We start from the raw sequence: 125507 nt of genomic DNA on the forward strand, positions 1-125507 counted from the left end.
CATTAAAACGATAATAGAAGCTAATACTTACTGTTTACTAATTCTAGGTTTTGGATTAACTCTTCTTATCCGGATTATCTATTTTTAATCTTGTCAACAGTACTATTAACTCATTTTCTATTTTTACCAACACTTTATAATGAGGAAATTGACAATGTGTGAGTGAAATGAGTGACTTGTCTAAAAACCACTCATTGAATAAGTGATTCAGTACTCAAATAAAGATTATACTGGTAAAAAAAAGAAAAAAAAAACTAAGCTTTAGTGTCCAGGGGTAACATTAAATCAAGCAAAATTTTATGATCTCTAAACCGTACTGACAGTAATCTAAGATACAGTAAGTAAGACAATAACCTGGTACTCAGTGACTCAGAGTTTGATGGATGATATAAAGAATTTTTTAAAGGAAATTTTTATAAAGGATGAATGTGTAGTGTGCTATGGAAACAGAGGAGAGAATCATCTAATGTTTTACCTTTGGTTACACAGTCATGTTACAAATAAACACTCTTAATTCACACAACCAAATGTACTTGTTTTAATGGCCTATGATATTTCATTAAGAATATCCTCTCCTCACATTCTACCTTATTTTTAATACAAAAGATTAATTAAATGTAAACAAAGTGATTTACAGTTTGTTCATTCCTTACCTACTACCTTCATTTTGAAATTTTCAAAGCAATTTATCTCCTATACCAGCCCTGATGCATTTGAGAAACTAACATAAAGAGATTAACAATATACTCATTTTGAATTACACTCCTTATCTAGATGAAAAGATGTGTTCCTCAAGTCAAAATTTTGAGGGCAGCAAATGACAATTGTTTTAAAATAAATGAATTTGGTTACAATACAGATTTTTTTATTCTTATACCAGGTGAATTCAGAACACCTTCCCCCATCTAACACACACTTGTATGAAAGCATCAGTTTTCTGTAGCTATCTTTAGTTCCCAAACACTTCCCAAAGAAGCCATGAAGTGCTTCCTTTAATTTGACTCTGAAAACTAAAATCTAAAGTCTGAAAATGAAAATTGAAGATGCATCATCTTAAACACTCAACTTAACAATGAGTTTTTCTTGAATAATTTCATTTCATTGAATAGAGCAGCATTCTATATAGACCTGATATACAAACATGTACATAAACACATACATAGAGATAGCATAATGTGAATAGCTTGATAGACATGGATAGGTGAATTAACATCGTGGTAAAATAACACAATTAGTATATAATTATTTTACGACCCAAAAAACTGCAAGCTACTGGTGGCAATTATCTTCTGTACCGTCACAATTATAAATGAGCAATCAAGTTACACAAAATAATAACAGGAAAAATAATCATAGTAATTTATAAAATATATAGAAAGAAGAGAGATTGCACCTATATGATGGAGTAAGTTTAAAGTAATGACATCATTTCTACTATTAAATTCCTTGGGAACACCTAAACAAACAGACATATAGATGAAAGTTCTTATTTTTAAGAGAAGATAGCAGAAACTGCTTTAATGTAAATGGAGTACTTACCTGTGGGTAATAATGGATTTCTCCATTCTTGTTGAATAAGCAATTCTGTTCAATACAGTTCAAAGATTAGGTGCTCAGCTCCTGGTAGTGGTAAACTTCAGAGGTCTCCACAACTCAGCCAACTCCAAAGGGTCTTGGAGTAGAATGAACTTGGTTCTTTGTGCGAGGTTTTAATTACTCTGAAGACCACACCCATTACTCTGAATCACTCAACTGATTCAGTTACCAAATCTTTGAAAAAGTGTGGGTGTACATGATTGGATTTTTGCAGTGTGGAAAACATACCCTGATGCATTGATTGAATTGAAACCTGTTTAAACATATTTAATCAAACTGCCACACCCAATCTCTAGGAAGAAATCTTGCCTGGAGTTAACCTATGTAATCCACCTACTTGTGGTTTTTAATATAAATGAACCCCCCAAATAAGAACTGCTTTTAAGAAACTATCTTTTAATCCTAATTGCATCAACCCATTACCACCTCTTATATTTGGTTGTCTGAATCTGCATGCGTTTCTTTTTTGATATTTCTTGAGAGAGAGAGTCATCCCCATTCCATTTATCAACCCAGTGCAGCCAAACTCCTGACCCATAATGCCAGGTACTATCTGGCAGAGACAGCTACCTAGAAAGGAATACTAAAAACACTCTTTCCACTATGTCAAATAACCACCCGTTATCTACAATTTTTTCCGCACATTCCCATCAGTGGCTTAAGAACTGAATTGTTGTAGTTCCCCATACCTAATTCAGCAGTTTCCCTCTCTGGGGTTTCAGTTCCCCATGATCATTGCAAACCAAAAATAATATTATGACAAATTCCAGCATTTATACATAAGTTTTACATTTTGTGCTATTCTGAGTACCGTGATGATATTTCTCACCATCCCGCTCTGCTCCCCCAGTGACTGAATGACCCCTTTGTGCAGCCTATCCACACTCTATACACAACCTGCCCATTAGTCACTTAGTTTCCTCTTTTCAGACCCAGTATCCTAGTGCTTCTGTTCCAGTTACTCTTGTTTTATTTAACAATAACCCAAAGCTCAAGGCGTGATGCTGGCAATTCAGATATACCATAGAGAAGCTGGAAAGTGTTTTCTTTAAGTGAAAAGGTGAAAGTTTGTGACTTAATAACGAAGAAAAAACCGTCATATGGTGAGGTTCCTAAGATCTACAGTAACAATGAATCTTCTATTTGTGAAATTGTGAAAAGGAAAATAAATTAATGCCGGTTTTACAGCAGCACCTCAAACTACAAAGTTACATCCATGGTGGATGATAAATGCTTAATTAAGGTAGAAAAGGTAGTAAACTTGTGGGTGCAACACATACACCGTAAATCCTCAATTCACCAGGAAATATTGCATTGATTGATGATTGGAATAAAACCTTAGTGTTTCTGGTTTAGCCATCTATCTCCACTTCCTTGATATTTGTAGGGAATTGGCCTGGATTTATTTATTGAGAAACTGAAAATATATTATGACAAAAAAGTTCTGTGATGAATATCTTTCTAAAGCCAATATTTATAACTTTTTTGAAGTTTTAGTGCTTACTTGTCTTATTTTATCACAGACAGAAATACTGCACGTTTTCCTTTCTGTACTACTTAAAATTCATTTATTGTATAATAAAGTTATACCTCCTGGTCTCGGGATTCCCCAGACTATCTTTCTTCAGTATCAATATTCTTACCTTTCATTTTATGTAATCCTTTTTTATCTACTCTTTTAAAAACCCAGGATTTTGTTCTTGAAACCCTGTTCAGTAGAAATTTTGTGGGAAATGGAGATTTATGAAAAAGGAAGTGAATGACATATAATATTGGCAATTTTTGTAGAGAGCTTCAGTCCTATCTTTGCCAGAAGTATATATATATATTTTCTTGTTGTTATCTCTAATTTGGGGGGTTGAAAGTTGACTGTCTTTTTGCATCGGCCTTTTCTTTGTACGTTGGGCGTCCATTGTTAGCTCTTTTTTAATGTTTACAAATCAGTGTAGTGCACTGGACACAAGTGTCCAGGCTGATGCGTATCTTGAAAATGCTCCAGGTTTTCTTTCTCTGCCTCTTGCTTCACTCTGCCCCATAGCAGCTCACGCATGACAGGGCATGGAGCCAATCCACAAGTTTTCTTTCATTTATCCACATATCAATTGAGGACACTCTGCTCTTAACAAATAGAAATGTTTGGCCCAAAACCATCTATCTGGACCACGTCCAAGGTCTGGTGACCTCCCTAGCATTTCTGGAATTCTGAGGAATTCATGTCCTCTTGGTCACTAAGACCGTCCTCATCAGTATCAATTGTGGTTCTGAATCTATAGATTTGAGTCAGCTGCCAACTGCTGAAGTCATGTAGATTCAGAGACGAAATTATCCCTTTCTCTGAGTTCGAAAATAAGTCACACAAAAAAAGTGTTCTTACACATCTCATCTAAGATTTTTACAGATGTTCCTTCCAATAAATCATGCTTCAGGAAAAGGCCTGATCGCCCCAAACAACATATCCCTGAATGTCTAGGAATTTTATGGCTCTTAAAAACCTCATGACCCTCAAATTCTCAAGTCATATTGTATCAGGATCCAGAGTAACATCCCCTTATAAGAGGAAAAAGCAATCAGCCTAAAAAATTATAACCTAAACGTGACAGAAAACTGGTTTTCCCAGGGCTCTTTTCTTCACTGGTTTTTACCCAGGACCAGATGTCAGTGGCTTTTCTTGGGTGGGGACCATCCCCCACTGTACCCCACGTGCCTGAAGATGTTTCCCACAAGAAGTCATTCTGGGAACATACGAGTAGTGACCTACAGCCTTCAAAACTGTCATAATGTCTTCCACCTTACTTCTCCCCTGTCACCGCCAGTCATTCTTTTCCCCTCTGTGATAGTTAGCGAGACCCTAGCCATGGCCCAGGGCCTAGCATAGTGCTGGGTACAGTGGGCGGCTGGGGCTTTGGGAAGGTGTGATCCATGGTCCTGAGTGTGTCCAGAAGATGCAGTAGTTAGGGGGGACTGAGGACAGAACAAGAGAAAAAGAATTTTTTTTTTCAAATAGGTAATGTCACAATGGGGAGTTGGAAGCTAATTTCTCCAGTCTCTCTGCTGTAGCTCGGTGAATTGTTAGAGAGCAAGAGTGGAGCTGCCACGCACCAGCATCTGTGTCCTACTCAAATGCAACGCCCTTGATGCCCTGTGTGACTGTGCTTTGTCCCCAGTGGCAGATGCACTGTCACCAGCCGCATCCCAGGTCTCCAGACTCCAGAGTAGCTACCCTCCAGCCTCCTGCACACATTCTGTCTGGAGGTAAAGTTGGGGGGAAGATGCTGTCCAGTGCACCCAAACCTTGCCTGGACCCCTGAGTCCTCCAGGACCACCTCCCAGCCCCCTCCAGCCCAAGCCTCTGTGTGGAGCCAGGAGAGCTGGATGGCGCTCCTTGAAATCTGCAGCGCCCAGGAGCTCAGAGGGGGCGCTAAGAGAGCCTGGGCCTCAGCTGTGGGTTTGTTAGGTTTATTATAGTTACCTCCCAGTACTACTGATTTGTATTTAGTACTTAATAGATACAAAAACACAAGGGGTACGTATCAAAAGAAATAAGTTAATAAACATCTACATTCCATCCTCTTTTAAGAAATGAAATATATATACTGGGGGTGCCAAAAAAATGTATACACATGACTTGTGTTCATCTTTTGTTATCGGTATATATTGAGTACTACAATCTTAATAGTTTTTTCCTCTCAAACTGTGTATACATTTTTTTGGCACCCTCTGTATATAGTCATGGGATATAAATACATAAAGTACAGCATAGGAAATATAGTCAATGGTATTGTAATAGCTATGTACGGAGTCAGATGGGTAGTAGACTTGGGGGGGTTATCATTTTGCGAGGGGTGTAAATGTCTAATGATTCTGTTGTTTTGTCTATCTGAAACTAAACATAAAAAGAAATTTAAAAATCGCTCCTTACCTGTAATAATTTTAATTACTCGCCATAGTTTTTGATGAAAACAAAATCACCCTTACTCTAAAGCCTAGTCTGTGCCCCTCCTGACTTATCAGTTTCTCCTGGCTCTCAGAGGAACAACTGTGTAAAAGTTGTAGGTTCGCATGCTTTCTTCACTTTATAATTTGCCATCGGTGTCTATAACAATCAATAATATATTGTGGAATTTTGCAGGTTTGAAATATAGAATATATATTTTACTGATTTTTTGTTGTTGTTTTAACATGGAATTTCTGAGATTTATCCAGTTTTTTATATGTAAGTGTATTTTATCCATTTTTCACTCTATTATATATTTTATCACAGAAATGTGCTTCAATTTATTTATCCATTCCACAAGTGATACAAATGAGTTTAATTGTAGGGTTTTTTAAATTATTGTTTTTGTGACTTCCAATAATGTGACCGCTTTTGCACCCAATTTGCACAAAACTTGTCCTAATCTAGACTATTCATGCAGGAGTGTCTTGTGCACAACTTCAGTTTTATTAGAGGTTGGTTTTCAACAGAATAGTACCAATGTACATTTCCATAGTTTGGAATAATGTCTTGGGTTGTTTCATGTCATTACCAAAACTTCATATATTAATATTTTATAATTCTTATGGTAGTGATTTTGATTTTAATTTTATTTCTCTAATTATAAATAAAGCTGAGATTATTTCACAAGTATTTCTCTTTTCTCTGCCTTGAGGTAATTGTTTCAGACTGTTTCCTTAGGAAAAAGGGTGGTATGTTCTTATAGATACAAAGAGTTCTTTAGATGATTTGGACATTTATCCTTTACTAGTTTTGGGTTATACTTTTCTCTCAGAATTTTACTTCCATTCTGGTGTTTTTTGAGAACAGAAACCTTAAATGTGTTGCAGTTAAATTAATTGATAGTTCTTTTTTTTAACTGTCACTTTTGTTTCTTCTCTAAGAAATCCCTTTCTGGCAGAGTCAAAAAAGATACTCTCCTGTATTCACATCTTTTAAAATGATAAATTCATTTTTTCATATTGAATGTGCTTGAAAACAAGATTTCTGAAAATATCACAGGATATTTACTGGAAAGTCTGTTTATTTAAACCCATTAGTCATGCCTGCCTTTTCAGTCAAAAAGCAGGGATCCCTACATCACATGAGTCTAAGTTAGGCTTTCTCTTTGCTTCCTGTGATCTTGTCCATCCATGTACCAATGTGCAACCTCTTAATTTAGAATCCCACATTCATGTTTTTATAACTCCATGCTCAGTGGAGAGGTGAGTAATCTCACCATATATTCTGGATAATGGGAAAAAGAAATCATTTTAATGTAAAGACGCTAAAACAAACAAAACTATTCATTTCACAGTAATTTTATATTTAATAACAATGAGGTTGCTTGAAAGTAGAACAAGCTTAAAAGGGAATAAAATATCATTGGTTTGCTTCAATCTAGAAGTGCTCCCTCAGATAACAGTTAGGTTCCTGATTTACCCCTGCTCATGTGTGGCCAGTGTAAATAAAAGGCCTGACGGGGAAGTTGAACATGCCATGGGGATATACCCAAATGAGGGAACACGTTGCAACATCCACAAAACTTACACTTCCACTATCAGCATCAAGGCACACACCAACCCTGCCCAGAGGTTTCTCTACAAACTGACGAGTCATTGGAGTGGTGGTCCAGAGAGTATAACGATTATCCTCCTTCACACATAAAAGAAGAAATGTGTCCTGAGACCCAATCAGTGTGCAGTCCTTCCTTAGACAGGACTCCTTACAGACCCCTACAGCCCAGTCCCAAGAGTCATTCATGAGCAGCTCCCAATAATATTTGCCAGAGGTGAAGACCTGGGCTCCCCACGCAGCGTAATAGTTAGATGTTCCAGGATCCTGAGATGCATATTGACTGTCACGCCTAAAACTCAGGCTTCTCATGTCGTCAAGCAGCCTGATATTGTGATTGGTTATTTCATTAGTGAAGGAAATTTCCACTGTGGAGAGAAGAGAATATTCCAGTTAAAATCAATGTCAAAAATGAAATTATCTATGCGAGAAAGGGTCTCCTTAGTGTCTCACTAGGAAGAAAAAAAAAAATCCAAGAATAGAAGAGCAGGTCTGACTGGAAAATATTAGATTAAAATGGGGACAGTCTGTTTCCTGAAGAAACAAATACCTAATTACAGTGGGAAAAACTTCCTAAAAATTCAGAGATCAAGAAGGAGAGGGAAGTCATGTCTACTTGAAGCTGGTTATTTTCTTGACACCTGAAAAGCTGGACACCTGGTCAGTGCCTCCAAACACATAACAATATAATTTACTCCACAACCCCTTCCCTGGAGAAAAAATAATTACATCTTAGAACAAATAAATGGGGTCATATTTACCAGGACATGACAATATTCCAGTTAAGTAGACAAATTAACACTGAAGAAGAAAACCTAAACACTCCATCTGAGAAGTGCTTTCCTACTAATCATTGTCTACCTTTGATAGCTGCTTCCAAATGAGGACTAGACTTCCGCTTTCTGCTAGACTAACCCTCCAGGTTCAGGTTTACCATGCAGCTCGATATATGGCCTCATCACTAACGTACTTCATTGTTGTTCATAAATTCTTGATTTCCACAGTAATTTTTATTTGCTTTTTTCTAATGGCATTTGAAAATTACATTATACATTCTATGACTCAGAAACTTTACAGTAAAACTTTAAAAAAACAAATCTAAGTTACTGCCCTTAGTTGAAATTGGAATATTTTGAATATCCAGTTTTGTATGGCTCAGTGAGCAACTGACCTTTCATGTGATAATACTTCTAGGACGCAGACTTTTCCTGAAGCGTGTCTTAATTTTCATTTTATAAGTAACTTATCAAATATATCAGTAATTGATAATCCTGAGTCCCATGTATTGTTACACCAGCTTTCACTTTATTTTTTGACTGCACATGCCTCTTTGCAGGCTGTTCTTTTCTACAAGATGAAGACTAAGAATGAGGAAAAGATCACCCATAAAAATCACTCTTGAAGAGCCCTGCCAGGTGTTCCCACCGATGTGCGACACTCACCTCGGAAGTGGTTGAGCCTGTCCACCAGTCCAGTGATGGGTCGTGCAGGCAGTTGTGGCTGCAGAGGCTGTGGCATGTGCAGCTGCACCTGCTCACTCCTACAAGGGGGAAGATGCAATTACGCTTTCTGGTGCCCAAGGCTTCTCAACCACACATTAAGAAAAAGTCCTCATCATTTAATTGAACTCTCCTCATTTAAAACCTTTTCTGCACAATCGTGGGATAGGACTGTGCCATTCTTAGGGAATCTCTCACTTTTCTTCTTGGCCTGCTTCCACCCCCAATTCTCAGAGGTAATTGCCTCTGTCACCTGATGTCTACGAAAACCTCGTCTTTGCACTTTCAATTCTTACTGATTTTGAAATCTAAAATCATAAATGACTGGTGTTTTAGAAACTGTTAATTGAGCCGAACAACACATACCTCCCACAGAAAGGAAAAAGGCAAACATCTGATCAAGGGAACAAGAAATCATATTCAGTAAAACATGCACAACATGTGCATACAAAAATAATTGGGCATAATCGAAGAAATTATGTCTGCACTTTGGTAGAAGTAACTCGATCTCGCTGACAACCCTCATGTGCCCCAGTTAGCACTGAAGACAAAACTTACCTTGTCAGTTTGTCTCCTAATTCCTGTCAAGAAAGAAAAGAGAAGTTTAAAATTCATTAAAAAATCATGTATTCTGCCAACAATCTTTGGGTTTGGTAACTTCAGAAAAGTACTAATCACCACCACCCAAGCTGTCCTGCAAATTCATTTTCCTTTTACTCCCTAAAGATAACATTGGCACAATACATTGTCAGAATCTAAATTCTTGATGAACTAGAACCCCGAGGGTGAGCAGAGAGGACACGTGTGTGACTGCGCAGAGCTGCCACCCTCAGCTCTCTGTGGACTTTGTCCGTCCTAAGACTTTTCCCCGAAGGGTAACGTGCCCCAAATTCATGGCAAATTAAACCAAGGTTATCCCAACAGGACGAGGAAATATACTGGAGTTTTTACCACATGTCCTATTTCCCAATTATGGACCAAAATTGAACGTCTATGAATAAACTGTTCAGTGAAGGAAGCCACCAAAGGAGATTTTGAGCAGGGAGGTATTCCCTGGGGAATCTCCATGATCCCAGTTCTATAAAGCTTGCTTGTTCATGGTTAGGTCAGGAGTTGCAGCTAATTTTCATTGGGATAGACCCCTTCTCCCCATAGACGCAGGTGATGCAGAAATATATCTTTGTTACCAAATAATGGAAGTCAAAGGTGTGGGCTTCTGATAACATAAAATATTTCTAGATCAATGCTCAGTTCCTACCTGGAGCAGCTCTGCATCTGGTTTATGGCACATGTCCATGAGCTCCTCATACATTGCTCTTAGGCTTATCTTCTTCTCAACCATTTCAGCTTGACGTTTCTTGAGTTGTTTAAACATCTCTGAGCCTTCCTTTTCTAGGCTCTTTAAATGTTGCTTTTCTTCCTGATGGAGAACCTCACGCAGTGTATAATAAGCAGACCTTGTGATGTGCTCATGTCGATACACGTAACTCTGCAGGGAGATGGATTTCCTAGATCACAAGCTCAGGCCAACCTATTCTCCTTCACATAAACAGCATCTAGTTTGCTGATTCTTGTTGTCTACCAATAAGCTATGTATATTTTTAATTCATGTCCTCCTACTCGTCAGAATCCACAAACTCATTCCTTTCCTTTATTTATATTCCATTCTTAACTATACCAACAACCAATCCCACTCTTCTCTCAAACCACTTCCACCCGCTTCATGAGTTCCTGAGACAACTGCAGAAAAGCTGCTCATTGATCATTTCTTTCACACTCATCCTTTCAAATCCAAAAGACTACAGGCAAGCATATGCAATTTTCTGAACTTCGGGTTTGTGAATTCTTCTCTAGTGTCAAAGCCTGACCTCTCCCTCTTAGCAGCAATGTTGCCTTTTACTTCGAGGATTAGAAACCATCAGAAATGATCTTCGTGAAATTCTCAACATCTGCCCTCAAACTGATGTCCACCCTCCCAGCCCTTTTTCTGCCCTCCTTTTCTGTATGGAATGTGCTTCCAGTCTCCATCTAAAGCCACAGGCTCCATGACGTATTCCCTCCCAATAGTAATAGATTCACTCTTATTCTCCAGTCCCAGTCTTTTTCTTTACCCAATTTTCTCTCTCTGTGTCTCTCTCTCTGTGTCTCTCTCTCTGTCTCTCTCTCTCTCTCTGTCTCTCTCTCTGTCTCTCTCTCTCTCTCTCTGTCTCTCTCTCTCTCTCTCTCTCTCTCTCTCTCTCTCTCTTTTAACATGTTACACTTTCTCCTACCAAAGAAATACCGTTCTCTAGCCCCTACAGTATCAGTTCTCACCATCACAGGAGTAAATCTTAAATTGCTGGTCACCATTCCTTTTTATCCCCCTGGGTTCATTGTCCTAGTCAGACTGAAATACCTGCAGTTCTCAATAATACGCTCTTTAGTTTCTGTTAATAGAATGTATGACATACAGAAATGTTGGCTTGAAATACTGTGGAATTTTTAACATCTAACTTGTCCTTCAGAACTGGGATTGATTTTACACCTAAGAAATTTTGCCCAAGATTCTGAATAATGATTACTGAGTAGTCCAAATCATACTATGTGCCTCCTTCTGAGACAGGTTATATATTTCTGATGGTTCTTTTTCAAAGTGACTGGTATATTAGAGTTTAAAAGTTCTAAGAGTCATGCTACTATAAGCTGAAAACAGAAAAGCTTCTTGTTTAACCCTTCACAAAACTTTATGACACATGATGCTTTCAGTTCAAATTACTAATGGATAAGTTTCTAGCATATCAGTGTTAACCTGATTCAGAGGGCAATAGTCTCATACTTACCATCCAATGGTCAGATATCCTGCCATCTTTAATGAGATTTCTTTGGATTTCTTGGATCTTCTCCCATAATGATATCATTTGGTTTGACAGCTTCTTCTGGAAAATAAATAAATTTTAGTATCAGAAAAGCAAATAGATTTATGTTTCAGACCTTAAATCATAGATGCTAGATAAAAGTACTTTAGGGAGAGTTGGAAAGATTATCACCTTAACCTATTTGCCCTCACTAATGATCAATTTTAGATGATTAAGACTTTAGAACCACACATATAGTCATTTGTCTAGGGACACTCAGTAAAATTGTGATTTTATTTAGCATGACTCCTTTTCAGATTCTGCGACATCTTGCATAGAATTGAGCTAGTGATGCTTGTATATTCTAATTCAAATTTACTTTACCCTACTTCTTTGTCCAGTGTTAGTAAATATCTAGTACATCACATGTACTAGAATGTAATAGTGCATACACACGAATGTACTAGTACATTCTAATACATCATAGAAACTCTTATTTTCTTCACAGCTTGATCATTGTAACTGGCAATGGGTAAAGAGGATTTAATCATCATGATCCTCACATCCTTATCATCTCTTTGCTGTAGCATCCCCCGCCCCCCCCCCCCCAGCTTTCTAAGTGCTCTCAGAAGCATCACTTACCCGGGATTCCTCAGCAGCCTCTTCAATGGAGCAGTGTCTGTGAGCCTCATGCTCCTGAGAGCTGGAGCAGAGCAAACAGAGCAGGCTCCTCTCATCTTCACAGAAAATCTGCTTTGTCTCCTTGTGTAATGCACACATATGTTCCTCAGAGCTCAGGAATTGCCGGAGACTGGCTCTTCTGGCAATGGACACCAGATTTTTCAGAAGAATATTGGTTTTGAACCTTGTCTGCTGTGGTGGTTCCCTACACAGAGGGCAATGAGCAGGGCTCTCAGCTTTCTCCCAGGAAACACAGAGACATGGCAAACAGAAGCTGTGCCCACATCCCATGGTGACTGGGTCTATAAGGTAATTCACGCAGATGAGACAGGTGAGTTCTTCCTGGAAGGCTTGTAAGATGTCTGAGTCCATTTTTCTGAGGGAAGAAAATCAGGCATTTATACCTCTGACCTGAATACACAAAGATCTAAGCAAAATTTGACTCAGATTGTGGCTCAACAATGTTGTGTCTGGAGCAGAACGACCTTGGTATTGCCTATGACATAAACGGAAAACCAAGACGTAGGAGAGCTCTCAATCTCTGTAGAGAACTTTCTTGGTTTTGAACCAACACTATCCACTTCCTGCCCTGTTTTCTCCATCATAAATAAATACTTATTTTTTTGAAGTCTTAATTTTTCCAAATAGATTGAGTTTCAGTAGTTTGACCCAACTTATAGCTTCACGTGGTGGGTCCTGAAAATTCTAAAAATTAATCATAATGCTCTATGTCAATCATGGATGTAGCATCGGATGTTTGACTAAGCTTCTACTTTCCTTATTTCATGTCGTTGTGGAGCATTTTTTTGTTTTTTGGTTATCCTTTTTCACCACAATCAGAATCTACATCCCCAAACCATATTTTTTTTACAAAACACTATATGAATACATGAAGAGTTAATAAAGAAACTAAATGTTGTCAAATTGGTTCAAATTTTAACCTGAATCTTTGTACACGATTATATCAATGTATTGAATTTGCCCTCCTCTCATTATTATCTATGCTACTCTAATCAAGGAAACCAAAATTAAAGAAAGTGGCTATATCTTTCAATTCTTTAAAATGATTACCAAGAACTTATTCACGTTTTGACAAGATATAATGTACCTAATCAGCACCAAAAAAACCACTATGGTTTGTAAAATTTATTTGGCTAAACAAAACAAAACAAAATAAAATGGGTTATCTTATCTATACAAGCTAAATACAGATGCCCCTCAAATTTACCATATGGCCACCAGTGTCACTTTTCTAGCTGTCCAATCATTTTAAAGCTTCTTTAAAATTTAAGTAAAAAACTCATTTTTTTAAAGAAATATTTACTTCATTTTCAAACAATAATTTTTCAACTCATTGAATGCTTATCTAGTTATATATTAGAAATGTCATCTCTCTTGCAACTGATTAACTAAAATGAATTACCATATTAATTCCAATACACATACACACCAGATGTGAAAACTAAACAGGAATGGAATCATTTTCACTAAGTTGCAAACGATGTAATTTCACCAAACAACCATAGTTTGCGGATAATTTTAGTTTTTTAAAATTAGGAAAAGTTTTTGTTATCTGTTAAGAAAGTTACAGGAACTACTCTGTGTTCAACTGCGTACTCACCTAAGGAGCATATCCATGGTCTCTCCAAGGCTTGCTGTAGAAGTAATAACACAAAGTCAGCTCAGAGATCAAGCCTTCCAAGTGTGGTAGAGGTAGCTTTCAAAAGTCTCCCCAGCCAGGTGAGTTCCAAACACTGTCTTCTGGAGAAGAATGAGTTTGGCGCCCTGAATCTCCTTATATTGCGTCTCTAAAGACCACACCCATTTCTTCAAGTGATTACATTTCAGAGGTCTTCAGATAGGTATTGATAGTGGATGATTGGGTTTCTTCAAACTAAAGGAAAGGGTTAATGTAACAACTTTGCTAATCACCCTAAACAAATCTCTACAAACATAATCTAATCAAGGGGTAGTGATTTTACAACTGACAAACCCTCACATGCCTCTTTATATCTAAATTTCTTGAAATCAAGGATTTTTATTTTTAACTTACAGAAAGGTACAAAGGATTATTTCACCAGTTAACAATTTTAGAAAATGTCTGAACACATGAAAATATTTTACCTGAAGTTAGTTTAATTATGTTCTGTCATGTAGGAAGTGCTTTATTTTATTTATTGGTATATTTTTGTATTTTAATGTAAGGCTTTAATGTAAAAACACGTTGGCCACCACTCTTGAACAGAGATTCGTTCTGCCCCTTACAGTCCAGATCAAGCCCCCCAAAGCCTCCCAGCAACAGCAGGACAGGAGATTCTCTGCCTGGACCTCCCCAATCCAGCTCTGGGGGACAGTAGAGAATGGTCCTAGTTCAGAGACCACCGCTCCCCCATGTCAATTTATAACTGGCATTGAAACAAAGCAGAAACAACAATAAAAGATTTAAAAGAAAACATTTTTTAAAGAGTAACTCATATCCCCACTCTGTCACAACTTGATAATTAAATCTGGACACCTCCCTTTCCCTTTCCCACCGAACACTCAGCTTGAGAATGCAGAGGCTTTGGAAAGAGTGGGAATCATGACCTGGCCTTTAAATCTTTTAAAATATAGCACATTTAATATCTATTTCAACTAGATGATGCTTGTAAATGTTTACAATCATGCTTTTTTTTTTAAAGATCTTGAATTCCCAAAGCACAACCACTCTCATTTGGTCTGTGTATGGTAAAAAGTACTATAAGAACTTTATTTTCCAATTCTTAACCAATTTTTCTAGTACCCTCCTTTCCTCAGTGAAGTATAGAAACACAGGTTAATTAATACAATAATATGTTTTTCCCCAAAAATACTCATAAAACGTTTCTAGGAGTAATGACATTAAAGTGATTTCATTTTATAACTTTGATACTCTGTAGTTTACAAAATGGTGGATGTCCAGGGGCCCTGGACATGTGCACATTTTTTCTCAGGGACATAGTGGAGCTTTAGATTGCATAATACTCCCCCATTCTAGAATCTCTAGAGAGGATTACAGAGGAACCCCTTATGTGTTTATTTAATTAGCAGCCTGCCCTGAGGCAACAGCTATGAAGACAAGCTACTATGAGCTCTGTCATTTAAAATAAAGATAAGGGACTTTACCTATATCTGCAAAATTCCTTTGTAGTAGCAGTTAAAGTATACTGAATAACTGGGAGAAAGGGTGTATATGCTACAAAATGGCTGCTAGTTCATTTCAGCCCTGATAGTTCTGTCTAGCCATATTGTCAGTCAAAAAACCATCATGAGGTTCTATGCCATTTTATTTTATTATTTATTTATTTATCTATTTGTTTTAAAATTTAAATTTTTTATTAGTTTCAGGTGTGCAAAACAATGTAATAGTTAGACATTTACACCCCTCACAAAGTGATAACCTCCCTCCCCCACTCTACTACCCCTCTGACATTGCATATAGCTGTTACAATTCCATTGACTCTATTCCCCATACTGTACTCCACACCCTGTGACTATATGTAAGTTAAATTATAGTTGACATTCAATATTATTTAGCTTCAGCTTCAGGTGTACACTGCAGTGGTCAGGCATCTAAACCATCCATGAAGTGGTCTCCCTAATAAGACAAGTATCATGACATGGAAACAACTGAAAAACCCATCAGTAGATGACTGGATTAAGAAACTGTGGTACATTTATACAATGGAATATTACTCAGCCGTAAAAAAGAATGAAATCTTACCATTTGCAATGATATGGATGGATCTAGAGAATATTATGCTAAGTGAAATAAGTCTGATGGAGAAAGACAAATACCCTATGATCTCACTTATATGTGGATTCTAAATAATAGAATAAATGAGCAAACTAATCAGAAACAATCTCAGAGATACGGTATAGAGAAAATACTAAGGGTTGCTAGATGGAGGTTCGGCGAGGTGAGGGAGAAAGTGAGGGGATTAGAAAGCACAAACTGGTAACCAGAATATTGCCACTGGGATATGAGTCTGTTAGGGGAATATAATCAATAATGTTGTAAAGATTTTGTATGCCATTATATTTAAATACAAAAATAAGTCTCCTGTTCCATTCCAGATTTACCATGCAGGGCCATCTACAGAGTGAATACCCTGGGTATACCTTCTCTCACCCAAAGGATTGATTATGATAGTAAACATTTCTGATTGTACTGGCAATAAATCAAAATTTTAGTCTCTACGATCATTTACTGTGAACTTGACTGACATCAGTGAATTTTATTTTTAATTTGATATCAGACAGTACTGTGAATTGTCTTGCAGCAATTTTTATCATGTAGAAGTCTTTGTTTGAGAATATTAATAAAATCCTTGGTAACCACAAGATTGCCACGGGCATATGAAACTGCATTTGGGGAATGTAATCAATAATGTTGTAAAGATTTTGTAGGGTATCCGATGGACACTTATCTCATTAGGGAGACCACCTCAGGGATAATATAGATGCCTGATCACTGCGCTGTACACCTGAAGCTGAAGCTGAACAATAATGAATGTCAACTATAATTTGATATATATATACATATATATACATATATATGTATACATATATAGTTACAGGAAGTGGAGTACAGCATTAGGAATAGAGACAGTGGAAATGTAATGGCTGTATGGGATGTCAGAGGGGTAGAGATGGGGAGAGAGAGGTTATCACTGTGTGAGGGATATAAATGATAAATGTCTAACTATTACATTGTTTTGTACACCTGAAACTAAAAAAAAAAGAACATTAATGAAATCCATTAGTTAAAAACATACAAAATATGGAATAAACTAGTGAGTACAGAATATTGTCACATTATCAGGTTAGTAATATGTAGTATATTTTATTAAATGTTACACCATATTTCGGAACATTCTTTATTGTTTATGTATTTATTTATTTATGTATTTATTTATTTAGCTACTTAAAATGTTACAAAATACATCCTTTTGTATATATCCTTGTTTGTGAGAAATTCTATTAGAAATATTGCTAGACCTGATGTTGCTTAAAGGAATTGTGGATATTAAACAGTTTGGTATATAAACACTTTGGTATAAACAGTTGACCAAAAAGTGAATTAGACACCACCGGTGACAGACAATTGAGAGCTTTTAGAGTATTACTGTTTACTCAATGTTTTTTTCAAGGGACAAATATTTATGTTCATTATAAATGAAGAAATGTAAAATCCTGAAGAACAAAACATTTCCATAGTTATGGAGCCATATTGAAAACCACCACTAGTTATATAAAATTGGAATATACTAAAGGCTATTGTATTTATGTACATCCTTGTAGTCTTTCACCTGGTATTTCAAAAGTAAGGGAGTAGCTACAACATATATTCCAAGAAATGGGTAATGAATAATGATTTTCACTTAACCTTGTAGAAAACATTATTTTTACGTATATCACCATAATTTACATATATCCATTTACATATATTCCATACATTATATGTATTCCATGTTACAATGAAATATTTCACGTTATGAAATGTCAGAGGGATCAATGTTAAAGTTACAAAAAGACAATCTTTTTTTTTTTCCAGAGTTCAGCTCTCCATTGAACATATTACAAGAGGTTTAGTCAAAAACACCAAAGCCCATGTCATCATCAAATTCCTCAGGTTCTTCTTTCTCTGCTTCATTTTCTTCTCCTCAGCTGGGGCAGCAGTGGTGGAGGGGGCAGGACCTCCTGCTGGGGCAGCGCCAGGGGCTGGGCAGGTCCCGCAGTCCCTACATTGCAGATGAGGCTCCCGACCTCAACTTTGGCCAGAGCCTTCGCAAACAAGCCTGGCCAGAAAGGTTCGACATTTACACGGGCTGCTTTAATGAGGGCATTCATCTTATCCTCCGTGACTGTCATCTCACTGTCGTGCAGGATGAGGCCAGAGTAGATGCAGGCGAGCTCCGAGACAGAGGCCATGGTGCAGGCGAGTGCGGGGCGAGAGCTGCCGGACGGGCGCCGTGCTAGTCGCTGGAGGAAGTGAGGGCCTCACCCCAACGTGGCCTTAGCTTCCTGGGAAGGACCGAGTATCTTACCGGCAGCTGAGGAAAGGGGCTCACGACAACCTTCTTTTCCATTTGAGTTTTCACACACCTGAACAAACGGGGTGGAATGTGCTTGTCATATTGAAGAAGAAAAAACAGAAACTCTATAAATGAAAATGTAGTAATTGAGGTTAGATATTTGATGAAGAGTTTAGTCAGCAGATTAATCACAATTAAGCTGAAGAGAGAGTGAACGGGATGATAGATTTGGGGAAATGACACAGAGGCCTTCGCAGATAGATACATAAAGGGAAACTAGGAGAGTGATAATGAGATATGGGGCATGATGTACTACATAGGTAGTGGAATGTGTGAATAAGTAGCTCTAGATGAAACTACTAGGCAAGACAAGGAGAGTCCTGGTCTAACCATCATGTGATTTTCAGTCTAGTAGAGGATACTGATAATGCTTATGTATGTGTAAACGTGGTGAGAATTACAAAGGAATACACAGCGTAAGTGTTCAAATAAGGTTAATTCAAACTACGGATTATTAAATTGAGACATGATGGATAAGGAGAATATAGTTAGATGAAGGGAAAGTAGGAAATTATTTCCAGATTGCCACTGGGTCTTTAAACTATGTTTGTTGGGAAAGAGAATGGTGCCTGGTCTTTTGCATTGAATTTTACCTTTTTCAGACACCCCTGTCATCTATTATTTACTTCCTGATGACAGTTCAGAAATAAAGCAAAATGTATTCTATGCCATGCATCATGGGTGATGATTTTCCCACAATGAATAAAGAACAAATTGATATATATCTATTTAGTGTTATCGCTATATTTAATAAAACAGTAAACGGATTTTCATGACATAGAAGGAAACTAAAAACAGTACAATATAATATATTTGTCTTATTTGACAAGGCACAAGGAAAAGGGCTTCGTTAGATAGTGGGATTTCTCCAGCATATGGACAGATTCCCGATTTGTCTCTGGTCAGAAGTGACAACAGCAAAAGATAGGTCTGAAATGAGGAGAGAAGGAGCAAGAAGGGTGCTACCTATCAGGGAACTTTGAGCACCATCTACAAAGCTAATGGTTCTACCTTCATCCTCCAGGAATACTCCTATTCAGTCAATAGGCCTTGGCACATATTGCAATAAAAATAGGGAGGTGATGAAGACAATAGGGAGGAAGTGGATGTCTTTCTTAACACACACAGGAACAAATAGTCCCTTCTCTTCATCTATGTGGAAATTCCTATTCTTCTCTTTCCAATAATCACTGCAGACTCCTAAAGCCAAATTCCGAGAGTCTTCCATGTCTATCTCCCAGTCATATCTACCAGATGTAAAAGTCTGAGCACCCCATGCAAGAAAACACTCCAGTCTTAGAGCAATGCACAGTGCTTCCTGAAGATCACATCCCACACTCATGATTCTCAAGTCTCCATACAGGAAGAATGACTATTAGTTCTTTCATGATGCAAAGTAATAGTCACTGGAAAACAAACAAACAAAAATAAAACAAAGCAAAACACATGTAGACATGTTTTTATTTATATGTAAATAAAGGGAAGTTAAAGTCCTGAAGAAAAAGTGTTGTTTCAAGAAGTTACTTTACTGGGACCTATGAGGTCACAACAAGGACAATTTGGTTGTCATCTCTAATAAAGGACAGAGATGACCAATATGTCTGTGGAACAAACAAATTCCTAACTACAGACATTGAACATTTTTTGAAATTCTAACGCTGAGCATCAAATATAAGTCATTTCTCTGGGTTCACTTTTCATAGCAAAATGTCCAACCCATAATATGCCCTGAACTCTTTTCACTTATCAAAAATTAGAATCAGAAGAACATTTCTTGTTTCTAAACAATCCCATCATCATTTCGGAACAGATGTGAAGATTTGCCACTTAGTCAAGCACTTCTCTGCATAACTGAATGAAAATCCGTGTACATCCATTTCAGAAGTGGTTTCTTAAAATCGAGTTTTGCAAAACCCTTCACCAGTCCCTCTGGTTCTCTGTCCTGACTCGGGGCTGCCCAGCATTTTGAGATTTGACATGTAGTTCTTTAGATTGTGAGTAAAATGATTTTCTTTTGTTTTCACATTTAGTTATTATTTGTAAAAATATTTCTTCTTTTAACTTTTACATATTAATTCAAATGTTTACATTATATAAATAATATGTCCTATGTTAAAAAACACAAAGAAACCCAACAAGCTCCAGTGATCTAATATACTGCCAAAAAACTGCTCTTCATATTTCAAAATTATATATACTGAAAAAATGTACAATTTTGTATTTAACATTGAATAATTAACCTTAAATCTGAGCATTGCTCCATTTACTAAAATTTATATTTTTGACATCATTCCTCTTACTCATCGCATAACTCACTATTTAGGAGCCTGGACCATATTCTGTTTTTCACTGTTGCAGAAAAGCAGCGACAACCGAGAGACTCAAGCGGCATGCGGAGATCGGGGAGAACACAGCTTTATTACGCTGGAGGGCTCAGAGGCATTGTTCCCAAAGACTGAGCACTTACTGGAGTCCAGCACTTTGTTTTATAGATTAGGCCTCCGGGTTTGGGGGGAGATTCATGCCATAGCTATTGCAACACTAGGGATTGGTTAAATCTGGCCGGGGTACTGGGGAGGTCCGTTCCCTAACAGCTGTGATCGCTCAACACTCTTTTGACAGGAAAGCCTCTAACTGCTGTGCTCGCAGGAAACTGCTCCGAAAACGTATCAGAGGAGGAGGAGGGAGACGGAAAGCTCCTAGCAGCTGTGCTCGCAGGAAAAATCCATCCCAATATCACTACCTTTTAGTCCTCATGTTCTAAATGTGATTGTGAAGACATGTTCAGTTATGAAAGGATTACATAGTCCTGTGATCCACTTATATCTGAAAATGAGTAACATACTTAATAAATCAGGAAAGATCACCCGCATGACCCTAACATTTTCCACTAAGTCCAGTGTAAGATTTTGAGACAGTTACAGAAGTTATTATTTCCCCACTGTGTTCATTCTTGGGAAGCATTATCTATTTATTCTATAATAAAAAACCGAGTCTACCATATTTTCATCAATGAATGTCTTGGTAGAGCCTAATCCTTGAAAACTTTCTCTTGTAAGTGAAGGGTCAAGAGACCTAGGGAGTCACTGCACTTTGCTGTAACCATGATTAAGTATCCAGCATTTTCCCTATTGCCAAACTGGATGGACCCCAAAATAATAGTAACGCAAGTCTAGAATCCCAAATTTCGCCATGTTGCCATATCCATTAATTAACCTAAATGTCAAAACAACTTACTATGTTGTGACTTTTCACAAAGCCAAAATATGTCATAGACTTTTAGATGGGGAATATAAGTTGGGTCTCTTTACCCGTTCCACAAAGTTTTGTTTCTTATGTATTATATAGGAGAGATCTTTGGTTCATAGAGTCCCTTGAAGGAGCAATACCCTCCCAGCAATGTAACTGACATTTTGAAAATAGGGTTTTAAAAACACATGATGTAAAGAGGGAGGTGGATTTCAGCCGAAAGAACACCAGTGCACGTGAATGTCCTGCTTCCTGATACCCCACTTCTCAGTTCTTACCAGGAACAGCTCTGCATCTGGTTTTATGGCACATTTCCTTCAGCTCCTCATACATTCCTCTTAAAAGCTCCCTCTTGTGAGCCATCCTGGCTTTACTTTTCTTGAGTTGCTGAAAAGTCTCCTTGCCCTTCTTTTGCAGTCTCTCTAAATAATGTTGCTCCTTCTCATGGAGAAATGGAGACATCTTTCCATACCCATCACTGACTGCTTCTCTCTTTAAATTCACATAATTGAGTTAGTCAAAACATGAATCTTTTTATCCATCTCCTATTGTATCAGCTGATTCTTCTTTGCCTCACGAAAATCAATTATATTTAACATTTAATTCTCAGTCTTGTCAGTTTTCAGAATCCACAAAATTTTCTCTCCTCTTTTTGCATTAACATTAAAATGTTTTTATTCAATCAATTATATCCACTTCGTTTATAATGAAATGTTTGATAAGGCAATAATAAAGAAAATCAAATTTTGTGATTCTTCTCTTCCAGTGAATATGTGTTGTTGCCCTGCAGCAGCCTACCCGTCTGTCTCCGTACCTGCCCCCAAAGCAAGGAGAGTCTGTGAGACAGATCCTTTCAAGCACTTTGCTTCACCTTTGTGTTTGCACCTTATGTCTCCCTGTTTGGCCCCAGAAAGATGGCTGGTCAGCCAATGATGAGTAAGATTCCCCAAGTTGGGAGGGGGGGGAACTCAAGCCAGGCGCAGTCGAGTGGGGACCAACAGGAGATCCCACGGGTTTATAGAGGTGGGCACAGCCCCCCACCTTCCCCAGGCTAAGGAAAGCCTCTGCCTCTGTGGCTGCATTCCTTCCCAAAACCTGCAAGGGAAGAGATTCAATGATGTGCTCTCCATCTATTCATATGCATATAGGTTTTATCCCTTGGGAAAGTACAGACATCCTGAGACTTACAGTTCAGCTGCCTGCAGGCAAGGGTGATTGGCTTGAATCAGTTTCCTATTGTAATGTACGGGATTCACAGATCTTGAGATTGACAAGCTTTATCCCCACCTAACTATTAAAAGTTAATGTGTAGGCCCGATTAGGTGAGCTCAGTCCTTGAGGCTGCACTTCCCTTGGCCCTGCTTAAACTCAATTCATGACTACTGCCTTTTCTTAACCCTTCACTGCCCTCCTCGCTCCCCACAACTCTCGTCACATGGGATGCGACAATGTGTGAAAAAGCAGCAGAGTTCATGCTTAAGAGATGGACTTTAGATTTATACTGACTGGATTAAAATTCATTATTTAGCACTATTTCTGAGATTTGGGGCAAGTTACTTAAAACCATTGTATAACCATGACCTCAGACTGACATGCTCATTCCCTTGTATTTCATCCAGCTAAATCCTCTTCTAATAAGGTTTCATTTATGATTTGACATTATCTTTTTGAACGTATTTCCTTTCATTCTCCTCCTTATTCACTCAGATCTCTCCTCTTTTCTACGTGCTGTTTTTTCCACCTAGAATTCTCCTCCTGTACATGCCCTTATGGTTGCCTTCCTCTGCAGGTCTTTTTTGCAATGTGAGCTTTTCACTGCAGCATTCTCCAATTATCCACCCTGTTTAAAACTCAAATCCTCATCTCCAGTCCCTAAGCTCCTGTACTGTTTTGCTCCTTACTGCTTTATTATTCTCCAAAGACCTTAACACATTTTAAAACATCATGACTTTTACTTATTTACATGTTGATCATTTGCCTCTATGATTTAGACTGTAAGCTCTATTAGGGCAAGGATACCTTCTATCTTGTTTCCTGCTCCATTTTCTAGGTCAATATTTGACAGACTAGGTGCTCATGAAATATTCGTTGAGTAAATTCATAGTAGATATCATACCTTCAAGACAACAATTCAGAATGAGAAAACCACTTTTTAAATTCCCATAAAAAGTATGGGCTGGCCCTGTGGCTTAGGTGGTCGGACCGCTGGTCACTGGTTCGATTTCCACATGGGCCAGCGAGCTGCACTTTCTAAAGCTAAGATTGTGAACAATGGCTCTCCCTGGAGCTAAGCTGCCCTGGGCTGCTGTGAGCTGCTGCCGGGGGCAACTGACTGCCTGGTGGGGGGGGGGGGGAGAGCGCAAGGCTCATAACACCAGCATGGGCCAGGGAGCTGTGTCCTACACAACTAGACTGAGAAACAATGGCTTGAACTGAAGTGGGGTGGAGACGGAAGAAGGAGGGGGAAAAAAAAACCAAACAACTAGGAATTTGACATTAAAAAAAAAATTTCCCTAAGGTACTTAGACATCTTCTATTTAGATACTATTTCTAGTTGGCATGGTTATATGTATGTCTTAAGTCACAAAGCCTCATCTCATTACTTTTTTCATCATACATTATATGTCATTCAGAATTAATTACTTGGGCTACTTAATTTTAGGGTTTCCTTGCAGTTGAGACACTGCTCTCTCTTTCTTAAATTTTCCACCTGTTTTCAAATATTACCTGTCTATCAGCATTTATATTAATACTTACACTGCCTCAGTTTCTTCACTTACATTTTCTATGGCTGCCAAATGTCTCCTGTGGCAACTGGACCTGGAGCTGAGCTGCGCCCTCCACAACTAAGATTGAAAGGACAACTTGACTTGGGGAAAAAAAAAAAAGTCTTGGAAGTACACACTGTTTCCCAATAAAGTCCTGTTTTCCTTCCCCAATAAAATCTTAAAAAAAAAAAAGTTCTGTAAAGTATACAAAGCTCAACAATAATAAAACAACACTATTTTTAAAAATGGGTAGAAGATTGGAACAGACCCCTCCAAAGAAATATAAACACACACACACACACACACACACATACACACACACACACGAGTATATACAGAGGGTGCCAAAAAATTACATATATTTAAGAAAGGAAAACTGTATTAAAATTGTAATACTCAATATTTAGCCATAACAAAAGATGAATACAAGTCACATTTGACTTTTGCAATTACAAGAGGTGCTCAGAGTGGTTACCATCAGCGTCTGGACACTTCTGGTTATGGCGAACTACGGCTTGAACAACATTGACCAAAGTGTCCACTTACATACATTCCTTTTGGCACCCCCGGTATATATAGTGCAGCCTCTTAAAAACATTTTTATGTTTCCTTTTATTAAAACAAATATTTATTAAAGCTGGTTTTGAGTTTTTGTTAAAAAAACAAAGAAATAATGTACAAGGCATTTGGGATTCAAAAAGTGACTAATACTGTTATTGTCTGTAGAGTCCTGTGTCTGCAGTTTCAGTAGGAGGCTAAGGGTAAATGCATGCACTTATCCTCTTAAAGTTTCAGGAGATTCATCACTTTCATATAACTTCTAGATGGCTGACATTTTCCATTTATTTGAAAAATCCTTTAGCTGATTGTGTCACTTGATTCCCTCCTTGACATTAAATTTGCAAAATTAGTTTTAAGACATGATTCTTTTTACTTCAAATCGGCAGATCACAAAGACATTTTTGCCACTAAGCTTATAAGCCAGACTAGATAGTGAGATAGGAAGTCGATTAGGGCTCTTCTTATGAATATAAAGCATGCATTTTCTAATTCATTCAGTACCTACTGTTTTCTAAGCCATGTCTCATTGCATGAGATACAGAAATGAAAGTTATTATTCCTGACTTCATAACACTCACACTCACAGTGTAGCGGGAAAGACCAGCCATTCAATGTAATCAGTAAGAGGAAGTATTTGGTAAAAACAAAAACAAACAAACAAAAAAAACCACAAATACTGGAATTGGACAAATATATATTAAAATGCTGAATTTGCTATTACAATAAGATAACATTAGTTAAAATCATTACTTCTTTGCTTATCTGTTTTCTCATCTATATATGCATAAACTGGGAATAACATTACAGTTAGGTGTGATAAAAGTGAAGATTAAGCTTAACGTTTATACAATGCCTGGCTGACAGTAGCTATATAGAAAGCATTAGGTTTATTTCTTTGGGGCTTCTATAACAAAATACAGACTGGGCTTATAAACAACAGATTTTTTTTTTTTTTAACAGTTCTGGAAGCTGGAAGTCTTAGATCAGGGAGCCATCATGGTTGTCTGTTGGCCCTGTTCCAGGTGGCAGACTTCTGGTATCCTCACTTGGCAGAAGGGGTTAGGGATCTCTCCGAAGCTCTTATAAGGTGCTAATCCCATTTTTAAGAGCTTCTCTATCAAGACTTAAGCACCTCTCAAATACCCCCTTTCCTAATACCATCACATAGGGCATTAGGGTCCTATACATGAATTTTGGGGTCTCACAAACATTGAGATCATAGCACTTAGCTTCCTTTATCCCTTTATTCCATCCATCTTCCATATTTCTCCTTTACTGAATTCCGACAAGAAACCATTAAGTAATACCTATCATATAGCAAGATAATTTACATTAAAATACATAAAAATACAACTTTGAAATTACTCTGTAATATACATGTAATGATGACCTATAATCTTGCTGGAATTTGGTTCCAACCCTGATCCAAAGCATCATTCCAGAAATTTAAAAAAATAGTGCCACTGATATATAGATAGATTTTTATAAAATAATAGTAGGAGATCCATGGTACAATGGAAATTGATAAAAGCGCGGCACATTTTTTGAAATGTAAATGTTTTCCTAAAAGGATGCTATTCCAGAGTTTGTCTTTGAACAAATAGGGATTATGTAGGAAAATGGGTAGTGGAAACGATGTCCAGACAAAGGAAAGAGCATGCCCAAAAAAGTCAAAGAGAAGGTGGGCGACTTCCACAATTCCTTTGCCCTGGTTCTCTCTTACACACAACTCATACAAAACTACTGAAAACACTGATTCAGATTGGGGGCATTCTTCATTTATTCATACATTTCTGAAAAGTACACTTGGGAGTTCTGGAAATATAAAAGATATATAGTATACCTTTAGAACATTTCCAAATTTCTAAATAAAACAAAAAAAAAACTAGAATAGCAAAATCCAAATTCATGGACACTTTCTACAACAAAACTGGTTGAGAAGTCTCAAAATATGAATGGATGCAGACAAATCAGGGATATCTAAAGATCCATGGGGTATTAGGAGGAAACTGGGTGAAGACAAGATATTTGGTGAATCTGAGGACCCCAATAGTCAGCAACAGGGATTCATTGAAAGGTACGGAGGGCCAATTTAAGAACAGCTGCTGAACTTGGATAGGGTGGGGGCTTACACACTGAAATATGCAAGGGGTCCCCAATAAGGTGTGAAGGGGCTGGTCCCATCCAGTTCGTACAACCTTCAAACATAACCAGCTAAAATTCCCTTCCAGGATCAAGCTTCATACTGAGACAGAACTACTTGGAGTAAAACATGCATGGAGCAAGACTGAGGCAATAGGCCCAAAGAAAGAGAAAATCCCAATAGAATAAGTGGGGAAGGAAGAAGAACCAGGAGACAGTAAAAATAAAAAATAAGAGGCCATATTATTGAACACCTTATGAAAACAACTGGAGAGCTTTAGACTCATGAAGCAAGGAAAGCTATCACGATCTTTCATCTCACAAAGTCCAGGAAGACTAATTGCATATAAATGCCATCAATAGGGCACGTTTTTTACTTCATATTTAGGGAGAGTCCAGAGGAAAAAAAGCACCTTTTCAAAAATGATAGACCTTAGAATGACTACTCATGAAGCGGCCATTAGAGACAGTTTCTAGGAGACCTTAGTGCCAGGGCTACCGCAGTCTGCAATCTTGTGTTCCCGTTTTGGGAAGTCATGGCTCTGACAGGTCCCCTCAGCCCCACAGCCCCACAGCCCCATAGTCCACAGCCGCACCTCTGACTCCAATTGCACCCCTAGCTCCTGCTAGCTATTTCTGGAAGTCAATTCCTGCAGTGTTTCATGGTCCTGTTCTTCCCACACTTCTCTAGTTTCTGAAGTTTTTTCTCCCCCAAAAAGCCATCTACAAGTCGTTTTGTCCTGGCTTAATAATAATGAATTTTTCTAAGAATCCATTAGAGATAGATAGAATACATCTAGGGCATAAGTTCTCTAATTCCTAACAATAAAACCACACATCCAGCTCTCACAACAGCTCTCTATTACTTTCCTACGTGAAACAAAGGACTCGGATTTGGAACTAGGGACCACAAGGCAGCTCCAGTATCTCTTCTGTGAATTAAAGTACAAGTTTTTGGACATAGGAAATGACTCAAGAAACGCAGTCACCTGTGCAGGATAGAGGGAGAGAGCAAAGTGTCAAAAGATTTTATCTTGACTGCTCACTATTACTATTGAGAAATCCCTGGAGGTAAGAGGATGTCTGGGATGTCTTACTCTGTGTGTGGGGAGGTGGGGGGAGGGGGGATTATGGAGGATAGAGTCCTCCCCTATTCCTCTAGTGCTAGCGCTAATATGATGGGGGAAATTTGGTCTTTGGAACAATACCCATGTGAGTGAAGAAATCCTGGCATCTGAAGATTTTGAGGGACAGCACAAGCTACTTCCCTTTTTCATCCATAGCTCCAGTATTAAAGGGAACTCTACTTTCTCTCTGAGCACTCCACTTCCTATGAAACAGGAAGTGGATGGGTGAAAAACAAGTAATCTGAACGTGATTGTGTAATTTTCCAATCAATGGGACGAGGAAGCTGTGTCTTAGTGAGGCCCATGGTTTCTATATTAATACTCCCTTTTCCCATTCGCAGGGATTTAAACTTGGCCTGAAATTAACACAGCAAAGGGCAAGCATTGCCACCTCTTCCCGCCCTCGAGGGGGGGGGGGCGAGGAAGGCAGGTGGCAGGTGGCAGCAGCTGCGCCCAAGACGTCCACAGGGACGGCCCCAAAGTGCCCCGCGGCCAAAGCTCCTTTGCATGGAGACTTTCTGATGCTCATTCAGCCCGAAGACTCGGGTCTCTAGTGGTGAACTTAGAGAAAGCGACAAGGGGTTTAGTATTAGGGAGGTTTTGGGGATTTAAAAAAAAAAAAAAAACCCGAAAAGGGCAGGTTTAGTTAAGTGCTTCCAGCACAGCTCAAGGGCGGGGAGTGAACTGTGGGTGCACCTCTGCACCGGGGAGAAAATGAAGCCCCAGAGGGATATCAAGAGCCCAAGAGCAGGGGCCAGTGGGATGGGGAGCGCAGAGGGGGTCGCCAGCGCATCCAGTCCGGGGACCCTCCCGACTCTGCTCACCCTGGTTAGGGGGAGACGAGTCCGCCCAGCCACTCTCCTGGGAGGAGCCTTCTTTGGATGAACTCAGTGATAACCTCGAAGATGATGAAAAGGGGATGACAGGCTTCGGGTATCGAAAAACGAACCTGGGACGCATCGAAAGCACTAAACCAAGCACGTGCGAGCACCGGAGGAACTCAGAGTGGGTGCATCCTAAAAACTAAATGAAACCCACTCAAAGCCGGCCTCGGCTCAAACCCACCAGAACTTTCCCTGGGATTTCTAAGACTTTGTAGAAGGGTCGGCCCGGAGCTTGACTGCTCTCTCCCACCTTCCTCCCACTCCAGGTGATTCTGAATATCTCTCTGTGGTAATTATAACTCCTCAGATTTTACAGAGAAAGTGCATCAGCTTCGAACTGTTTCTCCTCCGCCCGGAACCATTTGAGTGGTTGACTCCAGGCCCTGGGTCCAGGATAGAAGCCTGCATGGACAGAGAAAAGCAGGCAGAGATACAGTTGCCCCTCTGGCAACGTTTCCGATGCAAATTCTCTAACAAATACCGGGAAGAAAAGGATTGATGCCTCAAAGCCAAATAATAAAATTGCCAAGGCAGGAAAAGAAAACGGGCCACTTCTCTAAGAATTGGGGTGCGGGAGCCAGGATAACCTTGGCTGCTAACATTACCAGGGCGTTCCTGAGAGTCACTCCTCCGCTCCTTTAAAAAGACTATACGTGCTGGGCCAGGATATTCATCTCCTTTAGCAAAGTGCTGAAGCTCTTGCAAACACTGGGTTGGAGAGAGAAAGAAGAGAGAGAATAAAAGACTGTCACAGAAAAGACAGAAAAAAGCTGCAGAGACACAGGAAAAACTATCCATACTTTCTCACAAATTTTCCCAGACCCTGCAGACCCTTCTACCCAGATGGTAGAAGGCAGGGTTTCTCCTACAGATCTTTCCTACAACTTTCCTGGGAAAGTTGCAGAATTGCCCTTCACTTCTATGAACATGCTCCTCTATGGCTGGCATCCTCATGTTAATTTTATCAATTTTAAAATTACAGAAAACCCAGAATCAGGTACAAGCCCCCAAACTACCTGTTCTTTCCATTTTCTCTACCTGTGTCTTCATTCTTTTATTCCCCTCTATGTCTTTATTTCCATCTTTCTGTATGTTTTTACTCTGGTAGCATGCTTTTCAGTTAGCTTTTTTGACGCATGATTCACATACATCACCACTTACCAACTTTAAGTGGACAATTTGGTAAGTTTTGATAAGTCTAGAGAGTCATGTTGAAAAGCAAATGACAAACTGTAGCTGATATTTTAAGCAACACAACAAAAGGGTGATCATCCCTTGAAAAGGATCATGTTTACGAAATTGGGTTGAAAGCTTCATCTTTAATAAGGGAAATAAATGTGTTTCACAGAGTTACAAAAAATTAAAGAGCTCATATAAGCTGACCTACCACTTCTTAGAAATTGCCGTTCACTGAATGTAATTTTGTATCTTTTATAGATGATATGGGGAAAACAAGGACCTTAGAGGACCCTGGAATCCATGAAGTCGGAAACCATATCTGAAAGAATATTTGGAATCACAGTAAAAGTGTACAGTTCCACATTACTGATCCAAGAATATACCTTCTTTGCCCAGAAGTCTCTAAACATTATGGAATAATGGTGAATAAATGGTCAAAAGAATGTTATATTTCATAACACAAAGTTAACATGCTCCCACATCCAGCTCCCAGTATTGCCTACCTTTTCCCAACTCTAATCCCATCCCCTATAAAGGTGATCACATTCAGGTGATTTACATACCCTGATACTAATCATTTCTTTAAATGTATATAACTAAAATCATGCAGCATATACTCTTCCATGTGTAATTTCTTTTTCTTAAAAGTATGTTGGTGAGATTTATCCCCTCCGTTGCATGAATTGTTTTTAATACTTTGTTTCACAGTATTCCCTTATATGAGTATACCACAATTTACTCATTCCGCTGTGGGTGAACATGTTCACTTCCCACTGGGTAAGCATAAATACTGCTGTCATGAAGACACTGCACGTATCCTTTTTTAAAAGCATATGTCTACCACTGCACATACCCTTTTTTGTTTTGATCATATGTATGCATTGCTATCGGGTGTATAATTAGGAGTGAAATTGTTGGATCATAATGCATAACTTAATGCTTAACAAAAATGTTTGCCAAAATAAGAATTCCCGTTTATACAGTCTTAAGCAGTAGATGATTGTTTTGTTTCCTTCATTCTTTTGTTAACACTGGCCATTACCCATTTTAATATCTGTGTCATTTTGTGGTTGACATTATAGTTTTAACTTGCATTTACCTGATGAAAAAATGCAGTTGAACACTTCATCATAGGCTTTTGCATTCCCTTTTTTAGTGTAGTGCCTCCCCACATTTGTATGCCAAGTTTATTTTTTTTTCTTACTGCCTTTTGGAGTTCTTCCAACTTCCTCTATAGAATCATTCGTTGGATGCAAATATGTCAAATATCTTCTCCCATTATTGCCTTGCATTTTCAATAGTGTTTTAATACACAGAAGTTATTAATTTTAATATATTCCAATTTATTTTTCTATTTATGTTTAGTAACTTATGTGTCCTACTTATGAGAACTCTCAAAATATATACTCATAAAATTTTCTGACTTTATTTTTCTATGTAAAAATATATTGAATATCTTATTCTATATATTATATATATATATTCTTCTATATATAATATATATTATATATATTCTTCTATATATATTCTTATATATATTATATATTCTATATAAGAAAATATCTTATTCTTTCCCATAATTCTAATTGCAATAATGTGGAAATTATTTTATGCCATGAAACAGGGGTTAAGATTCATTTTTGTCTGTATTTACAACCATAATTGATTCAAAACTGGCTTTACCTTTTTATAACTTACAGATTATTATAAAAATCTGATAGAGAATACATATTTACTTATGGTATAGGAATTAAAAAGAAAGTATAGCATCACTGATCAAAATTACTCTCAAAGAATGTATTATTAAACTTGGGCATGATCGATAAGTAGGATTTAGTTAGAAGAAATGAGGAAAAATTTTTCCAGGTGACGAAACTGTGTTTGGCAGAAAAGGTGCCTTTTTGGTATTGGACATTAAACTTCATTAAAACATGGTTGTGTTTTTTCACCTATTTGTAGTAGAACAATCAAGACAAGAACCACTGCCTATATTCTATGTTTTATACCATAGGTTATGATTTTTCACTGTAATTAATATACAAATTTCAAATACATAGTTTTTTACATTATCATCATACTTAATGTAAAATTATGTTTTTTCATTATATTGGAAAGAACCTGAAGACAACCAGATATCATCTGTTTGTTTCACTTAAGATTGCATAGACAGCATGGGTTTCTGAGATTTTGGCAGTCTCCTAACATTTGTGTTTATTCCTGATTTGTCCCTGGTCAAACGTGATTATAGCAAAAGATAGGCCTGAGAGGGAGAAAGAAGGAACAAGATGGGGTTGCTACATATAAAGGAATTGGGGGCAAATTCACAAAGCTTACGCTTCTATTTTATAATCTAGGAATGCTTCTCTGCAAGAAATCGATCTTGATACCTATTGAAAAAAGTAGGAGTGTGGGAAACAGATCACATATAATAAATATTCCCCTTAATACAACCAAGAAGAAAGAGTCCTTCCTCTTCACCCATCATGTCTTCCTGATACATTTATCCATTTCCAGGAAACTAACCTGAACTCTTGGCCCAAACCTTCCATGAATTGCCATCCACTTGATGTCTTTAGCCTTGGACTCACCATCCTAGGCCAGAGGTACCACAGGTGACAGGAGAGCTGTACATGACTAGCACTGTGTGACTGGGTAGAGTTGTAAAGGCTTTGCTTGCAGATTACATATCAATCACCTTTTAGTTGCACATCATGTTTATTCCATACTATGAAACAAAAAGTTTTTATTGTCATCATTTTCTTAGTGTTTAGGTTGCTCTTCTTCAACATAGACTGACGGTGGGGGTGGAGTGAAGATATTGAGTACATTTTCAAAAATTAAGAGCGAGCAATCTACAAAACATTTAACTGGATTTTTCCTATAGATAGTTATAAAAATACAAATTTGGAACACCAGGGATATCGTCTATTTGGAGATGTAGTTTGGAGAATTATAATGGAAGCCATAGGATGATGAAATCATTACTGCAGACATGCAAAGCACACTTAAGGAACTACAATATACAAAGGATGGCTGATAAAGGAGCCAATTTGAATAAATAAAGTAATAATCAGAATGAGGCAGGAGAGGCGGAAGGCTAAGGCACTGGACGCCAAGGGACCAGGGGAGTGTTTACAAACTTAGGAGTCCCTCCTAGTCCTATCCCTACACGCCGCTCTAGCCCATTGTTACCAATTTCTCCTCCTTCCTTGAAACTCTCACTGTCAGTTTCCAGGCAAATTAAACCTACCTTCATTGGGGGGCAGAAAAATCCCCAATTTACGTAGTTTTTTGTTTTTTTTTCTTTTTGAATCAATAGGAAGAGAGATTTGAGAATCCCCACTCTGGAGACTGAGGCCATAAGTAACTAACTATTCTATACTTCTTAACATCTGAACAGTTTGAGATCTAATCTGGGTTTCATATAAATAGTCTAAAACATGGAATTTTTAATTAGATGGCCATGTGAGGAATTCTATTGATTGGAAAATAATTGCTTGGTTAGAAATTACGGTCTGATTACTCACCTATGTAGAGGAAGACCTATAGCAATGTGAAGAACACATTGCTATAAATTACTTAATGAAAAAGTGTATGGAAGAGGAAAGGAAAGAAAAATTAGCAAGTTCTGTCCAAAATGACATGGCCTGGAAATGGGTTTAATGGCAGTTTATATTTCATCCTTCTTTATTTAGAATTTGAGCACATGCTTTTTACACATTGATTCATTTATTTGTATTTATTCTTTTTCTCTGTCTTATTTTCATAATTTAGAAAGTTTTCACTGTATTCGTGTTACCTTTTAAAATATCAAACGATTCTGCGTTTTAACAGTAGCAATATGATTTTTCTTTAAAAAAATAAATCTATGCAGTAAAAAAATGGAACTGGTGCTATGGAAAAATAGTGAATTAAAGGTAGTAAATGAAGTCTTCAGGTTCCGTCCGGAATCAGACAACCCCAATAGCCCAGAAGTCCTGGCCTTTTGGGTGGGAGGGAAAGCAGACTGCCGCCCTGTCACATGTCTCTGACCCTGCAGGTCTGCAGATGCCCGGTCCCCAGCCGCTCCTCGGGTTCCAGGTCTCCGCCGGGAGACCGACCTGTCTGGGTCCACCTGGGAGGTGAGGCTCCGTCCGTGGTTCTGGCATCCTCGTTAGATGGAGTGACGATATTAAGGACGTGTTCGAAAATTAGGAATGAGCAGTCTGGAGAAGCAGCATCCTTCCCAAGACACCCGCCCTCGCAGAGAAACGCGTGCGTTTTCAGAATGACGTGGTGCGGCGGTTGCCGGGAGCTTCCACGGAGCAGCGCCGCCCTCCGTGGGCTCCCATAACCCACGCGCTGAGTGTGCCGCCGAGAGAGGGGCGCCTGGGCGTGACGGCGCTCGGGGCAGCGGCTCCCAGGAGCTTGGCGAGCAGGGCGTGCTGTCCGCCCCCGGGGTGTCTGATGGACCCCACGTTGGTCTGGGACAGGTCTTAGGTTCCGTGTGACCGACCAGGGGGCGCCAGGACCAGTGAGGCGTTAGAAGGGCGTGGATGGGGTGGGAGGACGGTCATAGTCTTGGATAGAAAATAGGCTGTTCTCCAGGAACTCAGAAATCTGTTTTTTGTTTTGTTTGTTTGTTTGTTTTTTGTTTGTTTGTTTGTTTTGTCCAGAAGCGCCTGGCGGTGGCAGGGAGCCCTGGCCGTCCCTTAGAATACGGGACGCGGGCTTGCGGGTGGTTGGAGTCAGAAGGGAGGCGGGATCTGCGGGCCCCGTCTCCAGCCGAGGCCAGACAGGGTCCTGGAAGCGAGGGCGCGGGAAACCTGAGCGACCTTTACGGGGACGGGGATGTGCGGTATCTTTGTGGCTGCGACCTGAGAGCCCCACGTGCGGCGTCTGCGGAGCTCGCCCGCCTTCCTGGGCAGCGCCCCCGGCGACCCCTTTACCCCGCGCGGGCGGAGGGAGCGCGGCGAGGAAAGCCCGGCCCATCCCTTGGGTGGTGCCGCGGGCCCGGGGCGCGCGAGCGGCGGTGGGGGGGTCTCAGCGCTGGTCTTCTTTTTCGGGAGTAAACGACAAGAATTATTTGATTTTCTTGTATTGTTACTTCTTAATTATTCTGAGTGAGAAAGAGACGCCAGACTGAAAAAGAGTAAGAGTGCATTCTGTAGGATTACATTTACATCACATTGCAGAAAATGCATCCCGTGTGTAATAACAGGATACAAATCAGTGATTGCCTGGGGGTGGGACTGGGGGCTGTGGGAATGTATTGTGTGGGGAAAGTTGAGTGAGAAAAATTATGAAAAGGCAGGAGAAACTATTGGGGGTGATGAATAGCTTCATTATCTCAATTGTGGTGATGAATTCATGGCTGTGTAGGGATGTGAAAACTTTTGAAATCATACAGTCTACATATGTGCAGTTTGCTGTAGGTCAATTATCCCTCAGTAACACTTTTTTTAAAAATTAAAAAACAGAAACTGAAAAAAGACAAGGTTTAACTTCTTGGCAAATATGTTCACAATTTGCATTGTTTTTTTTTCAGAGAAGTTATTCTGTATGACTATACATGTGCCTATGAAAATATTTTGACATCAAAAGGATACCAAAATACAAATAAGCAAACAAAAGACACAGTCGTAAAACTTCTCCCTGGTCTCACCCAGTGCCAACCACCTAAAACTTCTCATTTCCCCTCCAGGTATTCCTTCCACCTCTGGGATGGGGTGCAGAATCTTGGTCTCATCCAGAAACCCTGTGCCAGCCACCTGGTAACATGCTACCCCTGCCCCTCAGGGTGTGCGCCCTGATTCTTGCCTCTGCTGACAGGAAGATATCAAGCCAGAAACCTAGGCAGGATAGCGATAAGCCTGGGGTTCACAACCCTGTCTCCTCTGGAATCAGTACAAACGTCTCAGCTCTGTCCCCTCAGCCCTGCCAAGCTATGTATGCTATGTCCCTACTTGGAATCACTTGGTGTGGGTATGCAGAGATGGAAAACTGGGTCTCTGTTCCTTCAGATTCTTCTCCGAGGTCAGGTACCAAGCTCTCCATTCCACAGCTTTCTTTCCACAATTGCTCTTGGATTTATTTACCTGGATTAATGTCTGTTTCTCCCAAAGACTAAGCTTCTTCACAGCAGGGGTTCTGTTTTTATTTTTTTATGGTGATATATTTAGGATTCATAAAAATGACAAGCATATAGGCAGTAACTGATAAAAATTTCTTGTTGCATGAAGAAACAAATATATGCAATGTCACATCATCCCAGATTGGAAAGAAAATTAAAATATATGTTATCAAGTTTTGACAAAGTTGTAAAGTAGATATAATCATTCAACGGCACTGGTGAAAAGTGTAATATGGAATGCTCATTTTGGAAAACACTATATGGTAAAAAGGAAATTATTCAGGCCCCATGAACTAGTTGTATATATCGGCAAGTTGTGTATGTTTGGCAGAATAATGGTCCTCCAATGATATCCACACCCTGAATCTCAGAATCTATGAACATGTTACCTTAAATGACAAATGGGATTTTGCAGATGTGAATATGATTAAAGACCTTGAGATCTGGAAATTATCCTGAATTACCGTCGTGGGCCCAATCTAATCACAGGAGCTCTTAAAAGCAGAGAACATTTCTTGGGTGCAGAGGATCAGAAGGAAGAAAACATGAGAAAAACTTTGTCATTCTGGCTTTGAAGGTGGTGGAAGGATGTCACAAGCCAAGGAAAGGGAATGGACTTTAGAAGCTGGGAACACCCCACAGCTTACAACCAGGAAGAAACTCAGTCAAAACCACAAGGAAGTGAATTCTGCCATCTCCCCAAATGAGCGGGAAACGGATTCTCCTAGAGCCTCCAGAAAGGAACACAACCTGCTAAAACCTTGATTTTAGTCCAATAAGAGCTATACCAGATGTCTGACCCCCAAAACCTCAAAGATAATAAACTTGTGTTCTTTTAAGTTTGTGGTAAATTGTTATGGCAGAAATAGAAAACAAATACGACCTTAGAGAAAGCCTTGCACGTGTGCCCTATAAGAATACAACAGAATTTTTATATTAGCAATGTTTAGTATAGAAGGTCAATTTGAAGCAAAAGTACCACTGATGTGTAATTTATTATACTCATGAGATTATATTATAAAATATTGTAAAAATGTTGATAATATTGTAATATTATAAAACTTGAATAAAATACACATAAACAATAACAGAAAAATTTCAGGAGAATAATTTTATTTGAAAAAGGAATTTACAAAAAACATGATGAATTAATTCTATTTGCATAACATTCAAAATCCTGCAGTATGAGCAAACTTATTGAGATCTAGAGAGTAAAATGATGAACATAAGGAACACACAATACTCATCATTAAAAGTGTAAAAGGAGGTGTAATCAGCAAGGTCACACAGGTGGCTTCGAAATTAATCATAAAAATCAAGTTCTTAAACCAGGTGCCTGAAGACTCCGGTGTTTGTTATGTGGTTATTCTACATATAGTATAATGATTTCATTATATTCTGTTGTTTCTATTTAATACCTTGTCCTGCAGGGGACCCTGCTGGCTCAGCCACTTGTCACGCTGGGCAGCCTGCGGGGTCTCTGGTCCTGAGCCCCGCATAAGAACTCAAGGTTATGGCTAGGCCAACAAGGAACACCCACTGAGCCATAGATAGGGGAGTCATACCACTATAGTCTCACTGGAGGCTGCAGCCACAGGACCTGCAAACTGATGTCGGCTTTCCTGCCTGCCAAGGGACTCTCTCTACTCTCGACTCCCCCGCCCCCCAACCTGCACAGCCTGAGCAGTTATATCAGTGGCTAATTGGGTAACTGGTTACAGCTGACGGTCAATTAGCCACAGCTGATGGCCATCTCCTACCCCAGTCAGCACCTTTCCACGTGAGGCAGAGAGACTGAAAACTGCTCTCTGGGACTCTGTCCCCATATACCCTCAAGCAAAATGGGTACAGGCATTAAGAAATATCAAGTTAATAGTTCAATAATTTAACTTTTTGCAATTGTATGTTCTCTGAATATTTCATATGTTAGAAGCAGGCATTACTGTTTTTTATTTTTATTTTTTTATTTTGAGGTAATTGGAAATTCACATGCAGTTGTAAGCTATGATACAGAGAGATTACTCACAGCCTTCACCCAACTTCCCCCGACAGTAGCATCTCAGATAACCACAGCGCATTATCAAAACTTAGAAATTTACATTGATACAATACACAGAACTTGTGAAATCTGAATAAGTTTTGCATGTACTTATTTGTATATGTGTGTGTACCTCTATTGTGTGTGTAGATTCATGGAACCACCGACACAGTCAGGATATAGAACATTCCATCACAAGGATCCCTTGTCCTATACCTTTATAGCTACAGCCAACTCCCTCATTCTTCCTGTCCCTAACCCTTGGCAACTACTAATTTGATCTCAATCTCTACAATTTTGGCATTTCAAGAATTTTTAATAAAGGAGATAAAATGATATAAAAGATTTTGAGACTGATTTTTAAAACTCAGCATAATTCCCTTGGGATACATCCAAGTTGTGCACATATTTATAGTTTCCTTTTTATTGCTGAGTAGTATTTCATGATATAGATATAACATGGTTTGTTTAGCCACTCACCCACTAAAGGACATTTGGGTTGTTTTCAGTTTAGGGATGTTATGAATGCAACCTATATACAGCTATGTATATGTTTTTATATGAGCACAAGCCCATTTCCTATCTCTGGGATAAATTCCCAAGAGTCCAATTGCTGGGTCATATGTTCAGCACATATTTAGTTTTGTAAGAAACTGCCACACACTCTTCCAGAGTTATCGTTTCATTTTACATTCCAATTAGCAATGGATGAGTGATCTAGTTCCTTTGCATCCTTGCCAGCATTTGAGGTTGTCACTATTTTTTTTATTTTAGCCATTCTAATGGATGTGCAGTGATATCTCATCATCATGGTTCCAATGTGCATTTCCCTAATTCTATATTGAATATATTTTTCTGTACTTATTTAATATCTGTATATCATTTTCCGTAAATTTGTTTATTCAGGTCTTTTGCCTATTTTCTAATCGGATAGCTTGTTTTGAGAATTCTTTATTATACATACAAGTCCTTTGTTAAATATGTGTTATGCAAATATTTTTTCCCAGTCTGCAGTTTATCTTTTCATCCTCTATGGGTTTTTCCCAAAGCAAAGATTTAATTTTGATGAAATTCAATTTTGCAAATGGTTTTCTTTCTGTGGGTTGAGCTTTGGTGGTCAAGCATAAAAATTATTTGCCTAGCTCTACATCCCAAAGATATTTATCCTATGATTTTTTTTCATAAAAGTTTTATAGTTTTACATTTTACATTTAATTCTGTGATCCATTTGAAATTAATTTTTGTTTTAGCTGCGAATTTAGTCAAAGCTCATTTTTGTGCTTCAGGATATCTACTGCTTCCAGTGCCATTTGTTAAAAAGGCTATTCTTCTTTGAATTTTTTATGTACCCTTTAAAAAATTCATTTAGGTATAATTGTGTGCATCCTTTACTTTTTAAAAAAATAGAAACGACATTCATCATTAGTGGAAGGTTAACAATTTTTTGGACGGGATAGTTCTGAAAACAGAATAAAACACCTTCACATGTCAAATCAGTCAATATGCATACATATTAGAATGCATATTGTATACATATTATGCATATTATACATATTAGAATGCATACATATTAGAATGCATATATTAGAATGAAAAATAATTCAAACCACTAAAATCATCCAAGACTATAAGTAATAAAAGTATATTAAGTCAAGTTGCTTAGTTCTATACATTAGAATGAGTTCAGAAAGGCCTGTTTAAACCAGGAATAAGTAAAAACTTTGCTTTGTTTGCTTGTTTTTGTTTTCTGAGACCGGAATTGAGGCACTACTGCCACCTTATGGAAATATTCTCCCTTTACAGGCAATTATGAAAAGCAACCAGGGTGTATTTTCTACTTTCTTAATTCTTTATGATGCAAATTTAGTGAGGTCTTTTTTTCCTTTATTAAAAATAGTTGTAGCTATTTGCATCAAAGAACTATGTTATTTGTGGTGATATATTTACATATATTTGTGGTAATATATTTTAATAGTTTAATTTGTTAAATAATGTGTGTCAGATAATAATTCTAATTCAAATTAAAACTAGAAAAAAACAGAGTTTTTCTTTTTTCTGTGAAAAATGAAAGTGGATTCTAAAAGTTATATAAAAATGTTTGGCAACTATGAAGCCAGGGAGATCCCGGCCTCCAAGAGGACTTCAGGTCTCATTTTCCTCCCAGTTCTTTGACTTTCCCCTAAGCCTTTAGTGGGGAAAGTAAAAAAATAATAATAATTTTCCTCCCACTTTCTAGCTTATTCTGGCTGGGCTAATAATCAAATTAAAACGAGACAGATTAACAGGAGAAAATTACCAAATTTAGTAGGTATGGATATTAGAGAATGCCATGAGAATGTGAGACTTGGGGACACTTGGGCAGTTGAGGCTTATATGCCATCTTAAGCTAAGGAGGAGGGGGGCTTGTGGTTTGGGACTTCAAAGGAAGGCAAGTCACATGGAGGTAGGAAAGCAGATGTTTGGTAAATAAATGTTTGCTGCGCCATCTTTAACAGTGGGACACAGAGAGGACTTTGATCAAATGGAACTTGCAAGGTTCCTCACTCAGTTGAGATTAATCTATAGATATCTATGATGATATCTCGCTTCCTGGAGCAGGTCCTCTATCTAAATTCCTCTTAGGCAGTTAAAGGGAAGATCAAGGATTTTTCTGAATCTTTCTTTTCTCTAGCTTAAAATAACCAATATCCCAAAAGGCATATTTTAGAGTGGCCAACTTTACCTTTCCTCAATATAACATGTAAACAGGGTTTGAGGTTGGTGTTTCGCTTTTCAGTTTTGTTCATAGGATGAGACCATGGAGATAGAACAATGACAGAACTAGAAGAAGAATGGACTTTAACTTAGAATTGTTAGACTTGCAGCGGATTACAGTAACTTTGAGCCTTTGAGTAGATTCTTCCCATTGCGAAAAAGCAACTCGATTTTTCTTTGACTGTCAAGATCAATCACTCTAGACCAGTGGTTCTCGAACGTTAGCATGATCACGTCCACCTGGAGGACTTGTTACACACAGGTTACTTAGTTTCTGATTCAATGGTTCTAGGATTGGCCTGAAGCTTTGCCTGTCTAACAAGTCACCAAGTGATATTGTTGCTGCTATTCTGGGGACCTCACTTGAGAAACACTTCCCTACACAATGCTCTTACCACATTTTTGTGTCTGTTTTGGAAAGGGGTGAGCATAGTCTTGTGAAGTATGAAAATTATAAAGCTATCCAATGAGGATATGTTTTTTGGAAATGTAACTATGGGGAGAATAATGTATGTGGATTCTGAGCAGGCACTATCTGATCATTTGCTGGCATAGTTTTGGTCATCTAGCATTTGAAACCTCTCTCTATGTTTGTGGAACATTCCCTTCTGTGATTCTTCATGGTTTCAGAACTCTTTCCCACTAGAGAAGCTGTAAAGTCTAGCATTTCTTTTTCTACCCCAGGAAAGTAAGGCACAGGCACAGGATCTAAGTGTTTTTTTGGTGAGGGGTGTAGGTAGGGGGAGATTGTCTCAAGAGCAAGTGCTTCCCCACGCTGGGTTGGTCCCATCCAGTGTCCTGCTGCTGCAGCCACACCATCTTTACCAGGTTGTTCCTGTGACATGATTTGTGCCACAGTTATGGGTGCCTGGACACCTTGATTTCCCCCACTTATTTTTTTTCAATTTTCTAATCTTGTCCAAAATTCTACGAGCTACTATTGCTTTTCTGCTCAAGTTAGTCAGTCAGTGTATGTTGCTTGCAAAACGGAACCTGACATGTACCAAAAGTACAAGCCAATAATGATGTAGGGTACAGGTGATATGGTTGACAATAGAGATTTTTTTTGTTTTTAAATACAATAAGTATTTTGTTATACTCTACATTATAGGTTAAATTACATCATACCTCATGTTTTTTTTGGGGGTATAAATAGTAAATTAAACTGGGTATGGATGTCAATGACTTTATATAACTACACTTTTAGTTATCATGTTTCTGAAAATTCTTAGTGATACTTATCCCTTTAAAAAGAAACACCAAGAGAATCCTATTTTTTTAGAGAATGAGTGGAAATGAAAAAGAAAGAAGTGAAGGGGGAAAAATAGAAAAGAAGAAAAAGAAATGAAGGCAAATCAACGTTCAAAGGACAATGGTTTAGAAATATGAAATATAGGACAATACACTTCTGAGACATCTGAAGTTTTCTGCGTTAGAAATAAAATTGTGTAAAACATTATTAAAGTTTGTAAATATTTGCAAATTGGAAATGGAGAAATTTACAAAATTGCCAATTTACATTTTTATGACTCAAATTGGATAGATTTGGGTAACTAGTCTCTCAATTCTACTTCTCTTCTAAATATATATAGTGTATACACGTGTGTGTGTGTGTGTGTGTGTGTGTGTGTGTGTGTTCTATCCCACTAATTAAAAATAGAATGAGTTGGAATTGAATTGCTTTTTCTCTCCAAAATGAATGGAGTTGCACTTCACTTAAAGTCTTATCTAGTGCTTACCATGCACGCTTTGTGAATTAGGCAGACTGAGAGGTCATCAAATTCAATGGCTTAAGCCTTTTTTTCCCCCATTCAGAGATCATTCTCTGAAGGCACGCTACCTGTTGCTCACCAGAAGAGCAAGGAACACTGACCGAATCCCAGAATGTTCCTACAGAACCACAATGCAACCGTCAAAACCAGGAAATTCACAGGGACATCACTGACATTTAATCCTCACACCTCATTCAAGATTGGCCAGTTCTCCCAAAGAGTCCTTTATAACAAAAAGGATTCAATTTAGAATCTCGAGTTGCATTTATCTGGCATGTCTCTTTAGTTCCTTTATTCTGGAATAGTTCCTCAATCTTAACTATCATAACTGTGATACTTTTGAAGGCGGAAGTCCAGATATTTTGTAGAATATCTCCAAGTGATTTTTTTTCTCATGATTAGAAATGGATTATGCGTCTTTGATTAGAAAAATCACAAAAGTGATGCTGTGTTTTTATTGAATTGTATCTAGTGGTACATGATTTCGATGGGCCCATTAGTGATAATGTTTATTTAGATCACGTGGTTAAGGCGATGTTTGCCAAGTTTCCCCACTTTAAACTTACTTTTTCTCTTTTTACTGAAGTATTTTTGTGGTGAGTTACTTTGAAACTATATAAATAACTTATTTCTCATTAAACTTTAAGCTTATTTATATCATTTCAACTTATCCACTCCTTTATAATTGTTTGGACTTGTGATTTTCAATTTTATTCAGTGAGTTACAATTAGGTACAAGCATTACATATTTTGATGTCAAGTTGTCTCAAATTTGATGTGGAACAGCCCCTTCAAGTTGCCCTGCCTGTCTTTTTGATGTGTCTCCATTATTCTTCAAGTACTTTCTTGATTTTCTGCCTAAGATGTTCCACAATTATTATTTTGTGTTTTCTTTGCCACAACCTTGGAATAAACCATTTCTCCAAAGATCCTTGGTCCACTTAGCAGTGCATAATATTTAGAAACCTAGACCTGGGAGATAACTGTGTTCACTGCTATTGAGATGTGCTGCTCCCAGGTCCTCTCAGCAAACAAAGCTAGAGAATAGATGTTTGCTTATGTTCTTTTGTTTTGTTTGCTTAGGTTAGATTCCGCATAAGTGAGATCACATGGTATTTATCTTTTTCCTGCCTGACTTATTTCACTTAGCATAACACCCTCAAGGTGCAAAATGCATCCATATTGTCACAAATGGCAGAATTTTATTCTTTTTCATGGATGAATAATATTCCATTATACACCAAGGGTGCCAAAAAATGTATACACATTTTAACAAAGGAAAAAACTGTATTAAAGTTATGCTGATGGTGGCTACTTTTGAGCACTTCTTGTATTTGCAAAAGTCAAACGTGACTTGTATTCATCTTTTGTTATCGATATACATTATTACAATTTTAATAGTTTGTCCTTTCTTAAAATGTGTATATATTTTTTGGCATCCTCTGTAAATGCATAATTTCTTAATGCACATATCCATCGGTGGACACTTAGGTTGTTTCTATATCTTGGCTGCTGTAAACAATGCTGCAGTGGACATGGGATGCAGATATCTTTCCGAGTTAGTGTTTTCATTCTCTTTGGATAAATACTCAGAAGTGTAATTACTGGATCATGTGGTAATTCTATTTTTTTTTTAAATTTTTTGAGGAGTTGTTTTAATTACAGGCAAAACACCTTTTCTCTCGTGTGAGATGCCATTTCCCAATGACTGCAGAGCAAGTATTCAAAGCAAGTTTTAAAGTGGAAGTTAAAAAGGAATCACCTCACTCTAAATTCTGTATTTATGGATCAATTTTAAATTTGGTTTTACCAAAACTAATCAAATAAGAAAAGATGTAAAATTCAGGAAAGTCAATGTTTCACGAGTATAGAATGTTTCTCCTTGGCTGTATTTTGCTGGGGTAGGTGGTTTCTGCAAGTCAATAAATTACAAGGACATAATGTTTCTTCTCTAAGCAATTTAGAAAACACAGTGTTTTTATATTAGATGCTTGCTTTGTAGTATGCCTGCACACCACAACCTTTTTTTTCTTTACAAAGATGACAACAAGAATGACCAGGATAATGGTCCTGGAGGTCTATTTATCTTTGAGTTGTTGGAGTTAAGTGTTTTTTAAATCTGTTTGAAGAAAAACTTGTGACAATGTCTGCAGATGGCTATAATCATGCTTCTTTTTTTTTTTACACATTTATAGTCCAGTTTTATTTATTTAGTTGTAGAGGCTTTTATCCTATTCTTCAATATGCAAGTTGCACTCAGATTTTTGTTCCAGCTTAAAGGAATTTTTATGAAATAATCTAATAACATTCTTATTTATGGAAAGAGACTTTTTAAGGAGAAAATAAAATGTCTATGTTGGTTAGAGATTTAATTTTGTTGTGGAAGAATGACTTGTGTTTAGGAATTGGGATAGAAGGTTGTAAAACTTTTGGTCCTTGTGAAAGCCAGAGAACATTCATTCACCCAGTTATTTCACATTCCTTGGACCACACCATGGTTCTCTTACTCTTATATGTTCTTCACCATCTTTCTATGTACAAACCAGAACGTGCAATAACTTCACCACTCCGTCATTTGAAAACCTCTTTCAATTACTCACTAATAGCCTTGCTTGTCTGGGAATAAGATAAAGAAGGCATTCTGCATGAAAGCTGGTAGAAGGAGAAGCTTGGCAAGTATCTGGCAGCCTTTCTCAGGGTTGTCTGAGATTTAGAGAGAAGAGAATAAGCATTGAATCCCAAATACTGGTCAAGCAGTGTAGGGAACTGTAGGGTAGATCTTTATTATGGATAGGGCTTGCAGGCTAGGAATTGTATTGCTATTGTTATGAACTATATTGTCCTTGGTCATTCTAGTTGGTCAAGAAGAGCTACCAATTAATTCAAGAGTCTCAGCTCACTGAAGTGAAACCATGAAATGATTTTAGTTTTTCTAATAATTGCCCCAGTTATAAAATTTTGAATACCTTTTTCATACTGTGTTGCTTTTCTTTGTCATTTGTCACTTACCAATGCCTCCTTCATGTGTGGGCATATGGACGTACTACACTGTCACTAGGAGAGCACAGTACCACAGGCCTCTTGGGATTGTCTGGTTCTTTGTGATGCTGCTGATTGCTGCTGATGTGGTGGTTTCCTAGTGTTTATGCATTTGGTTTGCATGTGTTCCCTTCCCTCAAAGACAGGCAAGAGTCAAAAGCTAGATCAAGTGGGTTTGGTTGCCACTCCAAGAAGTCTGAATTTTTCTTTAAGTTTAATGAGAAAGCATTGACGGATTTGAATAATAACCTGATCTGATTGTTACTTCTGACAGAAAACTCTATTAAGTCACGGATGTCTGTACAGGAGCAGGGGTGGGGGCAGAGACCACTTAGGGGGCTGTGGCAGAGGTCTGGATGAGAGATGATTGTGCCTAAGATTAGAGCACTACTGGTGAAGCAGCTGGATTCAACATACATTTTGACTGCGGAGACAATAGAACTTACTGGGCGACTGGATGCAAGGTGTGAAACAAAACTAAGAGTGAAGGACCAAAAGTGCATCCACGTCTGCACAGCAGACGTTACAACTGCAAAAGGTGGGAGAACTTTGAGTGATCACCTGGGAACAACGACGAGAATAAGGACTGAATGATATAGTCAGAGGGTAGGAACTTCATTGTTGGCAGAGCAAAGCTCCGTCCTTCCTCTCTGACCCCATGAGTCCCCGTGGGACTCATTTCCACTTTCCCAAGAAGTGAAAATTTATCTGATTTTAGGGAAAGTGGTATCATCCAATGAAAACAGGTGTCAGGTAAGATGGAATAGGAAAGGGCTGTTAGAAGCAAGATGAAGAGATTTATTCATAACCTAACGATACTGAAGGTTCATAGAGACTGAGGGTGTAAAATGAGGACAGAGGATGAGAATGTTGGAAGAAACAGCATGAGGGAGCCCCTGATTTTACTGTGAGGTAAAAGCTATCATGGGAAATAGATTGAAATCACTTGTTGATGAGGAATGAGAAATACTGAGCAAGAAAATTTGGTTTACAGGCCAAATAATAGAACTTACCAGTGCCAAATTTCTACCTGGAATGTTAACATCATGGTACACACATCCTGTGTTGATAGGAGGGCATGGGTGGAGGTCTTCTCTGTGTTTCACAGTTTAACTTGGTGGGTATTTTCTAATTTATACATTTACTACTGAGTAGAGTAATTGTGACATCAAAAGGAAATCATCCAATCATGATTTTCTGCTTTTCTTTTAAAATTTCTTCTCACTTAGTGTTATTAGTCTTTTACTTTTTTCTCCCTGCCTACACTCGTGTCTCACTTCTCACCTGGTCTATAGGTTATGATATATTGTACAACGTACAACATACTAAAAACATTTTAACATCTTATTTTAAGTTTGAAATGGATTTTTGGCAGTTTTTAGACCTAGGATTTTAGAAATACTCAACTGGACTGTATCTCTTGTCATGACTCTCAATCATCATAACATCAACCTTTCACTTTTTCAGAAAGTGAATATTGCTATGTGGATGACCAGATCATCATGTCACCTTGTGATGTCACTAGTGACATGTCTATATGTGTACAGTGAGCAACTAGGTGATTTCTCTCTTATGAAAGATAAGGCAACATCTTCAAACAAAACATGAAATTTGACACAGCTAAACATTATTCCTTCTCTACTGTCTTAACTATTGGTATGTTCATTAAAAATTTACATATACTGCTGTATTAGGACATATGTCACTCTGTTTTCAAACCTCACTGTGACCCATGTGATGGGATTTGAACTTTGAAGTTACAGGATTGCGTCTTCTACAATGTGAAAGGTGGGGTGGGGAATGACTGTGTAGGAGCAATTTAACTTTGTGAATGGAAAAAACAGTTCTGTCATGTGAGAGGCTCAATGAATAATATACAGATCAAATGTGTTAAATTGCTTTATTGAGAGATGGATTTTCCAGTACAAAAAGTTCCTTATACACTTTTTAGCTTTGAAGACTGAAAGGGGTTAGCATAAATCAACCATGTGGCTTTGTTAAGTGTTCTTGTAAAAAGCAAATATTTTCCAAGATACAAATTAGAAACTGTGATAGCAGCCTTCTATTACAAGCTTAGTTAAAATGAAATAATGCATCTGTATCTGTATTAACAAAAGGCCAAAGACGTACTGAATCCGCTAACTGGACTTTCTACAATGGATTGGCAAGATAAAGATTGTAGATGCTACCTATTGAGGCAGCGACAACCTTCACACGTAAGGTAATACTGCTCCTTAGAAAACTTTACATCTAATTACGTATTCAATATTTATATTCTCATTGTATCGTAGGCTCCCTAGAGGCAAGGATCATATGCTCAGAAGTTTTTACAATGTCTGGCATGCTATAGCCTCTCAATAAATTCTGATTTAAGAATAATCTAATTTTAATTTGGGAAGATTAGTCAACTTGGGAAACTGTGCTACTTATTAATCAAATTTTAGCTATATAATTGAGACAGGAGTAGGAAAAAACACATTTCACAGATAACTTAGTCATTTTAATTACCAGTTTCTACCTTCTCTTTCTGCAGCAAGCCTTTTTCTAGAGATGATTTTGATCTGCCTTTGGAGAGAAATGTAGTCAATAACCAATGGTCCCATGAATAGCAGATAGAAAAGGCTAAGGGCCTAGAAATTAATAAATTATATAATCAGTCCTCAAAGTTTTATGTGTAACACATTTTTGTGTATACTGACACAAGTAACATTTGATGTTGTTCGTAGTGTAGGGGAGACGCTTGTCACCCAACTGTTAAAGTAGAAACTGGGCTTTAACAACATACAAACATGAAATCAATTAATTCACTAAAGATATTTGGTTCAAAGTTAACTATCAGGGATTCCACGAAAGTTCCAAGAAAAAACCATCAGATACATACATCAGCAATTATAGTGCAAGAAAAAGAAATTAGACTCTTCTGTCAACTCCTTAGGAGAAAAGTAAAGTGCCTTAACTATGTTAATCTAAAACAAAATGCCAAAGTGAGAGGCAACAAGCATTTATCTGAGATCCAAAAGAATAGCTACTCAGAAAGCACAGATGCAGGCAGAAACCCAGGTCCTGTTCTGATTAGGGTGTGAAGGCAAAGAGTTTTTATGAGAAAGGGAAAGGGAGTAATCACATTAATAGAAGGAAGGAATATCTATTGGTGCTAATAAGTCAAGAAAGGAATTTCTGGAGGTGCAGATAAACTAAGTCATTCTTTAGCTGTACACGGTGGTGCTAAAGAATGTCTTTAACTTTCAGTCCTATAGTCAGAATACCTGCTTTGCAAACAGTTGTTTGCAATACCATGTTGCTTTATTCCAGTCCAAAGGTTATTTTGCTCATTTTAAACATCCCAAAGTTGGAGGCGTGAGACCTCTTCTGAGATGGCAGCTCCAACTCCATTTCCAAGTGGCTCTGTTTCTGTTATTTTTCACAGCTAAGATCATCAGGGCCTCCTACAATGCAGTGAAGATTGGTGGCCATAGATGTACTGTCCTTTTCATAATCCACTCACCAAGCATTTTTCCTTTGGCTGCAAAACTGCTTTTGGTCGGATATGAGGAATTCAGCCATGTGTGGGGACAGAGCCCCAGAAAGCAGTTTCCAGGCTCTCATCCTCATGTGGAGAGGTGCTGGCTCAGATAGTGGATGGCCGTCAGCTGTGGCTGGTTGGCCATCAGCTGTAGCCATTAAGCCATTGGTCACTGATATAACTGCCGCAGCTACGGAGGGGAGCCAAGGAGAGTGAAGGAGGAGACTGAAGGAGGGTAAGGAGAGTCGAGAGTTGGTCGGTTGGTCGGTTGGCAGCAAAGCGGACAGCAGGTCGCACGTCGTGTAAACCCAGCCTCCAGTGAGACTATAGTGGTATGACTTCCCTACCTATGGCTCCGTGGGTGTTCCTTTTTGGCCTCACCATGTCCTGCGTTCTTATGTGGGGAGCGGGAGCTGAGACCCCGCAGGGCGCCCCGCCAGACACCCCGCACGACACATGGCGTAGTCGGCAGGATATGGTGTCGGCTGAAACTCTAAGGAATATACTGGAGCAGTTTACAAGTATAAAAGCTCAGTTTCGTAAGCAGCCTATGGTGCTGGCCAAAACCTACCAAAACATGGTGGAGCGGTTTGTGTGTGTGAGAGCCCAGCTTCCGGAGGCCCATGAGAAGCGACACTGGGAAAGGGAGGCGCGGTCTGCCTGGGAGACTCAAGCCAACAGCTGGCACACCACCTTCTTGGCCATGGAAGGCGTTGCCCTTATTTTGGTGATCTGCTGCGACCTTGGGCTCCGAGGCTTGTGGATATCTTCCGCGGAGGCCTCCACCCACTCAGACACCTGGCACGATGAGCAAGATTCCAACCAGGTAGGAATGGAGTCTGACTCTGGGCAGGAGGACATGTGGCCCCCGCACAGTGTGTGGTGCTCGGTGGCCACTGTTCTCAGGAGTTGGACCCCCAAGGAGGGGTGGGAGGATATGGAGGGCTCTCCGGCCAGCATGGAGAGGGCCCTGCAAGCTCTGACTGAGCAGTTGCCGGAGGAGGAGAAGGCTACAGCCGGCCGCGTGGGCTGGATGTTCCTTAGGGCCTTGAGTCTTAACACGGAAAATGCACTTAATGAAATGGCCCAGGCGCCGGACCAGGTGTCCCGGATGGAGGCGCTGGAAGCCCGGGTCTGCCTGTTAGAAGAGGGGCCCCACAGTGGAGACAATGTAGCTCCTAACCCCCAAGCCCGGCCAATCTTGAAGCAAAGGGTAAAACGTGAGCAACCTTTGGGCCCCGGGGGCATTGCTGCCGGCAACCCAGCTGTGACTGAGTTCACAACCTACACCCCTTACACTCCTACTAAGTTGTAGGAGCTGGGGGGGCGGTGCCGACAGCGCCCTGGAGAGCCAGTCTCGGCTTGGCTACTACGTTTATGGGATGAGGGAGCAGACAACATTCTCTGCTCCCCAGGCGAGATGGAAAAGCTAGCCTTTGTGACAGTGCATTCATCCCTGCAACAGAGGTTACAGAACTGCCATAGGTTGACCCACAACCAGGGCAACCACTCTCTAATGGAGTGGCTCACTGCTGCGGTACGCACAGTATGGGGACAGGCTAGTGAACTGCCAGGCACTGTGAGTCAATGGCATTCATATACGGAACTCATGCAAATTATCCGTGAAATGGGTATGAGAAATGCTATTTTTAACCTTAACATGCAGGGGCCAGATGACGAGCTTTTTACAACCAGCATGAGATCTGGTTTTGGATACTGCACCTGAGAGTGCTTTTGGCTCCTTGGTTGCTATTGTAACACCTTATGTAGGGCGACGGATCCATGAAGTTACAACTGCCATGGCCACCCTAGGGGATGTTGAAAGCCGGAGGCGAAGAAAGTTAAGAAAGGAGGTCCGCACAGTTGAGACCTGGAAGCCCAAACCAAAGGTAAAGGGGCGAGGTCGCGGGCCTCAGAGAGTAACACGCGCACAGCTGTGGCGTGATCTCATGGCAGCAGGGGTCGATCGGGAGAAAATAGACCGACAATCCAATGCACTCCTACTGGAACTTTGGAAACAGCTGCGTCCGGAACAGCAATTCCGACGCCAAAAGGAGAAGTCTGGGAAAGCAGGACCTGTGTCCCTCCAGGACTTTATGCCACTGCTTGAGGACGACTCCATTCAGCTTGATTAGGGGCGGGGCCAAGGTACCGGGTCTGAGGGGAGGAGCAGGGACCGGAGGCCCCATGTGGAACTGTCCATACATTGGTCCCCTTCTAATGTGCAGAGGGTTTTGGCCCTAGTTGACACTGGCGCAGACTGCAGTCTTGTCTATGGGAACCCAGAACTGTTCCCCGGACCAGCAATCTGCATTGATGGCTATGGGGGAAAGACTGTGACTGTGAAAGCCGTTTCCTTGCCACTGGGTACAGGAAGGCTTCCTCCTCGTACCTACAAGGTTTATGTCTCCCCTGTTCCAGAGTATATTCTAGGGGTGGATGTGTTACATGGCCTCAGCTTACAGACGTCGGTAGGAGAGTTCCGTCTCCGGATCCGGGTGGTGAAAGCGGTGACACGCGGGCATGCTCACCACCCTCCTCAAGTGTTGCCACAGCCCTGGCGCGTGGTTACAGTGCGATAGTACTGCCTGCCAGGAGGGCAGGAGGAGATTGGTCGCACAATATTGGAATTGGAGAAGGCACATATTGTGAGGCCAACGCACAGTCCTTTTAACTCCCCAGTATGGCCTGTCAAGCCAGACGGGACCTGGCGAATGACTGTGGACTATAGGGAGTTAAATTAGGTGACACCACCTTTGCATGCTGCAGTGCCTTCAATACATGATTTAATGGATCGTCTGACTGTCAGCCTGGGGACATATCACTATGTAGTGGACTTGGCCAATGCTTTTTTTCTCCATTGACATTGCACCCTAGTGTCAAGAGCAGTTTGCTTTTACTTGGGACGGGCGGCAGTGGACTTTTCAAGTCCTTCCACAAGGATACTTGTACAGCCCCACTATCTGCCACGGGCTCGTGGCCCAGGATTTGGCACAGTGGGATCACCTGTCCTCTGTGGCCTTGTTTCATTATGTCGATGATATTCTATTAACATCAGATTCTCTTTCTGATTTAGAGAAAGCAGCTCCCTCTCTTCTCCGCCACCTGAAGTCACGAGGCTGGGCGGTGAATGAGGAAAAGGTCCAAGGCCCTGGCTTATCCGTCAAGTTTTTGGGTGTTGTGTGGTCGGGTAAGACAAAGGTTATACCCGAGGCGATTATTGATAAGATACAAGCCTTTCCCCGGCCGACCAACATCTCCCAACTGCAGACATATTTGGGTCTGCTAGGATATTGGCAGGCGTTTGTACCCCACATGGCACAAATGGCAAGGCCCTTGTACAACATGATTAAAAAGGGGGCCTCATGGGATTGGACAGAAGCTATAGAGCAAGGCTTCATTGCCACGAAACGGGCAGTGCAGCAGGCACAGGCTCTGCAAGTAGTGGACCCTGGCCGCCGATTTGAACTTGATGTTCACGTAACCCAAGAGGGGTACGGATGGGGCCTCTGGCAACGGCAGGAGCGTCTCCGATTGCCAGTAAGATTTTGGTCCCAATTATGGAAAGGAGTGGAGGTCCGCTACTCTCTGATAGAGAAACAGCTGGCCACTGTGTACGCAGCCCTAGTGGCCACAGAAGCCATTACAGGAGCGGCACGGGTAGTGGTTCGAACAACCTATCCTGTCCAGGGGTGGGTGCGTACGTGGACCCAGGGACCCAAAACGGGGGTGGCACAGACCACCACCCTCGCCAAGTGGGGTGCCTACTTGGAGCAACGTAGCACTCTTAGCTCAAGCCCTTTGAGCACAGAGCTACAACAGGTCCTGGGGCCTGTGGAGCTTGTAGCCCAGGCTGAGCCAAGCGATCTCTTAGAGGGGAGGACTTGGAGCCCTCGCCCTACAAAGAAGGACAGCCCCCAGTACCTGAGGATGCCTGGTTTACTGATGGTTCTAGCCGAGGGGCTGCAGCGGTTTGGACGGCTATTGGTGTGCAGCCCAAAACAGACACCATTTGGTTTGATACTGGGATGGGCCAGAGTAGCCAGTGGGCTGAATTACGGGGCTGTGTGGATGGTAATCAGCCACGAGCCTGGGCCCCTAGTCATTTGTACTGACAGCTGGGCGGTGTTCCGGGCCTAACATTGTGGCTCCCTACATGGAAACACCAAAACTGGTTGGTAGGACACCGTCCACTGTGGGGTCAAGCCATGTGGCAGGACCTCTGGGACCTAGGGCAGAGAAAGGAGGTAACCCTAATGCATGTCACAGGTCACACCCCTTTAGTGTCCCCAGGTAATGATGAAGCAGATGCCCTAGCACGGGTCCGATGGTTAGAACGGGCTCCTGCCACTGATGTGGCCCATTGGCTGCACAGGAGATTGCAGCACCCTGGAAGCCGAACCATGTGGCAGGTGAGCAGACGCTGGGGTCTGCCTTTGAAATGGCAGATGCCTGCTATGACTGTGCCGTCTGTGCCCAGGACAGTCCCCAAAGGCGGAGGCTCCCCTGGGAGACACAGCAGATAACGTGAGGGAGGGTGCCCCTCACTCGCTGGCAAGTGGATTACATTGGACCCCTGCCTAAGGCCCGCAATGCGATATACGCATTTACAGCAGTGGACACTGCTACGGGGTTGATGTTTGCTTGGCCGTGTCCGGCTGCGGATCAGCGGCATACAGTCATCGCTCTTACACGGCTGTGCGCCCTTTATGGGTGCCCCCAAGTCATTGAAAGTGACAGGGGTACCCATTTTACGGGGCAAGAGGTGCAGCGCTGGGCTGCCAGGATGGACGTGCAATGGTTGTTTCATGCTCCATACAACCCACAAGCAGCTGGCATGATTGAACGCTATAATGGCCTTTTGAAGCAAGGTCTCCGGGTGTCAAAACACCCTCCCACAATGCGTGACTGGGCCTCGCGTCTATGGGATGTCCTGAGAGTCCTGAATGAGAGACCACGGAAGGGAGGACCGGCACCAGTAGAAGCTCTGCTACACCAAACAGCCACTCCCATTCAATTACAAGTTACCACCAGTGAGACTCTGTTAAAGCCAGGCTACGGCAGAAATGGAAACATTTTGCTGCCAACACCCACATGCTTGAAAGCAGGGGAACGGCAGCAATGGACTTGGCCCTGGCAGGTCAAAAGCCCCCACTGTCGATGGTTGGGCCTGTAGCCCCATGGGGGGCCGGTTTGACTCATGATTTGCAAGTGACGCCAGGGGTGGTGGCTGAGTGGCCACCACAAGTGACTGTAGTATATGGAGGTCCCGGTACCGGGATGATTTTGCAGGGAACCTATGTGCTCTCACTATGGCCTATTATGGGGTCCCCTGTACTGTTACATGTTGAAACTATGCAAGGGACCCCAAGCACTGCCATAAAGGTCTGGTACCACAAACCTGGAAAGGTGCCAGTGGCAGCGACCCTCCTTTCCCAGGACAAAAAGCTAGTGTGTATCCTCCCAGATGGAAGGGATTTGCCATTATTCGTTCCTAAGACTACCGTTTCTTTTCGTCCATAGGTGTCAATAGTCTAATATGGCACAGGGACCCTCGCAGAAGACGCTTGTTGTGTAGATTATGAGGCGAGAACCTGCAGGGGTGGAGTGTGGGGACAGAGCCCCAGAAAGCAGTTTCCAGGCTCTCATCCTCATGTGGAGAGGTGCTGGCTCAGATAGTGGATGGCCGTCAGTTGTAGCCATTAAGCCATTGGTCACTGATATAACTGCCTGGCTACGGAGGGGAGCCAAGGAGAGTGAAGGAGGAGACTGAAGGAGAGTAAGGAGAGTCGAGGAGAGTTGGTCGGTTGGTCGGTTGGCAGCAAAGCGGACAGCAGGTCGCACGTCGTGTAAACCCAGCCTCCAGTGAGACCATAGTGGTATGACTTCCCTACCTATGGCTCTGTGGGTGTTCCTTTTTGGCCTCACCATGTCCTGCGTTCTTATGTGGGGAGCGGGAGCTGAGACCCCGCAGGCCGCCCCGCCGGACACCCCGCACGACACATGAGTTGCTAAAGATTTCCGCTGGGGCGAAATGGATGGAGACAGGAGTGCTGTTGACAAGGACCACCATTTCGCAAACTTTCTAAACACTTTCAAAGGGAAACATCTATACTATGGGAGGAGGGGATGGACAGGGAGGATGACATTTGTTGAGAACCTACTGTCAGTTATGGAGCAAAGCACTTTCAATAGTTAATCTTATTTATCTGAACCTACAACATTCTAGTGAGGTAGTGGAAAACCCCAGTGACAGCAAAAGTAATTGAGGATTATAGAAATTTGGAGGCTTGTTCAGTTAAGGGGGAACAAAAGAACTCAATGGAGCCTGTGCGTTTTGATGTCCATGCTGGTGAAGGAACTTCCGTGTTATAGTGGAGGAGCCAGAGCCCGAAGTGCTTCCCAAGTGTCACCAGTTAGAAAGTAGGACACAAAATCCAGTGGCAGCAGGATAATCCACCGCAAAGGAAAAGCAGGATTTAAATGCACTTCGCAGCTGAAATTAAGCAATTCCTGGAATGGGGGTGGCAAAGAGGCAGGTAGAGTTCTTTATGAAACACGTAGGGACATTTTCAGTAGCCCCCACGCACACTGGGTCCAGATTACTGTAAGATCAACAGACTGGCGGGTCTGTGGACATCTGGAAGATTGCAGGACAACAGGAAGCATTTGTCTCCTCCTCCTGCAGAGCTTTCTCTCGCCGCTCCACGCCCCCAGGGGACCAAAGGCGCCAGAAGTTGTTTCCTGCTGATTTCCACTCCTCTCTGGAAGGTCCTGGAGGGTGGAGGCCGGGCTTTGCTGGAGGTCAGCGTTGGCCACGCCCCGCGGGAGTCCGGGGCCTCACCCCTTCTCGGTGCCCCTTCCCTCTGTTCATCTGCAGCTCCGAGGCCCCTTACAGCAGCCGGCGCTTTGAGCTCAGTCGCGAAGAAGACATGGCGAAGTCCAAGGGCCGTCTGTACCTTTGGATGTGCTTGGCTGCAGCGCTGGCATCTTTCCTGGCAGGATTTATGGTGGGTAAGTGTACAAACCGCTTCCTGAGCCCAGGGCTGGCGCTCCTCCGCGAAGAAAACTCTGCTGGGCTGGCCAGGCCGGCTGAGCTCAGTCTCAATCCGAACGGGTGAACTCCATGAATTTCAGCCAAACTGGAAACGGAATGGAATGCGTTTGGGCCTTCCTAATAAAGTGTGACTGAAATCCAGAGTTACTGCTCGCTGAGTTCAAGGTACTGTTAAGGGCTGTTTGAAAGACAGTTTGGGGTTTGCCACTATCAGGGATGAAAGCAATTGTTTCAGCGGGAAGCATTATTAATGAGTCAAAATTCGCAATGAGTATGGGCAGCTCTGCAAAAAACAGCTCCTCCCTCATCATTTATTAAATTAATATTTGTGGAATATTAATTTAATTAGCTCCCTGCACTGTGCTAAGAACTAGATTCCCAGGGGAGAACAAGAAAGGAAAAAGCCCTTCCCTTGATAAGCAACATGTGGGAAAATGAAAAGAACTCTCATATAAAATTTGTTTTAACCAACTCAGAATGACACCACACAGCAGAACTTGGAGGTTTTCTGCATTTAATATGAATATTTTTGTAAAGCTCACCATGATCTATTTCTTAGTGAAGGGTTTTTTTTTTGTCTTGTAGTTTTTACAGTAGTTAAAACCAATGATGTGTGTATGTGGTATATATGTATATGTATATACATATATATGTATGTGTGTATTCTCCCCCAGGCTGGTTTCTTAAGCCTCTCAAAGAAACGACTACATCACTGCGCTACCATCAAAGCTTACGGTGGAACCTGGTGTCCGAGATGAAAGCTGAAAATGTTAAATCATTTCTTCGGTAAGTTTGTTCGGCATATTTGATCTTAAAAATAAAGCATTTAAAATATTGCAAAGTGAGAAGTGTATTAAAATTGGTTATATTCATGTGGGTAATCTGCTTTGTGTGAAATTATATGATACCACGTTCATTTATGGTAATTTTAAATGTCCCTTTGAACCACTCTTAGGGTAAAAACTATTTGAATGATGTGGGAGTCTTTCTTTCCTTACTTCATCTACAAAAAAAAAAGTATCTGATAATGCTATTAAGAGATTGTTTCAACTTCATGTTACTTTGGGCTAAAACTGAATGTTATTCTGTATTCCTCATGCCTGGGTTTAATCAGCAATGTTATTTTAACTTTATATCATGTCAGGAAGACTTAAATGGTTGTAAACTCTGACAGAGGAAAGGAGATAAAACTTTCCAATTCCATCTGCCACAAATTTAACTTCTATCCTATGTTGCAAATATAAGTAACAGAAATAGGACAAAATGGAAGCAAAAGAGTCAGTGCAAATCCACCAGTCTCCAAGCATGAAAAAAGAGTGATATTTGGGGGATTTATCTAGAACTCCTTGAAGGTAGTCCCTATGATTTTTATTAGTATACTCAGACTCTTTTAAAGGAGTGTCATTAGAAATACTCCAGCTTTATTGAAGTAGAATTTTCATAAAATAAACTGCATCCATATAAAGCCTACAATTTGAGAGTATTGACAGATGCATAATATAGGCAGCAAACCACCTCCTCAGTCGTGATACAGAAAATTTACATCATGCCCTTTTCTATTTATTCCTCCCTTCACCCTAGGCAATCACTGATCAGATTTATGTCACTACGGATTCCTTTGCATTTTTTCAGAATCTTAAGTAAATGGAATCATACAGTTCTGTGCCCTTTTGTGTCTGTTTTCATTCACTCAGCGTAATGATTCTGGAATTCACCCAGGTTGTTGCATGTATCAGTAGTTTATTGCTTTTTACTGCTGAGTTGTATTCCATTTATGAATATACTACAATGTATGGATGTTTCTAGTTTTTGATTAGTGAGAATAAAGGTGCTATGAACATAAGTTTACAACTTTTCTATGGACATATGTTTTCATTTCTCTTGGAATGGCTGTGTTGATGATAAGCATGTGTTTAACTGATTAAGAAAATGCCGAACAGATTTTAAAAGTGGTTGTACCCTTTTCCATTTCTACCAATCATACTGTCTGAGTGTACAGTGCCCCACACCTTGGCCAACAGTATTGTCAGTTGTTTTAACCTTAACCATTTTAATGGGTGTGTTGTGGCATCTCATTGTCCTTTCAGTTTGTTTTCCTGACATTTTGCATCTTCTCAGGTGCTTATTGGACTTTGTGCATCTTCGCTTATAAAGTCTCTGATTAAATATATTTTCCTGTTTAAATTGTTTTGTTTTCTTATTATTGAGTTGTAGGATTTCTTTGTATGTTCTGGATATAATATCTTTGTCAGACATGTATTGTGAATGTTTTATTCTGTCCTCTGGCTGGCCATTTTTGTTTAGTAGAATTTTTTAAGGCCAGACATTTTTAAGTCCAGTTGACCAATTTTTGTTTTATCCTTCAGACTCTATGTAATCTAATTTTGCCTATGAGAATTTGTGAAGAAATGTTTTCTTTTAGAAAAAAAAAATATATATATATATATTTCTTTTTATGGAGGGCACAGCTCATAGTGGCCCATGCGGGGATTGAAACAACAACCTTGAGGTTATTAGCACCGCGCTTTAACCAACTGAGCTAACCTGCCATGCCCAGAAGTTTTATAATTTTAGCTTGCAAACATTTAGGTCAGTGAGTCACTTCAAGTTAACTTTTGTGGATGTATGAGATAAGAGTTGATGATTTTTAAAATACGATTATTCATTTATTTCCACATTTGTTGAAAAACCTTTTCTTTCCCCATTGAATTGCCTTGGCATCTTTGTCCAGAATCACTTGACCACAAAATGTGTGATCTGTTTGTGGATTTTATATTTTCTTCTATTGATCTGTTGATCTGTATATCTCAATACCACACTATCTTGTTAGTGTAGTTTCATAGTAAGTCTGATAATTAGGTAGAGTTAATCCTACAAATTTTTCTTTTTAAAAATTGCTTTGACTCTTTTAAGTCATTTGTATTTCCAAATAAATTTTAGAATCAACTTCTCAATTTCTACCAAAAAAAAACACCAAAAAAAAAAACTGCTGGAATTTTGATTAAAGTTGCATTAAATCTATAGATGAATTTGGAAGAGAAGTAACATCTTTAAAATACTGAATCTTTCAGTCCCTTCATTCATTCATTTTAGGGATATACTGTAGTTTAACTTTTCACTCATTAAGGGACATTGGCATTTCCCCCCAGTTTTTGGCTATTATGATTAAAACTGCTATTAACATTTGTGTACAGGTTTTACTTGATCATTCCTCTGGGACAAAGGCCCAAGAGTGAAAATTGCTAGATTGTACATTTTTAATTATAGAAGAATCTGTCAAACTACTTTTTAATATGGCTGTATCATTTTATATTTTCCATTGGTGTTATCACTATTTTAAATTTTACACATCTGACAGGTGCATAGTGATGATATCTCAGTGTGGATTGTACTTCCCTAATGGCTAATTAATACTATTGAACATATTTTCCTGTGCTTATTCACCATCTGTATACTCTCTTCAGTGAAATGTCTGTTCATGTCTTTCACCTATTTTTCTTTAGATAGTTATATTTTTCCTTTTGAGCTTTAGGAGTTCTTATATTTTTCAGATACCAGTTTTTCGTCAGCTTTGTGGTGTACAGACATTTTTCCCAGTCTGTTATTTGTCTTTTATGTCTTAACAGGGTCATTTGCAGATCATACATTTTTAATTTTAATGAGGTCCAGTTATCAGTTTTTCCTTTTATGAATCAGGCTTTTGGGGTCATTCTAAGAACTCTGTGACTAGCCCCAGATCCCTTTTCCCCTCTTCCCCCCTCCCAAATTTTATAGTTTATTAAAGTTTGTGATTCATTTTTATATAAGGTATGAGGTTTGATTGGGGTTAGTTCTTTTGCCTATGGATGTCCAATGTTTCTAGCACCGTTTGTTGAAATGCTATCCTCTTCCATTTAATTACTTTTGTACCTTTGTCAAAAATCAGTTCAACATGTTTGTGTGAGTCTATTTCTGGGTTTCTATTTTGCCAAATTGATCTATGTACCTACTCTGTCCATTACCACACTGTCTTTTTTATTTATTTAATTAAATTTATTGGGATAACATTAGTTAATAACATTGCATAAGTTTCAGGTGTATAATTCTATAACACATCATCTGTATATTGCATTGTATGCTCACCACTCAGAGTTTAGGCTCCTTTCAACACCATATATTTGACCCCCTTTACCCTCTTCATCCTTCCCTGTCTCCCTTCCCTTCTGGCAACCACCGTACTGTTGTCTTTGAGTTTGTTTTGTTTGTTGCTTTCTGTTTATCCCACATATGAGTGAAATCATATGGTTATTGTCCTTTTCTATCTGACTTATTTCACTTGGGATGATACTCTCAAGATCCATTCATGTTGTCACTAATACCAATATTTCATCATTTTTTGTGGCTGAATAGTACTCCATTGTATATACAAAGTATGTATCACATCTTTATCCAATCACCCATTGAAGGGCACTTAAATTGTTTCTATGTCTCGGCCACCATGAATAATGCTGCAATGACTATAGGAGCACATATATCTTTATGAATAAATGTTTTCAATTTTTTGGGGTAGATACCCAGAAGAGGGATTGCTGAGTCATATGGTAGCTCTATTCTTAATTTTTTGATGACCCCCCCCTCCATACTGTTTTCCATAGTGGCTGTACCAATTTACATTCCCACCAGCAGTGTATAAGGGTTCCTTTTTCTCCACAATCTCTCCAACACTTGTTATTACTTGTCTTGTTGATAATAGCCATTCTAACAGTTGTGAGGTGGTATCTTATTGTGGTTTTGATTTGCATTTCCCTTATAGCTAGTTGAGCTATTTTTTCATATGTCTGTTGGCCATTTGTGTGATTTATTTCTCCTTCATATCTAAAACGATAACTTTATTGGATTTATTAGTCTTGGCTGGTGATTTCTCTCTTTCAATACTTGCAATATTTGATTACACTCTCTCCTAGCTTGTAAGGTTTCTGCTGAAAAATCCAATGGTAATATAATAGGGTTTCCTTTATAGGTTACAATCTTGTTTTTCCCTGGCTGCCTTGGAATTCTTTCTTTGTCATTAGCTTTTTTTCTTTTTTTAAAACTTTTTACTTATTTAAGTGTGTTTTTCCAGGACTCATCAGCTCCAAGTCAAGTAGTTATATCAATCTAGTTGTGGAGGGCACAGTTCACAGTGGCCCATGTGGGGATTGAACCGGCAACCTTGTTGTTAAGAGCACTGTGCTCTAACCAACTGAGCTAACCAGCCGCCCTGCCATTAACTTGCGACAGTTTTAATATAATGTGTTTTGAAGAAGGTCTTTTTGCATTGAGATAATTAAGTGTTCTGTTAGCCTCTTGGATTCAAGTGTTCAGCTCTTTACATAGGTTTGGGAAGTTCTCATAGATTATTTGTTTGAATAGGCTCTCTGGTCCCTTCTCCTTCTCTTACACTATTATTCATTCTAATGGAGTCAGATAGTTTTTATAAACTTCTTTTATTTTTTTATTAACTTTCATTTCTTTTTTTTCTTCACCTGAGTCATTTCTAGATTTCTCTTTTCAAGATCACTATTTTTTTCTTCCACCTAGTCTGTTCTATTTCCTAAACTCTCTTAATTCATCCTTCATCTCATTTATTGAGTTCTTCAGCGCCAGAATTTCTGTTTGGTTATTATATGTATGTGTGTATATACATATATATACATATATATATACAGTTTCAGTCTCTTTAGTAAAATACTCCTTTTTTTGTTTGTTGATTTCATTCCTGAGGTCGTTGTACTGCCTTTTTGAGATTTCTTGTATCTCCTTGAGTTTTTTTCAGAACTGCAATCCTGAATCCTGAAGATTATGATTTAAATCATAGTCTTCCTTGTTTTTGAGTTTATTTTCTATCGGAGCTACCTCGATACCTTGGTTATTCATAGTACTTGATGCATTATTTCTCTGCCTGGGCATTTTAGGGGTTGAAATCTTGTTTAAGTACTGTATTTTGTTTTTAATTTTAGCAGGTTGATAACTAGAGGCTTCTTTTGTTTTCCAGTAGATGGTGCTATAATATAATGCAAGTTTTGTTTTTCTTACCTGTACTACTGAGACTTCCTGAATCTCTGTGGGGCAGTGTTGCCTAGCCACTGAAAATGCCCTGTGTTCCGTGGAGGTAGGCATCCCCTTTGTGACTGGGTAAGCTTCGTCTCAGGCCACCACTCCTGTAATGGGATGTGGTAGGCAATGGGGTTTGGGGCCTGTGAGTTCCCCACGCTGCTTTCCTGCAACCCGAAGCTGCCAGCTGTGCTATCTGAGGTGTCCCAGCTGTCTCTAAGGGGTTCCTGGAGATGGGTGGGACAGGGGTAAGCAGGAGGGAGGGAAAGCGGGTTGGTGTATCTGTGGCTTTGTTTTTTCCCCTGGTGATGGTAGCTGCTCTGTCCTCCCTCCCCTACAACTCAGAAACACCCACCTTCAGATGTTTCAGTGCACAGACATCTCGGATGTGTTTGTGTGTTGAGCAAGGAATATTTTGTTAAATTATGGTTGTCTGACTTATTTTAACTTTAAGGGAAGAGACCAGGAGGTCTTCTCATGCCACCATGCTGCTTATGTCCCTCTGCACACTGTCGTTATTATTGAAGCTATATCATAAGCCTTAACAATGCATAGAATTATTCCTCCCACTTTATTCTTTTAAACAATTATTTAGCTATTCTATATCCTTTACCTTTTTATACAAATTATAAAATAGACATATTTATGCCTAGAAAAATCCTTGCTGGGACTTTGAGAGGAATTGCATTAATCTTACAGAGCAATTTGGGATACTTGACATTTTAACTTTGTCCAGTCTTCCCGTTCATGAACATGGTAAGTCTCTCCATTTACTTAGGTCTTCTTTAATTTCTTTTATCAAATTTTGTAATTTTCAGGATGTAGATCCTGTATATGTTTTGTTAGACTTATGTCTAAGTTTTTTTTTTTTAATTTTGTGGAGCAAATGTAAGTCTTTGTTTTTAATTTCAGTTTCCACATGTTTATTATCAATATACAGAAATACTGTTGATTTTTTGCGTGTGTTGTCCTTGTGTCCTGTGGCCTGTCTAAACTCATGTTAGATCTATGAATTTTTTTGTGGATTAATTAAGATATTCTCTCCAATCATGCCATCCTTAAATAGGAAAAATTTTATTTCTCCCTTTTCAAACTCTATGCCCTCTTCTACTTCTCCCCCTCCACCGCCTTTTTGCCAGTGTCTTCTGACTAGTATTGACATCTGATAAGTCCATAGTCATTTAAGTTATAAAACATGTCATTTTGTCTTTAATTTTCAGCAGTTTTACTATATGCCTAGGCACAGTATTTTTCAAATTCTGTTTATGGCTCTCCGAGCTTCTTGACTTTGTAAATTTTTGTCTTTCATTAATTTAGGAAGGTTTTATTTATTATTTGTTAACAATTCTCTGCAGCATTCTTTCTTTTCTCCCCTTCTGAGACTTCATCTAAGCCCTAGAATCAAATACGCAAAGTTGAAGTGCCTACAATATGGTAATATTTTCTTCCTGTCTCTTCTGTAATTTCATGAGATCAGAAAAATGCCATCTTAGTTTCCATGGATGAACTAGAGTGAGCTATATTAATGAGGAATGAAAACAGCTATACTCTTCTTATGACATTTGAGGTGATTTATGACTGGCACACACCAAATATTAGGAAGCTAATTAAAAAAAAATGTTTGTTTTGAGGGGCTTGTTTGGAGAGACAGTTAAAGAATCAGTAGGATGTGTTCTAAACAAATCACCTAGAAAGTTACATGAGGTGTTAGAAGCAAAACTTGGTGATGCTCTTGACCAAACATTAAAATTTATGTCTGTTTTTTATAGCACTACTGTGTTTTAATGTGTAATATAGCATAGGGTGGTAAGTTATATATGAATAGTTTGCATGATGATTGTCTTTTTAGAGTTGGCTTTCCTTTCCTTTCCATACTACTGAATAAAGAAATTGCACACCAACAAGATGACAAGAATAAAGGTAGAGTGATATATATTAAATTAGCAACCTAAGACTTGAGTGAAGAGGAGTTATGTTCAGTTTTCACAGTATCTAGAATTTGGAGAAGGTGATGACTTTTGTTATGACCTTCAAGAGAGTTATCTTTTGCCTGCAGGAGAAACAGGGTCCTCTGAAGAAACCAGTAAGGCAAGGAGGTCAAGCAAACACTCAGAGAAGGGATTGAGGATAGAGAATTGTTGATCATAGATCTGGAGGATTTGTGATCCACAAAAGAGTCTAGGAGGGAAGGGAAGGGTACAATATTGTGTTAAAGGAATTAATGTAGAGGGAACAATGATTTTTCTCCAGCCATTGTCTTGGTAGAGCCTTAACTACTGTTTTTCCTCCTGCAGGGGGATATGTGTTCAGCAAGGGTTACTTTCTTTCAGCCCAGGAATCTCTTGATTTGTCCATAATCCAATCATTATAACTCTTCCCTCTGGCAATGGTTAGTTTGAGAAGGGGCATATGACCCTATTATACCTAATTAGATGGGAGGAAAATTCAGCTGAGATCTACAAAAAGTTTTCAACTGTTAAAAGAAACACAGAAGAGGAAATAGCTGTTCTTGTTTGTACATGTTTGTTCTAACCATTACAGTGTGCATATATAATACTGGAGCTGTAATGCACATCTTGGGACCATAAGGACAAATTCAGACGTAAAGTAAAGGGTGTTATGCCCTGCTGCTCTTGCTTTGCACTTCTGTATTTCATTTCAGTGAGTTCTCTAAAAGATAGAAGACAGAAGTTCATGGTTAATCTTCCATTTTAATTTAAGGAAATATGTATATATATATATATATATTTTTCCTAATTAGAAGGATACTATCTGCTCTCTGTGGGAAATAAAACAATTAAAAATTGTATAAAGTAGAAATTCAATATGCCCAGCCTCATTGTTATTTCTATGCATATAAAATAACTTCTGTCTATAAAAACATTAATGCTTTTTTTTACAAATATGTTAAGATATTAAATACTTATAACCTACAGTTTTGATTTAATGCTATAGAAGAGAAATCTTCACAGAGAAGATGCTTGAGGAGTTTTCATGGATAATTAATAGCTTGCAGGTAGGAAAGGTGAATGACTAGAAGTGGTTGATAGAGGGAGGTTCAGGTAAATAGCACATTTCTGTATGAGAGAAGATCTTGTGCAAAGGCAAAAAGGTGGCCACTTCAGGAGAAAAAAAAATAGTGTACTAGTAGATGATACAGAGCAGAGAAGTTTATAAGAATACTGGTGGGTCATGAAGCTGGAAATGTGGAAGAATGGATCAGATGAAAAAGATCCTCATATGCCATGTTGGAGTATTAACTTGATAATGCAGGGTTTAGGGAGCTAGAGAAGGGTGTTAAGCAATTGAAAATTATGCTCAGGTAAATGTTTTAAAAATATCAATATTTCTCTAGGTCAGACAACTGAGACTTAGATTCTAGCTCTGGCATTTCATAGTTATGAAACTGTGAACAAGTTATTTAAGTATTCTCTGTTTCCTTATTTTCAAAGTAGGGACACATGGAAGAAGGGTTGTGAGGATTAAATGAGATAACCCATGTGAAAGAACCTGGTCAGGTTCCTGGCATGTGGTAAATTTTCAATAAATATTAATTTTCTTCCAATCTTTTTTTGGTTGCTTTATGTTTGACTAAACTTCCAATTTACAAGACTATTATTGTTTTACTGATAAGGGCAAAGGGTTAGGGAAACTATTTAAAAATATTATTTACTTCAAGCAAAGTGAACCTCATTAAGAACGATGTTTGTGAGGTCACTTAAATGCTCCAAGTCATGTGAACCCAGAACCAAGAGAACGTTGCTCAAATTCAATTCAACAAATCTGTATTGTATAATTCCTGGATAATAAGCAGGAACTAAGCACTAGGGAATATAAAAATAAAATTGCATGGACTTAAGTTCAATGAGATAAATAAACAATGGCATGCAATGTGATAAGAACAACAGTAGATGTATTGTGTTAATCTCTGGCAAACATTATGATCTTTTCTCAAAATGTCCTCCTTTACTGATGAGCAGCAAGAAGGTGTACCATTGGTATAGAGGTGTGACGTTTGTCCAGGGTGTTTTCTCATACCTGAGCCCCTGCTGATGGTATGTGTTTACGATGGAATGTGTTCTTCCACATGCTGAGGGAGCATAATGTGGAAACTGCAGTTACACAAAAATGTTTTAAAACTGGGGTGGGGAACAGAAAAATAAATTTTCCTTCTACCCTTCTCAGTTCTTCTAGCTGGACTAACAATCAAGTTAACATGACACAAGTTAAGAGGAGAAAAATAACCAAATGTAATACATATGTACACATGGAGATTCCATAAGAATATTGGGGCCTGGTGATGGGCAGTTCAGGCTTATACGTTCATCTCCTGCTAAGGAGAAGGGGGCGTGTGGTTTGGGAATTCAAAGGGAAGGAAGGCAAGTCACGTGGAGGTAGGAAAGCAGAGGTTTGGTAAATAAATGTTTGCTGGGCCACTTTTAACAGTGGGACACAGAGAGGACTTTGATCAAATGGGCCTTGCTAGGTTCCTCAATTAGTTCAGATTAAACTATCGTTATCTATAACATATCCCCCTTCCTGGAGCTGGTCACAGGTTTTTATCTGAGGCTTTTTGTTTCTTGAAAAAAAAACCAGCTTAACATAATCAATATCCCAAAAGGCATATTTTGGGGTAGTAAACTTTGCTCCCCCTCACTGGCAGGACTAGAAACTGGTATCTCTAGCTGTGGTTTTTATATCTCTTCTATAGAAATGACAACCCAATGTCTAAAGTATGAGTAATGCATCTAGAATAGTTCTTAGGCACATCATCTGAATATAGTAGTCTTTAACTCCCACTGGTATTTTATTTTCATTTTAGTTCTTTTACAAAACTCCCTCATCTGGCAGGAACAGAACAAAATTTACTACTTGCCAAAAAAATCCAAACCCAGTGGAAGAAATTTGGACTGGATTCAGCCAAGTTGGTCCATTATGATGTCCTCCTGTCTTACCCTAATGAAACAAATGCCAACTATATATCAGTCATGGATGAACATGGAATTGAGGTGATGTAGAATTGTGGGTACTTCTTATACTTTACAACTCTACCTTTTCGTATGAGTTGGAATTTCAGCTTAAGTAAAAAGAGAAATTTGTCAGTAGTGCAAAGGAACTCATGTTTTCTAGAGAAGTTAACAAGTTGCAAACTAATTATTCAGTGTTTACTATGTGTTAGGCACAGTGCTAGGTCCTGAAGCCAGAATGAAGACTAGGACATGATTCCTTTGCTTAAATAAGATGAGGCAGATATTGGAACACATCATTTCACATCAATATGGTAAGTGCTATGAAGAGTATGATCAGGGTTCTTTATCTACAAGGGAAAGGCTCACTTAGCCCAGTATTGAAATAAGAACATTCAAAGCTGTAGAGAAAGTTTATAAGAGTTTATTTGAGCCAAACTGATGAAATATGCTGGAGTTGCAGCTTTTTATACATTTGAAATTAAGGAGGAAACATAAGGAAGATTACATGGAGGTGGGAGAAAACAAGGCGGCATTGAATTACAGGATAGTTAACCTGTGTTCTGTTGAGGGTGGTTAGGGCTTATTTCAAAGGTGTGTGAAACAATAGACAGGGCTTGCTTAAGACAAAGATAAACCTTTTACTAAAAAGTGAAAGGCCTGGAGTGTGTCTACCCACTGTGACCTGCCCAGTTAGGAATTTATTATGATCAGATCACCTTGTGAGGTAGGTTCCTTTCCATAGGATCCGTTTTTTCATCCACACTCGCCTGGGAATCAGAGAAGCCTTCTTGAAAGAGTTGATATAAGTCATGAAAAGGTCTAAAGTTAATTAATCACGTGGAAAAGCAAGATGAGGGAATTCTAGGCAGAAGAGAAATATTGGCAAAGTCTTAGAGACAAATACTAATTTAGCATTATTGGGGGAATTTAAAGGTTTTCTGTATTTCAAGAGTGTAAAATACAAAGTGAGCCGTGATAAAAGATAAACCAGCATACAGCTGACCCTTGAACATGGGCTTAGGGGCACTGTCCTGCAGTCTACATATGACTTTTGACTCCCCAAAACTTTGCTGCTAATAACCTACTGTTGACCAGAAACCTTAATGATAGCATAAATAGTCAATTAATACATATTTCGTATGTTGTATTTTATAGTGTATTCTTACAGTAAAGCAAGCTAGAGAAAAGAAAATGTTCTTAAAATTCATAAGATAAAATGCATTTATAGTACTGTATATTTATTGAAAAAAATCCACATGTAAGTGGACCCACACAGTTCAGACCCATGTTGTTCAAGGGTTAACTGTATATGTTTTGGGGACAAGTTGTAGAAGGGCTTATACACTGTCCTGAGGAGCTTAGAATTCAACTTCTGTCAATGGAAACCATGGACAAGTCCTACACAATGGAAGGGTGTGGCCAGAGAGGCATTTCAGGTAGTTTGGGGAGTCTGTATTTACACCTGGACTAGGCAAGTTGGAGTCTTAAGACAATAGTCCAGGTAAAAGATGACAAAGCCCTGAATTAGGATGTTAGCAGGAATGAGGAAGAGGGATAGATCTGAGCAATAGTTAGGAAGCAGTATTGGCAGGACTTGAATAGTGATTGACAGGAGGAAGGAGGTGAGGGCAGAGTTCAGTCTGATTTTTAGGTATCTGGTGTGAGTGGCTAGCTAGTGATGCTAATAATAGCTGGACGAAATGCACAACCAGAAGCAGACCTGGGGTGAGAGAATATAAATTCCAATTTTGCCCTGTTGAGTTTGGACATCCAAGCTGAAATGTCCATCAGGTCCTTAAATATACAAGTCTGGAAGGCTGAACATCGTAAGCAAATTAGGTATGGATAAAATTTTAAGAGTCAATGAAATCCCACAAAGAAGGCTGAAAGGAATAGTTGGAAAAGAAGGAGAATCATGAGAGTGCCACCTTCGAAGCCCTGTTTTATATTTCATATCGGAGCTTTTACTTACCTGAGATCGCATGCATTTATAGAACTTTCTACTATTTTGAAGACAATAATAATGATAAAACTCTCTCTCTCATTGTTGCCAGTGGAATTTATTAAATTGTAGAACCTAGTTTCAGGATGCTTAATCTTAAGGGGCAAAATACATTATTCTTTAATAACAATCTAGAATATTTTTAACTTCATGTGTTTTGATGCTTGCTAGATTTTCAAAACATCAAACCTTGAGCTGTTACCAGATGGATATGAAAATGTTACCAATATTGTTCCACCATATAACGCTTTCTCAGCCCAAGGCACGCCAGAGGTAAAAATAAGACATTTTCTTATTCAACTCTTTCAACGTTTCTTTGTTATATGAAACCTATATAGAGAACTAAACCAAGGAAATTAGGAAGATCACACATCCTTATCCATACTTTTGAGGGTCAGTGCTATGTAAACTCTACCTAAAAGTAATTAAAAAGGAAAAAAAGAACACCATACCAGAGGAAGAAAGAAAATACATACTTAAAATTCAGACCCTGATGAAGGAGACGCCACTCCTTAAAAAAAGTAAACTGCCGAACATGCCTTTAATTCAGTAAGTGCAATAGATGTTTTTAGGAGTTTTCTTTGTTCACAGTCTGACTTTGTTCCAGGTTTGTAGATCACACCACAGAAGTTTTAAAATCAGTACTATGGTTGGAAATTAAACATAGTTGGGATTTACAATGACTTTTGTTTATTCTATTTCCTGTGACTCAGTATACACTGATAATTTCTTCAAAATAGAACACGCAGTTTAAAATGTTTTACATGTCATTTTTTAAAAACTTTTCAGCACATTGAAATATTCTCCAACTACTTCTACAGAATTAGCTTAGATCTATTTATTAAGCCCAAGCCAGGAAAGATAACTTTTAATGATGCATGTTATGGAGCAAACTTATCCTCTGGTTTTCTCTTTAATTATAGTAGTATTATGTGTTGTTTTTCTTTTTTGTTCCCCTACAGGGAGATCTTGTATATGTAAACTATGCTCGTACTGAAGATTTTTTCAAACTAGAAAGAGAAATGGGCATCAACTGTACTGGAAAGATTGTTATTGCAAGATATGGGAAAATCTTCAGAGGAAATAAAGTATTGTGTTATTTGTTTTTCTAGAAGGAAGAAGATACATATATGTCCTGCAAATGGAAATGATCAGCTTGCATCACAGTTTTCAAAATTGCTTTCACGATGCCTATATCGTGCTATTTCCATGGTTGCACAGAAAATCCTGTTTTTATGTTCTTTCACATATCTAGAAAGGGAAATTATTTTTAACAATTTTATTGCCAAGGAGATATTTCCTTTTTTATTTAATTGAAGGAAATTTATATAAACTGAAAAATTAAAAGCTCTGCTGCATGAGCCAACTTCATCCCTGACATAATCAATCTTAACAGCTCTTTTCAGACCTAATTCTGTATCTGTCTCTATACTCATTTTACATAAATATTATCTTACAAAGAGGGAATCAGACATTACATATTGTATAGGTGTTTTTTTTCACTCAGCAGTAACTAGGTATTCTTCCATGGTTAATTATAGGACTAGATTCATACAAGTCTAGTCTGGGCTTCCTATTCTCTAGATCATTTACTGTGAGCAATTTGCTTAACTTTTCTGAACTAGTGTTTTCTCACATCTAAAATAGAAATCTCTTAGAGTCCTCATTAGTATTAAATGACTTTATATTTGAAAGCACTTCAGACAGTGACTGGCACTTAGTAATTTCTGTCACTTTATTAAGTAAATACCTCATTATTTTAGATGGCTGCATAGTATTTTACAGAATTAGTATGCAATTTATTTAACCATTCCTCTGTCGACGGATGTTTGGTGTGTCTTAAATGTGTTACTGTTAAAATAATTGCATTGTGAACATCTTTGTCAACATGTACTTGAACATTTTTGTCAAAATTTTTTATGATTCCCAGAAGTTGAATGGCTGAATCATAATGTATATTTTGATAGGCATCATCAAATTACCCTTCAAAAAAATTATGATAGATTGTACTCTTGCTAATATTATGTGAGAGTGCTTTCTGAATATTGGAATATGTTTTAGTGGATCAAGACTGATGGTTTTTTAATCTTTTGCTGCTTCTGTAATGAAAAATTCAGTATCTTATAGGGTAGATTTTCTGACTTCTGGTCAGTTTGCATTATTACAAAAATGTGTACAAAAGAACTGTGGGCAGTTTTTCAATGCTATGACTATTATGCATAGAATTTTAAATTAAGTTTAGTTCCACAAATATTGTAGATTGCTTACTCTATGATGTACCAGATTTTGGAGGGTGGATAGTTACAAGTGATTAAGACATGGTCCCAGTTCACAACAATGTAAAAAAAGAGAAAGCTATATAACAACTATTTTAAAATACTTTGACCTATCCTAAAATAGAAATATATACAATATAGAATTACAAAAAAGGGAGACATTAATTTTGTAGTTTTAGGGACAGTAGGAATGTTTCCCAGAAGAGGCAATAACTTGTTTGGAGTCATGTAGAATAAATGAGTGTTGTTAGGTCTACCAAGAGAGAAACTGATTTCAAGGCAAAGAGAACTAAATGAGTTACAGAATGATAGAAAGCAGTGTCTAAATTTCCTTACATTATAAAATTTATTTTCGCTTAGGTGAATAAGTCAGTCACTTTCCATTTCTACATCATGGATTGCATCTTGCCTCTGCAGGTTAAAAATGCCATGTCAGCAGGAGCCATAGGTATCATCTTGTACTCAGATCCAGCTGACTACTCTGCCCCTGAGGTACAGCCATATCCTAAAGGATGGAACCTTCCTGGAACTGCAGCCCAGAGAGGAAATGTGTTAAATTTGAATGGTGCTGGTGACCCGCTGACTCCAGGCTATCCAGCCAAAGGTAGTGGATGAGCCTGTCCACCCATTTCTGCAAAAATACCACTTGCCCTTATAGAAGGCATGAAACGAAGCACCTACAGACTAGCATTAAAACTGTGTGCAATATAATATTTTGGATGACCATTGTTAGGAATTCAGACATTTCTAGTACATTGTTGAAAAAAGTTATTAGAGCAGATATCCTTGCCTTGTTCCTGCCCCAAGAAGCCTTTCTCGGTTTAATGTGATGTTATCTGTATGTTTTTTATAGATTATTTTTGTCAAATTGAGGAAGCTCACTTCTACATTAATATGAAAGGAGTTTTTATCTTACCACAGGCATCTAGAAGGAATACATATTGGGTTTTGTCAAATGCTTTTACTACATCTATTGAAATGATCAAAAATTGTTATTATTTATTATGTTATACTGATTGATTTTTGAATGTTAAACCAAACTTTTCATCCTGGGAGAAACTCTACTTGGTTACAATGCATTATCCTTTTACATATTGTTGGCTTATTGTTGGATTTATGCTAACATTTTTGTTAGAGTATCTCTGTCTTTAGTCATAGGGATATTGGCCTATAGATTTATTTTCTTGTAATATCTGTCTTATTTTGGTATCAGAGTAATGCTGGCCTCCTGGAATGAGTTGGGGACTATCTCCTTCATTTTTTTATGCATGAGTTTATAGGAATGAATTTGATTTTGTCTATATATGTTTGGTAAAATTCCTCAGAAAATCCATCCAAGCCCGAAATTTTGTTTGTAAGAATGCTTTTAACTACAAATTCAATTTCTTTCATAGATATGTGGCTCTTTGGGTTATGTATTTATTCTTGAGTGAGCTTTGGTAGTTTGTGTCTTTCAAGGATTTTGTTCATTTCGTCTAAGTTATTGAATTTATGGGCATAAAGTCGTTCATAATATTCTCTTATTTTTGTTGTTTGCAGGTACTAGAGTGATATTTTCTTCTTTATTCCTGATATTAGCAATTTGTCTTTTTTTTTTTTTCTGATCTGTCTTGCCAAGGATTTATCAGTTTTATTGTTCATCTCGAAGGAACACCTTTGGATTTCATTGATAATCTATGATGTTTCTGTTTCCTATTTCTTAGATGTCGGCCCCGATCTTTATTATGTCCTTTCTCTTGTTTATTTTTCCTCACTTGTTTTCATTTTCTAGTTTCTTAAAGTAGAATCTGATAGAATGTGTTTGAAACCTTCCTTTTTTCTAAGATAGATGTTTTACTGCTGGCCAGTTCTATTTTGGCTGAAAGCCAAAGTTCCACTGAGGTTTATAAGCCTGACAATATTTTTCAATCTTTCTTTAAAAAGAATATTATTTGAATAAGATCTTTCTCACTTAATCCCAAGAGCTCATAAATTCCCTTTAATTTTTTTTAGTTATTTTTAGTTTTAGATTATGGGACACATTTTCCAGAAATCAGGTTAACTGAAGCTTCTCTAAGGATTCAAGATATCTTTGAAGAAATAAAATGCTCTTGTAAAATTTCAGAGAATTATGTGGAGTTCCGGTTAAGATGGCACAGTACAAAGTGTTCGTAGGAAGACAGATGAGAAGAATATACTCTCAGCTGACTGAGAAACTAATTATAGAAAAATGCAGACAGACACAGGGTTCTTAGACACTTGGAGAGCTCAAAGCTGAGTTCAGACATGTTTCTGAAAAAGCAAAAGCATAAATTCCATTCTGTCATGGAGAAAATCAAGTCTTCTATTCACTCAGTGTTTTTAACTCAATTTTAAAGTTCATCTTCTTTTACCAGAACGATCCTTTTATGATAATAAAAAAAGAATTATGTGAAATGTCAAAACAAGTTTGGGAATCTATAATACCTATAATTGATTTTAAAATAAAATGTAAATGGTTTAATTTCTTACTTTTGAATTAAATAGACCATATTAGGTAAAAGAAATGACTTTTGGGGAACTTTATAGTTTGATATAATGTTAAACATATAGCAAATCTGAAAGAGTAATAAAAGAAAAATTTTTGTACCCTTTGCAGATTCTTCATTTGTTTTCATTTTATGCAATTGATTTTTGCAGAGTACACCTTTAGACTTAATGTTGAAGAAGGAGTGGGAATGCCCAAAATCCCTGTACATCCCATTGGATATAATGATGCAGAAATATTATTACGGTATAGTTTTCTTTTTGGATATGAAATTAAGATATTTTGCACTAATGTGTCCATTTTCTCTTCTAAAACCAATGTAATCTAATTTTGCTAAAAGTAAGGAATAACAGAACACACCTCTTTTTTCCATAAGAACAGTCAGTTTACTAAGAAAACATTATTCTGTTTGCTACAAATGAAAATCTGAAAAGCGAAACTATGTCCAAAGATAAAAAACTGATTTGAGATTTTTTTCAAGTAGCTGGATTTTCTTAGATGTTCATTTCGTATTTGTACTTGATCTGCATTTTTAAAATGTGATAATGCCCATCACTTACTACATGTGTGAACTTGAACTAGTTGCTCAATCTTTATCTGATTCAGTTTCCTTATCTTTAAAATGAGGACAGAAAGTTTCTCGCTGATAGGGTTATTATAAAAAATATATCACATCATGCATGTAAAGTATCTAGAAAATGGTAAACAATCAATGTTTGCTATTATTGTATGTATTCTGTAACTTATATTCCTTTTTCAAATCTCCTAACTTGTATTTTTTTAAATGTGTGTATCAATACAATTTAATAATTGCTTTGAGTGCATACTGTGCTATGAGCAGCTTCTCTAGAAAATTATTTCTTCTTACCATAGTCATGTATTTCACATTTTCAGGATTTCTTGTCCTAATGCATCCCTACATAAATAATTAAATTCAAGAGTAAGGAGTCTGAAATTTCCCTTTTCCTCTCACTACTTTGTTTTCTTCTCCTTGCTCTTATTACTACCATAACACATGAAATATTTTGCTTATGCATTTCAGTATGGCTCTCTCACTAGAATGTACGCTCCATGAGTGAAGAGAGTTTTGACAGTACCTGGCACTTAGTAAATGCTCAGTAAATATTTGTTAAATATATGAATGAAATATCTCATTGTCATAATTCTTGATTTTTTTCTAGGAAATTATGCTCAGGCTTTTCATGTCATTTTCATTTTCTCTTGACAGCCATATGGGAGGAACTGCTCCACCGGATGACAGCTGGAAGGGAAATCTTAATGTGGATTACAATATTGGGCCTGGCTTCACAGGGCATGATTCTTTCAGGTAATTTTACATTATTTTAATATCCTGGAAAAGTTTTATATGTGTAGTGGGAACAATGTCAAGATAACTGTTCTACCAGGTATATTTTGCTTATCTTCGTTTTCTCAGTTTTCATAATGAATAATTGATCTTTTTTTTTAAATTAAAGTTTATTGGGGCGACAATTGTTAGTAAAGTTACAGAGATTTCAGGTGTACAATTCTGTAATACATCTTCTATATGTCACATTGTGTGTTCACCACTCAGAGTCAGTTCTCCTTCCATCACCATATATTAATTTCCATTACCCGTTTACCCTCTTCTAGAGCCCCCCCAATAATTGATCATTTTATGTCACTTAAGAAATACTTAAAGAATGATGTATCAAATTTCTCCTAATAGTGATATCACATTTATAAAGTCTCAAAAATTACTGCACTTGAGTGATAGGTTTAACTTTTAACTTCCCTTTTCACTTAAAGTTTTAAAACAGTACTCATATAACTTTCAAAATGTTACACATGTGAAATACTAGGCTAACTTAAAGGAAAGGAGTGAAAGAGAAGAGAGAAAGGAGGCAATATTGATTGATTACTTACTGTGCGGGTGAATCAAGTAAGTCAAAATGGTCAAGTGCATAACTATTGTAGGGCTCAATACACGTATCAATCACTTTAACTGTTGCTAACACATTATAGTACTGTCGTAGAGGAGGAGTGATCACAGAGTACGTGTTCATTGACCTTAATTTTACAGAAAAACTTAAGTTTTCCACTGGATCACTGCAGGCCGGAAGTGCCAAGTAGAGACATCAGCTTGAACAGAGTTGTGAAAGCACCTGGCATGATCAGTACTTTGAGTACTTTTATTTGTCTGAAACAGAGAGAGAAACGGAAGTAACACTGATAAATCAGAGAAGATATAGCTGTTTTTATTAAACCAAAATTATTGTATCAGTTGTGTTTACTGACAACTTACCTTAACGATATGAACTTGCAGTCTTAGATTGTTTTTTAGTTTCTGTAAATTTTTTTTTTAATTTCAGAACTTTTAAAGTATAAGTTCAGTTTTCTTATAAGAATTTTATAATATTTTTATATAGGTGCTTATTTATCTCTATAACTCAATCAGAACAGAGTTCCTTTAACGTAAGAGATTTTATTATCTAACTTACTAATACCCTCCAGAAAAACATACACAATGAAAGACAAGGGCCTTTGGTATTTGCAAGCAGAAACAGACAGACGCAGAGAAAACAGAAAACATATTGCTTAGTTCTACAATTTCAGTCACAGTTCAAGAGAAAACTCAGAAACATAAAAATTCTCAGATCAAGATACCAAAAAGCTATTCTCCTTCACCATGGACACAAAACTATTAATTGAATTGAGCTCAAAATGGACAAATACACAAATCAAGAAAAATTGCTAAAAAAACAAAAACCCAGAAAACAAAGTCCCACATTTTCTGTTATATCTCACCCCAAAAAAGATCTTGATAATCTATTAATCCATTTACAGAGACTACCAAGTGACAAAACATGAAATCAAATTCCTAACTATTGCTGCCATCAATGGGGAATAACTTATCCTCCATGAGCAAACTAGAAACAAACAAAACTCAAAATCAGTAGCAAAAAATGAAGGTAGGGATACAGAGAGTCAGCGAAGTTAAAATTGTATTGCTACTTGGGATTTTACCTCTGAGAGCCTAAAGAAGACATAGCTGGGTTTAAGTTGCCCATACCTGGTCTGCGAGGTGAATCCATTGTACGTCTCAGTGGGATTCCCCAAATGATATAATTCTCATAGAAATATAAAATGAACATGTATCCAAAATTGCATTTAATTAATTAATAAGGGAACCTGAAAGGAATTAAAACTGGACCAAAGGAGAATTCAAAGTTGATACAAAAAATCAGCTCATTAGGAATGATGAAATGAGTATACTTATAGCAGAAAAGCTGATTTCTTCCACTTTGCGGGAGGGAAGTCAATGTAAACATTCACTAGATAGATTGTGCATTTTAGTGGACATGAATTATTTGCATTACTGTCATGTTTCTACAAGTTTACTAGTCTCCACCGAGTTGTAAAATCGTTTAGTTAAAGACAGTGTGACAGGCAGGCAGGAAGGAAGGTACATAGAAAGAACTCAGATGGATGAGCTAAGGTCTTTCGCAGTTTTTCCTTACAGGAGTATATTCATTCATTTCACAAATATTTACTGAGCACCTACTATATTCCAGGCACTATTCTGGGTCCTGAGGATTCAGCAGTGAACAAAACAAGCAAAAATCCCTGCCTTATGGAGCCTACATTCTAGAGTTCCATTGATTTGGAACATGATGAGTTTGAAGTCATTATAGGACAAACAAGCAGATATTTAGGCATTTCTGGAGTCAATGATCAAAACTAGAAAGATATATGGATTCAAGAAAGATGTGGATGAGCTTCTTGGAGAATCTGAGCAGATAGCCTACGATGATTTTCATTAAAATAATTTTTTAATTAAAGATTAATATATTTTTCTCTCATTCCTCATTGTTACATTCTTTAATTTTCTTCATTTGATGACATAATATCAATGAATTTGGGTTTCTTACCAGTAGATCTTAGTCTCATATTTTTAGAAAATATGCTATATGATGTTTCTACCTTTTTGCTATTTTTATCAGCAACAAAAATAAATCCTTTACTTAATGTCTTAAAATGAAAAAAAAAAAAAACACATTGATTATCTTTTTTCCCAAAGGCACTTTTAGTTGAATATTGCACATGAATTAAATATGCATTGAGAAGCACAATATACTTTTGGAGGGAAAAACCAGAATCTACACTTAACAATATACAGGTTTTGACAGATTGTTAGTTCTTCCTCTAAAAAATAAGCCATAGATTAGAAACTGCTGGGATGACCCCAACTCCCACCATCCCCACCCCCACTCACTCTCAGTTCCTGCCAATAGATAATGACTTATTTTGTTTCCTTGTGAAAAAGAAGCTCAACATTTTCCCATGTCATTTTGGATTCATGTAATGTGAATGGCATTTTTTCTGTCTGAGATTGTATTTTCCCTTGAATTATAATTTGGTGGATTACAATTCATTAATGAATATTTAAAAGGCCGGCCCAAATCAGAATCAATAGTGATGGCCTGGGAGTTTCATTATGCGGTGGTCTTGTACATTTTAGCAGGCGCTTCCCAAATTCCCATTTAACAATAGAGTTTAATCATGCTTCTTACAGGCAGCACTCAGACAACCCTTTAACTGATAACACTACTTCAATAATCTTGAAATTACTGAACAGCAGAAATTAACAAACACAAAGACACATTAAACAATAAGCTTATTTGTCCTTAAATACATATATAAAGGGCTGTCTTCCTTATTTTTGTAATTGAGTAGAATATATTTAAAATTTTAGAATCACTACGCAAGACATATTAAATAATAGGATACTTTGAATTTTAAATATCAACAATATAGCTGTAAGGAAGGAGTAATATAAAATATTGACATTTAGCTTTTAAAATTTTACTTTAAGGTACGTGCTTAATACTAGGAGTAAAATGTCACGATATCTTAAACTCACTTGCAAAAGGCTGAACAATACTGACAATTATTGAATTTAGATGGTGGATATATGGGAATTCATTGAATTATTAGAGTTTTCTATACTTTTGAGTTTTTTCATAATTAAATGTTGGAAGAATGCTATTAGACATAATGCTCTAGGTGAAGTAACTTATTCCCTTTGAATTCTAGGAAGGTTAAAATGCATGTTCATAACACCAACAAAATTACAAGGATTTACAATGTAATCGGAACTATCAGAGGATCTGTGGAACCTGGTGAGTCAGAGAATTTGTAAAAACATTTTGTTTTTACAAAGATTAAAAGAATAAGAGAAGATAAATTTTAGTCAACAATTGATTCTTTTTCTGGCTTACATGAAACAACTAAATTTGAAAAAAGAAAAAAAATGGTGCCACTCTAAAAGAAGACCCTTCCTTATAACGTTGATTTGCTTATTCCCCTATAGAGGAAACTAAGGAAGAGGAAGTTTAATTAAAAAAACTTAAATTACAACTACTTATAATGCGTTCAAAGTTGTAGCTCTGTTGAACACATTCTTTTCCAGACAGGTATGTTATTCTGGGAGGTCATCGGGATTCCTGGGTGTTTGGCGGTATTGACCCAACCACTGGGGCTGCTGTTTTACAAGAAATTGTTCAGAGTTTTGGAAAACTGATGAGTAGAGGTAAATAATGTTTCTTTGGTAAGTGCTGACAAAAAGTGACTCACTCAATTTTCATTTATTTTTAGGCAGGTATACCTAACTATTTATGTTAACAATGATTACAGGGTGGAGACCTAGAAGAACTATCATTTTTGCCAGCTGGGATGCAGAAGAATTTGGACTTCTGGGTTCCACAGAATGGGCTGAGGTAAATAAGACAAAGAAAGTTCTTATTTTCTTGGATAACAGGGAACACATATATGTATCTCAGGATGATCACAAATAGATTCTATTACCTAATATGGTTTTAATTTGGAGACTCAAGAGAATTTAAGAATTTGTTTTTACTTTCACATCAGTTTGGCAAAACAGAATAACCTCTTACTTACTGGGCTACAAACAAATTTATTCTTGTCAAAATATTTTAGATTTGTATTTGTTTTGTGAAAAGTAAGTAAAACCTGTAAGTTCAGAAAATAGTCAAAAGTAGCAAGCTGTTTCTGACAAGTGAATTGACTTATCTAAAAACACATAGAGATCCCTGGAGTTAATTTTCAAGTTTTTGAAGTTTCCTTGGAATTCTTCTAAGAAAACAGAAGATGTTCTATTAAGATGACTTGACTGATTATAATTTCATGTTTACAGATTCCATATAAAACTTCAAACATAGGTATATTTTACCATTCACAAAAGTGCCTGATTGTTGAGTATGCTGATAATTTTGTAAATAGAATTACTTCAATAAATTGCCTTACTTTACAATTTCAAAGATTTATTTTTTATTTAGATATGATTGATTTTCATTTGTGATTGGCTCTTAATGCTTTATCCTTAAGTGTCTCTCCTAGGCCACTTATTTTCATCTTTTTCCATTCGCTTCTCTGTCGAGTAACTCTAAGTTCTTAAATGTACAAGGTAAGCTCATACATTGTTATAAAGGCAGGTGCACTGTGAAAACCACCTAATCTTCCTCCACCATCCTCCACTGATCTTTTATAACTCCAGATTTTCTAAAGGTGTTTCAAAGCATGCCATGCATTTCTTGACATTGTCTCTAAGCTCTTTAAAAAGTAAGACTCATTTGCTCTTACTTTAAAATAATATGAATCAAATCAAAATGGGGGTGAAAATCATACACACAGTTACTTGTCTATCACTTATCCTTTAATTTCATTTACATTGCAAATCTTTATTACATTGATATTCTGAACATGCATTTTGGAAGTAGACTATTTAAATATTCTGAACATGCATTTTGGAAGTAGACTATTTAAATGAATCAAATTTCATTCATTAAGGTCATTTACTTTTAGAAATATATGATTTTCTTGTGAATAGATGCATATCTCTGGGTAAATACATATCTCTGGTTTTTTAAAAAAATTTTACTAGCAGCTTAAAGATCAAAGAAATCTAAGACATAAAACAGTATGCTTTGTATTAATTTAAATACATGTGGATTAAAAGATAATCTCAACACTGTTTCTAATTTTCTACCAGATTCTTCATTATAGTCAATAGAATACTTTCTTTAAATATAGTTAAGGAATGGTCCTTATTTCTAATTATATCTGTTATAATGGAAACTCTGATTGTATGTTTATCTATAGCAGAGGCAACTGTCATCTGGCCTGTGTGGGCAAGTGCAGAGAAACAGCAGTCCTCATTTGTGCCACAGCCTCTCATAGCTTTAAGTGTTTTTGTTTGTTTGTAAATTATAACATGTTCTTAGAAGATAGCAAGCTAGAAAGAGAAGTAAAGAGCGCTCAGTACATTCCCACTTTTGTGTGGCATTAGTCTTTCCCTACTAGTGTGTGTGTGAGAGAGAGACAGAGAGAGACAGAGTCAAAGTCAGTCTAGTGTTTGTCTTAATGTCCTTCCCTCTTTACCTCTATTTTTTCTGTCCTTTTGTTCTTTTTCTTCATCATATCTTCTCTTTAAAAAAAATAGATAAATGGAAATTTTCTATTTTTTCACTTTTAAAAGGATACATTTATTTGGGCATCAGTGGATCTCAAACTTCACTGTATGCAAGGATTGCCAGGGATATCTTTTGCCGGGGATACAGATTTCCAGGCCTTACTCTCAGCAGTTCTTGTTCAGTAGATCTGGGGTGGGGCCCAGGATCTGGGAGCCTTGCTCCTCCACATTTTGGGTGAGGAATTCAAGGAACCACACTTTGAAAATACTCTTTCTCTGGGGCTCCCTGCTATTGCTATCAACAGTAGCTACAGGATTGTAAGATTTTTCTTGTTTTAATTGCATGAAAGTTGTTGTCAACCAACCAGTTATCAGCATTTTCTCAGAAACTGTTGTCAAAGACAGGTATTTGATTTATAAAGGTATTTGTGGACCAACCACTTTTATGCTAAATTAATTTGCTTATTTTATTTACAGTCCCACAATTGTAAATACTGTTAATTAAGTCACAATTTTGCTTTAACTATAGGAGAATGCAAAAACACTCCAGGAGAGAAGCATTGCTTACATCAACTCAGATTCATCGATAGAAGGTAAATTTTATTTCAGATTGATATGAAACAGTACCATCTTTTAAGTCTGGAATTCCAACTTGTAAACTACCTGATTACTCTTTTCCTATGAGATACCTCAAAAGTTTCGTTTTCCATCTTATCACAGAGAAAATCATTATGATTCATAACTAAGTTATTGATCCTAATTTCATTAGTATATTTACCATTGGCTTATTTTGAATTACTCTTTAAAACTCTAGTATTATCCAGAGGGCATGTGGAAACACAGGTGAATTGACCCAGACTCACAGGAATTGAAGCTGAGGAATTGGGAGACCGGGGGAGGGAGTAACACACGTAAGGACCAGGATTTAAGGGGGGGGAGTAGTTCGGCTTGTTTGGGAGTTTGAGTGAGAAGAGGGAGATGACACAAGATAGACCGAAGCCAGATCATAAAGGCCAGTGGGTGCTGTACGAGCAGTCTGGACTTTACTCGGAAGGCAGCGGACAGTTGCCGAAGGGGTTTAGGCCGCTGCCATTTCTTCTGCGCACTCTTTCAGGAGCCCTGTGATTGCCCTGCCCTGCTTGCTCCCCACCTCAAGCTTCATGCATCCCTGGAGTTAATGTTCTGGAACGTGTACCTCATAACCCATTCATGGTGCCCCATTTCCGATGATATAAAGGCCATATTTGGGAGCTGACATTCAGCCCCATTTGTCCACTGGCCTTACCTATTTCAGCAGCCTCAACTCCTTATAGGGAGTCACCCTATGCTGCTAAGTGACAGCATTGTCTACCATTCCCCTAGGATGCCTTGATGTTTCCTACATGTGACACTCCCGCAGACTGGTGTGCACTTCCCTTCTGCTCAAGAACCGCTCACAGGGAGCCCCCTCTAACTCCTGACTCCTTCCTCCCCCTGTTGGTGTGCATTTCTCCCTTCTGTGAGTGCCATTCCCAGGACTCCTCCCTGACCCTGCTAGATAACAGCTACCTGTGCTAGATGTAAGGATCTTCCATCTCTGCCTCCCCTGCCTAACACATAGTAGGCGCTCAATAGTGTTTGTTGGATTAAGGTGAATGCGCCTATCTGTGGGAGAATCATTGTGAAGGACCATAGGTACCTAAGCAACGTTTGCCTTGTTTCACGTGTATAAACTCTGGCAAGTTGGGGGACTTCAGGCCTGACCTTGTTTGGTTAAGCTGCAGCCCCTCAAAGATGACTCCAGTGTCCTGTTACGTCTCTGCCTCCTTCCAGCTGGTGGGAACAGATTAGTAAGCAGTTTGGCTGTGCATGTTACTTTTCCAGCCTGTCCTTATTAACAGAAAATTGGATGTTAGGCAGCCTTGGCCCCTTCACACAGGAGCTGCTCAGCAGAGGCAGACTCTTGTGCCCTGTGCCAGCCCCTCCAGGCAAAGGGAATGTGAGCTGAAGAGTCTTCAGATGGTAGAAGCTGGAAACCCACAGATTAGTGCTGGAAGGAGGGTTTACCAGCACACGCTGAGCTTGATCCCTCTTCTTAACATGAAGAACTTGTGCCCTTTACCTATCAGTATGCTGTCTCTTTCCTGCTGGGTCTCCTTTTTGATACATATACGATTTGCAGCTAGACAGGAAAAAGTGAGGTGGCAGTGATTTCCTGATGGAGAACAGGAAGAAGAAGTGTAGCTCTCTGCCTTACGTAAACATAGGATCTGCAGTGCAATGGATAAACCTTACATTTGCTTATTAATTCTTAGCCACCAAGTCCCCTGCTCTGTCCTCTTTTTTTTTCATGTCTACTACTAGTTCATGGAAAATATTATTTGTTTCATGACAAATGTCTGTGAAGGAGTCAGGGGAAGATAAGGGGAAATTCAAACCAAGGGTTTAGCTCTGCAAAACTAAGATCAAGTACATGTGTGTTTGTATGTATGGCATGGTGGGTTGGGGAAGAGAGCAAGGGAGAGAAGAGGGAGAAAAAGATAGACAGACAGACAGACAGACAAATATGACTATGACTATTTAGGTGGTGATATAGGTCTGGAATGGTGAGAAATTTCTCAGCCACAAAGTAGTCAGTTTACAAGTAACTGCTGACCAACTGCCCTGTGGCCCAGGCTGCCATGGTTGCAGCGGTGAAGGGGAAGTAAGAGCATGGTTTCTCTCCTGAGAAACTTACTCGCTGTCTGAGACTGCCAGGCTGACATATGGCTTTAATAGGGATGATGCTCTACGTGTTTAACAAAGGACAGGCCTCAATCAAGCTGAACAGATACCAGCTGTGTGCAGCCTTGTGGCCCTATTTGTGTGTCCCACCTGAAAATCAACCCTGAGGTTACATTTAACAAAATGTTTTTCTTGCATGAGTGCCCTTGGTTGGTATATCAAAACACTGCTGGGAGAGTTTCTAACCTTGGGGTGACCAGGGAAGGCTCCCTGGAGGAGGTGGATTGGAGCTGAGCCTTAACCTGAAGGGTCATGCTTTGAACTGGCCCAAGCCTGTTTGGTTGTTCAACAAAATTCACTTTCTTTGCTTTTACTCTTGGTAGGTTCTGGCAGTTGGAGTTGGGTAGGAGTTACATGTCATTCTGCCCCACCCCCTCACTGCCAAGTGGTATGTTCCGGGGAGGGTCTAGATTTGAGTTCTGCCACATGTGCAAACATCTATTAATAGGCAGGAACAAACCCCGCCCTTGAACCTGTTCCTGAAAGCTGGTGAAGCGTCTGTTCTCTGTCCTTAGGTACCCCAACAAGCACCTTGCAGGAATGACTCATCTGGGGTGGAGGCAGCTCTGTGTGGGCTGGAGCAGACACCCCACTAGTCTGTTCAGGGGACAGACTCTTAGGAAGTGAAGGGACACAGAACCAACGGAATGCTAGGCCTAGGGCTAAGCTCTCTCTGGACGCTGGCTCAAGGAGTCCTTATGCCTCATTCTGAGGAGGGTAGTGGAGCCTGAGAAAATTTCTAACCCACATTCATTAACACTTCTTTGTAAATTTTCTTTCATTTTTTAAAATTAAATTTACTGGGGTAACATTGGTTAATGACATACAAACTTCAAGTGTACAACTTTTTAATACGTCTGTATACTCCACTGTGTGCTTGCCACCCAAAGTCTAGTCTCCTTCTGTCACCATCTATTGACCGCCTTTGCCCTCTTCATCCTTCCCCCACTATTTATTTGTAACATTCCGTATGCTAATAAACTCTCAGGTTCAGCTTTACATACCAATATTGAAATTAACTGTAGCCATGTGTGGGACTAGATTTCTGAGTAGGACTCTTCAAATGTTAACTCATTGCTTCTGGACTGTGGATTCCACACATAGGCGCATTTAAGGTTAAGAACCATCCCTGGAGGTAGATGAGTGAATTTATACATCATATCTTGAATAAGTGGTCTAACAGGTAGGACTCAGAGGAAGGAGCAGACGTTATTCCCGCCTAGAGCAAGTTGAACAGTGGCTTGGAACTGAAATTTGGGAGAGACACGGGGAATTGGGGAGGAGGGGAGACGCCTCCTTCTCTTCCATTCCCTAGAAGTGGTGCATGTCCACATTCTTTTGAAGGTTCCTACCTTTGATAATCATGATGTGACAGTTGATAAGTTTCTGTGAAAAAGAAATTGGAAGCAGCTATAGGATGAGAGAGATAGTGTGGGCCTTTGGGAGAAGGTGTGAAGGGTGATTGGTGTCTTTGTGGTGAACTGACTGACCGATGCCACTTTCAGGATAACAGTAGGGGCTGAAAAGTTGGAGGTGTGTGAAGGTTAGTTAGCCATCAGAATTACCCCCCCAGGTTTCATGAAAGCAAATCTCAGACCAAATTCTATCCTACATCTAGGCAAGCTATAGAAACCAGTTCACGCCAACTTGTCCTGTGGCCCGAGGAAGTCCTTTCAGAAGGCAGTTTGTGTTTTTAGAAGCTTGTACCACTATCTTGAATGGAAGGTTCCTTCCAACGATATGACATTATCCAGAGGGGGCTCTCTATTTGGCATCACACAATCAGAAATTCTCCAACCCTGTGGCTGAATACAGGACCTTTGGGTCAAGCCTCAGGGCCATCACTGAGAACATATGTTTTAAACATTTCTGGACTTTTGACCGCTAATCATTACAGAGGAAGGAAGGGAAATACCTTTTAAGTTGTAACATGAATCATACTAATTAGCAAGTTACTGATTTCAATAGTGACAGCTCAATTGATATTCATTACACTGATATGTAAAAGAGTTAAAGTAGAGAACTAGAAAACCCCTGACCTAAGAACTCTGATTCACATTATAATGTTAAATGAAAACAAGTTGGGCAAATTAATGAAAACTATGCTATAATGTTTTCTTAAAAGAAAAATATCTTTATAACAATAAGACTAAGCCTGCCAAAGCAAGGCTCAAAAAATTGAGTAACAACTCAGAAAAGTTTCTTTCCACGGAAATCTTTAGTAAAAGGCGAAAGATTTATACGATTTGAAAAGAAACCAGAATACATTCTTTTCTAGCCAAACTCCCTCCTCTAATAACTACAACTCCTTGTACACTGATGGTGGCTCTTTATCCCTAAGAGCTACTTCCTGCCTAAAATTTGTACAAGGAATTCTGTAAGTAAGCTTCTCATAGTTAGCAGTGTGAAGTTGAAAGAAATTCTTTTAAACTTGAAAGGATTGTACTCTATGCAGGGTACTATGGGTATGCAAATGAGGTCTTAGTCATCACCCCTGCGATTCTGCGAATACCTTAGTAATCAACTTGTGCCTTTGGAGCCACCATTAGGGGCCTAAACAGAGGTCTGGCTGGTTGAGCTCTAAACCTCATCCGGGTCCAACCACAGAAACTAGTTTTATCCCTTTTGTATATTGGGACTCTGAGTATAGTAGTTCCTTTCCTTTCCTTTCCTTTCCTTTCTCCTAACCACCAATACAAGATACAGAACCACAAAGAACTTCCTTTTACTAGTCACACCCACCCTCCTCTTCCTTTCCCTAAGCCATGGAAACCATGTTTTACGTTTCATAATTTTGTTAATTTGGGAGTGTTATATAAGTCATTCAGTATGTAACCTTTTAGACTGAACCCACCCCCAACCTCACAATTAGCGTAATGCCCTGGAGATCCATCCAAGTTGAATGTATCAGTAGTTTATTCCTTTTCATTGCGTTGCTATTTTTTCATTAAAAAAACAAAAACAAAAAAACCTCTAGTATTAACCACATTCTTCCTGTGTAGATATTAAAAGAATTTGGCTAAACTATTTCATAAGAAATGTTTTACAGAATGCTTAGTACAGAAATACTTTCTGTATTGGAACAAATCTGAAGTAAGCACAATTTGCATACTTCCTTTTGAACCTGAAGCGTGACATTTGTGTCTCTAGGCTTTCGCTGTATTATGATTATGTCTAGATAAATGTCAGAACATACTTACTAGCTACTGACATGCTCTAGTATAATGTTTTGTTACATACTACGTCACTGAATGAATGAATAAGGAATGAATGCTGTAGCCTTACCACCGTGTTTCCCCGAAAATAAGAGCTATCCGGAAAATCAGCTCTAATGTGTCTTTTGGAGCAAAAATTAATATAAGACCCGGTCTTATTTTACTGTAATATAAGACCGGGTATAATATAATATAATATAATATAATATAATATAATATAATATAATATAATATAATATAATATATAATACAGGGTATAATATAATATAGTATAATATAATACCGGGTATAACATCATATAGTATAATACTGGGTAATATAATACCAGGTCTTATATTAATTTTTGCTCCAAAAGACGTATTAGAGCTGATTGTCTGGCTAGCTCTTATTTTCGGGGGAACGGCACTTCCTCTGCCAAACCCCACTGAGACACTGCCTTAAGAATGACCATTGTGATTACTATGAGAGCTGCTGGCTTGCAGCCAGTCCACCTATACCTTCTGTAGCATGTGTACTGCAGCCACTCTTGCTCCTGAAGAACTATTCCCACCCTATTTTTAATTCCCTGGGAATGATGCCTTCAATTTGAAGTCTATTATGTCTTATTTATAATCAGAAAATAAAGTTAGAATTCAACATAGATTGGAATTCCATTTGAAGTATGAAAATACTCTGTGTTTTATTTTCCAGGAAATTATACTCTCAGAGTTGACTGTACACCCCTTCTTTACCAATTGGTGTATAAACTGACAAAAGAGGTATGTAAGTAGATTTGTCTTAAGGTTTTCTTAATTAGCGGCACTTATTTTTAAACTGGTGACCGACATAACTGATTTGTATAAATAACAAGTCAGAACAAAATCTCTAATACACTATTTATGTGACATTGCAGTGGAGATAGTAGTACTAGTTTCTGTGTTCTAATAGTTGTGATTAACATTCTTATTGTGTACATTGTTGTAATGTATAGGGCATATAATTTCATCTAGCAGAGGCATTTTGATACAACAGAAAGAACACTGAGCTGGAATGGAAAACCCTTGGCTTCAAGATTGCCTTGGCTACTTACTTATTCAATCAACAGATATTTATTGAGTGGTTACTAGGTATCAGGCCCTATAAAATGAATTCCAGAAGCAACAATGATAAAATGACAAAGCCACTGAATCAAAATACTTTGTTATCTAGAAAGGATACAAACCTATAAATGAGGAATTATCGCTCACTGGAATATCAGATACTATATACAATGGAGAACAACGAGGTCATAGAGCACCTAAAATCCTGGGTTAGCTGGGGAAGTTGGAAAGCTCCAGAGCATGTTTACAGAATAATGAATGCATGGGCTAAAAAATGGAGGGATGTGAAATTAAAGGAGAAGGCATTCGAAGCACAGGACGAAATTTCCCAAAAGAAGGGGAGGTATGAAAGAACATGTTTGCTGACCTGGAGGTAGATCAGTATGACCTAAGCACAAAGTTTTGGTGGAAAGATGGTAAGAAATGGGCATGACAAATAGGCCCAGGAGTTCATAAATCTGGTGACAAAGAAATTAACGAATTTTTAACAAAGTTGTACATTATCATATTTGTTCATTAGAAAGATCACTCTACAAGTGTAGTGAATAGGTTAAGCTGTAGTGAGTCTAAAAGCAAAATGGAAATAATTCCACATGCTTACTTACCAGAAAGGCATGTTATAAATATTAGTTATTGATACAAAGAGTACTCTGCAAACTGTAATGCCCTCTGAGTTGCTCAAAATCATATAATCTCTTCATTTACTATCTGTGTATTTTGTTTAAGTAGTTCCCTGCTATAAAATTTAGTTATAGAAATGTTTCTGTCATGTATTATCACTTAGATGACAGTGTGAAGTAGGTATCACTTTTCTGTAGGTGCTATTTCTCAGTCCCCCTTACTCTTGCCTTTCCCTTTTACCGTTAGGGTCTTCGAAAAACTAGTTCTCCCAAATGAGAGTCCTCATTATGCCCATCGCAACTCTCTCCCTATATTAGGTAGGTTATGTCTTTGATCTGCTCATTGTAAAGTCCCATAAAAACATCTAAAAGCAGGTGGTAAATAAAAATGTTTTGTTTTTTTTGAGAAGAACCCATCTCAGAAAAAGCATTTATGCTTTGTGTGGTCCTACAGAGCTGGCTTCTGCCTGTGAGATCAGGGCTAATAAGAATTTCAGAGCCAGTAAGGGAGTTTAGGTCTTTGCCTCTGTACAAAGGCAGATGTTTGTTTATGGCCATACCAAAACCCAGTAGAAAAGGGACTTTTTTTATTCTCCTGGAAACTGATTATTACAATTTTATCAACCTCTAAGGTGTGTTGGCACAAATTATGCTGATGACATGAGGGTAGGGAGAAGGTGGTGGAGAGGGCTGAGTTTAGAGAGAAGGGCAGCTGCCTGACAGAAGTAAGAAATGGACACGGTATTGATATAATGGAGGAGGGACAGCTTTTAAGACAATGCATATACCTGAGACAGAAAAGTCTGCTCTCGGGTGTCTAGGTCAAGAAGACATAGGTCTGGTTAGTGCTAGACCAAGATGGCGTGATTCCAGAAAATGAAGAGGATTTTGCAGGGAATTCAATCCAAACAAGATGTAGGAATTGGAGCTGGATCTCAGCTACTGTGTTTCCCCGAAAAATAAGACCTACTCCAAAAATAAGCCTCAGTTAAGATTGTCAGCCAGATGGATGCATTTAGTACATTATGACGATGGTCCAGAAGAAGATGACATGACTGTATTTGAATAAATGTAGATTGTTGTACATGAAAAAAATAAGACATCCCCTGAAAAGAAGCCCTAATGGAGCAAAAATTAATATAAGACCCGGTCTTATTTTCAGGGAAACAGGGAAACACAGTATTGCAAATTGGTAGGAGCCCAGTAGGGTAGTAGAACCCAGTCAGTTGGCTGGAAGTGAGCAGAATGCCCCTGCAGCTGCCAACATGCTGGCAGGGAAGGGGTTGTTTGGGGGGTGTGATGGGTATTGTTAAGCTGAGAACCTCCTATGTGACCATGAGGGAATAACCAACTGCATAAGGCCTCTGCATAAAGGCCAGAGAAGATATCAGAGAAGATGATGTTTAGGGTAAGACAGGTATAGTACGTTCCCCCCATTTCCACAGGTGGGAAAACTAGGGTTTAAAGATGAGAAGCAGTACACCAACGGTTATAATGCTTTCTGATCTGTATACATAGGGCCTGCCGTGGGTCCATTTTTGAACAAAGCAGAGCTATAAATGAACAAACTTCAGCCACTATGTGTGATAATATGGATCTAAAATAGACATGGTTAGATTCCACAGTCCGCAAGTTTTCTACCACATGGTCCTGCTTTTCTTAGAGTGGAGAAAGAAAAGCAAAGTATAAGTTTGTAAGTATACTTTTCACGAGGGTAATAAAAAATGTTGGTGTATACACAGAAGCTCTTAAAATTCACAAGCAGAAATCTGAGGTTAAGTAGAATTTTTTTAAACCCATCAAATTCCAACTTTGTTTAAATATAATCAGGTTTTCTAAGATAACCTCGCCCCACCCACCTCACAAAACCAGGATTTGTATGGACAATTTCAAGCTCAGCTTCATAAGCTAGATCTGCTGCTCTGAGGCCTCTTTGTAGGTCTCCCTGGAGAAAGCAATTTACTAAAGTAAATATTATATCTGTTTTTTTTTCCACCAAATACTTCCCACTAAAAGAAATCTAAGCTGCCAAACATTAAAGTGATGACATTTATTAAAAATCTGAAACTCTATTTAAAAAGTTTACCAAAATAAGCAGGAAATTTTATCCTAGGGGAAACAGGGTATATCCTGTTTGTCCTAGGTGTATGGTAAAATTACCAAGAGACAGGCATCATAATTGAATAAGAATTTGAGCTGAATATTTTTCTTCCCATTTGCAAAAGCATATTTTTCTATAAAGAATAAATGCCATACAAATGTACATTACATAGAGTTAGAAGTTGATGTTAACTATCACGTGGTTTTATGTTGGCATGAATTTAGTTGCTTCTGCCTCTAATTCTCAATATTTGATTTATTTTTTCAGATCTCCAGCCCCGATGATGGTTTTGAGAGTAAATCTCTTTATGAAAGCTGGTTGGAAAAGGACCCTTCATCGGAAAATAAAAATTTTCCTAGGTAAATTAATTGTTTGTATATTTTCTACCATAGGATAAATGATGAATTTCCCTTTGCCCCTTGGTTAGCCAGACATGCAATTCCTAGATGCCTCATCAAGAATTGGAGTAGAAAAGATAATACTAAAGGATCCCTTCGTGCAGCCTTTGATATGGCAGAACAGCCAAGTCTTCTAACCTGTAATACAGCAGATAGAGCTAGTTTTACAAAATTTTAGTCAGAATTATTTTGCCACATTATGAAGCATTAGTTTGCATTCTTGCAAAAAAATTGCATTGTGATATGTATTAAATGCATTAATAGTTGATATAACTTCAAATGATAATGATGAAGTAAAAAACAAATGATGGATTATTTGCTTCTAAATTTATTAATGGGCATTATTGATGGCACTAAATTGTGTCTTTACCTGTAATCAATTTAGTTTTTATATAAGTATTAGCTTATTTTTTCTTCTTCTCATTCACACAACAGTAGCTTTCCTGAATTTATTTTATATTTGCTTTCTACTGCAATACTGTTTCTAAAACCAGCAGATGATGGTAGCAGTTTATGGCTTCATTCCATATTCCATATATGTCTGTGAAACTTGAAATGTGTTTCCATTATAAAAGTTTCACATGCTTATTAAAAAAAGAAAAAAAAAAGATTTAAAAAGCATCCACAGTCTCAGTCTCAAAAACACATCTTAGAAGTACATTGTTCTGTTCTTCACGCATGTGTAATTTTATATTCTACTTTACTGACTCACCATTATATTATGATTTTTTTCATGTCATTATATTATTCTATATAATATATATGTGTGTACGAGGTCTGACAATTAAGTTCGAGAACTTGTTGCAACGATGTTGCTAACCTTTTTTGATATCAGAGGGATTATTCATTATTAATTTGTACCAACTGGAAAACAGTGAACCAAGTTTACTATTATATTTGGAAGTGCTGAAAAGGCTGCGTGAAAAAGTTAGACAAAAATGACCTGAGCTTTTTGCCAACAACTCAAGGCTCTTGCATCAAGACCATGCACCAGCTCACAGGGCACTGTCTGTGAGGGAGTTTTTAGCCAGTAAACAAATAACTGTATTGGAACACCCTCCCTACTTACCTGATCTGGCCCCCAATGATTTCTTTCTTTACCTGAAGATAAAGGAACTATTGAAAGGAAGACATTTTGATGACATTCAGGACATCAAGGGTAATACAATGATAGCTCTGATGGCCATTTCAGAAAAAGAGTTCCAAAATTGCTCTGTAGGGTGGACTAGGTGCTGGCATGGGTGCATAGCTTTCCAAGGAGAGTACTTGGAAGGTGACTGTAGTGATATTCAGCAATGAGGTATGTAGCACTTTTTCTGGGATGAATTCATGAACTTAATTGTCTGACCTCATATGTATATAGTAGTTTCTTGATTACATGCAAAAAAATATGTTGTAATTAGATTTATTTTTGAAATAAAATAAGGCACATTTAGATTCTTCATGATCTTAAATACAGACTTTCTCATGGCCATTTTCTGACTAGACTATAATTCTCTGTGGGCAGGGACCATATCTTATTTGTTGTTTCCCCTCTAAACAAATACCATAAATGCAGAAAATATAGAAGAGAGCATAGTCACTAGGCTGCTGTCTTTGGTGGCACTGCCAGTCTGGTTGTAGTAAATGCAGATATAGGTTTATCATCAATTTCCAGCAGTGTCTTGGGGTGGTATACCTTTTCCTAACTTTTATAAATGTGCCATGAAATTCCTTGCTATTCTTGGGACAGGATTCATTGTCCCATCTATTTAACTTCATATTATTAATATTTATTTATGCATTTCATTAATGGTCTCTCTTTCCCTCTCTCTCTCGTTATATTCTGTACCTAGAATCAACAAACTGGGATCTGGAAGTGATTTTGAAGCTTATTTTCAGAGACTTGGAATTGCTTCAGGCAGAGCCCGTTACACTAAAAATAGGGTAAGTCATTTTATTATTTTGGATACACAGTACCTCAGCCATATTCTTTTTGGTAAGAATGCTGTCATGTAGTTGTTTGGCACAGGTCTGTGAAGAATTTCAGGAGCAGAGAGAGACTGCATGTCCCTTTGTAGATGGACCATTAGTAATTTGGGGTAGTTTGTGAATTTTCACTGCCAGGGTTATTCAATGAAGTGGTAGCTGCCAGAGTAATGACAGGGCCTTAGCTGGTTGTCAGTACCAAGTAGCTCTCATCCTTTTCCTGAGGCAGGTTTTGTTTGAAAATCCTATTCGCCTAGTTTTTTTGTAGGCTCTGATGTACTTTTCCTGAGGAAAATGTGCCGATAGAGAACGTATTTTCATTACGGGAATGCTAAGCTAAGATTCCTTATTGTACTAGCCCCTCTTCACATTCCCTCTACTGCCTGTCATCTGAGTCCAGACCTCTTGGGTAGGGAATACAACAAGTTTCTCTTCATTTTTAACTCGATTCTGTTTTCTGTTCTGTACTGACTGGTTTACACAATTCTCACTCAAACACATTGATGATACGCAAGTGCCTGCATATGCCAGCGTACACCATGTTTGCTTGCCTATGTTATCAATTATGTCATAAACCAAACTGAATTCAGATTTGTCAGACTTGAATAATTTTCAAATCATAAGGGCATCTTGCTTGTATAGAATACACAGCCCTTGCAAATTTGACTATCCAGAATACAACTAATAACAAATAAGTGAAAGCATCTCCAAAGTAACCCAAAGTAAATGTATAAGTCTGTATACTAATATTCATTACGTTTAATACATAAAAGATGCACCACTTTCAAGGCCTATTCACTTTTATACTTTATCATCACTCTGAACAAAGTTACGTAGCTTCTAAGACAATGCAGATTAAAAGCAGAATGCTAGACAGAAGGCGAGACTGATACAGGATTCCTCTTAGTGATACTAAACGTAAGAATGATAGCCGTATAGCAATGTGAAAGATAGGTCTGCCTTTCCTTGCTTTAGTTTTTACCTGAGAAGTCAAAAAATACTTATATAGAATATCACCATGTGATCATTTATGTTTTTATAATCGTAGCACTTAATTGTGTAATACAGGTTATGAGTTAATGACATTTGGTTACGCACTGTTTGGGGAGGCAGGGAAAGCTTTTACATACACAATTCTTCAGCTATATAGATACTGGCTTCCCAGAACCTTTCATTCCCAGTCAATTGATAGATAATTTTAAACTGTGCTGATGTGTAATTGGAATATGAACTCCTTCATTTTAATGATCATAAATACAATAAGGAAAATTCTCAAGAAACAGTATTTTGAATGAAGATTACATGAATTATAAAATGAATAATGGTAAAATTTTAGATCACTGAACATTTGTTGGTAGTACCGTGTTTCCTTGAAAGTAAGACCTAGCCGGACAGTCAGCTCTAGTGCATCTTTTAGAGCAAAAATCAATTTAAGACCTGGTATTATATTATATTATGTTATATTATATTATGTTATGTTATGTTATATTACATTACATTACAGACTGGGTCTTATATGTAGTAAAATAAGACTGGGTCTTATATTAATTTTTTCTCCAAAAGATGCATTAGAGCTGATTGTCCGGCTAGGTCTTATTTTTGGGGAAACACAGTATTTTAGTTAATTTTTTGCTTAATTGTGATAAAACTCAAGGTGCTATATAGTTGTATTTTTTTCTGTAACCATTTTTATGATTATATAAAACATTATAATTTGCATATTTAATGTTAATCTGTACTTGGTTTCCCTCCCACACCTTTTTTTTTTAGAAAATAGATAAATACAGCAGCTACCCGCTATACCATACAATTTATGAGACCTTTGAATTGGTAGAGAATTTTTATGACCCCACATTTAAAAAACAGCTTTCCGTGGCTCAGCTACGAGGAGCACTAGTTTATGATCTTGCAGACTCTCCAATCATTCCTTTCAATATTCAAGACTACGCAAAAGCTTTGAAAAACTATGCAACAAGTATCTCCAATTTATCCAAGAAACACAACCAACAGTTAAGAGACCATGGAGTATCATTTGGTAAGAAATGACTGAGTAGGTATTTTATAATCTTTCCTATCATCTATGCATACTATTTCATCTTAGAATGTATCATGTATCCCTGCCTCACTTATTAGTTCCGACTTCTAGAAAAAAAACTTTAACATCTATTAAAGAATGTGATTTTAATTTGATATTTGTAGGATGAATCCATTTTGCTAAGATAGTGCTACAAAAGGTGGATTTTCCCTATGTTGCTGCCTTTAAAAATACTTTTACTGTGTTGTAAGAACAATACTAGAAAAATGCAATATTACACAAAATTTGAAAAGAGAAAACTACCAATTTCACTACATATATGTGTATGTTTGTGTATGTGTATATATATACATATATATTAGAATTATTATTATTACTGCATATATCTTTTAGTGTTTGTCTACATGGGGGATTTTTTACAGTGTTTGTCTACATGGGGGATTTTTTACATAGCTTTTAGCATTCTGTCCTTGTATATCTGGCCATTTTGTGGTTGCTGTTCTATACCATGTATCTTCTACAAAACAGGGAGGACATACAGTGAAGTGTGGTAGCATTGAGCATTGGGTCTAGAAGCAGTTTCCTGATTCAAATCCTGGCTCTAATATTTAGTCACTGTGTGACCTTGGGAAAGTTACTTAACCCATCTATGTGTTAGTTTCCTTATGAGTGAAATGGTAAAAAGACTATAACATGTTTCCAAGACTGCTGTAGAGATTCAGTTTGTTGACACATAGAAACAATGGTGACTAACACTTACTGCTCATAAATGTTACCTGTTATTACTGTTTTATTGTAACCATTGTCTTATTATTCTGAGAGTATACATTCTTAGTACATACCAAAATTATCGAGTACTGTCTACTGTATACCAGCCACTGTGTTATTTCCTGGGAGGCATAAGAATGTTTAGCACAGTCATTGTTCTCAAAGAGCTTAATGTCTCATGTGAGGAAGAAGACAGAATGCAAGGGACAAGTTATTACAGGGATACAAAGAGAATACTATTGGAGTACAGAGGCCAGGAATGGTTTTGGAATATAATTACATAAGAACTAGTAATCTTCAGAAAGTTATGATGAGCAGTAGGTACAGTGTTTCCCCGACAATCAGGTCTAAGGCGTCTTTTGGAGCAAAAATTAATATAAGTCCCAGTATTATATTTTATATCATATCATATCATATCATATCATATCACATTACATTATATAGGACCCAGTCTTATATTATATTAAAATAAGACCAGATCTTATATTAATTTTTGCTCCAAAAGACGTATTAGACCTGATTGTCCGGCTAGGTCTTATTTTGGGGGAAACACAGTAGTATGATCTGGAAATAAAATATGGCAAAGATAATTTAGACAACTGTGTTTACATCAATGTGATGGGAGAATCTCTGCAATTATGGGAAAAACGAAGAGAGATGAAACTGGAGATAGCAAGGCCTACAACAAGGTGGATAGTCATAGTTTGGGGGCTATCCAGCATCCAGTTCTCTTCCTAAATGCCCCAGTTTCCTTTTGGTGAATTACCTTTTATCAATTTATATAAGTCGGGTCCAATTGCGAGAGAAGCCACGCAGTTACAGTGAAAGGACTCTTTATACAAGGTTAATCGATCCACCCGTTTACCTTCTTAAGGACCTAGTGTGATCTATTAATGACTTTCTCCCCCATATTGCCAAACTCTCCATCTCTGTTGGTGACTCCACCAACATTAAACATTCTTATATGGTTTCTTAAAAACATTTCTTCTACCTGAGGTGCCTTACTTCCTTCACAATTTTATGCCAGGTAAAAACAGTCACTGAAAAAAATGTTTTAACGAAAGAACGAAAGAAAGATGAATGAATGGATGGAGAATCTACACTCCCTGTCTCCAGTTCTTTACCTCCCAATACCCAAACCACTGCACTGTCTTATGTTCCTACTACTTGACTGAAGTCACTCTTACCTAACATTCACCTGTGTCACAAAATCCCAGGAACACATTTCAGTGCTTATCTGTCTTGATTTTTATGCTTCATTTGAAATTTAAAATTCCTTCAGCACTCTTTGTCCTTAACACCCATGATATGTTATTAGGTTATTTGATTGGTTCGTGGTTTAGAACAATAGCAACAAAAATTAAAGTTTAAAGAATATCTAGGGCTAAAACGACCTCGTTTCTAATACTGAATGTACTTGTACTGAATGTACTACAGTAGGTCCTCCAAAAATGTTGTTTCATTTAATGTAGTTTCATTATAACATAGATAAGATGCCTTAGGAACATAACTCTGGTTTCTATAAATTAGCCTATGGTAAAACTGGTTTTGTTATACATGGTTTTGCTTAAAGTCGCAGAACCTGTTGATGATGTTGAGGACTTATAACAGTATGAATTATATATGTCCCAGACTCTTGAAAGTTATTTCCTTTAGAACCAATTTAGCCATTTTCTAGTTTCTACTTTACTTCTTTGTTACAATATTTTTTAACAATTCCCATGGTTCTGCAAGCAGGCTCAGGAGCAAAATGGTTTCAATATGTATTCAGTCATTTCAGCCCGGAATGGGGAGGGCAGGAAAGTGAACCTCTGAAATATGAAGCACTTGTGGTTACTCATTTCCCTCCTACTTTTCTATTTTTAAAAAAGATTCCTTATTTTCTGCTGTGAAAAACTTCTCCGAGGCTGCCTTAGATTTTCATAGAAGACTTACAGAAGTTGATCTTAATAAGTAAGTTTCAAATGTAAAGCTCCCTATTGTTTTAAAAGCAATCCGGTTGCTAGAGTAAACTGTATACACTCATAAGCATTCAACTCTAAATCACTACTACTCAAATTATGGTCTGCAAACTTGCAGCATCAGACTTACCCTTCTTTAATGTTATTTTAAAATATGGTTCCATGGTAAGCGTTATAATGCTCTGTTTCTTGTTCTCAAAGTCCCATTGCAGTGAGAATCATGAATGACCAATTGATGCTCCTGGAGAGAGCATTCATCGATCCCCTTGGTTTACCAGGCAGGCAGTTCTACAGGTAAGGAAGCAATAGGTCTTCCACTAAAAGACATAACCTACCTCACTGTGACCCAAGCTAGCATATCGGAAGTTGGCATGAAACTATTGCCATCAGATAAGTAGAAGGTAAATTACTGTTTTCAAACGATTGGGAGTCCGCAAATGAGGAGAGCCAACTGTATGCGTTGATCTATGCCATTTTGTATAAGCAACTTGAGCACTGTGGATTTTGGTATCTGCAGAGGGTTCCTGGAACTGTCCCCTGTAGATACTAAGGGTAGTTAAGTTTTGCGAAGTCAAAGTTACACACAGATTTTTGAGTGTGTGGGGAGTGGTGCCTTGAATTCCCCACATTGTTCAGGAGTCGGCTGTATACAGTTTTAACTCTGCTCATCTGCTCCTTAGTGTTCCATTTTATGGCTCACACGTATAATACTTTTTTTTAACCTAATTTTTAAAATTAGATTTGTTTTTTTTCCCCCCTCAGTTACTTACTAGTATTATGAAAAGTGCTGCCACACAGATGTCCCTGTATTTTACTTGAATGTTTTAATAGCTTTATAATCAGTATCTGGGATTTCAGAGTCAAAGGATAAACATATTTTAAATGTAAGTAACAGCCAAACTGTCTTCCAAAAAGACTGCAATCTATTTTAAAATATATATTTAGAACTGTTAACTGAATAGTAAGACTATATTCTGAAGCCAGGGGAGAGGCAGGTTCAAGATTGTGACTTGGGGAGATCCTGAACTCAACTCTTCCCACGGACACATTGAATCTATAGCTACATATGGAACACTTTACTCTGAAAACTAGTCAAGCAGCTCCACATGGGGTGGAGGGGTGGTGGAATAAGAAAAACACTACATTGAAGCCGGTAGGAGAGGCTGACAGCCAATCTCACCATAAACCCCAGCCCCTGTGTAATGACCCACAATCAGGAGGGAACTCACAACTCACAAACCAGGAGCTTCTCTTTGAGAAGCAAAGAGTTCATACCCTAAATCAAGCACCAACTATTAAGAATGACCTGCACAGGAGAGGTGAGCCCTCAAAACACTTGGCTTTGAAAACCAATGGGGCTCACATCCACAAGATCCAAAGGACTGTAGCAAATGGAGAATAACAACTCGTGTGAACTCACTCACCACAAGGCCCAGCACAGAAGAGGCCCTTTGAAAAGCACCCACATTTTCTGTGAGAGAGATTCATTTGCTAATCTTAAACACCCCAGAGAGGGTGGAGCCTGCTGGGATACTCTCTGGGACAGAGGCTGGTAGGTACCATTTTCACCTCTGCCTTTGCATTGCTAAAGCTGGCAGGTGCCATCTTTTTTTTCTTCTAACGGCAGATGCCATTTTCATGCTCTCCTTCTGCTGAGCACCAGTATCTCCTAGAAGGGAGCTTTACTCTGCATCTGGTGCCCTGGATTGTACAGCTGCTGCCCAGGGGAACACTCTTTGATGGTTTGCCTCTGGAGTCCACGGGGGTTTGTGTCCCTGGGTCCCACAGGACTGTAACAATCGGAGCCACAGTTCTTGGCCTACCATCACCGCCCCTCCCCCCCCCCCCCCAGTCTTTCTGAGAAAGCCTGTTTGCTTGTTCAGGAGCTTTGGCCTGAGATGCAAATTTCTGGTCTGACATACTTCTCGAAGGCTAGAGAGATGCTCTCAAGGACAGGAGGCCAGTGGAAGCCATCTTTGTGCTTTCCTTCTGCCTCACACTGGCTTGATCTACCTTCCAGAAAGAAGGTTATATCCTTGTCTGGTACCCCCAATGTTTGCAGCTGCTACTAAGGGACACTTCTACCTTGCCTGGCTCTGAAAGCCAGCGAGGCTTATGCTTGCATGTAACCCACAGATAAAAAGTTCTTAAACAGCTACCACCCTCACTGCACAAGGGACAATAGACCCAGGAGCTCAGTCTTCCAGTGAAAGAGGCCTATAAGCTTATCATCATATTTACAGCCTGAAGGGAAGCTTTCTAATTAAACATACATCTGAGGGTTAGCTATAAGTGTTACCAGACATGTTGGAGGGCTGACCACTGTCTTTGTGCTCCTCCTGTGCTGTGTTGCAGAGTACTAGTATGTCTTAGAAAGCAGCCCTTACACTTGTCTGGTGCCCCAGTTTTTGAAGCTGCCCCCATCCCCCAATTAAAGACAAGGAGAGAATCTTAAATAAATCAGCAAGACAGAAACAACTTGTTACATACAAGAGAACTCCCTTAAGACCATTGGCAGATTTTTCAGCAGAAACTTTGTAGTCCAGAAGGCAGTAGCACAATATATTCAAAATTCTAGGAAGGGAAAAACAAAAACAATAAAACAAAAAACCCTTCCAACCAAGATATTCTCTACCTAGCAAGGTTAGCTTTCAGAATTGAAGGAGAAATAGTGTTCCAGACAAGCAAAAACTAAAGTTCACCACCCAACTAGCCTTACAAGAAATAGTAAAGGGAGTTCTTTAAGCTGAAAAGAAAAGGGTCTAAATGGTAACAAGAAAATATGTGAAAGTATAAATCACATTGGCAAAGGCAAATATGTAGTATCGGTAGTAAATTAGTCACTTACAAAGCTAGAATGAATGCAGGTTAAAAGACAAAAGTAGTAAAAATAATGACAATAATTAAACAATACACAAGATATAAAGTGGTAAAATGTGACATCAAAAAACAAAACCTGTTTGGGGGTAGGAGAGTAAACGCATTCAAATTTATTTTCAACTTAAAATAGACTTTCATATGTGTAAAGTGTCATGTAAGCCTCATGGTAACCACAAAGCTAAAACCTGTAGTAGATACACAAATGATAAGAAATCTAAGCATACCACTAAATAAAGTCATCAAACCATAATAGATAAGAGCAGGAGAAGAAGAGAAGAATAACAAAGCAGGTAGCAAACAATTGACACTATGGCAAGAAGTACATACCAATAATTACATTAAATGGACAAAATTCTCCAATCAAAAGACAAAGTGGTTAAGGGATAAAAAAAATACAATACCCATGCATATGCTGCCAACAAGAGACTCACTTCCACTGGAAGGACACACACAGACCGAAAGAGAGGGGATGGAAAAAGACATAACATGCAAGTGGAAACCAGAAAAAAATGGAGTAGTGGCTGTACTCATATCAGACAAAAATAAACTTCAAGTAAATAATAAGACACAAAGAAGGGCATTATATAATAATTAAGGAGTCAATATATGAAGAAGATATAACCATAAATCTATATGCACTCAACATAAAAACACCTAAATATATAAAGCAAATAAAGGGAGAAATAGCAGCATAACAATAATAGTAGGGTACTTCAAGACCACACTTACATAAATGGATAGATCATCTAGACAGAAAATCAGTAGAAAAACATCGGCCTAAAGATGGACTTTAAAAGAAATATACAGAACATTCCATCCAAAGCAACAGAAAACATACTTTTCTCAAGTACAAATAAAACATTTTCACCGACAGATCATCTATTAAGCTACAAAACAAGTTTAACATATTTGAGAAGATTGAAATCATATCAAGCAAATTTCCCAACCACAATCATACGAAACTAGAAATCAATGACAAGAAACCTATAAATTCACAAATATTTGGAGATTAAAAAACATGTTATTTTACTTATTTAACTTACCATAATACCCTCTAGATCCTTCCATATTGTCACAAATGGCAAGATTTCATTCTATTTTATGGATGCATAATATTCCATTGTGTGTGTATACCACTTCTTTATCCATTTATCTATTGATGTATATATAGGTTGCTTCCATATCTTGGCTATTGTAAATACCGTGTTTTCCCCAAAAATAAGACCTAGCTGGACAGTCAGCTCTAATGCATCTTTTGGAGCAAACATTAATATAAGAATCAGTTAAATTAATATAAAACCCTTATATATTATATAAGACCTTATATAAGACCAGTTCTTATTTTATATAAAACCTGGTCTTATATTACAGTAAAAGAAGACTGGGTCTTATATTAATTTTTTGCTCCAAAAGACACATTAGAGCTGATTGTCAGGCTAGGTCTTATTTTCAGGCAAACACGGTAATACTGCAAGGAAATTAGGGGTGCATATATCTTTTCAAATTAGTGTTTTTATTTTCTTTGGATAAATACCCAGAAGTGGAATTGCTGAGTAGTATGGTATATCTACCTTTAGTTTTTTGAGGAATCTTCATAGTGTTCCCATAGAGACTGTACCAGTTTTCAGTCCCACCAACAATGCACAGACTTCCCTTTTCTCCATGTCCTTGCCAACACATCATTTGTTGACTTTTTGGTAATAGCCATTCTGATTGATCTGAGATGGTATCTCACTGTGTTTTGATTTGCATTTCCCTGATGATTAGTGATATGTTGAGCATCTTTTCCTAGGTCTGTTGCTATTTGTATGTCTTCTTTGGAGAAATGTCTTTATTTTAGAGTGAAATAAGTTAGGCAGAAAAAGGCAAATACTGTGTGGTTTTACTTATATGTGGAATCTAAAATCAAAAACCAAAAACAGACTTATAGAAATAGACACCAAAGGAATGATAACCAGAAGAGTGGGGGAATGTATTAAAAGTGGACGGGTGATATAGTCAATAATGTGATACGTTTGCATAGTGACAGATGATTGCTAGAATTAGTGGAGTGATCATATTGTAAGGTATAAAAATGTCAAATGACTGTATTGTATATCTGAAACTAACAACCAATATAAGATTGTATACCAACTATATTTAAATAAAAAAATTTAAAAAATGTGTACCACAAGGGAAAATATTTTAAGAAAACAAAATAAAAACACATTATTGAACAACTAATGGGTCAATGAAGAAAGCAAAAGGCAAATCAAAAAATACCTGGGACAAATAAAAATGGAAATACAACATGCCAAAATTTATGGGATGCAGCAAAAGTAATTCTAAGAAGGAAGTTCATAGCACTAACTACCTATCTCAAGAAAGAAGAAAAATCTCAAAGAACCTAACATTACACCACAAGGAACTAAACATAATAATAAAGCCCAAAGTGAGTAGAAGGAAGGAAATAACTAACATCAGAGCAGAAATAGACACTAAAAAGACAGCAGAGAAGATCAATGAAACTAAGATCTGGTTCAATTAAACAAAATAAAAAATACACAAACCTTTAGTTAGAATCGAAAAAAAGAAGGAGGGCTCAAATAAAATCAGAAATGAAAGAGAGGACATTACAAATGATACCACAGAAACACAAAGGATCACATGAGACTACTATGAAAGATTAATACCAATCTTAAATTCTTCCAAAAAGTAGCAGATGAGGAAACATTCCAAACTCATTTTATGAGTCCAGCATTACCTTGGTACCAAAACCAGACAAAGACCCCACAAGAAAAAGTAACAAATAAACAAAAACTCATGGACACAGACAATGGTTTAATGGTTACCCGAGGGCAAGGGGGATGGGAGATAGTAGATATTTCCTAATGATATTTTGATAGGGGGGTTAATATCTAAAATATATAAAGAACTCATACAACAAAAACCTGATTAAGAAATGGCAAAGGATTTAAATAGACATTTTTCCTAAAAAGAGATACAGATGGCCAACAGACACATGAAAAGATGTTCAACATTACTAATTATTATGGCAGTGAAAATCAAAAACACAATAAGATGTTATCTCTCACATGTTAGAATAGTTATTATCCGAAAGATAAGAAATAACAAGTGTTAGAGAGGATGTAGAAAAAAGGGAACCTTCAAATACTGTTGGAATTGTACATTGGTGAAGCCATGGAACAGATTATGGTTTCTCAAAAAATTAAAAATACCATAGATCTACCACATGACCCAGCAATTCCACTTCAAGGTTATTTACCTGAAGCAAACAAAAACACTAATTCGAGAAGATATATGTACCCCTATGTGAATTGCAGCATTATTTATAATAGTCAAGATATGGAAACAACCTGTGTCTATCATTGGATGAATGGATAAAGAAAATGTGATATATAGCTATATGTATAGAGGTAAGGATATAGATATATAGATATAGATACACACAATGGAATATTGTTCAGCCACAAAAGAGACAGAAATCTTGCCATTTGCAACAACATGGATGGATACTGAGGGCCTTATGCTAAATGAAATGTCAGACAGAAAGGCAGTACCATAAGATCTCACTTATATGTGGAATTCAAAACAAACAAAGAACCAATCTCATAGATACAGAGACTGGTGGTTGCCAGAGGCATCGGGTGGGGTGGGGTGGGGGGGTGCCAAATGGGTGAAAGTAGTCCAAAGTTGCAAACTCCCAGTTTTAAAATGTCATGGGGATGTAATGTACAGTATGGTGACTAGTTAATAATACTGAAATACTTTTCATATTTGAAAGTTGCTAAGAGAGTAAATCTTAAAAGTCCTGATCACAAGGAAAAAATAATTTGTAACTATGTATGGTGACAGATGTTAACTACACTTATTTTGGTGATCATTTGATAATATATACAAATATTGAATCATTATGTTATATACCTAAAACTAACAATGTTATATTTCAATTATATATCAATAATAAAAAATATAATTAAGAAAAGTTCATATTGCTATGCTTTAGTTTGCAGTGATGTGGAAATAATTTTTCCCTCCCTGATTGTGAGGATTATTTTATTAAATACATACGAGTCATTTATTACATACTCCCACTTTTGCTAATAACTCCTTAGAGAAATGTAGTTATAATACTAATCCCAGCCACCCAGAATTTTTCATTCCTTTAAATAGTAACTAATTTCAATTTTTTTCTCCTTATCTGGCAACGTAAATCAGGTTAAAAACAAACTGGTATATTATTTAAGAATGTGAGATCAAAAATTTTCAGTATATGTACTGGATCAATGCCATTTTCAAGTTTTGTTATTTCATGAACTTCAAAACAAGAGAGATTACCAGATTTATAGTACAATAAAAATTTTTATCACTTAGAATTGATAAATATTGGATTTAAAAAATCAGTAACCCAATGTGTACACATACATTTATTATATAGATGTGTGTATATATGTATTTATCATAAAATCATAGTGTTCAGATTAGTAATGAATGAATCAGGAAAAAATTGTACATATTTAAAAATAAAATGTTTTTACTGTGGAATATATTTAAAACATTCATCATAAAATTCAGAAGTATAAATCTGTATTGTAGAGTGAAAAGCATTCTTGAAATTAATTTCTGCAATCTTAACCGAATTGTGGGTAATACACAATACATCACAACAATCCAAATAAGTAATATTTCCTTCACTATCCTTCATTGAACACATTTTATACATTATAATACTCGTCTGGTCATTCTTTCTCTAAGAAAATTTCCATAAATTAATTGTTCTGTGTGGTAGGCAAACTAATGGTGTCTCCCAAAGATGACCATTTGATAATAGCCAGAACCTCTAAATATGTTAGGTAACATGACAAAGAGGAATTAAGGTAGCAGATAGAATTCAGGATGCTAATCATGTGACTTTATGACAGAAAATTTCCTGGATTATCAGGGTAGGCTCAATCACGTAATGACAAGTGTCCTTAACAGTAAAAGAGAGGCAGAAGAGCCAGTTAGAGTTATGCCATGTGAAGAGGTCTCACTCTGACCTGCTGTTGCTGGTTATGCAGATGGAAAAGTAAGGGAGGCCTGCTGAAGCTAGAAAACAGGGAAACGGATTCTCCCTTAAAACCTCCACAAAAGATTATGGCCCTGCTGACACATGGATTTTAGCCCAGGGAGAACCATGTCGGACTTCTAACTTACAGAACTGTAAGATAATAAACTGTGTTGTTGTAAGCCTTTAAGTATGTGGTCAATTGTTACAAGAACAATAGAAAACAAACACACTCTGTAATGGAGAGTATTCAATAAAACTTACTTTTCTTATGAACATCAAATGAAATAAGGTATGCTGAAGACTGTAAAAGCTGCATTTGATTATGAATATATGAAAACATTTTCATTATGTACTGAGGAAAAAGTTGAGGGAAAAAAGAGGATTATAGGTAGTCTAAATGTAGAGTGTAGTCTAGTCTGCTATGGTTCTTGATACCTCTTGAAAATTCAGGAATGTTCATCGCGGAGGGAGATGTATTTTTATGATATACTTGTGAGCCCAGAGTTTGAACTATTACAGGACCACGATAGTTTTGGGGGTCTACTCTTCATGAGAGGGTATTTGATTTGCTTAAACATTGTCCATTGTCACATTATCTCTTTTAGCTAGCTACTTATTTTTTTTTAAGCATAATGGGTATATATCAGTTTCAGGTATAAAAGACAATGATTCAATGTTTATATTCTTTATGAAGTGCTCACCACAATGAGTCTAGGATCCATCTGTTACTGTACATAGTTATTACAATATTATCAATTCCATTTCCCTTTACCATTTCTCCCCATCCCCCTCACCCTATTCCCTTCTGTCCACCATCAGTTTGAGCTCTGTTTCTGAGTCTATTTTTGTCTTATTTATTGATTGATTGAATTTATTTATATTCCACATAGAAGTGAAACCATACAGTGTCTTTCTCTGTCTGACTTATTTCATTTAGCTGCTTCTATCTGAGAGAATTATGGAAAGGATTTAGCCTCAGAACAATAGCTAATTTTTACTGAGCATTTATTAAATGTCAAGTTATACTGAGTGGTTTCCATCCATCATTTGATTCTCACAACAGTCCTTTGAGAACAGGACCATTATTACCCCTCTTTTAAAGATGAAGAAACAACCACAGGGACGTTAAGTAACTATCATAAGGTAAATGTGATAGTGCTCTAATTTTAAAACACAGGCATTCTGATGCCCAAACCCACTTAGTGAATACGCAGAGCCTGTATTATTTCAGTGCTTTTACACACATGGGACAAGTTGAGAAGTTAGGTAATCTGCCAAAGACCAAAAGGTATTGGAGGCCAGGTCAATGATTCAAACAAGGTTTGTTTGAGTCCTATATCAATAATTTTTTACTACACTCTCCCTTTACAATTCTCCAGAAGATGGCAAGTATACTAAAGAAGACCGATGACCTATATCTTTAATATTTCAACTAATATGTAGGTCACAATATCAATGCTTATAAACAGTGTAGCGCATTTACTTGTTTTGTTAGAAAGATCTATTGGTGGCCATATTAACATTTAAAAGCCAAAGTGATAAATCCTGATGTATTTTGGGAAATCTAAGTGATTAGCATTATAAATTTATCTTTGATCATCAATACTGACTTATATAGAGTTCTGTATTGTTTCAGATGATATTGTCATATATATCTTGAAAAAGCTGTGAGATTTGAGTGTTGGACCTAATTCCTGATAATATTGTTAATAAAACATGCCTCTTTTTGGAACGCAGAATTCGACACTTAATGAGGAAAGAAGTAGCTTGATCTCTTGAGCTACTTAAAAGATGACGTTGGAAATCTATTGCCAACTTTCCTTCTAGATCAAAAATGTACTGTCTTTGTGGGCAACCCGTATATAACCGTTTTACCTTTTTGGAATGGGCTTCATTATCCTTGCCATTTATGACATTTTGGGAACATAAGCCTCTTTTATTACTGCTTTTTATTGTCTGAAGAGTACTGTCATTCTTGTTAAATCTTTAAAAAAGGCAACACAAAGATAAATTATTTTTTCCAATCTCCTCTCTCTCTAAATATATGAGCCATAAAGCACATATTTTATCACTGTAGATATCCACAGTTAGACAACTAATGCACATAACTTACAAGAAGCTCTAGCTCCATTCTAACTATATGGGTTGGCAATATGATATGATTCAATTCATGAGACACATCTTAACAAATGCGTATTGTAAGCACCTGTCTTTGCTAAAAATTATACTGTTACATAAGTATATCATTAATTATATATGTCTTCATTTTGGAATTACAAAAGTGAATGCCGGGAGGAGACAAAAAATATTTAATATAATAAGGTCTAACAAAATGGAATGAAACAAAAGAAAAAAGCATGTAAACTATAATATATGTATACTCGTTAGCTCAACCTGCATTCTTTATGTTTCTTTCTAATAGGCACATCATCTTTGCTCCAAGTAGGCACAACAAATACGCTGGAGAATCATTTCCTGGGATCTATGATGCTATGTTTGATATTGAAAATAAAGCAGACCCACGTTCAGCCTGGAGAGAAGTAAAGAAACACATTTCTATTGCAGCCTTCACAATTCAAGCAGCAGCAGAGACTCTGACAGAAGTTATACAGTAAGGTCTCTGCCAAGAGGCTAGCCACTAAAAGTGTTACTGAAAGTCTCAGGAGGAAATCCATCTTTGTGTTTGATCTATCTTTTCATGTCATATCTGATTTTAGACTTCCACCTTGTTCATCTGCCAAGATGTTCTTTGTAGCCCTTTAAAAATTCATAACTTCATCACTGAAGTGTTAAACTAATAAAACAAAACAAAACTCCAGTGGCGTTGCAAAGAGACAAAGTAACTGAAAATTCCCTAAAATAAACTATGGCAAGGAACTTGAACTCTCAGACATTGCTGGTAGAAATGCAAAATGGTATAGCCATTTGGAAAACAGTTTGGCAGTTTGTTATAAAATTAAACATTTACTTTATGATTCCAAAATTCGACTTCTAGGTATTTACAAAAGAGAAGCAAAACATGATGACACAAAGATTATTTTATGCATGCTCCTACCATCTAAAAGTGGATTAATTCAATGGATAAATGGGTAAATTGTGGTATTTTACAATGGAATACTATTCAGCAATAAAAATGAAATAACCGCCAATACATGTAATAATATTCACAGACATTGTTGAGGGAAAGAAGCCAGATACAAAAGAATACCTAGAATATGATTCTATTTATATGATTTCTATGATGTTGGAAATCAATTAGATCAATGATTGCCAGGGGCAAGTAAGGGGCAGAGAGGCGATTAGCTGTAAAGAGGCATAAAGAAAACTTACGTGGGATAATGGGAGCTTTCTGTATCTTGATGTGGATGATGGTTACACAACTACATGCATTTGTCAAACCTCATCAAACTGTAACTTGGAATGTGTGAAAATTTGATTACCTCCACTCCAAAAAAAGAAAAAAAAAGTCTGGCAGGTAAACCGGTACAGGGCATTTTTTGTGTGTGAAATCGCTGTGGAGTGCAAATCATAAGGAACAAGTGAATATACATACTTTTAATAAGTTCACCTCTATTTGAATAATGTATGTCTGATAGGTGAAGCAAATAGTTGCCACAAACCTTCACATGCTGACTCCTCTAAATCAAATTATATATAAAACTATTGTGGTATCTGTCAACTTTTATGCAGAGCCTAATGACTCATAATTATGGATAAACTATGACAAAACTTTCAACAAGCTTGGATGTTCAGTTACTTAGCCAAAAAGAGTTAAGAATAAAAAAATTGCAGTATACACATGAAGCTGAGTAATGTCAATTCTAATTTAATATGTGTATGTGTATATATATATGTATATATATATATGTATATATATGTGTATATATATATATATATATATATATATATATGGTCACAGGATGTGGAGTACAACATAGGGAATAGATTCAGTGGAACCGTAACTATATACAATGTGAGAGCTATATACAATGTGAGAGGGGTAGTAGATTGAGGGAGGAGGGTTATCACTTTGTGAGGGGTACAAATGTCTATTACATTGTTTTGTACACCTGAAACTAATAAAAAAAATTAAAAGAGCCCTTATAGGCAGGCACACTATAATAAGAAGTGACAGCTCAAAGTTTGCTGACCAACAAAATAATAAAACAGTGGGAATTCTTAGTTTAGGGACAGGGTATTTCACTGATTGCCCACAATAAAATAAGTGGGAAGCATAGCAATGACCCTAAGTCATCAGGGTAAGTTTTAAATATGACCTATTCATTCTGCTTAAAAAGTCAATAGAGCATTCTGTTTTAAAAAGTAAAGTATGTTATTGATAAAGTATAAATACATTTATAAAGCATGTAAAATTATATTTTTGTAAAAAACAATTGTTTTAGCAAATCTAGGGATTTAACCTCAATACCATACTATATATTTCCTTAGAAAACACTTTATTTTAGGGTACACTGAGGAGATGACTGTATGTTAACTTTTATCTTTAAATATTTGTTGTACGCAAGATACTGGGTTGAGACCCAAGAGTCACTTTTCCACTATCCAACTAAGTAAATCACTACATATTTCCGGGCATCAGTTTCCTCCTGAGTAGTAATGGTTTTTAAGGTTCCTTCCAACTCTATTTTATCACTTCTAAAGGGGACTGAAGTTTATAAATCTAATTATGTTCTTCTGGCTGGTAGCTTTCCTGAAGAAAGACACAATTTGCTAAAACAGCATATGTGGTTGAAAAAATAAGTTGATGGAAAACAGTAACCTTTGCAACTTAATGTTTCCTTTAACTGGTAAATTATTTTGTTTTTATCATCTGTAATCAATAGTTGATAATTAGAACAGAGTAAGTCATTATGTGGCATGCACTATAATCAATCCAGGACATTAGAGATAGAATATGTGCTACCATATGATCAATGCACAGAACATGTGTTTATTTTTTAAAACCTTTCCCCCAGTACTACTTATTGTATGAGATGTTTTATGTAAGCCACCTGGTTAGCACAAAGCAAAAATTTAGAGTCATGAAACATAAAAGAGAGAGAGAGAGAGCCTGAGAAAATTATCACATAAAGCCACCACTTTACAAAGTTAGAAACAGAGGGATAAAGAAACAAGAGATACAAAACAACCAGAAGGCAAATGATAACATGACATTAGTAAGTTCTTACCGATCAAGGACTAAATATAAGTGGATTGAATTCACTTATCACAAGGCACAGAGTGTCTGGATGGATAAAACACAAACAAACAAAAACCCAACTATACACTGCCTACAGGAAACTCATTTCAGTTCTAAAGACACTCACAGGCTCAAAATGAAAGAATGGAAGGATATTTCATACAAACCAAAAGAAAGTGCAAACCAAAAGAAAGTAGGCACTGCCATACTTTTTTTCAGACAAAACAGTCTTTAAGCCAAAAATGATAGGAGACAAAGAAAGTCATTATATAATGATAAAGGGTCAATATACCAATATATAACAATTGTAAATATATACGCAGCCGACATTGGAGAACCAGAGTATATTAAGCAAATATTAACAGATCTAAGAGAGAAATACACAATACATTAATAGTAGGGACCTCACTGTCAACCATAGATTGATCATCCTGATAGAAAATCAACAAGAAAACATTGGAATTGAAATATACATTAGAACAAATGGGAACATTCCAGAACATTCCATCCAACAGTAGCAGAATACCATTGTTAAGTGTGTATGGAACATTTTCCAGGATAGATCATATGATATGGCAAAAATCTCAGAAAATTTAAGAAGACTGAAATCATACCAACTATCTTTTCTGACCAAAATGATATGAAACTAGAAATCAACAAGAGGAAAATCTACAAATCTGTGGAAACTAAAAACAAAACAAAACAAAACAAAACCCACTTCTGAACAACCAATGAGTCAAGAAAAAAATCAAAGGGGAAATAAAAAAAATTACCTTCAAACAAATGAAAATAGAAATAAAACAAAATACCATGGTGTACAGCAAAGACAGTTCTGAAAGTTTATAGTGAAAATACCATATAAGAGACCTGACAATTACGTTCATGAACTTGTTGCAAAGATGTCGCTAATCTCTTTTGATATCAGAAGGATTATTCATTACGAATTTGTACCAACTGGACAAACATTAACCAAGTTTACTATTTGGAAGTGCTGAAAAGGCTGTCTGAGAAAGTTAGACGACCTGAACTTTTTGCCAACAATACATGGCTTTTGCATCACGACAATGTACCATCTCACACGGCACTGTCTGTGAGGGAGTTTTTAGCCAGCAAACAAATAATCATATTGAGTGCTCGCTTCGGGAGCACATATACAGATAACCATACTGGAACACCCTCCCTATTCACCTGATCTGGCCCTCAATGACTTCTTTTTTTTACCCAAAGATAAAGGAAATATTGAAAGGAAGACATTTTGATGACATTCAGGACATCAAGGGTAATATGATGGCAGCTCTGATGGCCATTCCAGAAAAAAGAGTTCCAAAATTGCTTTGACAGGTGGACTAGGCGCTGGCATAGCTTCCTAAGGGAAGTACTTTGAAGGTGACTGTAATGATATTCAGCAATGAGGTAGGTATGTAGTACTTTGTCTAGGATGAGTTTGCAAACTTAATTGTCAGACCTTGTATTAAGAAATAAAAAATCTCAAATAAATAATTTCATATCTCAAGGAACTAGAAAAAGCAATAGCAAATTAACCCCAGAGTTAGCAGAAGGAAGGAAATAATGAAGATCAGAGTGAAAATAAATGCAATACAGACCAGAAAAACAAATAGAAGGGGTAAATGAAACTGAAAGCTGATTCTTTGCAAAGATAAACAAAATTGACAAATCTTTAGCAAGACTAAGAAAAAAAGACTCAAATAAAATTAGAAATGAAAAAGAAGACATTACAACAGATACTAAAGAAATCCATAAGAACATAAGAGACTATTATAAAAAACTATATGCCAACAAATTAGATAATCTAGAAGAAATGGATAAATTTCTAGAAACATAACCTACCAGACTGAATCGAAAAAAAAAATAAAATAGAAAATCCGAACAGACTAATAATGAGCAAAAAGATTGAATCTTAAACCTCTCAGCACAGAAAACCCCAGAAGAGAGCTTCACTGGAGAAGTCTACCAAAGACTCAAAGTAACACAAATCCTTCTCAAATTCTTCAAGAAAATTCAGGAATATGAAATACTTCCAAATTCATTCTGTGAAGCCAGCACTGCCCTGATATCAAAGCCAAATAAGGATACCACAAGAAAGCTATAGATCAATATCCCTGATGAATACAGATCCAAAAACTCTCAATAAAATACTAGCAAACTAAATTGAAGAACACATACAAAGGATTATACATGACCACGTGGGATTTATCCCTGGAAAGCAAAGATGGTTCAACATATGCAAATCAATAAATGTAATATACCACATTAATCAAATGAAGGATGAAAATCACATATCACCTTAATAGATGCAAAAAAAGCATCTGACAAATTACATCCTTTCATGATTAAAACCCTCAGGAGATTGCATATAGAAACATAAGCTCAACATACTGAGGGACATAAACAACAAACCCACAGTTAACATAATACTCAGTGGAGAAAAGCTGAATAGCTTTTCCTCTAAGATCATAAACAGGAAAAGGGTGCCCACTCCCACTACTTGTATTCAATATAGTACTGGGAAGTACTAGCTAGAGCAATTAGGCAAGACAATGAAATAAAAGGCATCCAAATCTGGAAGAAAGTAGTAAACCTGTCGCTATTTGCAGATGATAAGATTTTCTACCTAGAAAATCACAATGACTCAATCAAAAAGCTGTTGGAAATAATCAATAATTTCAATAAAGTCACAGGATACAAAATAAACATACAGAAACCAGTTACATTTCTATACAATAAGAATGAAACATCTTAACAAGAAATAAAGAAAACAATCCCATTCACAATAGCATCAAAACAATAAAATACTTAGGGAATAATCAACTAAGTGAAAGATCTCTATAACAAAAGCTATAAGACTTTGCTGAAATCAAAGGTACAAAGAAGTGGAATGGTATCCTATGTTTATGGATTGGAAAAAAATAATATTGTTATAATGTCCATACAACCCAAAGCCATCTGTAGATTTGATGTAACCCTCATCAAAATACCAATGGCATTCTTCACTGAAATAGAAAAAAAAAAAAAAAAAAAAAAAAACCTAAAATTTGTGTGGAACCACAAAAGACCCTAAATAGCCAAAGGAATCCTGAGGAGAAAGAACAAAGCTGGAGGTATCATACTTCCTGATTTCAAACTATATTACAAAGCTACAGCAATAAAAGCAGTATGGTACTGGCACAAAAATAGACACAAAGATGAATGGAATAAACTACAACACCCACCTGAAATTAACCCTTGCTTATATGGTCAACTGATATTCGACAAGGGAGCCAAGAGGGAAAAGGGATCCAATGGGAAAAGGATAGTCTCTTCAACAAATTGTGCTGGGAAAACTGGATAAATACATGCAGAGCAGTAGACCCCTCTCTTAAGCCATACACAAAAATTAACTAGAAATGGATCAAAGACTTAAATATAAGACCTGATACTATAAAACTCCTTGAAGAAAAGTAGGGAAGAAGCTTCTCCAAATGGGTATTGGCATTTTTTTTTTTTTTGATATGACATCAAAAGCACAAACAATAAAAGCAAAAATCAACAACTGGGACTACATCAAACTTTAAAACTTTTGCACAGGAAAAGAAACAAAGAAATTAGAACACAACCTACAAAATGAAAGAAAAAAATTTTTGTACACCGTATATTTGATAAGGGGTTAATAACAAAATATATAAAGAACCTATGCAACTCAGCAACAAAAAACCCAAACAATCCGATGTAAAAATGAGCGGAAGAATTAACAAACATGTTTTCAAAGAACATCCAAATGGCCAACAGGTACACGAAAAGATGCTCAATATCACTACCAGGGAAATTATTCCATTTGTGGGTATTTATCTGAAGAAAATGAAAACACTTGAAAAGATATATGCACTTCCATGTTCATTGCAGCATTATTTACAATAGCCAAGATACAGGAACAACAAGTAGAGTGTCCATCCATAGATGAATAAAAGGAGAAAATACGGTACACATATACCAGGAGAAAGGAGGCTATCCTGCCATCTGGGACAACATGGATGGACATTGAGCTCATTATACTAAGTGAGAAAAGTCAGACAGAGAAAGACGAGTACTGCATAATATCACTTATATGAGGAATTTTAAAAAGCCAAACTTGTAGAATAGAGAATAAAATGGTGTTTACCAGGATCGGGGTTAAGGGAACAAGACAGATGTTGTTCAAGCATAGAAATTCACAACGAGTAGTAAATAAGCCCTAGAGATATAATGCACAATACAGTGAATATACACAAAAATACAGTATTATAATCTTCAAATGTGCTCAGACTAGAATTTAATTATTCCAACTACCAAAAAGAAAGGATAAATATGTAATTTGATTAAGGTGTGAATGATCACTACAATGACAATCATATGTAATTTGATATAAATGTATCAAATACAATCAATCTGTATTTTTCTGTATTGCTAGAATTTCTTACATTATAAAATATTCCTTTTAAATCAAAACTACAATATGGCTTTTTTCATTTTTCAAAAGAAAAGATACATAAAGTTCTGTGATGCAATGAAGTTTACAAATAAAAACCTATTTTTGTATCTGTCATTTACCACTAGTTTTTCTATTTGAAAGATATGAGACTCATTTACATATGCATACCTGGGCTATTTTAACATTTAGCTTAGAATTTCAAAAATATCAATTAATTGACTCTCAAACTTTCAAGTTTACACACAGATGGAATACAATGTCTGACAATTAAGTTCACGAACTTGCCACCATGTGATTGCATTGGCAGCACTGTACAAACAGCTCGGTAAGGATTCATAACCTTGGTATATCAGTGTCTCACAGCTGTGTTCATGTCGACTTGTGGTAGTGTCTGAATGGCGTTCATTATTGTGCGTTTTTGTACCGGCACGAGAATCTCTGAGCTTGAATTAGAGCAATGAACAAATATTAAATTTCTCATTAAACTTGGTAAGAGTGGAAGTGAAATTGGGGACATGTTAGTCCAAGTTTATGGGAATAATGCCATAAAGAAAATGGCAGTATAAAAATGGATTAAACGTTTTTCTGAGGGGAGAAAACACCTCACTGATGAAGAGCGGGCCGGGTGGACAGTAATGATCAGAACTGATGAAAACATTGCAAAAATCCGTCGAAGTTCTTAAAAAAAAAAAAAAAAAGAAAAGAAAAAGCTGACTGTGAGAAGCATAGCAGGCCAAGTAAACATGGATAGAGAAAGTTAGGAAAATCTTAAGTGAAAATCTTAGCATGAGAAAGGTGTGTGCAAAAATGGTCCCAAAGGAGCTCACCGATGAACAAAAGCAAGAGAGCTGATGTTTGCCAAGATCTAATGGAGAGGCAAAACAATGTTTTGGGTTGTGTTTTCACTAGTGATGGAACATGGGTGTACCAATATTACCCTGAAACAAAACGTCAAAGTGCACAATGGAAGTCAGCGAATTCTCCACGACCAGAAATAGTCCATGAGTTTAAATCAAGAATCAAAACTATGTTGCTAACCTTTTCTTATATCAGAGGGATTATTAATTATGAATTAGTACCAACTGGAAAAACAGTTAACCAAGTTTACTATTTGGAAGTGCTGAAAAGGCTGCGTGAAAAAAAATTAGACAATCTTAACTTTTCACCAACAATTCTTGGCTTTTGCATCACAACAATGCACCAGCTCACATGGCACTGTCTGTGAGGGAGTTTTTAGCTAGTAAACAAATAACTGTATTGGAACACCCTCACTACTCACCTGATCTGGCCCCCAGTGACTTCCTTCTTTACCTGAATGTAAAGGAAATATTGAAAGGAAGACATTTTTGATGGCATTCAGGACCAAAGGTAATACAATGAGAGCTCTGATGCCCATTCCAGAAAGAGTTCCAAAATTGCTTTGAAGTGTGGACTAGGTCTTGACATTGGAGCATAGCTTCCCAAGGGGAGTACTTCAAAGGTGACTGTAGTGATATTTACCAATGAGGTATGCAGCACTTTTTCTACAATGAGTTCGTGAACTTAATTGTCCAACCTCGTATATACACATACATGTTTCCTTGTTATCAGCTGCACCTAGAAGTAGACACCTTAGTACCAATGAGTATATCTAACATCCAGATATTGGTTTCTAGTATTCTCCAAGAACAAGGACCAGGATAAATGTCTGACTGGAGCATCTTGAAGTGCCAAAAAGAAAGTGGGGAAAAAAAAGCAAAACAAACAAAACCAAACCCACCATGATAGGACAGGGGTATGAGAAGAAACACAGGAGCTAAATGAAAGACCACAATAACCAAAGCTAGAACAATCTGAGAAAAAAATAAAGCAGTACTGGATTATAATTCAAAATATAAAATACTGCCCATATTGATTTAAATGATTAAATAAATAGAAAAAACAACTCTCCCAAGCACAAAATTTCTAAATAATTTATGTAGATACTCTACCTTCAAGTGGTGATACCAATGAAAGTAACACTTTTATTTCTGTGGTTTTCTTCCTTAAAATAGGTAAATTTAATCATAAGAAAAACAGACAAATCCTATTTGAAGGATATTCTCCAAATTATATGTGACCAGTACTCCTCAAAACTTTTAGGGTTTTGAAGAAAGTCTGAGAAACTGTAAAAACCAAGAAAAGCTCAAGATTACTAAATGCAATGGGGTATCCTAGACCAGAAAAAAGATAGGTAAAAAGTAAGGAGATCTGAAAGAAGTATGCACTTCAGTTAATAATGTATCAATACTGGTTCATTAATTCTAACAAATGTACTATACCAATGTAAGATGTTAATAACAGGAAACTGGGTGTGGAGTATATGGAAACTGTACTATCTTTACAATGTTTTTTTTTTTTTTTTTTAATTCAAAACTGTTCCAAAACAAAGTCAATTTAAAAGAAAATAAGTTGATAACAGGAAACAAAAATGCAAGCCTAATTAGACTTCCATGTGGCTAGTGTTTTTCAAACTTTATTGTATGTTAGAATAAAACAAATATTCTGCAAATTTTTGGGCCTCCACCCAGTTTCTGATTTGGTATGTCTGGTGTTGGGGGCCAAGAATTAGCATTTCTAACAAATTCTGAGATGCTGATACTGCTGGTTTAGAAATGATATTTTGATAACTACTGACTCGGCCTAGAAAAACAAAAACAAAAAAATAATCCTTTGCTATCTGCCTCTATGTTTACAATCTTAGCTGTCTTTCCAATGCAGGTATCTTATGTTGCAGACACTCTAAATTATATAATTTCTTTAACCAGGTCTCATATTACTGGCAAAAACCAAAACAAGTTTGATGCTATTTCATTACATATTTTAACTAACATAGATGTGAATTCCTATCTAAGAACTACATACAAAATACATATCACTGTAAAAATGGCAATGGAAATATTTTTTTTTGAACTGATGATTCTGAAATTTCTTTGGAGGCTGTTTAGATAAACTTAAGAGACCCAAAGAGCTATCAAATCACAACTGATGAGATTTTAATCCAGCCATTATTACAATTAAAATTATCCAGACAAAAGAACAATACATTTTATAATTTTCTAACAAAAGACATGAAACTATAATTTGTTCCTGGTGACTAAACACAGTGTTACTAGTTTCCATGCCATGTGCCAATGTTTTTTGGGACCTGTTAATTCAACTGACAGACATAAGCAGCACAGAATAGGAGTTAAGAGCACAGAACACAAAGCCTGGAGGCCTGAGTTTGAAATCTTTACTCCACAACCCACTTGCCCTAGTTTAGACTTAGGGCAATTTACTTAACCTGTGCCGTAAATCAGTTTCCTTGCCTGTAATATAATGACAGAACCTACCTCACAGGGCTTCCATGAGGATTAAGTTCATATTCGTTAAAGTCCTTAGAACAGTGACTGGCCCATAATAGGTCTTGGTATTTATGAAACCCAACCAATATGCCAAGTACTGTATTAGAAAATGAGGATACAATGAGTGGCCAAAACATAAAGTTATACATGGTCCATGAGAATATACCGACATTAAAAAGTTAATTCTACAAATAAAATATGAAGAAGTATGGAACTGCAAAATGAAACAAAGGTTATGAAGGGAAGGATCACAGTGTTTTAAAAAGCATTAATACACCCATCTAGTATCATTTTTGGAGGAGAGAGGTTTTGCTATTTCAGGCTTAGCCAGTACTTAATTAGCAAAGTGTGAAAAAAAAAAGGGTAATGTAACAGTCCCATTATTTGGAAAGTATATCTGCTTAGTCAAAAATGAATAGTGAATTAAATTATTTTGACACATTATCTTTAAGCAACATAAAAATGTTTATGTTTGGAAGTTTTACTTTACTTTAGTAGACATTAAAGGTGGCCTAGTAAACTGGAAAACTGAGAAAAGGCATTAATTAGCATTTAATAAAAACATGTTCTTTAGAAAAAACTTCTTGAGGGAATTCTTCACTACTACTATATAAAAAACTTAAATTCAAACAGTAACTATGGAAAAGAAAAACTGCAAGCCCAGTATTTTCAGGTTGATACCACATGTAAAAAGCCCCAGGCCCAAGGGCCAGTCATGCCACAATTCCAGATGAGTTTAATTTGTAATGCACTTTGGAAATAAAAAAGCAATCAGGGATAACTAAAGATATAAAGAAGCCAAGTTGAGACTGTTAGGAAATGCAGAGATTTGAATCAGCTTGTCCAGCACCCACACGTGGAGGTTGAAAACTGGGATTATCTCAGTGACAGAGGTTCCCCATGAAGGAGCAAGGGACCCCAAGCCCTCAACACCAGGCTCCCCAGCCCGGAGTACTGGTGCCAGGAGAGGAGCCCCGATAATTGGCTACGAAAAACAGCAGGGATTCTAACCATCTAGGTGAGATGAAAGGCTGTGGGGAAACACACACATAAATGGGCCTTGCAGACTCACTTGCTCGCAGGCACTCACCTTGGGCTCCAGCAGAGGGTGGGGACTCTGGGAGTGTTGGAGACATACGGGAAGGGGTGTATAACTTCTGGGTGAGACTGGAGAAACCATCATTTTCCGTGTGGGGCCCTTGTCCCATGCAGCCAGCAGGCAGGCGCCATCTTTCCTGCGTTGAGCCTTCCCCCACCACAGCCAAATTTGAATCCGATTGGCCTGATAAGCTCCACTGCCCCAACCTGCTGACTCTACCCAACAATACCCAACAGAGATAGGCACTTTCTCTGTTAGCAGTCAGCCCCACCCATATTGAACTTCCTTGGAAAACTATCCGTCTGGCAGACCCCCAGGTGTAGGCACTTTCTGTGTTAGCAGTCAGCCCCACCCATATTGAACTTCCTTGGAAAACTATCAGTCTGGCAGACCCCAGGTGGGCGGTGATTGGCTTTGGTGTGCTCTGAGACTTTTGCTGAGTAGCTCAGGCACCAAATCAGAATTTGCATTTACCTGGTGACCACAACTTCCCACTCTAGTGACTCTGAGACCCTTCCCCACCCCATTTCCATACAATACCAGGCTCTGTCAGTGGCTGAACCTTAAGGAAGCTGGCAAGTGCTAGCCAGCCTCAGAGTGTCCTGGCTTTTTGTGGAGCTACCCCAGGACCAGCACTGCTGCCAGATGTCCTATTTGCAGGTTGGCTTCTCTCACGCACCTCCAGGTTTGCACAGGCAGCAAACAACTGTGGATCACTTTGTAGCTCCTACTACGTAATTCCTGAAGTCACAGGCAATGGGTGACCTGGGCCTCTTAAAGGGTCCAGGCAGGCACTCACCTTGGGCTCTGGTAGAACGGTGACTTGGGAGGCATTTGATACATACAAGGGGCAGCCTGACATTCTGAGGGAGGAATGGAGGACAGTTGGCATTTTCCATGAGGTCCTCCCGTGCAGCTGCAGGGAGGACCTGTGTTGGCCATCCCCAAAGGCCAAATCTGAATCTGATTGGCCTAGTGAGCTCTACTGCTCCACCCTGCTCACTCACTGAGAAACTGCCTCACCCAACTTGCATACGTACCACAGGAGGCCTTACCAGTAGCTGAACCTTACGGGAGCCAGCAGGTGGCTGCAGGCCTAAGTATCCTGGCTTTTTCAGGAGCTACCCTAGACTCAGTACTGGTGGCAGCCGTCCTCAGTTCACAGCGTGGTCTCTCCCACACACCTCCAGGTAGACCACAGGCAGTGACCAACTGTGGACCACTTTGTAGCTCCTATCAGCTCCTGTAGTCCCTGGCTGGTCACAGGCTATGGCTGACCTGGCCCTGGACCTGAGCCCCTCCCAAGAGACCCCAGAACATACTTGGAGGTTGGCTTCAGACCACAGCAAAGCACCACCCAATTAGCCCCAAAAGCAGCACAAAGGGTGGTCTCAACAGGCATCAGCGTCAACTGGGGCAAATCCCACTCAGTTGAGTAAGCCCCCTGCACAGTTGCCCATAAACTGTGGACATGGCCACACCCCACAGCCAGTCAGCCTGAGTCAGGTCAATACAACCCACTGACATGCCAACAGCAATCGATGCTGTTGGAGGGCACACACAACCCACACAAGAGACACTCCTGGAACACCTGGCTCACGTGACCAGGGAGACTGTGCCACTGGACCCCACAGGATCCCTACTACATAAGGCCACCTGGCCAAGACTGGGAGACACAGCAGCCCTACCTAATACACAGAAACAAAAAAGAGATGTAGCCAAAATGAGGAAACAAATACATCCCAAATGAAACAGAAAAAACTCCAAAAAAAAGAACCAAACAAAATGCAGGAAAGCAACCTACCTGATAAGAGTTCAAAACAATGGTTATAAGGATGCTTAAGGAACTTAGTGAGGACTTCAACACAGAGATAGCAAGCATTAAAAAAGGCACAGAAATCATAAAAAGACCAGTCAGAGGTGAAAAATACAGTAACTGAAAAAGTGCACTAGAAGGAATCACAAACATACTAGATAAAGCAGAGGATTGAAAAGTGATTTAGAAAACTAGGTAGCAGAAAACACCCAATCGGAACAGCAAAAGGAAAAAAGAATTCAAAAAAGGAGGATAGTTTTAAAAGACCTCTGGGACAACATGAAGTGTAACAACATTCACATCATAGGGGTACCAGAAGAAGAGAGAAAGCAAGGGACTTTGAATCTATTTGAATAATGACTGAAATCTTTTCTAACCTGGTGAAGGAAATAAACATTCAAGCCCATGAACTGCAGAGTCCCCCCAAAAAGGAACCCAAACAGGCCCACACGAAGACACATTATAAATAATATGGAAAAGGTTCAAGACAGAGAATCCTAAAAACAGCAAAAAGAAAAGCAATTAGTTACCTACAAGGGAGCTCCTATAAGACTGTCAGCTGATTTCACAACAGAAACTCTGCAGGCCAGAAGAAACTGGCACAAAATATTGTGTGATGAAAAACAAGGACCCACAACCAAGGGTACTCTATCCAGCAAGGCTATCATTAAAAATGGAAGGATATCATTTAAAACAGATAAAAAGCTTCCCAGACAAGAAAAAGCTAAAGGATTTCATCATCACCAAACCAGCATTACAAGGAATGTTAGAGGAACTTGAAGATGAAAAAAAGACAAAAAACAAAATTATGAACGAAATGGCAGTAACTACATTATCAACTGCTTTCAATATAAGTGGATGAAAGGCTCCAATCAAAAACATAGGGTAGCTGAATACATAAGAAAACAAGCCCCTTACATATGCTGCCTACAAGAGACTCACCAGATTAAAAGACACACACAGACTAAAAGGGATGCAAAATTATTTCAGAAAAATGGGGGTGGGAGGGTGGGGAAGCTGGGGTAATAATACTTATACCAGACAATAGAGACTTTTAAACAAAGGTTACAACAAGAGACAAAGAAGGACCCAATAATCCCACTTCCTGGTATTTATCTTTAGAAACCCAAAATGCTACTTCAAGGGGCCATGCTCATCCATATGTTCACTGCAGCATTATTTACAATGGCCAAGATGTGGAAATAGCCTGGGTGGCCGTCGAGAGAAGAATGGATAGAGAAGCTGGTACATATATACAGTGGAATATTGCTCGGCCAGGGAAGGAAATGTGTTCTTGCTGTCTGCAGAGGCACGGATGGACTTGTAGCGTATTCGGCTGAGTGGAGTATGTCAAACAGTGAAAGACAGATGCAGTATTTCACTTATATATGGAATCCAAAAAAGAAACAAAACAGAAAGATGAAGAACATTCTGATGGTTGCCAGATGGGGGCGGTACTGAGGGGGTGGGTGAAAAGGGGGATTACGTAGAAACTGGTTGTTACGAAGTAGTCATGGGGATGTAGGATACAGCATAAGGATTATAGTCAATAACATTGTAATAACTACATGTTATCAGATGGGTACTAGATTTTTGGGGTTGATCGGAGAGAAGTTGGGGGGCAGTATAGAAAAGGTGAGGGGATTAAGAAATGTAAATTGGTAGTTACAAAATAATCATTGGGATGTAAAGCAAAGCATAGAGAATATAGTCAATAATATGGCATAACTATATATATATATATATATATATATATATATATATATATATATATATATATATATAGTGCTAGGTGGGTACTAGTGTGTGTGGGGGTCACTTCTTAAATTATATAAAAGTCTAACCACTATGCTGTACACCTGAAATTAATGTAAAATAATATTGAATGTCAATTGTAATTGAAAAATTAAAAAGGGGGTAAAAGGTGAAGGGCAATAAGTGTTCCAAATTTCCAGGTATAAAACACGTAAGTCATTGGGATGTAATATACAGCATGGGGAATACAGTCAATAACATTGTGATAGCATGGTATGGTGCCAAATGGTTGCTGGATTTGTCACGGTGATCACTTTTTTAGATATATAAACAAATAATTATGTACATTTCAAACTAATATAATATTGTATGCTCAGTATATTTTTAATAAAAATCTTTAAAAAAAAAGATGCAATCAGGTAAAAAACCCAACTTCCCAGCTACCCAACAATTAAAAGAAATGAAAAACAGTGATTAACAAAATCTAAAATCAAGATGGACTTAGCTTCCATTTCAGAACTGAGGATATGAAATTATGATATAAGCAAAAGAATCACAACAAATACCAAGTTTGAGTGCTAGACCAAAATAATTTGCAAAACAAACAAAAACCCTGTTAATATTTTAACAGATAACTTGAAAATACCTGGCTGTTAAGAAAAAGTTAGTGTACACGCCCAAATGCTCTAAAACTGACACCAGACCTCATAAATGAGCTTTACAATATTTATTTATTGTGGATGTATGCATGACAACCATTTTCAGGCTGGGGAATGACTGAATTTTTTTTTTTTTTTTTAAAGCAAGGGGTGGCAGAGTAATAATCCAAAGTCACCTTAAAATATTTGCAAGAAATCTCTAGGGGTCTTTACCTTTCTATGGCTGAAGAATTATCTAAAGAAATCCAAACAAGTTATACTTAGTAAGAATTAAAATCTATGGCATAAAATATAAATTCTAATAAAATAGATCATTACTGTCCTTTGCCAGTTAATGGTTACAAGAAATTATGTTATGGACCTATAAATGATTGTCTATGGTAAACTGACTTCAATTTGTATTTTTAATGGTTTATAAATTCTAGCTTGATCACACACCCAAAAATCTAGGTCTCAAGAACTACCATGTTTCCCTAAAAATAAGACCTAGCCGGATCATCAGCTCTAATGCGACTTTTGGAGCAAAAATTAATA

General features: G+C 37.8%; 1 protein-coding gene and 2 pseudogenes across 4 annotated transcripts; 1 reads left to right on the plus strand and 2 right to left on the minus strand.

Moving 5' to 3' along the window:
- Positions 1-17767: 17767 nt before the first annotated feature.
- On the minus strand, positions 17768-18119 carry LOC308503754 (large ribosomal subunit protein P1-like; annotated as a pseudogene). The gene has a single exon. The product of its transcript is annotated as a large ribosomal subunit protein P1-like (transcript).
- A 1057-nt stretch (positions 18120-19176) lies between these two features.
- LOC308503441 (tripartite motif-containing protein 51-like) lies at positions 19177-21985 on the minus strand (annotated as a pseudogene). Its single transcript has 2 exons — positions 21783-21985; positions 19177-19306 (listed from the first exon to the last, which is right to left on the minus strand). The product of its transcript is annotated as a tripartite motif-containing protein 51-like (transcript).
- Positions 21986-56118: 34133 nt separating this feature from the next.
- NAALAD2 (N-acetylated alpha-linked acidic dipeptidase 2) lies at positions 56119-110410 on the plus strand. 2 transcript variants are annotated; one of them, XM_081062859.1, is made up of 19 exons: positions 56119-56436; positions 57154-57265; positions 67374-67560; positions 69695-69796; positions 70486-70611; positions 72217-72403; positions 74458-74551; positions 75534-75632; positions 79382-79467; positions 79758-79877; positions 79982-80064; positions 82306-82369; positions 88445-88512; positions 91822-91913; positions 93788-93878; positions 95691-95955; positions 98595-98676; positions 98886-98978; positions 109037-110410. In XM_081062859.1, the coding sequence occupies exons 1-19, from the start codon at positions 56355-56357 to the stop codon at positions 109227-109229; spliced, it is 2226 nt and encodes a 741-aa protein (XP_080918985.1). In that variant the 5' UTR covers positions 56119-56354; the 3' UTR covers positions 109230-110410. The 2 variants fall into 2 exon arrangements, 1 of the variants encoding a protein (XP_080918985.1); XR_013994202.1 differs by lacking the exon at positions 98595-98676 and having other exon boundaries at positions 56146-56436; positions 109037-110063.
- The last annotated feature ends 15097 nt before the right edge of the window (positions 110411-125507 follow it).

The sequence above is a fragment of the Rhinolophus hipposideros genome (genome assembly GCF_964194185.1).
Source record: "Rhinolophus hipposideros genome assembly, chromosome: 10".
NCBI lineage: Eukaryota > Metazoa > Chordata > Mammalia > Chiroptera > Rhinolophidae > Rhinolophus > Rhinolophus hipposideros.

Bases quoted from the DNA above. Each gene is read 5' to 3' on its own strand.
- NAALAD2 (XM_081062859.1), top strand. From the start codon at position 56,355: ATGGCGAAGTCCAAGGGCCGTCTGTACCTTTGGATGTGCTTGGCTGCA. The intron at 72,404-74,457 runs GTAGTGGATGAG...TGATTTTTGCAG, and splicing joins TCCAGGCTATCCAGCCAAAG to AGTACACCTTTAGACTTAAT. The intron at 88,513-91,821 runs GTATGTAAGTAG...TTATTTTTTCAG, and splicing joins TGTATAAACTGACAAAAGAG to ATCTCCAGCCCCGATGATGG.